This window comes from Lathyrus oleraceus, chromosome 3, assembly GCF_024323335.1.
Source record: "Lathyrus oleraceus cultivar Zhongwan6 chromosome 3, CAAS_Psat_ZW6_1.0, whole genome shotgun sequence".
NCBI lineage: Eukaryota > Viridiplantae > Streptophyta > Magnoliopsida > Fabales > Fabaceae > Lathyrus > Lathyrus oleraceus.
Genome location: NC_066581.1, coordinates 6,014,364 through 6,158,542, shown reverse-complemented (window position 1 = coordinate 6,158,542; position 144,179 = coordinate 6,014,364). Strand labels below are relative to the sequence as shown.

At 40.0% G+C, this 144,179-nt stretch overlaps 1 protein-coding gene across 1 annotated transcript; it reads left to right on the top strand.

Annotated features, from left to right (window-relative positions):
- The first annotated feature begins 27,118 nt into the window (after positions 1–27,118).
- On the top strand, positions 27,119–28,689 carry LOC127132057 (protein CURVATURE THYLAKOID 1B, chloroplastic). Its single transcript, XM_051060927.1, has 6 exons — positions 27,119–27,588; positions 27,720–27,865; positions 27,974–28,060; positions 28,282–28,344; positions 28,431–28,468; positions 28,540–28,689. Exons 1-6 carry the CDS (start codon positions 27,420–27,422, stop codon positions 28,598–28,600), a joined length of 564 nt encoding a protein of 187 aa, XP_050916884.1. The 5' UTR covers positions 27,119–27,419; the 3' UTR covers positions 28,601–28,689.
- The last annotated feature ends 115,490 nt before the right edge of the window (positions 28,690–144,179 follow it).

The following is a 144,179-nucleotide window of genomic DNA, read 5'->3' as shown; positions in this document are numbered from 1 at the left end:
GCACCAAATACCAACTGGAAGTGCACCTTCATGCTCTGTTTTCTTCAAGTTACCATCCATGGCAAGAATCGAGTTGAGCTATTGCAAAGACTTCTGAGCTAAATCCCACTTCCTTTCACCTCCTAGGACCATTATCTTCATCTGTTTGGAACATTCGGGGCCAAAAGAACACTGAATCATCACTGAGTTTCATTTTTGGTAAGTTTTCGATTCACTTATTTTTCAAAATCGTGCCATGCTTTAGATAGTTTATACCTTGCTGAGTCCAATGAGCTTTAGATTATTAAAAATGGTTAAGTATGGAGGGAGTAATTCGGTTTTAAAGCTTGATGTTCATGGATGTTTGTGCTTGTTGCTTCGTGCTTAGTCTGTTTTAGTGAATATGGATATGGGATTATGATTGTGTTTGGTTTGCTGATTCGAATGCCATGCGTGATTTGATGTTCTGGGCGATTTGGTTTTTTTCGTGTTTGAATGATGAAGATGAAGCTACAGTGAAACCCTAATAAGAACCCAGAAATTCGTATGCAATTGCGTTTGGTCGTTTGTGCATGGCATGTCACTGTTTATTAAATCAACCAATCAGAACATTTGGTCTTATGATGCTGTGCGCTGCGTTTTGTTTAATGAGGCTGATAATTACTGAATTGCCATCGGTCAACTTGTTGACCTATTAAAACATGTTCATTTTGCTCACTTGTTCCAAATTGTTACCTCATCTTGCAAAAATTATATTTCACTCATTTCAATTCCAAAATTCATGAAATTTTTTGCATCATGTCCTGTTTGATGTCTACTATTTTATCATGATTTTTAATGATTTTTTGGATGGCTGGATTTTTAATGGCATTAGGGTTCTTGACATGTATGCATATTTCATACCTTTTGCCAAAACCATTGTGAAATTGTGAGGATGTATCCAATGACCCTGAAATTTTTTGTGGTTAATCTACACTCATTCATGTTTGTTTTTATGTAGAGTTCTTGAATTTATCATATTTGGTTGTTGAGATATAAATGTTTGAAGTAGGGTGTGACAACTTGTGTCACACCAATGATATGCAATTTCATGAATTTTGATGACATGTTTCCTGACCTCCAATTGATGTGAAATTTTGCATGAATCTTCTCTCATATGTCTAGTTTATGTGTGAATTTTCTTAGAATTATTTGTGGCATTTCCTAATTGTTTGAGATTTTCTCCCCTGCTTGGTCATATGTTGACTTTTTGTGACACTTGTTCCCATTTGTTTTGTGAAATGCTCATACTTTATTAGATGGACATGAAATTTTACATGAGATAACTAGACATCTTAATCTTTGCCATGGTTTTAGTCCCATTCATTTATCATATGCCATCTCTGATTTATGAATTTTTCAAGTTGATGCATGATTGGTTGACTTCTTTGAGCATGTTCAAAATTGCCTTGCCTTTCTGATTTTCATTGACTGCCTTCCACTTGTCCAAATGAGATGAAATTTGACATGCTTACTATGCTGTGGGTTGTGATTGATCATGATTCATTTGGTGATTTTTGGAAATGTTTTATTTTGCTTTTGATGCAAGTCTTGCTGTTGACTCCTATGAGCTTCTGTTTGCTATACCTTGACCTAAATTGTTCATGAAATGATGATGATGATTGATATGAATGTGAACCCAATTGGTTGTGTTTCTTAATTGTTTGAACATGATTTTGGATGCTTGCCCTTTGCTGTTTTGACTTTTTCATTCCTTTTTGACCCTAGGCTTGCCCTAGTGGTCCTGTTACTCACCTTTGAGCTCATGTTTTCAGGTTGACCAACAAATGACCAATGAGGCCAATTCTTTTGATATGAGTTTGCTTGAATATTTTTGTCTAACTTGTTTGTTTTGTAGGTGGCTTGGCTCTTAAGCCTTAAGCCTTATGCCTTGCACATCCATTTGCCTATGATTAACTGTTGATGACTGTTTCCTTTTGCTTTGTTTTGAAGTTGTATACTAATGTCTGCTTGACTATTTCAGGTGCTTTTAGCTGCTTAGTTCCTTGTGAACTTTTTTGCTTTGCTTTGCTTATATAAGCAATTTGCATTGAGGTATATCCCTTAATCTTCATGTAGTCTGGAAGACCTGGCCTGTTACTTGGCCAGGCAATTGTCTGAAGTCCTCCTTAAGAGGCAATGTTTGTGACTGTTTACTTTTGTCCTTGCATAGAGTCAAAGACCTCCTAAGTGAAGAGGCAATTGGCAGAACCCAAGGGATATGCAATCTATCCCCTGCTATTCTGTGTGTCATCTGCTTTGCTCACACCACTGTGTTGATGCATTGCAGATACAAACCCAAGATCTTGTACAATTGTACAGTTGAGTCAGTATCAAATGTGTAGAAGGGTTCCCACTTTCTGAACCCACACATTCTTGTCTTGAGCTCTCCCAGGCCAGGGATAAGAGCTGTGAAGTCTCATCTTCACTCACCTTTCATCTGCTTCACCTTAGCCCCTCAATGGCAAGGTTAAGAGCACATTCACCCAGTTCCAGAGGTTTGTTTGTTGAGGTTGATATGACCCCTCGACTAAAACCTAACCCTTGTTTGAGCCACTTGCTTGTGTATAGTGTGTGCTACCTGTGCTTGTATGTTTGTTTGACTTGCTTCCTGTGCAAGTTAGGTTTAGTTTAGACTTGCTTCCTGTGCAAGTTAGGTTTTGTTTGGCTTGCTCCCTGTGCAAGTTAAATGTGTGTGTGGCTTGCTTCCTGTGCAAGTCATGATTAGGATAGGCTTGCTTCCTGTGCAAGTTAACTAGAAACCTTAACTTAGGGATGATTTTGCATGATAACATCTAGGCTCGAGTCGTAGTCTCCCTAGTTGTGTCTCCCTCTGTTATCTGGTTAGGCTAGTCCTTTTTCCCTCCGTAGGGGAACTACATCGCCCTGATCTTCATACCAGATGAAGTATGTAGGCAGGAGATTGAGCTGATCTCTCCGGGCGCCCTTTTTCTTTTTTGTGTGTGTTGTTTGACAGTTATAGGCTCGAGTCCCCGACTCCCTATTAACTTGTTGTGTTGTTGTGTGCTTGGAAGCCGATGTAAGTCCATCGAGTGGCATTTGGGTTCTAGTGTGTGTGTGTTTAGGTTCGGATGCTGATGTAAGTCCAGTGATTGGCATTCGGGCTCCACGTTTGCCTTTGTCTGTTTGTTTGTGTGCGTGTCAGCCGAGCTACGAATGCTCTGATTCTTCTTCGTCCAAGAAGATACGTATGCATAGGATGCGATATCCTAGCGAGCATGTGTCGTTTCCCCAGTCCGAACTACTTCGACTCTGATGTCTATGCCTGATAGACTAAGTAGGCCCAGGATGCGACATCCTGCCGAGTCAGCCTTGTCTGCTTTCTTGTGTCTCTTTCAGCCAGTGTGTGTGTGTTTGAACAGCGTTCTAGCAACCATTTTCCTTCCTATTGTGCGTGGATCCCGTAGAGTACTACGGATGCGTAGGGGTGCTAATACCTTCCCTTCGCATAACCGACTCCCGAACCCATTCTCTTTGGTCGCGAGACCATGTTCTTTCCAGGTTTACTCTGAGCGTTTCCTTTCCCTCTTTTGGGATAAATAACGCACGGTGGCGGCTCTGTTGTTCTTGTTTTCCCGCCGGTTTTTCGCGTGATGCGACAACTAGGAGGATCAGTTCCCCTTGCTTCAGGAAGACTTTGGTATGGGTCATGGTATGAACCTTATGTTTCGGAGACTGGAAGAGAGGTTGAAGGCAGTGGAAGGACAGAATCCTCTGGGAGTAGACGTTGTTGACTTGGGATTGGTCCCAGGCGTGAGGGTGCCACCGAAATTCAAGGTCCCGATATTTGACAAATACAATGGCAGCTCTTGCCCAAAAACCCATGTGCAAGCCTATTTCCGTAAAATGGTTGCATACTCCGATGACGAAAAGTTGCTTATGTACTTTTTCCAGGATAGCCTAACTGGGGCATCCCTAGAATGGTATATGAGGCTGGACAGAGCCCACATCCGCTGCTGGAGGGAGTTGGCTGAGGCTTTCGTGAAGCAGTATCAGTATAATACAGACATGGCTCCGGATAGAACTCAACTTCAGAATCTGTCTCTTAAAAGCAATGAGTGCTTCAGGGAATATGCTCAACGCTGGAGAGAAACAACTTCCCGTGTTCAACCTCCTATGTTGGAGAAGGAAATGGCTAACATGTTCATGAACACTCTGCCCGGACCTTATTTGGAGCGCCTGGTGGGTTGCAATGCCTCCAACTTTGCTGATGTAGTCTCTACCGGAGAGAGGGTGGAGAATTACCTGAAGACATACAAGACCCACAGTGGAGGTGGATCTTCATCAGGGGTGAAGAAGCCGTTCATTCAGGGACAAAAGAGGAGAGAAGGGGATGCAAGTGCCATATCTTCTTATCAAAACAGGGATAACCGGAGGAATAACTTTCAGAACTATCATCAGCAACCGTATGTTGCGGCTGTGACCATTCCAGCTACAGCACCACTACAACAACAACCCCAGCGTCAACCAGCTCAGTACCAACCATAACAACCGGGTAACAGACCCGCTTATCAACAGAGGCCAATGACGATGGACCGGCGTTTCGACACTCTTCCAATGTCGTACGCTCAGCTACTTTCTAGTCTTCAACAACTACAACTTGTGCAGTTACGCACTCTGGCTCCTCCCGTTGGTAGACTTTCGATGGGTTACGACGCCAACGCTAGGTGTAGCTTCCACTCTGGGGCACCTGGCCACAATATTGAGAACTGCAAAGCCTTTAAGCACGTAGTTCAGGACCTCATAGATTCAAAGGCCATCGATCTTGCACCGGCTCCGAATGTCGTCAACAATCCCATGCCCCAGCATGGTGGTGCAAATGTTAATATGATGGAAGGGGAAGCCAGATCCGTCAAAGATACGTTGAAGCTAAAGACTCCGTTGTCGGATATCAAGGGATACTTGTTGAAGGCCGATGTTTTCCCCGGTTGTGGGAAGGGTTGTTTGGATTGTGCTACTCAGAGTGGAGGTTGTGTGAAGCTACAACAGGGTATCCAGGCCTTGCTCGACAAAGGTATCCTCCAGGTTGAAGATTTGTCTGTCCAAGAGTCTGTGGAAGAGGTTGAGGAAGAAGTGTTTGAAGATGCTACTGATGAATTCGCAGATGTTGTTCCTACTGATTCTGTAATCCATGATGATGTATTTAATTTTTCCAATGTGGTTGATTCTGATGTAATTGAACTTGATTCCGATGTTTCAGATGTTTATGCTTCAATGAATGAGATTTCAGAGTATGACTATGATGTTGCTACTATCACCATTTTCTACCCAACTAATCAGATCAATGTACCTGAAGCGCAGCCGGTGCCACCAACGCGACCGTCCACTATGACTATCACAACCCCTGGTCCTTTACCTTTCACCAGCGAAAGGGCCATTCCTTGGCATTATGGGGGGGAGCGTGTATGCGCACGATCATGGGGTAGAATGACCACTGAAGGTAGAAGAGGGTGAGAAGTCTGAGCTTGAGGTTGAAGGTCCCGCTGTGGACAATGTTGGTGGAATCGGGCGATTCACCAGGAGTGGTAGACTGTTCTCACCACCCGTTACCCAAACTGATAGTGCTAATGCTGCGGCAAAAGCCAAAGGCAAGCAGGTCATGAACGAGGGTGCCTCTGCACCACAGGCTGGTTCTGAGCCTAATTTTGCGAAGGATGTGGACGAGCTTTTGAGAATTATAAAGAGAAGTGACTACAAGGTAGTCGATCAGTTGGTTCAGACTCCGTCTAAGATATCCATTCTCTCACTCCTATTGTGTTCGGAGACGTACAGGGAGGCACTGCGGAAAGTCCTAAATGCTAGATATGTGCCTCAGGAGATCTCAGTGAACCAACTAGAAGGGATCGTTACAAATGTTCATGCAAGCAACGGGTTAGGTTTTACTGATTCTGACTTAACACCAGCTGGACGCAATCATAACAAGGCTCTGCACATCTCGATGGAATGCAGAGACACCGTGTTATCTCATGTTCTGGTGGATACATGTTCCTCTCTCAATGTGCTACCCAAGAGAGCCCTGTCAAGGTTAGAAATGGAGGGTTTGGTCCTGAAGCCCTCAGACCTTATTGTGAGAGCCTTTGATGGTTCTAAGAGGTCGGTGTTCGGAGAGGTAGAATTGCCAATTCTGATTGGATCACAAACTTTCAACACTATCTTCTATGTGATGGATATCAGTCCTTCCTATAGTTGCCTGCTGGGTCGTCCTTGGATCCACAATGCTGGGGCAGTCTCTTCAACTCTACATTGGAGGATTAAATTCCCAGTCAACGGAAGGATTATCACTGTCTGTGGTGAGGAGGACATTCTGGTCAGTAACCTGTCTACATTCAAGTATCTAGAGGTAGAAGGTGAATTTCATGAGACCCTATGTCAGGCCTTTGAGGCAGTTCAGATCAAGGACGCAGCTCCGGTGAAAGAAGTTAAAGCGGGTGCCTCTATCTCATCCTTCAAGCAGGCACAGGCCTTGGTAGATTCAGGTGTTGCTCCCGGTTGGGGACGTCTGTTGGTGTTACCAATGAAAGAAGACAAGTTCGGGATTGGGTATCAGCCGACTCTGACTTCTACAACGCCAACACTTCAGACTCGTCAGGGGCCGATTACTTTCTCCAGCGCTGGCGTCATTCACTATGGCCAGGTCTCTGCGGTCAACGATGAAGATGGGGATAGTGATTGCGACATCGATAACTGGTTGCGTCCGAGGATCCCGGGTGAAGTTCTCCGTAACTGGTCTTCTGAAGAGATTATCCAAGTCACTCTTCTTGAAGAGTAATTTTCTTTGTTTATTCATGCATATCCAAGTCTTACGTTCCGCCCAGGGCGTAATGGCTCATTGTAGGGCTCATCTATGTGGATACTTGCATTTTTTATCATAAATAAAGGACGTCTTTTTGCATTCAAATGTTTCGCTCACTGTCTTTCAATTTTTGCAGTTTTCAAAAATCAAAAAATATATTTGGCAATGTTTTGTTTAGTTTTCATTCCTTGTTCACACTCATAAGCACATACCATCACTCATGCAGATGCACATCACCGGATCCTATTGATAACAGTTCTGCTATGGCTCGCTTCGACTTTGAAAATCCAATCTTTCAAGCTGAAGAAGAGGGTGATGAAGACTGCGAACTCCCTGAAGAACTCACCAGGTTATTAAAACAGGAGGAAAGGGTCATTCAACCGCATCAAGAGTCTGTTGAAGTAATTAATCTTGGCACCGAGGACGTCAAGAGAGAAATCAAGATAGGGGTTGCTTTGGAAGATAATGTGAAGAAGGGGCTGATTGAATTGCTGCAAGAGTATGTTGACATCTTTGCTTGGTCTTATCAGGACATGCCCGGGCTTGGCACAGACATTGTGGTACACCGTTTGCCTCTCAAAGAAGGTTGTCCTCCGGTCAAGCAGAAGCTCTGAAGAACAAGACTAGAGATGGCTGTCAAGATAAAGGAAGAAGTGCAAAAACAGTTGGATGCAGGGTTTCTAGCGGTTACAAATTATCCGCCATGGGTTGCAAATATCGTTCCAGTACCTAAGAAGGATGGAAAGGTACGGATGTGTGTTGACTACCGGGATCTGAACAGAGCTAGTCCTAAAGATGATTTCCCATTACCTCACGTTGACGTTTTGGTGGATAACACAGCTCAGTTCTCGGTATTCTCCTTCATGGATGGCTTTTCTGGCTATAACCAAATTAAGATGGCGCCAGAAGACATGGAGAAGACAACATTCATAACCCCATGGGGCACCTTCTGCTACAAGGTGATGCCGTTTGGTCTGGAAAATGCCGGAGCAACATCTCAACGAGCGATGGTGACTCTTTTCCATGATATGATTCATCATGAAATCGAGGTTTATGTTGATGATATGATTGCCAAATCTCAGACAGAAGAAGAACATTTGGTGAATTTGCAGAAACTGTTTGAGCGTTTGAGAAAATTTAAGCTGAGGCTTAATCCGAACAAGTGTACTTTCGGGGTGAGATCGGGAAAACTGCTGGGTTTCATTGTTAGCAGAAAAGGGATTGAGGTGGATCCGGCCAAAGTGAAAGCGATACAGGAAATGCCTGAGCCAAGAACAGAGAAACAAGTCCATGGTTTCTTAGGGAGGTTGAACTACATTGTAAGGTTCATCTCTCACCTAACAGCCACGTGCGAGCCAATATTCAAATTGCTGAGAAAAGATCAGGCTATCAGGTGGAATGATGATTGCCAAAGGGCTTTCGAGAAGATAAAAGAGTATTTGCAGAATCCTCCTATCCTTATGCCTCCGGTCCCAGGGAGACCGTTGATTATGTATTTGACAGTACTAGACAATTCCATGGGTTATGTTCTCGGTCAACACGACGAGACAGGTAGGAAAGAGCATGCCATTTACTACTCGAGTAAGAAATTCACAGATTGCGAGTCGAGATACTCGATGCTTGAAAAGACATGTTGTGCACTTGCATGGGCTGCTAAGCGTTTGAGACAATACATGCTGACTCACACAACCTTATTGATCTCCAAAATGGATCCAGTCAAGTATATATTCGAGAAGCCAGCTCTCACCGGAAGGGTTACTCGTTGGCAAATGGTTCTGACAGAGTATGACATCCAGTATACATCCTAGAAAGCCATCAAGGGAAGTATTCTGTCAGACTATCTTGCTCAGCAACCGATTGATGATTATGAGTCGATGAAATTTGATTTTCCAGATGAAGACATCATGTTCCTCAAGATGAAAGACTGTGAAGAGCCAGTTGTTGAGGAGGGACCTGATCCAGATGAAAAGTGGACTTTGTTGTTTGATGGGGCCGTCAATGCCAGTGGAAGTGGAATTGGTGCTGTCATTACTACTCCGAAAGGTGCCCACATGCCTTTCACCGCTCGTCTGACTTTTGAGTGCACAAATAATGAAGCTGAGTATGAAGCCTGTATCTTGGGCATTGAGCAAGCCATTGATCTGAGAATCAAGACTCTGGACATCTTCGGAGATTCAGCTCTAGTGATCAATCAAGTGAATGGTGATTGGAATACTCTCCAGCCTAATCTGGTCCCCTACAGAGACTACACGAGAAGACTGTTGACTTTCTTCACAACAGTAAGGTTGTATCATATACCTCGTGATGAGAACCAGATGGCAGATGCTCTTGCCACTCTATCCTCCATGATCAACGTGATTCGGTGGAACCACGCTCCCAGGATCGATGTGATGCGCCTCGACAGGGCCGCGTATGTGTTTGCTGCTGAACTGGTAGTTGACGACAAGCCCTGGTATCACGACATCAAGCGCTTTCTGAAGAATCAAGAGTACCCTGCAGGGGCATCCAATAATGATAGAAAGACTTTGAGAAGATTGGCAGGCAGTTTCTTTTTGAACAAAGACGATGTGCTGTATAAGAGGAACTTCGACATGGTTTTGCTCAGATGCGTGGATAGACACGAAGCAGACATGTTAATGCAGGAAGTTCATGAAGGCTCCTTCGGTACTCATGCCGGCGGACATGCAATGGCTAAGAAATTGTTGAGAGCGGGTTATTACTGGATGACCATGGAATCTGATTGTTTCAAATATGCTCGGAAGTGTCATAAATGCCAGATTTATGCTGATAAGGTATATGTGCCGCCAAATCCTTTGAATGTGATGTCTTCGCCGTGGCCTTTTGCTATGTGGGGCATCGATATGATTGGAAAGATTGAGCCGACCGCCTCCAATGGGCATCACTTCATCCTTGTTGCCATCGACTACTTCACCAAGTGGGTCGAAGCAGCGTCGTTTGCGAATGTCACCAGACATGTGGTTGCCCGTTTCATCAAGAAAGAAATCATTTGTCGCTATGGGATTCCCGAAAGAATCATTACTGATAATGGTTCTAATCTCAACAACAAAATGATGAAGGAGTTGTGCCAGAACTTCAACATTCAGCATCACAATTCTCCCCCTTATCGTCCTAAAATGAACGACGCTGTTGAGGCAACAAATAAGAACATAAAGAAGATTGTGCAGAAGATGGTCGTTACGTACAGAGATTGGCATGAGATGCTACCCTTCGCCTTGCATGGGTACCGTACTTCAGTACGTACATCGACCGGGGCAACCCCTTACTCCCTTGTGTATGGTATGGAAGTAGTCCTACCTGTTGAAGTAGAGATTCCTTCTCTAAGAGTCCTGTTGGATGTCAAGTTAGAGGAAGCTGAATGGATTCGGACAAGGTTCAATGAGTTGAGTCTTATCTAAGAGAAGCGAATGGCAGCCATTTGTCATGGGCAGTTGTATCATAGTCGGATGAAGAGAGCCTTTGATCAGAAAGTGCGTCCTCGATGCTTCCAGGTCGGAGATTTGGTGTTGAAAAGGATCCTTCCTCCTCAGACAGAGCACAGGGGCAAGTGGACTCCTAACTATGATGGACCGTATATTGTCACCAAGGTTTTTGATGGTGGGGACTTAAGGCTTGCAACTATGGATGGTGAAAACTTCACTTTCCCTGTGAACTCAGACGCAGTTAAAAAATACTTCGCATAAAATAGACCCGCTGGACAGTAAAAAGAATAGTCCAGGCAAAAAATGGGCATCCCGACGAACCAAAAAAATGAAAAGGTTCGGGCAAAAATTAGGGATTAAAAATGAAAAGATCGTACACCCGGTAAGTTGAAAACCTGAAAAGGCAACTTAGGCAAAAATGGGTATCCCGGTGGATTGAAAACCCGAAAAGGGCGATCCAGGCAAAAGTTAGGGATTAAACGAATGACTGCGTTCTGAGTAGTTCTGAATCTCATCTCGTGTCAATGATTGGAAACTTTTGAAGGATAGGAAACAGTCCAATCACTCTTTTCAGAAAGATGATCATCTGGAGGATCTTGAAGACGAGCAAGTCATAGCAGAATTGGAACCCAATAGAAATCCATTTCACATTGCCATTAGATTAATTTCTGTGCGATTACCTCTTTCCAGGGATTACTTCCTGATGAAAATGCCTATTCAGAGGCCATTCGATCAATAAAATCATGTTATTCAGTACATCTCTGTTTTCATTTTCATTTTACTGTTTTGCTTGCAAAATGACGTCCGAATTTTTGATAAACATTGCATCATGAAACATAAGAGCTTTCCAGGTACATGCTTAATAAACATTTAAAATTGCTGTAAATGTTAAGTGCTTTAGATCGTCTATTCAGAACAGGTACCCTCGGGGCATTTCCTTAAGGTACCCAGCAAATGATCGCATATGTTTCCCCCAGCAGTCGAAGTTGGTATTTTATCCCTGCAGAGCTGATCAGAGCATTGGATCCTTCGATCCCCAGCAGGCTCTCACTGCTGTACCTCCCCCAAGCGGTTGTTTCAGAATATACACTCCCCAGTAGAGTTGACAGTGCCAGACTATATATCCCCAACGGAGTTGACAGTGCCAGACTGTATCTTCCCAGCAGAAGCGGTTGCTCCTCAGAGTTCGATGCCAGATCGATGATCTCGACGCCAGATCCATGGTCTCTTTCCTTGAAGAAGAATCTCGGTACCGTATCGGTGTTTGCTTCCCCTGCTAAGTCGTCTCTCTAGCAGATTATGGTTGCCAAAACCACTATCGCTTTCCCCAACAACAGGTTTTCAGTGCCGCTCTTTCCCCAGTCAGAGTCTCGGTATTTCGTCATTGCTAGAACACCGTGTGGCGGGTCATGTCCCCACAGAGTTCTTTGCGCTGTGCATCTCCAACAAGCTTGCCAGGGTCCAGAAGATGGTGATCATTTCCCCAACAGATTCCCTTGCCTCGGCTTGGCATTCTACCCAGCATTTCGCATCCCTGCATGTAGAATCATATTGCATTGCATCCTCCCAAATCGCGTAGCATTTCCATTTTCATGGAGCATTACGCCATTGAAAAATTCAAACATACGCATGTAAGCATAAAACATTCTCGGTATCCCAAGTGATAAGCCAAAAGTTGTTTCCAGTACTCATACTGAAGATTGTTCATGACTTACCTTTATCATCCCCAGCAAGTGTCATTGGCCCATGCGCCGCCTCTATTATCTTTCCCTATTTCTGTCGATGCTGACAGGCATGAAGTTTTTCCGGTATTCAGACCGAAGTGGCATTCAGGCCAATTTTCCGATGTTCAGATCGAAGAAGTTTCCGACATTCAGGTCGATGCAACTTGTGGCATTCAGGCCAGTTTTCGGTATTCAGACCGAAGTGGCGTTCAGGCCAGTTTTCCGATGTCCAGATCGAAGAAGTTTCCGACATTCAGGTCGATGCAACTTGTGGCATTCAGGCCAGTTTCTGGTATTTAGACCGAAGTGGCATTCACGCCAGTTTTCGGTGTTCAGACCGAAGTGGCGTTCAGGCCAGTTTTCCGATGTCCAGATTGAAGAAGTTTCCGACATTCAGGTTGATGCAACTTGTGGCATTCAGGCCAGTTTCCGGTATTCAGACCGAAGTGGTATTCAGACCAGTTTCCGGTATTCAGACCGAAGTGGCGTTCAGGCCAGTTTTCCGATGTTCAGATCGAAGAAGTTTCCGACGTTCAGGTCGATGCAACTTGTGGCATTCAGGCCAATTTTCCGATACTCAGATCGAAGTGGCATTCAGGCCAATTTTCTGATATTCAGATCAAAGTGGCATTCAGGCCAGTTTTCCGATGTTCAGATCGAAGAAGTTTATGACATTCAGGTCGATGCAACTTGTGGCATTCAGGCCAGCCTCTCGGTGTTCAGACTGATATTAATAATCTCATATCTTCCGATGTTCAGATCGAAGTCATTTCCAGTATTCAGACTGATGAGCGGCATTCAGGCCATGGTTATTTCTGTGTTACCATTTATTTTGGTATCCAGGTTAACATTCTTTTTCGGTATTCAGACTGACTCTCACCGTACCAGACGAATTCTTCTTTCAAGACCACCTCTTTGCCGATTCTGACAAGCATTGTTACTTCACTTCACTTCAGTGCAAATTTTCGGGCTTTTATTGTATTCAATCCCTTGATACCTCGAAAGTGCGAAAGCCGCTGCTATCTTCTTTTCGGGTCTCCAGTTGATTGAATAGGGGCAGCTGTAATACCTCAAAATTTGCCCCCCTCATTCATGCATTCATTTTTAGGTCATTTAACATTTCATATTGCATTTCATCATGTCAATTAGAATTAGATCCAAGAAGCTTGAATATCATCCAAGACACTTTGTGGGTCCTATCTAGGTGATCAGTCAACACAAGGGAATGACTTGAGATACTTCCAACATGTTCAAATGGGGTCTATTCATCAGTCAAAACGTTAATCTTGAAGGAGCAAAAGTTTGTTCATGAACTGTCATGCTCGCTAGGCGAAGCCCACGCGTTTCAAAAAAAAAAACGAAAAAAAGAACGAAAATGAAAAATAAATAAATAAATAAATAAATAAATAAAATATAACAGAAAAATCTTGGACTTGGACCTCTCTCTTTTGAGCCCACAAAGTCACAAAAATCAGGTTATAAATTCTAGACTTCCATCTCCCAAAAAACCCTGGGAAAAAGATAGTGAGAGAAGAGCTAATAGAGTTCAGAGCAACCTCAGAGACTGAAAGGAACTCATCTGCAAAGAGCCAATTCCATCTCATATAAACCCTCAGATTGCTTTGCAAACCCAACCGGGCAATTCAATTTCATTCGATCTCTCCAATCAGGTTTGGCCTATTTCCATTACTCTATGCTTTCAATTTGAATGCTCTGAATGCATGAGGTATTGTCGTTAGGTTTTGCATGTGGGTACATGTTTTAGTATGTGTAGCACCTTAAATTTGCACCTCCCATTTGTACATTCATTTCATTGTTTAGGTCATTAACATTACATTAACATTGCATTGTTCATTACATAGTTCATTGCATGTCATCAGTCAAGACTGGTCAGGAGATCCAGTTGTGCAAGCAAGCAAGTGCATTTCCTATGGAATCAAAGCCCTAGGGTTGGTTCAATGAGTTCATGTGACCTAAGGATCATTTTGAAGTTGATTGATCAAAGATTGAAGGTTCAAAGCTCATCAGTCAAGATGCAATTCATCTGAAACCCTAGAAAGTCAACCAAAGCCAACTGTCAGTTCAATCATGGATTTGAAGGTGGGAGATGGTTAGAGAGGCCTCATTCATGTCCATACAAGTCTCATTTGACATTTCAAACATCAACAATGAAGAATTTGAGGTCAGATGAAAAGTTTCCAAAAATAGTAAGTGACCTATAATTCAAATTTGCCAAAAATGGAAAGTTTTTCTCCTCAAGATTACATCATCAAGAAAGCTTCAAATGAAATTTGGGTGAACATGAAATTTGTAGATCTTTCTCTCCCATTTTCAAAAAGTCCAAGATCATCCATTTCTCATTTGTGGTTGAAGAGTTATGATCAAAACATGGCCAAGTGTGGATTGAACTTCAAAAGTGCATAACTTTCAAACCATAGCTCCAAATCATGTGGCTCTTTTTGCTAAATTCTTGTCATGACCTATAATTTCATAATCTTGCATAACATTGCATCAATTCCCATTTCATGAACATTTGCAAAATCTTGATTTTTTGGAGGGAAATTTCACAATTTAAATTTGGTAATTCATTTGAATATTTTACAATTGCCAATGATTTTAAAATGTCATTTTAAGTGAAATTAGCTCAAACTCGTGCACTGTTCATCATGCACAGCATGCATTGGGTAAAATGGCCATTTTGCATTTGCACTTCATTTTAGCTAATTCCAATTGCATTTGCTTAAGCATGATTAGGGAAGTGATTAAGAGAGACTATATAAACATAATCCTAACTGAATTCTGCTAACAACAATTCATTTTTCAAGATCTAGATCTAGAACACAAAACTTTTCTCTCAAACTTTCTTCCAATTTCTTCATTTGCCATTGTATTTTCGTGTTTGATTCTTGTTATTGAGTTGATATTGAGCAGGATCCTCCATAGAATCAGTGGAATTCGAGCAGCATTGGAGCATTTGAAGCATGGATGCATCTATGGCGAATCTCAAATTCTGTCGAAACACGTGCAATTGAGCTGTGATCTTCCTTTCATTCATCTTCACAAGCATTGTAGAGGAGATTTTGAGCATTGCAAAGGCATAAATCCAGCTGAATCCAGTTCTGCTTCTACAAGAGGTTACAAATTCATTCTCATATTTTTGCTTTTTATTGACATGAAGTGATAGATCTTTGAATGCTGATTAGTTTAGGCTTTGAATCGTGTGAATCCGTGCCAATTGGAGTGAGAAATGTTAGTTTGAAGTTTGGTTGATGATTATTGTTTCACTCGATCCATGCGTGTTATGATGTTGTTTGATGAAATTGTTGTTGATTCTTGATGCTTGATGAAAGATCTTTGCAATGCCATGATTAATTCGTGTTTCTGTGCACTTTGGAAATTTCTGGAATTTTTTTGGATGAAGATCATGAAGATCTTCATCGTGTTCATACTGGCTGCACTTTTCCTGCGATTTTTCCTACAACCTTCATCGTTACTTGCGAAATTTCATGCAACCTTCATGTTTCCTGCGGATTTCCCAGCGTTTGCATGCATGGCTTAGGGTTCGTACGCTATTGGTCCACGTTTGCATTCGAGTGGCATTTTGATTGGCTCCGATGCGCTTGACTTGGCCACATCACCTTTGACCGGCCAGGTCAATTAATGAAACGACCGTGTTTCATCCCTGGCGCGCCAATTTTTGAATTGTGCAATGGTTCGATTCCCCGCTCCATCATTTTCCAAAATGCTTCACATGTTATTTGCCATTTCCTTCTATGTTCATATGCCATGCTTCATACTTTTTTTATTTTTTTCTCATCTTCTAAAATTCAAAACAAATTGAAAATACATCCAAAAAACATGAGGATTTCTGTGTTAGGTCCCATTTTCTGTCTAGACTTTTTTGGTTATTTTTACACAAATTGTGCATGGCTGGTTTTTCATTGGTGCTAGGGAATGTTAACATGTATGCTTTTTGTACCTTGCTTGCCATATCCTTTGTGAAATGATGAGTTTTAATCCAATGATTATGAAATTTTGCATGCTTAAACTAGACACCTTGCTGGTCATTTTGGTGTTGAGTTTGCATTTTTAGCATTTGTGGTTGTTGAGATATGCTCATGTTAATGTAGGTGTGACAATGTGTGTCACACCTTTGCTTGCTCAATTTGATGATTTTCTTTGCCATGCCAAATAAATGCCAACTGATGTGATTTTTTGTATGGTGCTTCTTCTGGATGTTAGGATTGCTCATGATTTTTTTTGTGTGGAATTTTTGGATTCATTTCTGATTTGTTTGAGATTTTTCTTTCTAGATTGCCATTTGTGCACTTTTGGATAGTCATGAACTTCAATGATTTGTGAAATGATGGTTGTTTATCCTATGAATGTGAAATTTCGCACATTGATTCTAGACATATTGAAGTTTATTGTGGCTTTGGTTTGAGGTCTTTATCATGTACCAATTCTGTTTTAGGCTTGTGCTAAGTTGATGTACCATTTGATGTCTAATTTGAGCTTGTGTGTGCTTACCTTGCCTTATTGAATTTGATTACTATGCTTAGACTTGTCCAAATTCCTTGAGTTTTGGTGTGTTGATCATGTGGTGTGTTCTGTTTAACCATGAATTTTCTTGAGATTAATTGAATCATTTTGGAATTGATGTGCATTTGTTCATTCTGTTGCCTCAATATGCTTTCACCTTGCATACCTTGCCATGATTGATTTGTGAAATGAATTTGGTTGATGCTATTGACATGAGACCTTTTGGATTATGTTCTTATTGGTTGGAAGTTGATTCATGTCAATTTTCATGTTCTGTTTTGAATTATTTCTCCCTCTTTGACCCTAGGCCTTGTCCTAGTGGTTTGTGCTTATGTTTGAGTTTTGTTTTCAGGTTAAGAAGCACATGGCCATGAGGAGATTGATTCATTTGCTTGAGTTGACTAATTGGTTAATGTTGACTAATCTTGAGTTGTTTTGTAGGGGGATTTTAGCTCATTTGAGTTTGAGCTTGTGCCTCGCACATTGTTGCATTGCTTGTTGGACTATGTCTGTTAACTGTTGACTATTGTTTGTCTGTTTGACTTTTGACTTGTATGCTGATTGAGTTGGATTGTTTTCAGGTACATTAGTTGCTTAAGTTCACTTTGAACTTGCTTTTTCTTTTGCTTGGTTGCTTAAGCATTGAGGTATAATTTCTCTGACTTCATGTAGTCTGGAAGACCTGTCCTGTTACTTGGGCAGGCACCTGTCTGAAGCCCTCCTTAAGAGGCAATGCTTGTGTTTGTTTATCTTTTGTGCCAAGCAGGAAAATTCCTTTGATAAGGCAATTGGCAGATACAAGAGATGTGCAATCCATCTCCTGCTATTCAGTGTGTCATCCCTTTGCTCACACCTTGTGTTGATGCATTGTGGATATTAACCCAAGATCTTTGTTGTGTCAGTCATATGTGGATAGAAGAGTTCCTACTTTATGAACTCCCACACCTTCTATTTGAGTCAAGCTCTCCCAGGCCAGGGATAAGAGCTGTGAAGTCTTATCTTCACTTCCCATTTCATCTGCTTCACCCTAACTCTCAATGTTAGGGTTAAGAGCTAACATCACCCTGATACAGTGGCTTGTTTGTCGAGGTTGACATGACCCCTTGACTAAAGCCTAGCCTTGTTTGAGCCCCTCTGTTTGTATATAGTGTGTGTGCTTGCTTTGTGCTTCTGTATGACTGTTTGTGCTGTTTAAGATAGCTTGCTCCCTATGCAAGTTAAGTAGAAACTTCAACCTAGGGCCATGGTGAATTTACATGATAACTATTAGGCTCGAGTTAGTCCCCCTTCTAGTTTATCATTTCCCAGTCTCTGGTTAGGGTAGAAGTTTTTTCCCTGCGTAGGGGAACTACGTCGCCCTGATCCTCATACCAGATGAGGTACGTAGGCAGGAGATGAGCTGATCTCTCTGGGCGCCCTTTTGTTTTGTTTGTGTGAGTTGTTTCTCCTTTTCTGGTTGGAGTCTAACGTAAGTCCAGCGATTGGCAGTTGGTTTCCTGTGTCTTGTTTGCTTGTTGGAGTCTGACATAAGTCCAGCGATTGGCAGTTGGTTTCCTTTGTGTGTGTTTGTGGGTTCGAAGTCTGATGTAAGTCCAGCGATTGGCATTCGGTTTCCATGTTTGCCTGTTTGTGTGGAGTCTGACGTAAGTCCAGCGATTGGCAGTCGGTTTCCTGTGTGGTTTTGTTTGGCGTGCGTTAGCCGAGCTACGAGTGCTCTGATTCTTCTTTAGTCCGAGAAGATACGTATGCATAGGATGCGACATCCTAGCGAGCACGTTTCCCCCTGTCCCGAACTACGTCGACTCTGATGTCTGTGCCTGACAGACTACGTAGGCCCAGGATGCGATATCCTGCCGAGTTAGTTTCGTTTGTTTTCCCGTGTCTCTTTCAGCCTTGTGTACAGTTTGATGTTTGAGCAGCGTTTAACAACCTTTATCCTTCCTTTTGTGCGTGGATCCCGTCGAGTACGACGGATGCGTAGGGGTGCTCATACCTTCCCTTCGCATAACCGACTCCCGATCCCATCTCTCTTTGGTCGCGAGACCATGTCTTTTCCAGGTTTACATCGAGCGTTTCCTTTCCCTCTTTGGGATAAATAACGCACGGTGGCGGCTCTGTTGTTTCGTTTTCCCGCCGGTTTTTCGCGTAATGCGACAGCATGTATGTCATGTCTTGATGTGTGGATCCTTGCCCCTGACTTTGAATTTTGATACCCTTCTGATGCATGTGTTTGACAAGAGGTTTAGGCCTCCTACACTTGGTTGCTTTTTGTGAGCTCTTTTTGTGAATTTTAATGGCATGATTCATGTGGTTACATTTTGATTTGGGGCAACTCTGGATTACCCTATCTTGTTTCTCTAACCTGTTTGTTGAGTTTTTGTGAGGGCTCACATGACTCTTGCAGAGGTAGCTTGCTTGGTATTCCACTTTATTTGTGGGATACCCCCTGGAGGTTTATTCCGATTACCTGTACCGACTTGCTTTCTTTGATGGTGCTAGCTCGAGAGATCTCTGGGTTTCTTGCTTCTTTAGTTGTTATTACTTCGGATTTTTATTCGTGTGGTAGATCTCTTGATCCTTTATCTTTCCCGCATTTTACCGCTTTCTTAGCTGGAAGACCTCAATAGGAGGCAATGTTTTCTTTTGTTTGTTTACTTTTGTGCCCAAAGACCTCCAAGAAGAGGCATCAGTGCTAAAGACCTCCCTGAAGAGGCAATTGACGGATAAAAGGGATTAGTAGTCAATCCCCCGTTATTCAGTGTGTCGTTCTTTAAGATCACACTACGTGTCGATGCTTCAGAACAAAAGCCCAAGATCTTTTATCCGGTCAGTCAGTGGAGAGGGTTCCACCTTCCTGAATCCCCACTTTTTGTCATGAGCTCACCCTGTCCAGGGTTAAGAGCTATGAGTTCTTATCCTCATTACCCGCTTGATCTGCTCACCCTGACGTTCGGTGTCAGTGGTTCAGAGCCCATTTGATTACCTTTCCATGGCTTGTTTGTCGAGGTTGATATGACCCCTCTTGACTAAAGCCCTACCCATGTATGTTTGAGCCCCCTTGGTGGCATTTTACTTTATGCATGTTTGTTTTGTATGGTGTGATCGTCTCCCCATAGGATTGCTAGGCTTCGTATAGTCTCTCGTTTGCATGTCAATTAAGGTAGCACAGTTCCTTCGTCTAGGACTTCCTTTTTGCATGAGCATTCCTAAAACACAAACAAACTCATTGATTTTTCTTCTCCTAAGAACACGTTAACTCCTTCTACTACAGGCGAGTAAGTCTCCAAAGGTCGAGCATCCGATAGATTGCGTAGTAACGTCGTTCATCTAAAAAACCCAACCCTTAACCCGTAGGTAGCCGAACTACGGTTTGCTCTGATTCTCATTCCAGATGAGATACGTAGGCATAAGACACAATGTCTTAGCAAACACACTCCTATTTAACCCCTAGGTAGCCGAGCTACGAAGACTCTAATTCTCATATTCAGATGAGATACGTATGCAGTGGATGCAACATCCGTGCGAGTCATTTTGTTTTGACCCCCCTTTTAGTAAGTAGTACATTAGATATACACGCACCCTTTAGACAAGAACAACAAAAGTGGATCCCGTAGAGTACTACAGATGCGTAGGGGTGCTAATACCTTCCCTTCGCATAATCGGCTCCCGAACCCAAGATTTGGTTGCGAGACCTTGTCTTTTCCTTTCCTTTCTCCCAGGTTTACTTCGAGCGTTTCCTTTCCCTCCTTTGGGATAAAGAACGCACGGTGGCGACTCTTCTGTCATTTCTTTCTCGCCGGGTGTTTTTTTGCATACTATACTTTTTAGGTTGCGACAATTAGCATTCTTGAAAACATCTACCCCAATATCATAAATCATGTCTTCTAGAGTATGATTTATAAATTCATCATCATCTTCAACTGTAGGTGACATAGGTCTTTTTTTTGCCACTTCACCATGTCATACCCATTTTGTGTAATTTTGAATAATTCCATCACAACCTAAATGATTGAATATTTCATCCCTTGGATGTTTGTGCATATTTGACAAATTTTACAAGCACACATAAATCCCCTTCTTCTTAGGAAGGTTTTCCCCCCACAAAATCAAAAAATTGAATCATTGCATTCTCATACTCTTTACTTAATCTATTGGCTTTCATCCAACTACGATCCATAATCACATACAACTTCTAAAAATAAAATAAAAATAATACAACTAACAATAACTATCAGAACAACAACAAATACCATAACAACATTATAGTAAACAATATAAGCCTCAAAAACCATAATAACAACAATAGCCACATATGGCAACAACACCAAAGACATAACAACAACAAGAAGAAGAACAACAACAACAACGACAACAACGACCTACAGCTACAACATCTACGACGAGAATAATAACAATAATGGAGAATTTGTACATACCAGAAATGTGATGAGAGACTCAACGGAGAATAATTCGAGCTTACTTCCTCCTCAGAGAAGAAGGGCGGTGGTTCTGATTCTTGGGAAACTCCTTCGTTCGTTGGAGAAGAATGAGTTCCTTTCGTTCGCTAGGGTGCAAAAAGTGAATGAGACAAAATATTTTAATTCAGAAGGAATACAAATTGTTTTTAGAGTTTTTATCTCGATTTTCTTCAACAACCAAGGGATAATACTCGACGTAAAATGTATAAAAAATAAAGGCGCCTTTTTAGTTGTAAATAAAACATAAAATTGTAGGAGTTGGGAATCGAAGCTCAAACAATGAATAATATTTTATGTCGACTTTCCTAGAAAATCGAGGTGAAAGATAAAGTTTCTTAAAAAAATAATATTTAGCGCATTCCAGGTCATTTGACATCGAGTTTTCAATAACCGAGATGAAAGCTTTGTCATGAAATGTAGTATTTGTAGTAGTGGTTCCTACCATGTTTACAAAATATATGGGTTGAAGATGAACACTTAGAGAGGGAGTTGAGATTTCACATAAGATGAAAGATGATTGATAAGAATGGAGCGCAAAAAATAACGTAAGTGATAAAGGAAAATGTTTGAATATAAATCGGTTTTGGAATTCTATTGGTCCAAACAAGATTCCTCATACGCTTCTTGGAAGTCGTGGACTAAAGGGAAACAATTATGACCAATTTTTGCTTCAATCGCCTCATCATTAATTGCTACAAAACATCCATCACACACATTTCTAAAGCACTTCTTGATTTTTCAAATCGTGTTGCATCCAAGGCTTTAGTGATAATATCTACAAGTTATTTTTCTACTGACACATGATCCCGCGCAATGACCTTATCTAGCACAGGTTATATAATAAGATGATGTATTATATCAATATGCTTAGTACAACTATAATGAACTTCATTTTTGGAGATATTAATAGTGCTCATGTTGTCGTAGTATCATATCATAACATCTTGAGTGACATTGTACTCTTTCAACATCTACTTCATCAACAAGAGTTGAGTACAAATGTTTCCAGCAGAAATGTATTCAGCTTCGAAAGTGGATAGAGAAAAACAATTTTGCTTTTTTGCTAAACCATGAAATGAGTTTGTTTCCTTAGAAGAAACATCCATCTGAGGTACTTTTTCTATATTCAACATTACCTGCCCAATCAGTATCATAATATCTAACAAGAATGAAATTAGTATCATAGGAGTACAAAATTCCATAATCACAAGTTTCATTTATATATTTTATGATTCTTTTGAATTTTGTTAGATGGTTCATTTTAGGATTAGCTTGATAGCGAGCACAAACACCTATATAAAATGCGATGCCAGGATGACTAGTAGTGAAATACAATAGACTTCAAATCATAATTCTATAGAGACTTTGATCAACAATCACTCCTTGATCATCCTTAGTAAATTTGACATGAGTGATAACAGAAGTATGTTTATGCCTTGCATTTTAATGACCAAACTTCTTGACAATATTCTTAACATACATCTTTAGGACACATAAAGATGCCATCTTTCCTTTGTTTAACTTGAAAACCAAGAAAATATGTAAGCTTTCCTACCAAGCTCATTTTGAACTCAAATTTAATTTGTAGAAGAAAATGTTCTACCATCTTGCTCGACATTCCTCTAAACAGAATTCGTCCACATAGACTTGAGTTATCATGCATTTCCTTCTTCTTTCTTGACAAACAGAGTTTTGTCAATTCCTCCTCTCACATAACCATTACAAGTGAGAAATTTAGTGAGACGTTCATACCAAGCTCTAAGAGCTTGTTTCAACCCATAAAATGGCTTCTTAAGCATGTACACATGATCTGGATAACAAGGATCAATGAGCCCTTTACGTTGTTCAACATTGATTTCTTTATTCAAATATCCATTTAGGAAGACCCTTTTAACATCTATTTGATACAATTGGAATTTTAGAAGACAAGATATTCCAAGTAGCAACCATATAACTTCCAGGCGAGCATCAGGAGCAAATGTTTCATCAAAATTTACCCCCTCTATTTGGGTGTACCCTTAAGCCACTAGACGAACTTTGTTTCTTGTGACATTACCATTCTCGTCTGACTTCTTTTGTAGATTGATCGGAAAAATAGCAAGTGTACTATTTTTATCGATGTAGTAATAAGGAGTTTTATTCCCAAGTATCGATCTCAGGGATTGCGTAGGAAATACTTATTTTACTTCTGATTCTATTTGAACAAAAACACAATGGTTTGGTTGGTTTTGGGAATTTATAACAACAAACACAAAAAGATAGTAAAGAATAATTGATTAAGATGAAACATGCTAGGGTGAGTGGTTGATTTAACTAGTTATGAATTCAAGTCAAGATTTCCTCAATACACATGAAACATTCAATTATCTAACCTCAGAATGTTCTTCCTTAAGTCCTTAATGAAGAAACTATTAAACTACCAATTCTTACTCAAATGTCCATTCAACTAATCATTGATTTTAATCATAAACAATATCAAGGTTTATGGTGATTTACAAAAGTTCCTAGTCCTAGGTGATGCAATTATAAACCCAATTGTGTGAAAACCCTAACAATCACAATCCTGTTATTGATAGTCATAGATCTAATTGTATTTGTCTGATACAAAAGCATAATAACATCACACAATTGAATTGAAATACATAACATAGTAATAAGAAAATCCATGGTCCGAATTCATAACATAAGATCAAATCAGGGCCACCCCCTAGCATTGGGGGGTTTAGCCTCTCATAGTATTCAAAGAAATCATAGTGTGGAAATTAAACATTACAAAGAATTAGGAGATTTTGATCTTCAATGGTTGATGCCCTTGAATCTCGCCGTCTTCAAATCCTCCGTAGTAGCTATATTCTCCAGTGCAATGTTTTTCTTTCGTACGTTAAAAAGTCCCCCTTCTCTTTCTCTCCAAAGTCTTCTAATAGCCTCAGATGGTTTTTTCTCCCAGCAAGAAGTCCAAAATACCCTTAATGAACAGGGCAGATCCACACAACATAAAGTAAAATTTCTCAGCCGCGCCCATCAACACGGGCCGTGTGGATTAACACGGGTGCCCGTGTTGCTCTTCAAAAGTTGTGTTTTTTAAAGCAAGCTACAGAGGCATCAACACGGGCCGTGTTGATGTACACGGGTGCCCGTGTTAACCCCCTGACTCCCCTCTTTGAGTGCTCCTTCCTGGAAAACAACACGGGCCGTGTTAATGTACACAGGAGCCCGTGTTGACCTTCTGCATCTTCATATTTTGGCCTTCTGAAGCATCCACCACTAAGCTATTGGTCCTTTTGAACCTATGCAACAATCTACAACACTAACACTACCAAATCGAAGGCATAAAAGAGACTTTTTGACACAAATATGTAACAAAATGCAATGCAATAATAACATCTTAAATGACTTTAAAACAACTAAAAACAACCACAAATCTTACCAAAGTGATGAAAATATGCCGGACCTAGGGACCTAGGGACCTAAAAACAACCAATAATGTTGGCAGAGTTAGATCTAGGGACCAACTCCCAAACCTTATTTCTTTCAAATTGACTAAGTTCTTCTTGCATGACATTTATCTAGTATTCATTCTTGAGGACTTATTTGACATTCTTGGGCTCAATTTTATAAAAAACACATACTAGCTATCACTTCCTTGGATCTAGTGATGAACTCTTTATTTAGATCCCCAATTACATTTTTATGGGATGATATTTCTGAATTCTTGTGGGTGACCCTTTGTTTACAGAAAAGTTATCTTCTACATCCTCTAAGTTTTCATCTTCAGGTGGTAGAACTTCTTCAACTTGATACCATGAATAGGTACCTTTAATACCCTCTTATTTTAAAAAAATATAAATTATAAATTATAAGTAATTTTAATTAACAAATATGCACCTTTAATACCCTCTTATTTTAAAAAAATATAAAATATAAATTATAAGTAATTTTAATTAACAAATATGCATCAGATCTAATAATTCTTAAATGGTAATATAGTGGTATATATCTCTTTTTGCTATAAACGTCGTGCCATGTGCTCATAGTAGCGCGTCAGTAAACACATGTCGAACGATCTTCTTGTAAACCCATCTATCACCTTCTATTCATCCACGCCTTTCGGGTCGTCATGATCATGCAAAGGAACGTGCTCATGTACACAATAATCTACCACATAAATATGATCACACACTTCAGTCTGTGCCTCAATCAATTCATCCTCCGTCTGAGCTCTAACACGTCCCCTTCTGTGTCTACAAAGAATAGTATGTAGTCCATTAACTTCATTCGTCCTCCTATGGTGTGAGCCAATATGAACTAGTTTATCTACCCTCATAATTTGGCTAGCCCTACTCAATCAACATCTGCATCATGGATTTGATAGACCTATCATCCAATTGTCGTTTAATACTCGTCGACTCCTCTGATCCTTGTTGTCAAAATATTTTTTTTAAAACAATTTAATCCTAAATTTACTTTAAAAAATAGAAAACAATATCAAATTTATGCAAAATAAAATAAAATAATAATCAAGTATGCCACAATTTCTTAAAAAATGCGGTCACAAACAATGTTTTATATCGAATTTTCTAAAAAATACGATAAAACATTTATAGCAGTACAACATTTTCTAAAAAATGCAGTGAAAATAAAAGATTGGATACCACACATTAAAAAAAATGTGGTGAACAATCATTATCCAAAAAAATGCAATAAAACACACACACAAAAAAAAAAACTTAAAAATTTAGGGATATTTACCATATTTATTCTTTAAGTATAGTAAAAAAGAACACCACATTTTAATAGCTTAATGAAAAATGCGGTATAAATGTATATATTTAAAAAAACGAATTAACTTGTTAATATGCGAAGTTGATTCAGGGAATTGTAAGGTAATTTAAGTTTTAATGTTTTCCTTATTTACCATTAAGGCAAGATTATCATTTTGCGTCTAATATAAGATGGGAGGTGCACAGGTAGGAATGTGATGTAAAAAAACTCCCGACCAAAGCTTCACTATGCATTGTTGAAGAAATTGGCAAGTCCACCCGGGTAGAGAATGTATCCAAAGTCCAATATTCTTACACCACCTTATAAAAGTGTCACTTTAAAGCAAAATTTTATATCAGAGATGCATTTTTTGAGCATTTTCATGAAATATATTGATATTTGAGCAGTTTGGTGGATATTTCGAAGATTCATCTTCGAAATAAAGAAATATGATTGTATCAGAAATGCATCTTCGAAACCTCGACTCATAAAAGATATGATTTTTGAGATTCATATTTGTCTACAACTACTATAAATATAGGCTTTTATATCATTTCTGATACAAATAGAAAATGTCAAAAATATCGCAAAATATCTCCTTTTTCAACGCGACATCTACACGACAATTTAAGGTCAATGAATACATCTCTTTTGCAAATATGCAATACGAAGTGTAGAATCTCATACCTTCGGAGATAATCGAAAAATTGTGAAGCTCGAGTACCGTTCATCGTTAATGAACAATGAATACAAGATTGAGTTCAACAACTATGAGCTCAAGAAAGATGAGGCCATGTGGAATATATTTTCTCGTTTCGAAACAAAAGTTTCTATTGAGATGGGAGCGACGATTTCAATATCAATCGAAGATATTATAAATTTGTTAAAGCGTCCATTGGACATTAAAATGTAATGCTTGATTGTATGTTAACATCATCTATATATTGCTAATTTTATGTTAAAAATGATAATTATATTTTTTCAAAATACAATTTTTTTTGATGTTTTTCTTCTGTTTTTTTTTCAATACTCTACAGAGATGCATCTGTAAATAGGTTACGAAAATACATTTTCGGATCTAAAAAGTCACACTCCTAAAGCATGACTCAAAATTGATCTAGAGAGCGTGTGTTTAGGATGCGTCTGAAATTTCATCTCTGAAATCTAAAGGTATTTTTGTATTTTCCCCTAATGCTCTAGTTATATATATAATGCATTATGAAATGCCCAAAATTAAAATTTTACTTTATTTTCCACAAGATTAATAATTAAACTAACATTAATTTCAAATCCAACCGTTTGTTAAATAAAGTTTCATCACAAACAAAGTAAACCCAATATTAAGACTAAGGTTTGACTTGATCATTCTAATTTGTCTTGTCCCAAAATTCATAAGAAAAAGGTGAACCAGCAATCTCCTATCCAATGAAATACCATAAAAGCCACATCTTACAGCCAAGTCAGCACATAACACTATCTAGATGAAACAAAATGAATGGCTCAGCATTTCAATTGATCAAACTGTGGCAGCAGAAGGATCTCCGTTTCAACCTTAACATGCCATGACAAAATCGAAAATATCTCAGTAACATAATCTATATTGGTGACCTCAAATCAAAGAGGTTCATCACTAAAACTAGTTATGGCTTCTTCAACCTCATCCTCCACTCTTTCAATTTCCTCTTCATCCACCCTTATTGATGCCAAACCTCCTTGCAGACAATCTACATCTCCACAATGTGTGAGCCTTCCGACTCTTCCTCCTCCACCTATGCAGTCTCAAACTCGTCCATGGAAAACCACAACATTCTGTAAGTCAAATAATTATACATTTGGACAAGATGGTTTTTGCTGTTATATCTATCTATCTAGCTAGGACTAGGACTAGGACTAGGACTAGGAAGAAGAGAAGATAATTGAATTTGTGGTTTAACATATTCAGGTCGAAAGATTGCTCGCAACGTTATGTCGATGGCTTCGAGTACCACAACAGAAACAGCCACTGCACCAGTTGATCCGGTTGCAGCCTCAGCTGAGCAGCTCAGTGTTAGCGATTCTCCAGAATTTCTCAAGACTATTCAAGAAACAGTAAGAATTCAGGAAATTTAATTTGTTTCTTCAAGTGATATAACTGTATCTGTCCGTGTGGTGATTGTTGTAATAATCTAAACCTGCTGCATATTTGTATATATATAGTGGGAGAAAGTTGAAGACAAATATGCAGTGAGTACAATAGCTGTAGCTGGTGCAGTTGCATTATGGGGCTCAGCTGGTGTGATCTCAGTACGTTAGTTTTCTTTCATTGTTAGTTTTGACTTCTATAGCACAGATACCTCTGAACATCACATGCGTCTGGCCGAAACCATTACATGTGTCTGTATCAGTGTCGTGTCTGGTGTCTGTCTTATAAGTAAATTTATGTCTCAGTGTCGTGTCTGGTGTCTGTCTTATAAGTAAATTTATGTCTTATAGAGAGACCGTCACTTAATTAATTTTTATAACAGGCAATTGATAGGCTTCCTTTAGTTCCTGGAGTTCTTGAAGTTGTAGGCATTGGTTACACTGGGGTGAGTATACTAAATTTTCAGTTCAAATGTTTTAATATTTATGACATAATTGAAAATAATTAACAAGTATTTTTTTTTTGTTGCAGTGGTTTGCATATAAGAACATAATTTTCAAGCCAGACAGGTAGATTTAATGCTTCTTCATTAATCTGTTACTATAATTTGTTGCAATTAATAATTATTTCGTAATTGCAGGGAAGTTTTGGTACGGAAAATAAAAGGAACTGTTAAAGAAATTACTGGGATCGACATCTAAATGATTCTGACTATACTTTGTTCTATGTAATGTAACTTTATATGCATATATTTTAATGGATTTCAATAAAATGCCATATTCTTCACTTATCCCATTTGCGGTAATCAATTGAGATTATGGAACAAAATAAATATCACTGGACTTGTTATTATCTGCACAATTCTATGGATATTTTTCATTCCATTTTGTAAGGGAAATGAACTATGAAGAAGGGCACTAGAGTAGTATATAACATGTTATTCCATTTTGTATAGAAAGAAGAAAAAAAAAAACACATTCACCTTTAGCAAAGCGTTTCTTCAATTTGTTTCAAACATCTTTGTCATTTGACAAAAGCACGGCCAAGAGTCCAATATTAGATAATCTATATCACATAGAGAAAAAGGAAAGAAAGAGAATGGAGAAGAAGTGTTTAGGACATTAATTCATACATGATAGACTTAAGATTCATAATCATAACTCAGTTTTTCGTAAATGACATGAATCCTTGGTACATTTTGGGTCCAATATAATCATATCGCGAAAAATGTTCGAGCATACTAATACTGGAAATAACTATAGAGTTGTCATTGAAATTTTATTTTTAAAGGGAACATCCATAAAATCTTTGAAAAACGAAAATATGGCAGTCACAACCAATTTCGGATTCAGGAGTCTATTATGCGTTAAAAAGGTATTAACACCCTTAATATTTGTTATACTCAATGAGAACCTTCTAATTAGTTGTGAGTGTTTAGTTTAAAAATGTTTGATGTTCTTCTGTTTATTAATATATAATTATCAAAGGGGGAATTTTAGTTTTTTATTAATGGGACTGACGAGATGTTATGTCTCTCTTCTACGTATCTCCAGCTGCGATGAGAAACTCAAGACTACATAGTTATTTGGTAAAAAATATTTGTGTGTTGGTTGTTTTTAGAAAATAGTGTTTAAGTCACATTCTAGCGGTTAAACATCTGCTTGTATGGTTGCAATATGGAAGTTGAAGCATATGTTTGTATTTCCCGTTGGAATGAGTCAAACACTATACTTTTTATGAAAAGTTTATTTTAGTTGCACGAGGGCAAAAAAAATTATTTTGATGAGTTGTGATTGATTTTAAGTTTATTGTGAAGATTGTTTGTGGAAGACAAATGACCGATCAGACGAAGCGTGCGCTAAACGCTCAATCATTCGAGAAACATGTGAATGTGCATTCACCCATTCATTCCAAATTAATTAAAGTATTTTAAGAAAAATTTAATTTGAAAAAACAATTTTTTGTATTTTTATTAAACTTTACTTAATTTTTTTGATATTTTATAAATAATAAAAAGAGATAACCTAAATTCTTGAATAAAAATAAACTAACGAAAATAAATAAATAAAAATAAATGAATTGAATAAATTAATAAAATAAATAAACAAAAATAAAATAAAAGCGAGGAAGTGCAAGTAGAATTGCAGGAGTTGTGAATAAGAGAAAAACAAAGTTCTGTAAGACCTAATTTTGACCCTAAGATCCCTCATGCAATTTCATCATATGCATTGACATTGGGATCATACCTTGGCATCCTCCTTACCCCTTGTTCATTGGATTTGTTTTGGGAGAGATGACCAACCACTATGTGATTGTATCATACTTGTATATTATCATTTTACTAACCAAAATACCAAAAATATGTCTTTGCATTTGCCTAACTCTTTTGTAGGGGCATGATCATCATTGATCTATCAAGTCCATATCTAGGGTTTAAGATCCTCATAGCTAAGAGCACAACCAAAGATTGATTCACAATGTATCAAAGCATCATATATGAGTCTCAATGATCTCTACATGTTATATTGATCAAGCATTCTTCAAGAGTTTGGAGGTGATTTGCCTTGGAAACACTAGCTTGACTGGGTATCTTAATTAACTTCTCCAACAAACTATCTCACCAATTGATCAAATTTATCAAATGACATTTCAAAATTCATCATCGTATGCATATATTATCTACCATGAGCCTAGAAAGTCAAGAGAATTGGAAGTTAGCAAGTTGGTTGATGGTGGTTGGCTATATGAATTCATCTGATCAAAACTAGGTCTCCCTAGACCCTATCTCCTACAATTTTCACCATATGAAAATAATAAAGAGAAAAGTTACTCTAAATGACATTCCAAACAACTTTCATGTTGAGACCTAGAGCTAGTTTTGCTTGGAAAATCATTTTCTATGTTGAAATATCATAGGCCATTTTGTCTAAACCCTAATTTGAAAGTCAACTTCCCAAGGTCATAACTTACTCAATTTTTATGATATGAAAGATTTCCAAGTTTCAAAATCAAATTCAAGATGTCTACTTCAACTTTTATGTTTTGAGTGAGAGCTAAATCAACTTTTATGAGCATGTGATATGAGGATACGTTATAGGTCATTTTTGCCCTATACCATTGAACAAGTGATTTTCCTCAACTTCAAAAATACATAACTCTATCATTCTAAATCCAAATGACATGAAATTGGTGACCATTTTGAAGGTATTTGAAATAGATACAACTTTGATGAAGACACGTTTCTCACTTGGACCTTACATAAAAAGTTATGCAAGGTGGAATATTGAGATATATGACTTAACACTTAGAAAATTTTTCAACATGTTGAAATTTCCAAACTTCCACCTCAAAATTCACCATGATCCAAGTACCTCATGCAAAGAGTCTTATTTCATGCATTTTGGATGAGGTTTTCTAGGACTGCGCATGGTCTTAACAGGTCTGCATCAAGTGGAAAAATCAAATGTCCAAAACTTCACATTGCATTGCCTTGCCATTCAAGCATCATTTGAACTTCAGTACAGTTGCAATTGGATCAAAATGGATTGCTTCATGGGTCTGTACACGCCCATGCAAGTTTGTGCATCACATTGCCAAATTTAGCAAATTTTCAAGTGTGAAATTATCAATCCCAAATGCTATAAATACAAGGCCTCTGCGCTCATTTCAAACACACCTTGCGCGCCAGCTTTGCCCCCCAATTGAAACCCTCACAATTCAAAGAAAAACCTGAGAACTTTCAACTTGAAAATTGAGTTTGAATCTCACTGTTTGGAGATTCAAAAACTCCAGGATCCAAAGCTTTGTTCCATTGCCAAACCACTTCTCGAAGCTCCTCGAGTGTGATCAAGTCAAGTTTGAAGCAAGCAAGATCCAGTTCTGCACAACATTGAAGGTAATTTTCAGAAATCTTCTTCTCTTTGATTCTCACTCAATTCTCATTAGTTCTCTTGGATCTTTGGTTGTCTGAAGTACTACCAATGTAGGCAAGAAGATTGAGTTGCTTTGAGGTCAAAACGAAGCAACTCAATTGACACACCTCAAAATTCAACTCCTCATATCTTTCTATATATTTGGAATTAGTTGAAATTGAGGTCAGATTCGTGCTCTACGCCATTTTTTCTTTCAGATCATGTCCTCCTTTTTCATTTTTTTTATGGTGATGACCGAACCAGTCCGGTGAGCCTCGCCTGAGAAGGTGACCGGAGTTCCAGCGTCGGTGGTGTGATGGACAGGTTCTAAGCCATTGATCTCATTTGAAATGTTTTAATCTCACACGTTGGTTCTGATTACCATTGGTGTCGCGCGCTGACTCAAGTGTACGATGGAGCGCGCATTTTCATCCACTTGATCTGCCACCTCAATTAATGAGGGAGATCAAGTAGTCCACATTTTTTCTGATTATTTGAATTTCATTTAATTTGTTTTATTTTCATTAATTCATATTAATTTTAATATTGATCCAAAAAATATGAGAGTTTCACCAAAAGAATTTAAATAAAATCCTCTTTCATATTTTGAATTAAAATTATTTTTTTGGATCATTATTAATATTTTTCATGATTTAATTGATTTTGTGAATATTTTTAATTATTTAAAAATTCTTTTAAGTTTCCAAAAATTCTGAAAATTTTTCTCCAAGGTCTTTTGACCTTGTTTGACCTATGATAAATCTCATGGCCATTTCTTTGGTATTTTGATGAGATTTTAGGAATTTGACAAACCATATTTAATTTAATGCATTATTTTTAGTATTTTTAAATTGAATAAATGCCAAATAATTGTGTTGAGCCATTTTAATTGTTTGTATAAGTTTGACTTATGTTGTTGGGCCTTGGTCAATGTTGGTTATTCCATCTCCCAAAATGAATGAATAATCTTAATTTGGTAAAAGTCCTCCTTTGACCAATTTGAGTTTTGATCCATTCCCCTCCCTTTTCATCTAATTCCCCTTCTTTATGCATCCATTTCATTTGACCTATGGTATCTCAAGGTCCCAAGGCTAGTTGATTTAAAAATCAACATAAGTATGGATGAGATTAGGCCACCTCTTTTGCATATTCTTTTTGTGTGTGCTATGTTTCATGAGCATAGTCCATTACACTATGTCTCTAACATGCATTAACACCAAAATTCTATTGCCCGACCATAAATAGTTGTGACTTCTACATAAGTCCAATTACGATTGCTTAACATAACGCTAAATTTTTGACACAAAAAGGCATAGTATTCTAGTTAGTGAGATTGTAAGTCTTCCCTCTTTCATGGTATTGTGTGGAAACTTGGCCTTTTTTCCTTCCTTTGGAAGATGTCTTGGTTCAAGGATCCATGCTTGTGATAAGTGGGTTGAGTGTTCTCCAAAGAATGACTTAAAAAATAAAAAGCAAAAACATACTAACTTCTAATTCATTAACAACTAACATTTAATTTTAAGCCATTTACTTTTAATGCCCTTTAGTTTTTAAGCTCTATTCATTTGCCATTATTCATACCATTCTAATTGTTTATATTAATGTCATTTTCACTTTGTCCACTTGGACCATATTGTGTGATATATCTTGTTTGTGCATATTTTGTTTGCTTGTGTGGTCTTTGACCATTAATGTACATAATAAAAACAAAAACCCTAAAAAACTATTGTGTGGACTGTTGGTTTGATCTTGGACAATTGGACTTAGAATTTAGGCAACATCTCTATGCAAAAGGACTTGGCCAATGACAACTTTCATATAACCAAGTGCTTGCAATTTGAAACTTCATTTGATACATCATTGAAGATCCATCTGAGTTCATCTGCAACATGATCATTGTGAAGCTGTTATTTTGAACTTGCGACTTGTGGAATTCATCTGCTACATACGCCAATTTGAAGAAGATTATGGAGTGGCTAAAGCTTGGATGTGGCTATCTTTATTTGATGCCTTGCTCTTTAAGTTAAGATTGTATGTATTTTTTGTTGCTTGATTCTAATGTCCAAGGGAATTTGGGGTTTCTATATGACATTTTGTCTATTGGATTATATCCCATTAGTCAGATCTTTTCAACTCTTAACTTTTAAATTTATGCTTAAGATTAGCCTCTTCATCTCCTCCCTATCTCTTTAATTTCAAAATCTCTCCCTCATTTTAAAAATTTCTTTGCTTGTGCTTGTCTTCTTTTTTTTAAAACTTAGACCCTTTGCAAATTAGAAACTTTGGCCTTATGCCATTAAATTTTCAAACTTCTTTTCTTAAATCAAACTTGTAAATATACTTAACTATACTTGACTTAAAATTTTCAAAATCCAAAAAGAATTAACTCATTCAAACCATTTTTAGGCCTTTGTGCCTTTCAAACCTAACTTTTGTTAAAAAAAATGCACCCAATTTGAAGTTTGTATCACGAACTACGAGGTTTTGATCCCTCGTTTTTATGTTGGTACGTAGGCACAAGTCCGAAGGTCTTGTCAAACACAAAAATATAATTAATGAATTCTTTTCTCATCCCCCAATTCCATTTGTTTGTAAACATCATTTTGTACAAAATACATATGCACACAAGAAAGGGCTCCCTAGGAGTACCTAGGACACTTTGGGTGCTAACACCTTCTCTCTGTGTAACCAACCCCCTTACCTGTAATCTCTGGTATTTTATTAGTTTTGATTTAAAAACTTCTTATTTTTGGGTTTTGTTCGTACTTTTCCCTTTTCCCTTGGAAACAATAAAAGCGCGGTGGCGACTCTTGTTATTTGATGTCTTGCTTATCCATAGCTTGATGATCATAAATTCACCGCTACAGAAATTAAGTGGCGACTCTGCTGTGGAGTAGTCTCCAGTGGGTTTAGCCCATTTTTTTGTGTGTATCTAATTGTATATATGTGATGTATGTATATTTGTGTGATATAATCTGCTTGTTGTGCTTGGTGATCTCTGAGTGGTGAGATAAGTTCTAACCCGAACTTGAGTGCAATTAAGAATGGAGGATGGTATAGTCACGTTCGACTTGTGTGGAGTAGTCCTTAACAAGTTGGCTTGAGACCCATATGCTCAATGGAGACCCTTTTGGATTTGGAAATGTCACACAAGTATTTGTGGTTAGGCATTACTATCTCTAATTTGGGTCTGAGAAGTTGAGGACCGTAGAGCATTTAACCCCCCTTGGCCTATTTAGTACGTAGTGCGGAGACTGTTCAAGTGTAGACTTGATAACAGTTGTTACGCGATACTATATTCAGACGAGTTTCTCTTGAGAATATTATGGGTCGATGAGTCAGTCATCTTAACCTATAATATCCGATAGATGGAATTAAGACTCTGGGAACTTTTTAGAACATGATCTATAGGTTTTTATCCTTAGTCCACTCCTTTGGGATGGTTCTTACCCAGACTCCATGATCGTGACTCACAACAAACCCTTGATTCTTGGTTGATCCAATCAAGTCTTGTCAATATCAATGGAACTTGGGTGTTGATAAGGTGAAAACCATAATCCACCAAAATGGATGATTGATCTTGACAATGACTTAATTCATCCTTTGACCTTTGTTTGTTTGCCTTGTGTGTGATCCCTTATTTGTGATTGTTGCATTCATGCATTCATGCGTATCATAACATTCATCACACGAAATTTCAAGGAACTAAGGTATTATTTGCAAATATTTTCAGACCATGGATTATGGACGAAGGAACACTAAGAAGTACAGTTTTAGATGTCCCGACTTGAAATAGTTAAGGAAGTTATCATCTTTTGTATTAGATCCCTTGGACTTCAAATAACGCCATGGGAAGCTTCTGTCTATCTTGTCTGCTGATGTGATTGAAGGACTCTTGAGTGTGTTAGTGCAGTTCTATGATCCTCTCTACCGTTGCTTCACTCTTCCCGATTATCAGCTTGTGCCTACGTTGGAGGAATATGCCCATCTCTTGGGGATACCTGTTTCTAGCAAAGTGCCTTTTAGTGGGTTGGAAGAGATTCCCAGATCTCATCTAATTGCTGAAGCTCTTCACTTAAAGAAGTCTGAGATAAAGGCTCATTGGGTGAAGAAAGGAGGATTGTTTGGGTTACCATCTGATTTCCTCATCAAGGAAGCTACTGCTTTTGCTCAAGCCGGTAGTGTGGACGCTTTTGAAGCTATCTTTATGTTGCTCATTTATGGATTAGCTTTGTTCCCTAACATTGACGGTTTTGTTGATGTTAACGCCATTAGACTTTTCTTAATTGGGAATCTTGTGCCTACATTGTTGGGTGATATGTATTTCTCTTTGCATCTAAGGAACTCTAAAGGTGGTGAAACTATTGTCTGTTGCATTCCTCTTCTGTACAAGTGGTTTATTTCACACTTGCCTTAGGCACCTTCTTTTGTGGAGAATAAACAATGTCTACGGTGGTCTCAGAGACTTATGTATCTCACTAATGATGATATAGTTTGGTATGATCCTTATTTGAGAAGTTTGGAGATTATTGATAGTTATGGTGAATTCTCTAATGTGCCTCTCATTGGTACACAAGGAGGAATTAACTACAACCCTGCTTTGCCTCGTCGTCAACTTGGGTTCCCCTTGAGAGACAAACCTAATAACACTTTGTTAGAAGGTCTTTTCTATCAAGAGGGTAAAGATCCCCAAAATTTGAAGTAGAAGATTGTGCATGCTTGGCATAATGTGCATAGGAAGGGAATATCCGTGCTTGGTCCGCGCAATTGTGTAGCTTTGGAAGCTTACACTGCTTGGGTGAAAAAGAGATCTTTGGAGTTGAAGATGCCTTATCCTTGTGAAAGACCTATGTCTATGGTTGTGGTTGAGCCATTAACTCTCCCTAACCAAGATGTAGAGGAGTTGGAAGATGCACTCGCCAAGATTAAGTAAGAGAAGGATATGTGGGAAGAGCATTTCTGTGCTTTGAGAAAAAAGCATGAGGAGTCGCAGTTGGAGTCTAAGGATAAAGATGCACTTACTGAGCTACTTGAAGACTGAGTGACAAAGAGACAGAGAGAGCCAGAGGTTTCATCTTCTAGCATGCCTCAGCCTTCCGTTGCTTGAAAGAAGATTGTTGATCAACTTGTCCTCGAGAAGACTCAAAAGAAGGCTTCTTTTGTGACCGAGATTCGACGCATTCGAAGGAAGTACGCGCCTACAGCCAGATCTTCTAGCATTGTTGTTAGGGATCCTTAGGATGACTAGTCTCCTTTACTTTTGTGCTTTCCATTTGGTTTTTGAAATTGTACTCAGTCTAATCCTTCCAATCATATAAATAAAAGAGGTTTTTGGTCATATCAGTGTAATCCTTGCAATTTTTGTTAAATATATGTATTTGCAAATAATATAGTAAGTTCTTTGAAAACAAAAAAATAAATAAACAAGCATTGCATTTCATGCATCATTTGCATAAGCAGGTTTCTCTTTCGCCAGGTGTCTCATTGGTGTTTCTTCTGTGCTTTAGCCAAATTGACTCATCGGTACAACACTCGCGCCAATCACTCCAGAATCATGGAACATCTTGAGCAAGATAATAGAGAGCTAAAGGACGAGATCGCCCGCCCGACTGCCATGTGTCGCATTACGCGAAAAAACGGCGGGAAACGAAAACAATAGAGCCTCCACCGTGTGTTATTTATCCCAAAAGAGGGAAAGGAAACGCTCGAAGTAAACCTGGAAAGAACATGGTCTCGCGACCAGAGAGAGATGGGATCGGGAGTCGGTTATGCGAAGGGAAGGTATTAGCACCCCTACGCATCCGTCGTACTCGACGGGATCCACTCACAAAAGGAAGGATAAAGGTTGCTAAACACTGCTCAAACATCAAACACTGGCTGAAAGAGACACAGAAAACAAAAGAAACTAAACTCGGCAGGATATCGCATCCTGGGCCTACGTAGTCTGTCAAGCACAGACATCAGAGTCGACGTAGTTCGGGACAGGGGAAACTTGCTCGCTAGGATGTCGCATCCTATGCATACGTATCTTCTCTGACTGGAGAAGAATCAGAGCACTCGTAGCTTGGCTGACGCACGCCAAACAAAACCACACAGGAAACCGACTTCCAATCGCTGGACTTAAGTCAGACTCCACACAAAATAGGCAAACATGAAGACCGAATGCCAATCGTTGGACTTACATCAGACTCCGAACCAACAAACACACACACAGGAAACCGACTGCCAATCGCTGGACTTACGTCAGACTCCAAACAAAACAAACCAGACACAGGAAACCAACTGCCAATCGCTGGACTTATGTCAGCCTCCAAATACACACAAAGGGGTTGAAAACAAAAAGGGCGCTCGGAGAGATCAGCTCATCTCCTGCCTACGTACCTCATCTGGTATGAGGATCAGGGCGACGTAGTTCCCCTACGCAGGGAAGGAACTTCTAACTTAACCAGAGACTGGGAAATGACAAACTAGAAGGGAGACTAACTCGAGCCTAATAGTTATCATGCAAATTCACCATGGTCCTAGGTTGAAGTTTCTATCTAACTTGCACAGGGAGCAAGCTAAACCTAAATAGCACAAGCAAAGCACAAGAGCAAGCATACACACAAATAGCACACACTATAAACAAACAAAGTGGGCTCACACAGGGTTAGGCTTTAGTCAAGGGGTCATGTCAACCTCGACAAACAAGCCACTGTATCAGGGTGATGTTAGCTCTTAACCCTAACATTGAGAGTTAGGGTGAAGCAGATGAAATAGGAAGTGAGGGGTGTGCCTCACAGCTCTTATCCCTGGCCTGGGAGAGCTTTGAATAATAGAAGGTGTGGGAGTTCAGAAAGTTGGAACTCTTCTCCACAAAGATTAGACTCTATAGATCTTGGGTTAAGATCCACAAGGCATCAACATGTAATGTGAGCCAAGGGATGACACACTGAATAGCAGGAGATGGACTACACATCTCTTGTGTCTGCAAATTGCCTTATCAAAGGACTTTCCCTGCTTAGCATAAAAATAAACACACAAAGACATTGCCTCTTAAGGAGGGATTCAGACAGGTGCCTGGCCACATAACAGGCCAGGTCTTCCAGACTACATGAAGAAGAGAGGTTATACCTAATTGGTTAAGCAACCAAGCAAAAGCAAGTTTAAAGTGAACTTAAGCAACTTATGTACCTGAAAACAATCTAACTCAGTCAGTATACAAGTCAAAGAGTCAAACAGACAATCCAATAGTCAACAGTCAACAATAGTCAAACAAACAAAGCAACAATGTGCAAGGCACAAGCTCAACTCAAATGAGCTAAAATCCACCTACAAAACAAGTCAAGATTAGTCAACATCAACCACATAATCCAATTCAAGCAAATGAATCAATCCTCTCATGGCCATATGCTTCTTATCCTGAAAACAAAGCTCAAACATAAGCAACTAACCACTAGGGAAAAGCCTAGGGTCAAAGAGGGAGAAATAATTCAAAACAGAACATGAAAATTGACAAGAATCAAGCTCAATCAATTAAGAACAATATCCAAGTGGTCACATGTCAATAGCATCAACCAAATTCATTTCACAAATCAAATAAGGCAAAGCATGCAAGTTGAAAGCTCATTGAAGCAACAGAATGAACAAATCCACATTAATTCCAAAATGGCTCAATAAATCTTAAGAAAAATCATGGCTAAACAGAACACATCACATGATCATCACACCAAAATTCAAGGAATTTGGACAAGTTTAAGCATGGCAATCAAATTCATCAAGTCAAGGTAAGCAAAACAAGCTCAAATAGGGCACAATTAGATGCATCAACTTAGCACAAGCCTAAAACAGAACTCAAACATGATAAATGTCTCAAACCAAAGCCACAATAAACTTCAAAGTTTCTAGAATTAATGTGAAAAATTTCATAGTCATAGGATACACAACCAGCATTTCACAAATCATTGAAGTTCATGACTATCCAAAAGTTCACAAATGGTCATCCAGAAATAAAAATGTCAAACAAATCAGAAATGAATCTAAAAATTCTACAAAAAATCATGAGCAATCCTAACATCCAGAAGAAGCATCATGAAGAAAATCACATCATTTAGCATTTATTTGGCATGGCAAAGAAAATCAACAAGTTGAGTAAGAAATGGTGTGACACACATTGTCACACCTTCATTAACCAGATCATAACTCAAAAACCAAAAATGCTAAAAATGCAAACTCAACACCAAAATGTCCCTAAAGATGTATAGTTTAAGCATGCAAAGTTTCAAAGGCATTGGATTAAAATTCATCATTTCATGAAGCAAATGGCAAGCAAGGTCAAGAAAAGAACACATGTGAACAATCCCTAAGAAAAATTAAATTTCAACCGTTCAAAATTTCTGGAAAAAATTTCATAAAACACTAGACATGATGAGGAACAACATTCAAAAATTCCCAGGTCATTTGGATCATTAATCATGGAGTTATGAATTTTCTAAGTGAATGGAAAAATAAAAACACATGAACAATGCATGTATGAACATGGATAGCACAAAATGAACAAAATGCAAAAGGCCAATTGGAAAAGCCATGCGCTGGGAATCGAAGTGCGCTCTCATTTGAACTTGGCACGTTTCTATGTGAAACGCACCGTTTCACTAAGTACATGTGGCATGGCAAAGAACGGTGACCAATCAATTAGCCACGCAGGAGACACGCTGTACCATTGCATGGCCACAAACACGAAATCACATGCAAACCAGCGCTATGAAGATCAAACATGAATCTGGAAACGAAAACCTAATTTCTTCATGCACATTCAACGTGTTCATATGCTCAAGAACAAACTTGTCCAGAAATTCACAACCAGCACACCATTGGATTCGTCCTTCAACATACAACATGGATCAAGGCTCAATTTAACCTAATTCTCACTAACATGCACGGATCGAGCAAGAGAAGTTTTATGTATCAAACTTAAAGTCACAATATCTAACTCATTTCTCCATGGAAATTGATGATCCAAAGCTCAATGCAATCAGTGTTGAAGATCTACCACATGCATATAACTATTTCAAGAATTAAGGCACGCGATTTCTAACCTTAATGGAAGTGCAGAACTGGATTTGCTGCTTTCAAGCCTTGTAATGTCCAAACAGTTGCTCCAACACTCTTGTACAATGCAATGGATGAAGGTTTATAGGTTAAGCTTGCACGATCTTGCTTGAATCTTCAACTGCCACTAATGGAGGTGAGCTTCAACAGTTCCAAATCAGCTCGAAAATTGGTGAATCTTGCTTCCAAAAATGTCCAATTATGCTTGTGGATCAAGGATTGATCAAGAACAATGCAAGGTTCATGGGGAATTTTGATGAAAAAGTGAGAGAACCAAATGAAGAGAATGATGCAAATGGATCTAGATCTGAGCAAAATGAAGTGTTAATGAAGTTTTCTGTTATGATTATGCTTTTATATGGTCTGTTAATGATGTATGCTAATCACAATTAAGCAATGCCAAAGTAATTAGTGAAAACCAAGTGTTATGGCCAATTTGCAAATGCACCCTCATGTGTGTAATTCAATGCAACAGTACACGGTTTTGGCATGGGAATCACTTCAAAATCTGTTTAGAGCCAAGTGTAATTGGTGGGAAGTGAAAACAATGCATATTTTTCAAATTACCATTTTCCCTCCAAAATTCAAATGAAAATGCCAATGTTTTTGTGATCAAAATGAATGGTATGTGATGCATGAATTGGATAGTACATGACAAGAGAGAAATGTTGCAAAAAGAACCACTCCATTTGGCTTTATGGTTCAAAAGTTATGCACTTGTGAAGTTCAACTTTATTTGACCATGATTGATCCATGTCTTTTCAACCATACATGAGAAATTCATGTTCTTTGACTTTTTGGAAAGGTGAGAGCAAGATCTTAAACTTTCATGTTGGACAAAATTCCATTTGAAGCTTTCTTGATGATGTAAACTTGAGGAGAAGACCTTTCCATTTTTGACAATTTCAAATTACAGGTCACTTACTATTTTTGGAAACTTTTCATCTGACCTCAAATTCTTCATTGTTGATGTTTGCAATGTCAAATGAGACTTGTATGGACATGAATGAGGCCTCTCTAACCATCTCCCACCTTCAAATCCATGGTTGAATTGACAGTTGACTTTGGTTGACTTTCCAGGGTTTCAGATGAATTGCATCTTGAAGATGATCTCTGAACCTCCAATCTTTGGTCAAACCACTTCAAAATGATCCCTAGGTCACATGAACACAATGAACCAACCCTAGGGCTTTGCTTCAATTGGAATTGCACTTGCTTGCTTGCACAACTGGATCTCCTGACCAGTCTTGACTGATGACTTGCACTAGGCAAAGGACAATGCAATGCTATGCAGTGGACAATGTTATGCTAATGACCTAAAAATGAAAATGTATGTACAAAATAGGAGGTGCAAATTTGAGGTGCTACAGCTGCCCCTATTCAATCAGCTGGGAACCCGAATGGATGAGAGGAACGGCTGTCAGACCTTCAGGGTAAACAGGGATTGAATACCAAAGAACCGTAGAAATTTGCACTCTGCAGGGATCCAAGAAGGAAAATACATCAACGGATGCTTCCACTGGGATCTGATGTTTATTACTGGGGATTTTGATTTGATTTCAAAAGTACAGCCACATCCAGACATCGAAAGTCGATGAATGGGAATAGAAATCACAACTAGACGCCAACGGACGACCAGGAAAAACTCGATGTTTATCGACACCAACGGAGAGGTAACTAGTCATTAATGAATGACTGGGAAGAAATACATCTAGATGTCAACGACCAACTAGGAAAAACTCGACGTTTATCGAAACCAACGGAGAGGTAACTCTGAGGGGAAAGGGATACATCTAGATGTCAATGGACAACTAGGAAAAACTCGATGTTTATCGAAACCAACGGAGAGGTAACCAGACATAAACGGATGAATGGGAAAACTCGACCAGACGTCAACGGACGAACGGGAGAAGCTCGACGTTTATCGACACCAACGGAGAAGGAGACCAGACATCAACGGACGACGGATGAACTGGGAAGACTCGACCAGACGTCAACGGACGAAAGGGAGAAGCTCGACGTTTATCGACACCAACGGAGAAGGAGAAGCTCGACGTTTATCGACACCAACGGAGAAGGAGAAGCTCGACGTTTATCGACACCAACGGAGAAGGAGAAGCTCGACGTTTATCGACACCAACGGAGAAGGAGAAGCTCGACGTTTATCGACACCAATGGAGAAGGAGAAGCTCGACGTTTATCGACACCAACGGAGAAGGAGACTTACTAGGGAAAAACAACTAATCACAACCAAGTGTCAACGGACGATTGGGAAAAACTCAACGCTTATCGAAACCAACGGAGAGGTGAACAGACATCAATGGATGACCTATGGGGAAAAATAACTAGATGTCAACGAACAACTAGGAAAAACTCGACGTTTATCGACACCAACGGAGAGGTGACTCTGAGGGGAAAGGTATCACTATACGTCAACAGACGAATAGGAAAAACTCAACGTTTATCGACACCAACGGAGAAGGAGACTCTACTTAGGGAAAATAAGGGTATCACGAACATCGAAAGATGATGTTTACCAACATCAAAAGAAGACCCGACGTTACCCGATGACTGGGGTAGGACTCGATGTTTACCGACACCGAAAGAATGGTGTTTACCGACACCAAAGAAATAACACACGCGGGTATTGACCTGACACTGACTGGTATCACAATATGACATCTACATATGTCGAGGCAAGGCTAAACACTTGCTGGAGATCTCACTGGGGAGAAACAAGCTTTCCGTTCGCGGACGGGTGAGGAAATAAACCTCCTTGGGGAATTATCAACCCTGAATGCCGTCAGGAGCAACTGTAGCAAACGTGCTGTACAGATGTTGAACAAAGATCCGCCTCTGCCGGGGATATGGCCTGATTAGGTTCCAACACATGAATGCGTATGTTTGAATTTTTCTGTGGCGTAATGCTCCATATCGAATGGAAATGCTACGCGGTTTTGAGATGCAATGACTACTACATGCCAAATGCAAAATGATGGACTCTGGCTGGGGAGCCAAATGATCAAATACTCCAACTCTGTGGGGAGACTCTGCTTGAGGAATTCTCTGGGAGTGCACCGACTTCTCACTCATGCTGGAGAATAGCACTGCTGCTGGGGAAAGGATCCCAATCCACTCGGAGACTCCGCTTGGGGAACAACCAAAACGACTCGCTGGGGACGAACCAAGACGACTTAGCTGAGGAAATTAAACAAGGCGACTTTGCCGGGGAGAGTTGCCAACAGGTAGGATAAACTCTGCTTTGGGAAACAAATGCTACTCCGCTGGGGAAAACTCCTCCAGTCCACAGGAAAGATAAACTCTGCTGGAGATAACTTTCACCGGACCTGATCCACTCGGGGAACCTGCTGGGGAAAACCATCAACACAAACCTCTGCTCGGGAGATCTGCTAGGGAAAGCAACTCTGTTGGGGATAACACACCAGACTCTGTGCTGGAGATAGGCATCCACAACCCTGCTGGGGATAGAAGGCACTATCCACAGGCGTCTCTGCAGGGGAGAATAGCTCTGAAAGCTCTCATACTTGCTTGGGAAATATCTGCTGTGGAATCGTCTTCACAGATGACAACCTGCAAAACAGCACGACATATATGCCCCGGGAGTTGCATGGACAAGGTACGCTCAAGTGTCCTCAACATTCAAAATGATTTTCAAATGTTTTATCTTTCTGCACGTTATTATTTAGCCTTCATGTTTTTATATGCAATGTTTGTCAAAAATTCGGACGTTTTTGCAAACAAAACAGTAAAATAAAAACAAGAGCTTTTTATCTGAATAACGACTTTTATTGATTGAAAATGTGCCTGAAAAGGCAAATACATCGGGAAGCAATTCCTAGAAAGAGGTAATTGCGCACAAAAATCTATCCTAATGGCAATGTGAACACGACGTCCACTATTTCCCAATTCTGTTATAACTCACAGATCATCAGTTTCCTCCCAAGTTCCTTGCTTTCTGAGAAGAATGACTAGACCGATCACATCTTTCGAGATGGCAGACGATAAAGCGCGATGAGGTACAGATAACTCAGACTGTAGTCTTCGCTTTAATCCCTCTTTTGGCTGGATCGCCCTTTCGGGTTTTCAATCCACCGGGATACCCATTTTTGCCTAAGTCGCCCTTACGGGTTTTCGACTTACCGGGTGTACAATCTTTTCATTTATATCCCTAACTTTTGCCCGAACCTTTTCTTTCTGTTTTTTTGTTCGCCGGGATGCCCTTTTTTGCCTGGACTCTTTTATTCTTTTTGTCCAGCGGGTCAATTTATGCGAAGTATTTTTTGACTACATCTGAGTTAACAGGGGACGAAAAATCTTCACCATCCATAGTTGTAAGGATCAAGGCTCCACCGGAGAAAACCTTCTTCACAACATACGGACCTTCATAATTAGGAGTCCACTTGCCCCCGTTATCTGTACCGGGAGGAAGGATCCTCTTCAAAACTAGATCACCAGTCTGATAGCTTCGAGGACGCACCTTCTGATCAAAGGCTCTTCTCATCCTTCTCTGATACAACTGCCCATGGCACACAGCTTCTAGCCGTCTCTCTTCGATAAGGCTCAACTCGTTAAACCTTGTCCGAATCCACTCGGCTTCGTCAAGCTTGACATCCAACAAAACTCTCAGAGAAGGAATCTCCACTTCAACTGGTAGGACTACTTCCATACCATACACAAGGGAGTACGGGGTTGCCCCGGTCGACGTACGTACTGATGTACGGTACCCATGCAAAGCAAAAGGCATCATCTCATGCCAATCTTTGTACGTCACGACCATCTTCTGCACAATCTTCTTGATATTCTTGTTTGCCGCCTCTACAACACCGTTCATCTTCGGTCTGTAAGGAGAAGAATTGTGATGCTCAATCTTGAAATCTCTACAAAGCTCTTTCATCATCTTGTTATTGAGATTCGAACCATTGTCAGTGATGATTCTCTCAGGAACCCCATAACGACATATGATTTCCTTCTTGATGAACCGGGAAACCACTTGTTTGGTAACGTTAGCATAGGAAGCTGCTTCCACCCATTTGGTGAAGTAGTCAATCGAAACCAGGATGAAGCGATGTCCATTCGAAGCAGTAGGCTCAATCTTCCCTATCATATCAATCCCCCACATGGCGAACGACCAAGGCGAATTCATGACATTTAGAGGACTTGGTGGTACATGCACCTTATCAGCATAGATCTGACATTTATGGCACTTCCGAGCGTACTTGAAGCAATCAGATTCCATAGTCATCCAGTAATAACCGGCTCTCAACAATTTCTTCGACATTGCATGACCACCAGCATGGGTACCAAACGAACCCTCATGCACTTCCTGCATCAACATGTCTGCTTCGTGTCTATCCACGCATCTGAGCAAGACCATGTCAAAGTTTCTCTTGTACAGCACATCATCCCGATTCAGATAAAAGCTTCCAGCTTGCCTTCTCAGGGTTTTCTTATCATTCTTTGACGCACGTTCAGGATACTCCTGGCTCTTGAGGAAATTCTTGATGTCAAAGTACCACGGTTTCTCATCAACAACAGACTCGGCTGCAAACACATACGCAGGCCTCTCGAGTCGATTTACCGCAACATGTGGCACATGATTCCACCAATGAACTTTGATCATAGAAGACAAAGTAGCCAAGGCATCAGCCATCTGATTCTCGTCCCGAGGGACATGATACAATTTCACCTTCTTGAAGAACGTCAGTATTCTTCTGGTGTAATCCCTGTACGGAATCAAATGCGGCTGATTAGTATTCCAATCTCCATTGACCTGATTGATCACTAGAGTGGAATCAACATAAATGTCAAGCGTCTTGATCCTCAGATCGATGGCTTCTTCTATCCCCATGATACAAGCCTCATACTCAGCTTCGTTGTTGGTGACATCGAAAGTCAGTCTAGCAGAAAAAGGTATATGAGCACCCTTTGGATTGATAAGCACTGCACCAACACCGTTACCATTCACATTCAAAACCCCATCAAACATCAATGTCCACTTGTCATCAGGATCCGGTCCTTCTTCGACAAGAGGCTCTTCACAATCTTTCATCTTAAGATACATGATGTCTTCATCAGGGAATTCAAACATCATAGGATGATAATCATCAATCGGTTGTTCGGCGAGGTAATCTGACAGAATACTACCTTTAATGGCCTTCTGTGACGTGTACTGGATATCATACTCAGTTAAAATCATCTGCCAACGGGCAACACGTCCGGTGAGAGCCGGCTTCTCAAAGATGTACTTCACTGGATCCATCTTAGAAATCAATAAGGTAGTATGGTTCAACATATACTGCCTCAGTCGGCGAGCAGCCCAGGCCAAAGCACAACAAGTTTTCTCAAGCTGTGAATATTTGATTTCACAGTCGGTAAACTTTTTGCTAAGGTAGTATATGGCATGCTCTTTTCGACCAGACTCGTCATGCTGTCCCAATACACACCCCATCGAGTTCTCAGTCACTGACAGGTACATTATCAATGGTCTCCCTGGAACTGGAGGTATCAGGATTGGAGGTTTATGTAAATACTCTTTTATCTTGTCAAAAGCTTTCTGACAGTCATCATTCCACCTGATTGCTTGATTCTTTCTTAGCAATTTGAAAATTGGTTCACACATGGCAGTTAGGTGAGATACAAACCTTGCAATGTAGTTCAACCTCCCTAAAAACCCACGGACTTGCTTTTCCGTTTTCGGTTCAGGCATCTCTTGAATAGCTTTGACTTTTGCTGGATCAACCTCAATCCCTTTCTCACTGACAATGAAGCCTAACAGCTTCCCAGATCTCACCCCAAACGTACACTTGTTTGGATTCAGCCTCAGTTTGAACTTTCTCAACCTGTCAAACAACTTCTGCAAATTTACCAAGTGCTCCTCCTCTGTCTGCGACTTCGCAATCATATCATCCACGTACACTTCAATTTCTTTGTGCATCATGTCATGAAAGAGAGTCGTCATAGCCCTCTGATAGGTAGCACTGGCATTCTTCAGCCCAAATGGCATCACCTTATAGCAGAACGTGCCCCAAGGCGTAATGAATGTCGTCTTTTCCATGTCTTCTGGCGCCATCTTGATCTGATTATACCCAGAAAAACCATCCATGAAAGAGAAAACCGAGGATTGAGCCGTATTATCAACCAGTACATCAATATGAGGTAATGGGAAATCATCTTTCGGACTCGCTCTATTCAAATCCCGGTAATCGACACACATTCTGACTTTGCCATCCTTCTTCGGCACGGGAACGATGTTGGCCACCCACGGGGGATAAGTCGTCACTGACAAGAAACCCGCATCGAACTGCTTCTGAACCTCTTCCTTGATTTTAACAGCCATATCAGGACTCGTTCTCCGAAGCTTCTGCTTGACCGAAGGACAATATTCTCTGAGAGGTAGTCTATGCACCACAATATCGGTATCCAACCCAGGCATATCTTGGTAAGACCAGGCGAATATCTCTACATACTCTCTCAGCATCTCAATCAACCTGCTCTTGACCTCTGTCTTCAAAGCAGCCCCGATTTTAATATCTCTTCTGGCGTCCTCAGTACCAAGATTCACAATCTCCAACTCCTCCTGATGAGGTTGGATGACCCTCTTCTCTTGCTTCAACAATCTGACCAATTCTTTAGGGAGTTCACAGTCTTCATCACTCTCCTCTTCAGCTTGGTAGATGGGATTACTGAAATCATACTGAGCCATAACAGAACTGTTCATAGTGGATTCCGTGAGATCACTTATGCATGTTAATGCTTTGTTTTAGAAAAAGAATTCAATAAAGTCACAAAAACAAAAACATTGCCATTTTTATTTTTTTTGAAAAATGAAAAACAAAAATAGAAAGACAGGGATCACAAAATTGTTTGCAAAACGTCCTTTATTAATGATAATCATTGAAAACATGCTGAGGCCCTACAATGAACCACTACGCCTTGGGCAGAACGTAGGGTTTTGTGCAGAATGAAAAAACAAAAGAAAATTACTCTGTTTGAAGAGTAACTTGGACCACATCTTCTGCTGTCCAATTGTTGATCTTCTCCCCTGGTGCACTCGGGAGAACCCAGTTGTCGAGATCACAATCACTGTCACCATCTTCACTACTGACCGCAAAGACGTCACCGTGATTCATCAGCCCAGCGCTGGTAAAGGTACTCGGACCTGCTCGTACACCCTGCTCCGCTTGCAAAGGTTGATAGCCAATTCCAAACTTATCCTCTTTGACAGGCAAATCCACCATCTTGCCCCAACCTTCAGCTCTACCGGAGTCAACAACCTCCTTAGCCTGCTTATACGATGCAATTGAGGCACTTGGCTTCTTCTGCTCAGCAAAAGCCACCCTCTCAAGATCCACAGTCTCAAATGCCTAGCATAAAGTTTCGTGGATCTCGCCATCCACCTCTACATATTTGAAAGAGGATAGGTGACTCACCAGAATATCTTCTTCGCCGCACACGGTCACAATCTGACCGTTCCAGACATACTTGAGCTTCTGGTGGAGAGTTGACGAAACTGCCTCTGCTGCATGGATCCAAGGACGCCCCAACAAACAACTGTACGCTGGCTGGATGTCCATAACATAGAAGATGATATCAAAGACCTCCGGACCTATCTTCACTGGCAAGGTGACTTTACCAAAAACAAAACGTTTGGATCCGTCAAATGCACGCACAATCAGGTCACTCGGAGTGAGGATAACTCCTTCCACATCAATCTTCTTCAAAATCTGCTTGGGCAACACATTCAGCGACGAGCCAGTGTCTACCAACACGTGAGACAAAACAGCACCCTTGCACTCCATGGTGATATGCAAGGCCTTGTTATGATTACGACCCTCAGGCGTCAAGTCCAGGTCAGTGAACCCCAAACCATGCCTGGTGCTCACGTTGGCAATCACACCCTCCAGTTGATTGACAGAAATCTCTTGAGGTACGTAAGCCATATTCAGCATCTTCAACAAGGCATTACGATGTGCCTCAGAGCACAGCAGCAAAGAGAGTATAGAGATTTTGGACGGAGTCTGGTTAAGCTGATCTACAATCTTGTAGTCACTTTTCTTGATAATTTTCATGAACTCCTCCACATCCTTCTCAAATGAACCCTCAGGCACCTCCTTCTGAGCAGGTTCTTCGTCAATGACAGCCTGTTTGCCTTTAGCCTTGGCGAGAGCCTCGACATTGTTATCTCTTAAAGGTTGTGGAGCAAACAGATGTCCACTGCGAGTAAAACCTCCTGGTCCACCAACGTTGTCCACCATTGAACTCACAACCACAGGAGTCTCACTAGGCACACTGATAGTCACAGGCGACTGATTTACCAGCCTCGTCTGATTCTCAGCCCTCCGATTACTGCGATACGCGTTATCATATTTCCATGGCACAGCCCGAGTATCAACAGCCCTTCTGACTGGCGCAACAATGGTAGTTGGATTGCTGGCGGTTACAGGTGCAGAGATGGTAACAGGAGTACCACTTGTTGTAGGCGCGCTAACAACCCTTTGACCACGTCCTTCAGACGGTTTGAAGTAGATAGTGACAGTTGACACTGACCCACAATCTCTGACAGCCCGACTGAATTGCAAACATCCCTCATCCATCAAACCCTGGATACCGGCCCTTAACTGATCACAACCATTCTCAGATTCAGCACAAACAACACACACTTGATCACAGCCCGGGTATACACCTCCACTCAGCAAACGACCCTTTACAACCAACAAAGGAGTCTGAACATCCTCCACATTGACAACCAAATCCTCAGCTTCTTCCCCTTCAATGTTGTTCACTCGGTGCGCACCATGCGGCGACATAGGGTTATTTACAACATTTGGCACAGGAGCAAAATTGATAGTTTTAGCATCAATCAGGCCCTGGACTTTATGATGAAAAGCCCTGCAGTTTTCGATATGGTGTCCCGGCGCACCAGAGTGGAAATCACAACGTACGTTGGCATCATACCCAGGTGGTATTTTTGTCAACGGCGCCATGGTCCTCAATTCAACAAAACCTAGTCTGAGCAACTCAGGTAGCAACTCAGCGTAGGTCATCGGCAAAGGGTCAAAACGTCGATCAGACATCCTCTGCCTCGGTTGATACGGATGTTGCTGTTGTTGTTGTTGCGGCATTTGTTGCTGAACTCTCTGTTGTTGCGGTTGTTGACGTTGTTGAGGTGCCGGAATTGTCATTGCAGCAACCTGACGGTATTGATTTCTATTGACAACCCTTCTGCCATGCTGCACAGCACTGGCTTCACCCTCTCTCCGGTGAGGTGCCCCAGCAAACGGCTTCTTAGACGACGAGGACCCAACATCTTGAATTTTACCGGCTTTAATCAAGCTCTCTGTCCTCTCTCCACAGATAACCACATCTGAAAAACTACCGAATGGGCAACTTCCCATCCGGTCCATGAAAACACCTTGCAGAGTACCAATAAACATGTCAGTTAACTCCCTCTCCAGCATAGGGGGTTGTACTCTAGCAGCCAATTCACGCCACCTCTGGGCGTACTCCTTGAAGCTTTCTCCGGATTTCTGACATAGACTCTGCAGCTGAGTCCGGCTCGGCGCCATGTCCATATTGTGTTTGTACTGCCTCAAGAAGGCTTCACCCAGATCCCTCCAGCAACGGATAGAATCTCTCTTCAGTTCCATGTACCAGTCCAAGGAAGCCCTAGATAAGCTATCCTGGAAGAAATACATCCACATTTTCTCGTCGTCAGTGTAAGCAGAGATTTTCCGATAATATGCCTGCACGTGGGTGCAAGGGCAAGATGTACCATTGTATTTGTCGAATGAGGGTGCTTTAAATTTATACGGAATCCTCAACCCCTCTACCAGGCCCATGTTGGTCACATCAAAACCCAGGGAATTCTGACATTCCATGGCTCTTATCTTCTCAGCAAAGGCATCAACTTTACGATCCCTATCCTCAACTCTTCCAACCACTTCATCATCTTCACTCAGCAGTGTGAACATGTCCTCTTGTCTGTCAACAAGCGGAGCAGGATGACGAATCGGAGCCCGGGTAGCTCTGGCATTGACAGTCTCTGCAGCAAGAGGCTGTCCGTTGATTCTAATCCCCCTTAACTCATCACCCACAACATAGTCGTTGGCGGGAGCAGCAGCAGCAATATTCTCATGAACGGGTACACCCACTAGTGACGCACGGCTGGGCGGTGGAAGTATAGCTTCCTGTCTCTGAACCAAGGCTCGAAGCTCCTCCTGACCTTGCGCAACCCCCTGCATCATAGTCATAAACTGGGCCATGTTTGCCCTCATCTCAGCCAATTCCGTCTGAACTTGGTCCATGTCTCTCTGATGATTAAGTCTGGTTGAGTAGTGGTGCGGTCTTCGATCAGCTATCCTGCCTGACACAGGAACCAGAGTGAGAAGTCTCGAACCAGAACACCTGTTATGCAAAATGATATGTGTATGATGCGTGTGATGCATATGCAGGTTAACTTTTCTTTCATGCATTATTATACATTTTTTTTTGAAAGTAAACATGCTATGATGCAAATGATGGAGCCATGACTGGTCGGCTGAGCATCTCGCGGCACAGGATCAAAGCTTCGGCCTGAACTCGGAATCACAAATCATCTGAAACCCAAAGTCATCTGAACCCATACTTCTGAACCAAGTCAACATCTGAGCAAGTACCCTCAACTTCAGCCCAGAGATCCGAAATAAACGGAACCCTCTGATCAATACCAGGGTCAAACCTCCGGCGTCCAGAAATAAAGATCCATAAATCCGGCTTAAAGTCACCAACACAGCATCACTGGCAGAAATCTGTACTTGCAAGAATCAAGCCCTCCCCTCACAGGTGAATTCTAACAAGGTCATCCTAAGGCGGACAATGGTCTCGACAATCGGGCAAAGATACTCAATGGGTTTGCCCTTACGGGTGTGCCGTTGCAGCTCTCTTGAGATCATCTAAACCAAAGATCCGGGAAAGCACGGTCACCGAAGTCAACAACCCTAAAGAGATAACCCAACCAAAGTGGAATACCCCACTAAGGAAGAGCTCACTCAGAAGAACCTCGTCCGGCTTGTGGTATGTCACATCGCAACAACATGCTGATAAAGCAAGTGAGGAAACGTGAGACCACACTAATCCTAGGTGAATACTCGGGCCTGGGTTTTAGCCCCACTCAGAACACCCACCCCAAATCAGAGAAACCAACCTGTACAGAAGACAGCACAATGATAGTATGATGCATGCAAACATATATGCACATATATAAAACATAATAATCATTAATGCAATAAATAGAGCAACACAAGCAACCTAAACCCTATCCTAGAGAGCGCTAGGAGAGACTCGCTTAGGGAAGATGGACCAGCAAGAGGTCAACTTCTCTTGTCCCCAGCGGAGTCGCCAGCTGTCGCATTACGCGAAAAACCGGCGGGAAACGAAAACAACAGAGCCGCCACCGTGCGTTATTTATCCCAAAAGAGCGAAAGGAAACGCTCGAAGTAAACCTGGAAAGAACATGGTCTCGCGACTAGAGAGAGATTGGATCGGGAGTCGGTTATGCGAAGGGAAGGTATTAGCACCCCTACGCATCCATCGTACTCGACGGGATCCACGCACAAAAGGAAGGATAAAGGTTGCTAAACACTGCTCAAACATCAAACATTGGCTGAAAGAGACACAGAAAACAAAAGAAACTAAACTCGGCAGGATATCGCATCCTGGGCCTACGTAGTCTATCAAGCACAAACATCAGAGTCGACATAGTTCGGGACAGGGGAAACGTGCTCGCTAGGATGTCGCATCCTATGCATACGTATCTTCTCTGACTGGAGAAGAATCAGAGCACTCGTAGCTCGGCTGACGCACGCCAAACAACACCACACAGGAAACCGACTGCCAATCGCTGGACTTAAGTCAGACTCCACACAAAACAGGCAAACATGGAGACCGAATGCCAATCGCTGGACTTACATCAAACTCCGAACCAACAAACACACACACAGGAAACCGACTGCCAATCGCTGGACTTACGTTAGACTCCAAACAAAACAAACCAGACACAGGAAACCAACTGCCAATCGCTGGACTTATGTCAGCCTCCAAATACACACAAAGGGGTTGAAAACAAAAAGGGCGCCCGGAGAGATCAGCTCATCTCCTGCCTACGTACCTCATTTGGTATGAGGATCAGGGCGACGTAGTTCCCCTACGCAGGGAAGGAACTTCTAACCTAACCAGAGACTAGGAAATGACAAACTAGAAGGGAGACTAACTCGAGCCTAATAGTTATCATGCAAATTCACCATGGTCTTAGGTTGAAGTTTCTATCTAACTTGCACAGGGAGCAAGCTAAACCTAAATAGCACAAGCAAAGCACAAGAGCAAGCATACACACAAATAGCACACACTATATACAAACAAAGTGGGCTCACACAGGGTTAGGCTTTAGTCAAGGGGTCATGTCAACCTCGACAAACAAGCCACTGTATCAAGGTGATGTTGGCTCTTAACCCTAACATTGAGAGTTAGGGTGAAGCAGATGAAATAGGAAGTGAGGGGTGTGCCTCACAGCTCTTATCCCTGGCCTGGGAGAGATTTGAATAATAGAAGGTGTGGGAGTTCAGAAAGTTGGAACTCTTCTCCACAAAGATTAGACTCTATAGATCTTGGGTTAAGATCCACAAGGCATCAACATGTAATGTGAGCCAAGGGATGACACACTGAATAGCAGGAGATGGACTACACATCTCTTGTGTCTGCCAATTGCCTTATCAAAGGACTTTCCCTGCTTAGCACAAAAATAAACACACAAAGACATTGCCTCTTAAGGAGGGCTTCAGACAGGTGCCTGGCCACATAACAGGCCAGGTCTTCCAGACTACATGAAGAAGAGAGGTTATACCTAATTGGTTAAGCAACCAAGCAAAAGCAAGTCCAAAGTGAACTTAAGCAACTTATGTACCTGAAAACAATCTAACTCAGTCAGTATACAAGTCAAAGAGTCAAACAGACAATCCAATAGTCAACAGTCAACAATAGTCAAACAAACAAAGCAACAATGTGCAAGGCACAAGCTCAACTCAAATGAGCTAATATCCACCTACAAGACAAGTCAAGATTAGTCAACATCAACCACATAATCCAATTCAAGCAAATGAATCAATCCTCTCATGGCCATATGCTTCTTATCCTGAAAACAAAGCTCAAACATAAGCAACTAACCACTAGGGCAAAGCCTAGGGTCAAAGAGGGAGAAATAATTCAAAACAGAACATGAAAATTGACAAGAATCAAGCTCAATCAATTAAGAACAATATCCAAGTGGTCACATGTCAATAGCATCAACCAAATTCATTTCACAAATCAAATAAGGCAAAGCATGCAAGTTGAAAGCTCATTGAAGCAACAGAATGAACAAATCCATATTAATTCCAAAATGGCTCAATAAATCTCAAGAAAAATCATGGCTAAACAGCACACATCACATGATCATCACACCAAAATTCAAGGCATTTGTTAAGCTCTATCCGTCTCTGATTGATAGAAAACTGATCACTCCACGAGACCCTCCTGCTGTACCGACGAACCCTCAGTGGTGGTATAAGCCTGAATTACACTGTGTATATCATTCCGGTGCTCCCGGACATGACGTGGAGAATTGTTATCCGTTGAAGACCAAGGTGCAAGACCTTGTGAGAAGCAGTATTTTGTTTTTCGAGGACGTAGGTACTAATGTCAAGAAGAACCCATTTCTCGAGCATGGGAAGGCAACTGTTAACATGGTCCAGGGATGCCCTGGCAAGTACAAATTCATGTATGTTAATGACATAAGGCATTCTTAGGTCGAGATGCATAAGCTGTTGTGTGAACACAGCCATTACGAGCATGACCATGATAGGTGCCAGGTGTGCACTATCAATGAGAGAGGATGCCGACAAGTTAGAAAGGACATCCAAGAGATGCTAGATCAGGGAATGATTGAAATACTTCATAATCGTAACGAGGATGAAATTGATGTTATCTCTCCTGTATTCAGGATTCCAGAGCCTGCTGTCGTCAAATATGACGGCAGCAAGAAGAAGGTTTCTCCAACTCTTGTAATCAAGCCAGCGGGCCCTGTCCCGTATTCATCAGACAAGGTTGTTCCCTACAGGTACAATGTTGTTATGATAGAAGATGGAAAGGAGGTGCCGTTGCCCTCAACTTCCATAGTGAGCATTTCTGACGTCAGTGGTGTGACCCGTAGTGGTCGTGTTTTCTGGGCGCAACCGAAACCCCATGAAGATGTCGTGAGAAGAGTAGTTGTTAATCCTGCCGGTCCCGTGGGGACTTCTTCTTCTAATAATCCTGCTTCTATTGTGAAGGGTGTTGACCTTGTTGTTGTTAATAAGAATAATAACACTCCTATCCTGGTTGGCCAGTCTGGCATTACAAGAGAGGATGGTGATGAGATGTTGAGGCTTATCAAAAGGAGTGAATACAATGTTGTTGATCAGCTGCTACAAACTCCATCAAAGATATCTGTCTTGTCTTTGCTGATGAGTTCTGAGCCACACCGTGAAGCTTTGTAGAGGGTGTTGGACATGGCATACGTGGACCATGATGTCACAATTGAACAGTTTGATAGCATTGTTGCAAACATAACCGCTTGCAACAATTTGAGTTTCTGTGATGCTGATCTTCCTGAGGAGGGAAAAGACCACAATTTGGCTCTACACATTTCATTGAACTGTAAGGATGATGCCTTGTCCAATGTGTTAGTGGACACAGGATGATCAGTTAATGTGTTGCCAAAATCCACTCTTGCTAAACTTTCATACCAGGGGCCTCCCATGAGGCAGAGTGGAGTGGTTGTTAAGGCATTTGATGGATCGCGCAAAACTGTGATCGGTGAATTAGAACTCCCGATCAAGATTGGACCTAGTGATTTCCAGATCACTTTCCAGGTCATGGACATCCATCCGTCTTATAGTTGTTTGCTTGGCAGACCATGGATTCACGAGGCAGGCGCCGTGACATCCACCATACACCAGAAATTGAAGTTTGTTAAAAACAAGAAGTTAGTCGTGATAGGGGGGAGAAGGCTCTCTTGGTCATTCATTTATCTTCCTTCTCCTATATCGACACTGAGGATGAGGTTGGGACTCCGTTCCAAGCCTTGTCTATTGCTGAGCCTTCTAGGAAAGGACTTTCCTTTTTTGTCTCCTATAATGATGCGAAGTTGGCCATTGAGCATGGTGCAACTACTGGTTTGGGGCAAATGATCAAATTGGAAGATAATAAATCCCTAGCTGGCATAGAAATGACATTAAAATAAACAAGTTAAATGGTATGGATAATGGAAAGTGATAAAAGACTTGAATTGAAAGTACATAAAAGTAAATGGCTTGAAATTAAAAGTGTAAGAACAAAACTGGTTCTACAATAGATTTCTAAGATTTTGATGATAACAAAGGATGAAACCAAAAATGGCACTCTAACGAGATTTTTTCTAAGTATGTAGGACTCTGAACAAGTATGTTGGACTCTGAACAATAACGAAGCACTCTGATCTCTTATCAGATACAAACACTTGTCAGATACAAAGTGCTAAAAGATCAGACGCTGCTAAGGAAGAAGTACGTCCAAGAAGTTCTGATTCTGATCAAAGAAAGACAGTAAAAAGAACCAGAAGCTCCAACAACTACTGGTCTTAGAATCTGATGATCAAGAAGACTAGTACTCTGAGAAGCTCTGACGAATTCAGACGTGATCACCCTCTGAAAAATGACTCCGATACAACAAGACTCTGATGAAGATTCACTAAGTCCAGAAAGAGTAACGGAAATAATTCTCACTATGGAAAGGAAGTATTTTAAGAAAGAAGTTAATTAGGGAGACAAAATGGTTATAGCAAGAAACACAGAAGTAATGACATTGAATACTCATCAAAGACCAAGATTCTGTCATCACTCCAACGATCCTTCTCAATACTATATAAAGGACAGTCTACCTCACTGAGAGACACAACAACAACACACAGAAAAGTCATTCATATTCTCTCTCATTTTTCATGAGTTGCTGCTCTTACGTGAAAAACTCTTGTTCTAATACTTTGCTGTAATACTTGCATACTCTTAGAAGCACCTTACATTACAAAATCTATTTTGTCTAAATTATTTATGTTCCTCAAGTGACTCTGCGCAGTCTGTATACTTGAGAGGGATAAGAGATTATTCTCTTAGACGATTGGTTGTGTAATCTTTCAAGATTAGTGGATTAAGTCCTTTTTGAAGGCGAAATCACCTTGGCCGGGTGGACTGGAGTAACTTTGTTTTCTAAGTGAACCAGTATGAAATTCTGTGTGTCCTTATTCTTTTAAAAAGCTTTTATTTTTCAAAACAATTCAACCCCCCTTTCTTGTTTTTCTCACCTTCAGTTGGTATCAGAGCTTCGGCTCTATTATTGATTTTCTAATCAAACACTTAACAGTGTAGAGAGATCCAGAACGAGAAAAACTATGGCCAACACCAATGAAAGAGATAGTTACAACGCTAAAACTCTAGTCTTTGATGGAGAGAAATTTGATTATTGGAAAGACAGAATTGAAAGTTCCTTTTTGGGCTACAACGCTGATCTCTGGGACATTGTCACAATTGGTTACATACCACCTGTAACAGATGCTAGAGTTGCCATTCCCAGAAGCAAAATGTCAGATGATCAGAAGCGTGAATTCAAGAATTATCACAAAGCCAGAACGATACTTCTCAATGCTATCTCCTATAATGAGTATGAAAAAATCACCAACAGGGAAACAACTAAAGAAATACTTGACTCCCTGAGGATGACTCACGAAGGAAAATCTCAAGTCAAAGAAACAAAGGCTCTGGCTCTAATCTAGAAATATGAAGCCTTCAAAATGGAGGACGATGAAGCTGTAGAGGTAATGTTTTCTAGATTCCAAACTTTAATTGTAGGACTCAAAGTGCTAGATAAAGGATATACAACTGCGGACCATGTCAAGAAGATCGTTAGAAGCTTGCCAAAGAAATGGAGACCCATGGTCACAGCCTTAAAACTATCAAAGGATCTGAACAACATCAGCCTTGAAGAACTCGTCAGTTCACTCAGAAGTCACGAGATAGAACTGGAGGAAGATGAGCCTCAGAAGAGATCAAGTCTGTAGCACTAAAGTCCATATCAGAAAGGCGTAAGTCTGATAGAAACAAAGCCTTCCAGGCTGAAGAAGAAGACATTGATGACTCTGAAAAGGAAGATTCTGACGATGAGGAAGAATTATCCCTTTTAACCAGAAGAGTAAAACAACTATGGAGAAAAAGGAATAATAACTTCAGAAAACCAAGATCCAAAGGAGATCGATCAAAACCAGCTTCAAAAGGTAAATCTAACAAAGATGTAACTTGTTATGAATGTAAATAAACAGGTCATTACAGAAACGAATGTCCCAAGTTGAATAAAGAAAGCTCCAGAAAAGAGAACTTCAAGAAAAATTCCTTCAGAACCAAAAAGGGACTGATGGCTACCTGGGACGACAATGGATCTGACTCATCAGAATCAGACTCTGATGAACAGGCAAATGTGGCACTCATGGCTACCACCTCCAAGAATACTTCAGATGGAGAATCTGAACCCGAAGAGGTATTTTCTGATATTTCTCGATCTGACCTTGAATCATGCCTATCTGAAACTCTAAACTCATATAAAAAACTTAAACAAAAATTTAAAGCTGTTAAAGAAGTGCTTGAAGAAACTCTCGAAGAATGTGGTAAACTTGAGATAACAGTTTCAGACCTAAAAGATGAAAACCGAATTTTGACACTAGAAAGAGATTCCACAAATAAACAATGTTTAAAACTTGAAGAAACGTTATCTCAAGCTCCACAAACTTCAAACACAATAATTTATGAATATGAAAAATCTTTTCAAAAGTTTCTGAAGAATGGGATAGAGAGAAGCAGAATGACATCCATGATTTATGGGGTCAGTCAGAACAATATAAGAGGAATTGGGTATGATCCTAGTGAAGATAAAACTTCTACTAATGACCAACCTAAATCTCCATTTTCCTATCACTATACACATACACAAGCACAACGTTTTGATAATGCTAGAAAACCCAAAGTGTTAAGAAACTCTGGGAAAACTAATCACAAAGGACCCAAAAGATTCTGGGTACCAAAGGATAAGATTGTTTATGTTGCAGATATCCTATGCAGCAGAGTTAAGACACTAGTCATGGTACCTGGAACTTAAAGATGCTGGATTCGTAGGTTTCGGAGGGAATCAGAGGCTCTGGAACTATTGGTAATGGTATTCTTTCCTCTATATCTGATGTTCTCTATGTACAAGGATTAATGCATAATCTGTTATCAATAAGTCAATTAAGTGATAACGGGTATGATGTAATCTTCAATCAAAAAACATGTAAAGCAATAAATCAGAATAATGGAACAGTCCTATTCACTAGCAAGAGGAAAAACAATATTTATAAAATAAATCTTTTGGATTTAAAAGAACAAAATGTAAAATGTTTAATGTCTGTTCATGAAGAGCAACGGGTATGGTGTAAGTTGTAAATGCGCCTAAGAGGGGGAGGGGTGAATTAGGTGGTTAAAAATTCTTCGATCTTGTTTCCGGTTTTTGGTTATTTTATGTTTAAGTGCGGAAAAATAAATTGCGGAAAGTAAAAAGACACCGGAAATTATAGTGGTTCCCTTCACAATCCGAAGGTACATCCACTCCCCTTTCGACTCGAAAGAGATTTCACTATAGTTAGAATTATGGTACAGCCTACTCACACCAATGGTGATGCTTACTATCTAACCTATAGGTAAACAAGTGTATGAAGAACAATCCTCTTCAACACCAACCCTTGTGTCCAACAATCATGGATCACAAGTCAAAACAGAAATAAGTCTTTTTGATGATTTTAACAAAGTGTAGTATTATCAATCTTCTCTTGATTGATCTTCTCCTTAGATAAATAATTCACTCAATGAATAATATACAAGTGTTCAAAAATGGAATGAGATGAAAATTTGATTATGAACACTTTTATGAAATATGGAAGAAAAATATGAAAGAGTGATTATCTTAAGTTTTTATGAAAATTCTTGGAGGTGAAAATTCATTTTGAAAATTCAAGAATTTATATTGCCAAAACACCTTTTCAAAGAGGTATAAAATTTCTCATAAAAAGTGATGAAAAGGTACAAGTTTCTGGAAATTATTTTTCACTGAAACGAACAGTGTTAACCGGTTAACCGGTTAACGCATATAACGTTAACAGAGGATTTCAAAAAACTGGGCCGTTAACCGGTTAACCCATATGGTTAACCGGTTAACACTGTTGAAATGCAGAAAAATACTTTAAGAAAAATGTGTATATCATTTCAACATGTTAACAAATGGTTATGTTAAAAATGCAAATGCAGATCATGATTGTTGAACACTTGTATACTAATCTAAGAGTGAATTAGATATACCTTAGAAGTGAATCAACAATCTTGCAAACGGTTGACTTGAAAAAGAAGCTTGATCAAAATGTTTCTCATGCATATGTGGCTTGATCACTTTGATGCTTTAATTATCTTTGAAGCTCTTCTCTTTTTGCATTGATACATGTTGTCTTTATCAAAATACTTTTTGGATTGAAGCTTGCTTCTACAATCTCCCCCTTTTTGATGATGACAACCAATTTTGAGATAGATGCTTGAGAGTGAAGTTTCTCTAATTTGATTCTCCCCCTAAGTTTAAGAACTCCCCCTAAATGAGAGGCATACAAAATTCTGCATAGAGAAACCATTAGAGAAACAAGTCTTCTCCCCCTTTGGCATTAGCAAAAAGGAAGAAACTTATGAAAAAGAAAAGTATACAAGCATACACACATTATGTGATCATTAGATAAGCATTCATGCACATAATAATGACAGAATTAAAATAAGTGTACGGTAAACATAGTCCGCATAAACATAATCTAACTAAAAAACAGAACAACACATAACAAGAACATAGATAAAACATAATGCTTTAATCTTCTTCCGAACAGTCCTCATTCTCCTCGCCTTCCGCTTCACTACCGGCTTCACCTTCATCATCTTCCATGGGAAGGTTGCGAGAACTTAACACAAGGTTTCAAAGGCTTTTGATAGCGCGGGTGGTTTCACGGTGTTGGCTCATCATGGTGGTATATAGGAACTCGTTTGTAATGCCACCCTCAGGAATAGGAAAGTTTGAAGAAGAAGACCCGCCATCATACTTGTAAGATCCGTCATTGCATTGAATAATCCCGGTATTCTTCATAATAGTAACGCCGTTGATCTCATTGGTGGTAGGGGTCATAGCCAGGAACGGTTCTCTCCCGATTTCCATGTCTGTTAATTCCAAAATCCTTGAGATAAGACGACCATAGGGCAGCCTTGTTTTGAGAGATAGTTGCTATTTGAGATGATACATCATAGTAGGTAGCCAATTAATTCTGATTTTGTTCTTCACAGCAAATAGAACCTGCATCTCCAAATCATTGATTTGAGAAAGGTTTGAATCCTTTGGCAGCAAGACATGGCAAATAACATAATGTAGCATTCGATCATCAATAGACAAGTTCTTAGCATAACAGAGTATGCGAGAAGTGCGCTATCCCGACACAACAACATCCCTTGGAAATCTACAGATTGAGTAGTAATATTCCATTTTATCATATGGAGCCCATTTTCCATCAACATGATTAACACCTTTCCGAAGAAAAAATCATGAATAGGGAATCCTAAGAGACGCAGCCAGCGACCTTAGGTCTGTTACAATTTCACAATCTCTCACAGTGGCAGACAACATATGTTGATCATCATCATTCAGATTCAAAGTGAAATGGTGCAGAAAAGATTTTACCAAATCAGTATAAATTTTGCCATTATCAGTTATAAACTCATGCAACCCTTGATATCTCAACAACTCAGGGAAAGTGAAAGTAATAGGGGTGAAGGATTTGAGATTCACATACTTACCCTTGAGAAGATGTCTAACCCTGACTTTGAAATCCATTCTTCTTTTCTTTGCTGTTTCCATTTTCACTTCTTCCTCTTCACTGCTAGATGCTGACACAAGAGCCTTTTCTCTTCTTGGAGGAGCCATGGAGGAAAATGGAGGTGCTAGGGTTTTGAGAGGATTTTCGGGATTTTGAGAGTTAACAAGAGAGTATGGTTGAGTGGGGTTTAATGGGTTTTAATATCACTCAAGAAGGTTGAAAGTTGAATGAAATGAGATGAAGGGTTTATGGTGAGTAATGAGGGAGGAGAGAGTTATGAGGTGTAGGTGAAGAGTAAAGTACATGCACCAACCATAAACACACATACCACGATTTAAAAAATAAAAACTAAAACAATATTAAAAAAATTCTGGATTTTTACAGCTAACGCAGAGTTGCTGTTTTGGAGGCGTTAATCGGTTAACCTATACCGTTAACCGGTTAACGGACTGAAATTTTCAAAAAATAAATGAAAAACAGCAGCTCCGTTTTGAATAATTGGGAAAAGATTTTTACAAAAAGTTTTCACAAAGTATTAGCACTTATCAATACGCAACTTTCAATTTAAAAATATTTTAAAATCGATAATTTTCGGACATGCGAAAGTCAGAAAAACTAAAAACGGCGAAAAAGAAGTGCTAGCATTGTATAACATAAAAATTGAAAATAAACAAATTTTTAGCAACTATACCACATAACAAGTAATTTTAAGACAAGGTTAGATGTCACCTTCATTGAGAATACCAAGTTCTCGCCGAATCTTGAAGAATTGCCCTTTAGCCAAAGGTTTTGTGAATATGTCGGCGAGTTGGTTATGTGTATCCACGAACGTAACATCTACATCTCCGTTCAGCACGTGATCTCGAAGGAAATGATGCCGGATATCTATGTGCTTTGTCCTTGAATGCATGACCGGGTTCTTTGTGATGTTGATGGCACTTGTGTTATCGCATCTAAGAGGAATGCAGCCGAGGTCTACACCAAAATCTAGAAGTTGTTGCTTAAGCCATAAAATCTGTGCACAACAACTGCCTGCTGCAATGTACTCTGCTTCAGCCGTGCTAAGTGCGACACATGCTTGTTTCTTGCATGCCCACGACACTAGTGCATTCCCGAGAATGTGATAGGTACCACTTGTGCTTTTTCTATCGGTCTTACATCCTGCATAGTCAGCGTCAGAATAACCAATCAAGGAGCATATACTACCTTTTGGATACCATAGTCCGACGTTCATTGTTCCTTTGAGATATTTCATAATCCTCTTCACGGCGGTGAGATGCGATTCCTTCGGGTTTGCTTGAAAGCGTGCACACAAACATACACTAAACATAATGTCAGGACGGCTTGCCGTCAAATATAGTAATGAACCAATCATACCTCGATATTTTGTAATATCTATTGAAACTCCGGATTCATCTTGATCAACGTACGTTCCGGATCCCATAGGAGTGGACATCACTTTGTAACTATCCATATCGAATCTTTTCAACAATTCTTTGCAATACTTGGATTGGTTGATGAAGATTCCATCCTTGGTTTGCTTGATTTGTAGTCCAAGAAAATAGTTCAATTTTCCCATCATGGACATCTCGAATTCTCCTTGCATCATGATTGAAAACTCTTCGCAAAGATCTTTGTTTGTTGAACCGAAGATGATGTCGTCGACATAGACTTGAGCCAACAAGGTGTTACCCTTGATCTTCTTTATGAACAAAGTCTTGTCAACCTTTCCTTTTACAAATCCCTTTTCACATAGAAAGTTGCTGAGGCGGTCATACCACGCTCTTGGTGCTTGCTTTAAGCCGTATAGTGCTTTCTTCAACTTGTAAATATGTGAGGGATTCTTGAAGTCTTCAAAACCCGGAGGTTGTTTGACGTAGACTTCTTCATTGATATAGCCATTTAGGAAAGCGCTTTTGACATCCATCTGAAACAATTGAAAATTCATAGAACAAGGATAAGCAAGTAATAATCGAATTGCTTCTAACCTTGCTACCGGAGCGAACGTTTCATCAAAATTAATTCCTTCCTGTTGGTTGTATCCTTGTGCGACCAATCTTGCTTTGTTACGAACTATGATCCCATTCTCATCAAGTTTGTTCTTGAAGACCCATCTTGTTCCTATGATGTGCTTGTTGTCCGGTCTTGGTACAAGACTCCAAACTTGATTTCTTTCGAATTGGTTGAGTTCTTCTTGCATTGCTACTATCCATTGATCGTCGCCTAAGGCTTCATCGACTTTGGTTGGTTCTATTTGAGATACAAAAGCCATGTTGAGACAAGCATCCTTGAGATTTAGTCGTGTTGCAACGCCTTGGCTAATATCACCAATAACTTTATCGATCGGGTGATCTCTATGAGTTTTCCATTCTTTCGGTAGATCATGATGTTCTTCAATGATTGGTGAGCCATCTCCTTGTGGTATTGATTGAACATTTGAAAGTTCCTTTTGTGACATATCTATTATATCATCATCGTCATCAACAATAATGTTATTCTCTTTCGAGGGGTTAGTTTCATCAAAAGAGACATGCATTGATTCTTCAATAGTAAGAGTTCTCTTATTGAAAATTCTAAATGCCTTACTAGAAAGGGAGTAGCCAAGGAAGATACCTTCGTCGGATTTCTCATCGAACTTACCAAGATTGTCCTTTCCATTGTTGAGGACAAAACATTTGCACCCAAAGATGTGAAAGAAAGATATATTAGGCTTTCTTCCTTTGAAAAGCTCATACGGAGTCTTTTTGAGAATCGGCCGAATGTTGACACGGTTGCTAACAAAGCATGCTGTGCTAACTGCGTCCGTCCAAAAGTATTTAGGAAGGTTGGAGTCACTGAGCATTGTTCTTGCGAGTTCCACAAGGATCTATTCTTTCTCTCTACGACACCGTTTTGTTGTGGTGTTCGTGGTGCAGAGAAGTTGTGGGAAATTCCGTGCTCTTCGCAAAATTCTTCAAAGAATGTGTTTTGAAATTCTCCACCGTGGTCACTTCTTATGGATGTTATTGAGAGAGACTTCTCATTCTAAATTTGTTTCGCATATTTTTTGAAAGCCTTGAAAGAATCGCTTTTCTGCACAAGAAACAATGTCCACGTATATCTAGAGAAGTCATCAACAATCACTAAAGCGTAAACATTACCTCTGAAGCTTTTCGTTCTTGATGGACCGAAGAGATCCATGTGCAAGAGTTGAAGTGGCCTCGACGAAGATACAACATTCTTGGATTTGAAAGTTGTCTTGGTTTGCTTTCCCTTTTGACACGCGTCACAAAGCCTATCCTTGATGAACTTAATCTTTGGAAGACCAACAACTAGATCATGATTTATTAATTTGTTCATGTGCTCCATGTGTATATGAGCGAATCTTTTATGCCATAGCCAAGCCTCGTTGTTGTTTGTCATTAAGCATTTTACCTTCAAGGAAGAGTCATCAAAAGAAGTCATAAAAATATTATTAACCCTTTTACCTTTTAGCAAAATATCATGGGTGACTTCATGCTCTATCACACATTCATCTTTTGAGAAATTGATCCGGAACCCTTTGTCACACAATTGACTTATGCTAAGTAAGTTGTGCTTTAGGCCTTCAACATAAAGGACATCTTCGATGATGGTAAAAGGAGGTGCTCCAATGGTTCCCACTCCAAGGATCTTTCCTTTAGTGTCATCACCGTATGTAACATATCCCTTGGCCTTTAAAGATAGATGTGAAAATTTGTCGATGTCGCCCGTTATATGCTTTGAACAACCGCTATCAAGATACCATTGATTCGAGGTTCTCTTCAAGCATACCTACAAAACAAAATCAAGTTTTGTTAGGTACCCAAATTGCTTTGGGTCCTTGGTAGTTAGTACCCTTTTTAGCCCACACATAATGCCCTTTTGGAACGCTAAAGTTTCGCACATAACAAGCATTAGGTGTGTGCCCTTTGATTCCACAATAAAAGCAAGTAGGATGAAAATCACTTCTATATCTAGGAACATAATTCTTCTTCTTAGCAATCATTTTCTTTTTATGACTTTGATGCATATTTTTAGAATTGTTTACTTTCTCTTTAACAACTTGTTCACTTGCTTTAACAAAAATGGTCTTATTTGTGCTTGGTTTAGAAAATTTAGAATATCCTAATCCACTTTTATCATTAGAATATCTTTGGTGCTTAAGAATTTCTTCCAAGCCAATTTGACCTTTTTCATATCTTTCTAAAACTCTTTTAAGTTGAAAAATTTGAAAAGATAAAGATTCACAATTCTTACATGCAAGACTTGGTTTTTCATCCATCAACTTTTGTTTTCCACTTTCAATATATTTTTCCAAAGCAATATTTTTTTCTTCTAAGGATGAAATTTGTTTCTTTTGGGATGAAATACTTTTATACAATGTCTTGCATTCTTTTAAGAGTTCATTTATAACATCTTGTGCGTCATTGTCGTAAACTGAAAAATTGCTACTAACCTCATCGATTTTTTCATCGGAGTGATGTGAAGCCATAAGAGCCATGTTCGCACATTCATCGCTTTCCGATTCCGAAGATGAACTGATCTCATTATCGTCCCAAGCGACGTAAGCCTTTTTGTTTTTGAATTCCTTCTTGCCTTTGAATCCTCCTTTCTTTGCAAGTTTTGGGCAATCCGGCTTTATGTGACCTTGCTGTCCACATTCATAACAAGTGACGTCTTGCATTGATGTGGATGCTTCCTTTTTCCTGAAATGTTTATTCTTTTTAGGATAAGAGGAATTTTTATTTTTATTAAAAAACTTACCAAGCTTCTTCACAAGAAGCATAAAGTTCTCATCTTCGGACGTCTCATCATCTTTGTCATTTTTTGAATCAACCTTCAAGGCAATCCCCTTGGACTTATTTTCTTGATTTTCGTGCTTCTCGAGCCTTCCAAGTTCCAATTCGTGTTCTTGAAGTTTGCCAAATAGAGACGCTGATGTCATCGTTGAGAGACTCTTCTTTTCCGAAATGGCGGTCACCTTCAGTTGTCATTCTCTTGTCAAAGATCTTAGGACTTTCAGGTTGAGATCATCATTGGTGAAAGTTTTACCGAGAGCAATCAAGTGATTTGTTAGATGGACGAAACTCTTTTGTAAGGCAACTATAGATTCACCGGGCTGCATGCGGAACATCTCATATTCTTGACTTAGAGTGTTTAGCCTCGATCTCTTCACTTCGGTGGTTCCTTCATGTGTTTCAACCAAGGTGTCCCAAATCTCCTTTGCCGATTTACATTGAGATATACGGAAGAACTCGTCCATACTAAGAGCGCTTTGGAGTATGTTGATTGCCTTCTTCTCATTCAAAATCTTTTTCCTATCATTTTCGTCATAAGTGTTTTTCAACTTTGGGGTACCAACTCCATTCACCATATTCACCGGTTTGTGTGGACCTTCTTCAACTGCTTCCCATATACCTTCCCCTTGGGCTTCAAGATGTGCCTTCATTCTGATTTTCCAGAAATCGAAATATTCTCCGGAGAAGAGTGGGGGCTTGTTGCTACTTCCACCGTCTTTGAAAACCGGGTTTATGCTTGCGGAAACCATGCTGGATCTCTAGGAACAAGTTACCTATAACTTGCTCTGATGCCAATTGTAAGTTGTAAATGCGCCTAAGAGGGGGGGGGGGGGTGAATTAGGTGGTTAAAAATTCTTCGATCTTGTTTCTGGTTTTTGGTTATTTTATGTTTAAGTGTGGAAAAATAAATTGCGGAAAGTAAAAAGACACCGGAAATTATAGTGGTTCCCTTCACAATCCGAAGGTACATCCACTCCCCTTTCGACTCGAAAGAGATTTCACTATAGTTAGAATTATGGTACAGCCTACTCACACCAATGGTGATGCTTACTATCTAACCTATAGGTAAACAAGTGTATGAAGAACAATTCTCTTCAACACCAACCCTTGTGTCCAACAATCATGGATCACAAGTCAAAACAGAAATAAGTCTTTTTAATGATTTTAACAAAGTGTAGTATTATCAATCTTCTCCTGATTGATCTTCTCCTTAGATAAATAATTCACTCAATGAATAATATACAAGTGTTCAAAAATGGAATGCGATGAAAATTTGATTATGAACACTTTTATGAAATATGGAAGAAAAATATGAAAGAGTGATTATCTTAAGTTTTTATGAAAATTCTTGGAGGTGAAAATTCATTTTGAAAATTCAAGAATTTATATTTCCAAAACACCTTTTCAAAGAGGTATAAAATTTCTCATAAAAAGTGATGAAAAGGTACAAGTTTCTGGAAATTATTTTTCACTGAAACGAACAGTGTTAACTGGTTAACCAAATGGGTTAACCGGTTAACGCATATAACGTTAACAGAGGATTTCAAAAAACTGGGCCGTTAACTGGTTAACCCATATGGTTAACCGGTTAACACTGTTGAAATGCAGAAAAATACTTTAAGAAAAATGTGTATATCATTTCAACATGTTAACAAATGGTTATGTTAAAAATGCAAATGCAAATCATGATTGTTGAACACTTGTATACTAATCTAAGAGTGAATTAGATATACCTTAGAAGTGAATCAACAATCTTGCAAACGGTTGACTTGAAAAAGAAGCTTGATCAAAATGTTTCTCATGCATATGTGGCTTGATCACTTTGATGCTGGAATTATCTTTGAAGCTCTTCTCTTTTTGCATTGATACATGTTGTCTTCATCAAAATACTTTTTGGATTGAAGCTTGCTTCTACATATGGCATAGACGCTTGGGCCACATTAGCATGAGAAAGTTATCTCAGCTAAATAAACTCGAGTTAGTTAGAGGTCTACCCAAGCTGAAGTTTTCTTCAGATGCTCTATGTGAAGCATGTCAGAAAGGGAAATTTTCAAAATCATCTCTTAAAAAGAAAAGTATTGTTTATACATCTAAGCCTCTGGAACTTCTTCACATTGACTTATTTGGTCCTGTGAAAACAGCATCAGTCAATGGGAAGAAATATGGACTAGTTACTGTTGATGATTTTAGTCGCTGGACATGGGTAAAATTCTTAAAGCACAAGAGTGAGTCTAACTTGTATTCACTAGCTTCTGTTCCAAAGTGCAAAACGAATTTGACTCTAAAATCATCAGAGTCAGAAGTGATCATGGTGGAGAATTTGAAAATAATTTTTTTGAAGAATTATTTGACTCTAATGGAATATCCCATGATTTATCCTGTCCTAGAACTCCACAATAAAATGGAGTTGTAGAAAGGAAGAATAGGACACTCCAAGAGATGTCCAGAATCATGACCAATGAAACAAATGTGGCTAAGCACTTTTGGGCTGAAGCAGTAAATATAACGTGTTATATTCAGAATAGAATCTCCATAAGACCTATTCTGGAGAAGACTCCCTATGAACTGTGTAAAGGAAGAAAACCCAACATTTCTTATTTTCATCCTTTTGGATGCTCTTGCTTTATTTTGAATACTAAAGAACATCTGAACAAGTTTGATTCAAAAGCACAAAAAGGTATTATGTTAGGATACTCAGAACGCTCTAAAGGCTACAGAGTATACAATACAGAAACCAAAGTTGTGGAAGAATCAATTCACGTCAGATTTGATGATAAGCTTGACCCTGAAAAGTCAAAGCTAGTTGAGAAACTTGCAGATCTGGAGATTACTCTTGCAGGTTCTGACGAGAAGATCAAAGCACCAGAAGTATATGATCTACAAAGTTCAGAAGGAATAAAAGCCCCAGCGATCCAAAAGAAATACAAAAGTCGCCCCAATATATCTGAAGAGTTGATTCTGGGAAACAAGGATGAACCTATCCGAACTAGGTCAACCTTCAAGGTACCCGAAGAAACTCCTCTGGGACTAGTATCTCTGATCGAGCCTACTTCCTGTGATGAGGCACTTCAAGATGACGATTGGGTTCTAGCCATGCAAGAAGAGCTAGATCAATTCTCAAAGAATGACATCTGGGATCTTGTTCCTAAACCCAAAGGCACTCACATTATCGGAACCAGATGCGTGTTCAGAAACAAGCTAAATGAGAAAGGCGAAGTCGTCAGAAATAAAGCTCGACTGGTGGCTCAAGGGTACAGTCAACAAGAAGGCATTGACTACAATGAAACCTTTGCCCTCGTCGCCAGGTTAGAATCTATTCGCTTACTTGTTTCATTTGCTGTAAATCATTCTATCAAACTGTATCAAATGGATGTCAAGAGCGCATTTCTTAATGGCTATATATCAAAAGAAGTGTATGTCAATCAACCTCCAGGTTTTGAAAATTCAAATTTTCCAGAACATGTTTTTAAACTTAAGAAATCTTTATACGGACTAAAACAAACTTCTAGAGCTTGGTATGAAAGACTAAGTATTTTTCTTCTGGAACATGATTTTATCAGAGGGAAAGTTGACTCTACACTCTTCTGTAAAAACATTAATAATGACCTCATGATATGCCAGATATATGTTGATGACATCATTTTAGGTTCAGCTAACTCCTATGTATGTCAAGAATTCTCTGAGCTAATGCAGGCAGAATTTGAAATGAGCTTGATGCAAGAACTAAAGTTCTTTCTTGGAATTCAAATCAATCAAGCTTCAGAAGTCACCTATGTTCATCAAAGTAAATACATAAAAGACATTCTGAAGAAATTCGAAATGGCGGAATGCAAACCTGCTAAGACACCCATGCATCCAACTTACATTCTAGAAAAAGAAGTCAGTCAGAAGGTTTGTCAGAAGCTCTATCGTGGTATGATAGGCTCTCTTCTCTATCTGACTGCTACACGTCCTGATATTTTGTTTAGTGTTTGTCTCTGTGCCAGATTCCAATCAGATCCTAGAGAATCTCATGTAACAGCTGTTAAGAGAATACTCAAATATCTGTTAGGAACTCCTAACCTGGGCCTGATGTATGAGAAAACATCAGAGTATAAACTATCTGGTTTTTGTGATGCAGATTACGCAGGGGTCAGAATGGAATGAAAAAGTACATCTAGAAATTGTCAGCTATTGGGAAAGAATCTGATATCCTGGGCCAGCAAAAGACACTCAACCATAGCCTTGTCCACTGCAGAAGCAGAATATATTTCAGCATCATTATGCACTACTCAGATGCTCTGGATGAAGAATCAACTAGAGGATCTTCAAATCTTTGAGAGTAACATTCCTATCTTTTGTGATAATACTGCTGCCATCTGTTTAAGTAAGAATCCTATTTTTCACTCCAGAGCTAAGCACATAGAAATAAAACATCATTTCATTAGAGACTATGTTCTGAAAGGGGTAGTAATGTTGAAATTTATTGATACAGGCCATCAATGGGTTGACATCTTTACCAAACCCCTTGCTGAAGATAGATTCTCCTTTATCTTAAAGAATCCGAACATTCAAAATTGTCCTGAGTAAAATGTGCCTCTGAGATAGAAAAATAAGATTCTGATGAAAACAGTTGGATTCTGTATCTGACTCTGATACTACTACCAATTAGAAGTCATCTGAGTTAGAAATCTCCAGGAACCAACCCTTTGGTATTCCTAAAAGATCAGATAAAGTAACATGTGGAGCATCATGTGTCTGACCTTGGAACTTCTAGACAGCTGTCTAGCAGTAATCAAGAAACAGTCTCTTGCGATCTCCTCGAGCAGTATGCTGATTTTGGGATTAGACATCATTTATGAGCTGTAATCATTCTCCCTCTAATGTGCGTACTTGGTTTTTGTGCTAAACTCATTCATGTGTGTCGTTTTGCATGCGCCCTAATTTGGGTATTTAAACGTTATTTTTCACAAATGCACACTTTTCACTCACAAACACTCCTAACCATCTCCTTCAGTTTTCCTCTCTCTCAAGGCATTTCTGCAGTGATAACTCAAGTTATTCAACGATCATCTCAAGCTCATCAACATCTTCATGGATTCTCAAGAACAGTCTGTGTACAACTTCTCTCAACAGATGAAATCGAATGAGCAAGCTCCTAGTTCAAGCCATCCAAACACAACAGTCACAGGCGTCGTCTCCACTCCCATTTACAAAGAACTTCACATTCTTGATCATGAGCCTCATATCCATCTTGCAACACCCTTTGAAAAGCTGGAAGTGTTGTGTGAAACATTGGTAGATTTTGACAACTTGAGAAGAAATGGCGTAGACCTCACTGATGAATTGAAGAAGCAAGGGTGGGAAAACTACTTCCAACGTCTCTATGGTCCAGTCTATACAAATCTGGTAAAAGAATTCTGGAGATTCGCTGACGCTGACGATCACTACATCGTCTCCTATGTTCTGGGAGTCAAGATGGTGATCACATAAAAATCTATTGCTGCTCTTCTGGGCATGGAGAAGGCTGAAGGAAGACGTATTTACAACATCAATCCTAGGGAAAGTATCTGTCCCATGAGATAAACCCTACAATCTTTCAACAGAGCGCTGAAGGCAAGCACTCTAAGAACAAGGAACTGCATCAGAACCTCCGGGTATGGCTGAAGATCATCTTAGGTGTCGCAACCTGAAAAATACAGTGTGCAAAAAAACAACCGGCGAAAGAGAATGATAGGAGAGTCGCCACCGTGCGTTATTCATCCCAAAGGAGGGAAAGGAAACGCTCGAAGTAAACCTGAAAAAAAGGAAAGGACAAGACGGTCTCGCAACCAAATCTTGGGTTCGGGAGTCGGTTATGCGAAGGGAAGGTATTAGCACCCCTACGCATCCGTAGTACTCTACGGGATCCACTTTTGTAGTTCTTGTCTAAAGGGTGTGAGTTTATCTTGTGCTGTTTGCCAAAAAAAACAAAAAAAGGGTTAAATGAAAATGACTCGCGCGGATGTTGCATCCACTGCATACGTATCTCATCTGAATATGAGAATCAGAGTCTTCGTAGCTCGGCTGACCTATGGGTTGGGGGGATGTGTGCTCGCTAAGACATCCCGTCTTATGCCTACGTATCTCATCTGGAATGAGAATCAGAGCAAGCCGTAGTTCGGCTAACTACGGGGTTATGGATTGGGTTTTGGACGAACAACGTTACTACGCAATCTACCGGATGCTCGACCTTTGGAGACTTACTCGCCTGTAGTAGAAGGAGTAAACGTGTTGCTTTGGGTTTTAGGGTTTGGGATGCTCGAGGGCAAAAAGGCAGTCCTTGACGAAGGAACCGCGCTACCTGCAGGGATATGAATACAAAACACAAAACATGTATCTCAAAGTAAAATGCCACCAAGGGGCTCAAACATTGCCTCCTATCGAGGTCTTCCAGCTAAGAAAGCGATAAAGTATGAGAAAGGGAAAAAATTACCACACGGATAAAGATCCGAAGCTATAGCAGTTAAAGGGGCAAGAAACCCTGAAATGTCTCCAGCTGGACCGTCAAAGGAAATCAGTCAACACGAATAATCAGAATAAAACTCCAGGGGGTATCCCACAAATAAAGTGGGAAACCACGCGAGTGTCTCTGCGAAAGCCATGTGAGCCCTCACAAAACTCGACAAAGGGTTAGAGTAGTAGGATGAAATCAAGAGAAAACAATGCCATGGAAACACAAGACAGGTTAGAATAAACAAAATAGGGTAACCCAGAGTTGCCCCTAAATCAAAATGTAACCACATGAATAATTCCATCAAAATTCACAAAAGGCTCACAAAAAGGTATCAAATTCACCCATAATACCTCATACATTTAGAGCATTCAAATAAAAGGCATAAAGATGATGGATATAGGGCAAACCTGATTGGAGAGCTTGATTGAGTTGCGCCCGTGAGGTTTACAAGTTGAGTTCCTTTCAGGGTTTGGAGGTTGCTCTGAACTCTGTTGGCTTTTCTCTCACTATCTTTTCCTCAGGGTTTTGCTTCTCTTCCTTCTTTCTCCAGTGAATCTCCCAGTGTAACTCCAAGTGTAACTCCAAGTGTCTTTTCTTCTACTGAAACCTAAGTATTTATAGACTGATTTTCGTGGGTAATGGGCTCAAATGAGGGAGACCCAAGTCCAAAATAATTTGTTATATTTTATTTATTTATTTTAATTATTTAATTAATTAATTAATTAATTAATTAATTAATTAATTAATTTTTTTTATTTTTTATTTTTTATTTTTTATTTTTTATTTTTTTTTTCGTTTTCGTCTTCGTTTTTTTTTTTTTTTTTTTTTTTTTTTTTTTTTTTAGGAAAAATGAAGGGTAAATTTTGGGGTATTACATTAGGCACCATCCATCATCGCCCAACCTCCAACTCCTCAGGTTACATCAACACAGACCAGAAGTGCATTATGTACTGCATTCACAAGGGTCTGAAGCTCTGCCTTCCTGCACTACTCTTCAAATATCTCAGAGACTCCGTGAGAGAAACAACATGATGACCAGAAATTACATTCCTCTAGGGAGGCTTATTTCTGATGTACGGATTAAAAGCGGTCTCGTGGATCATCTGATACAGTTCAGACTCATGGAAGACGGGATGATAGATACTGGAAGACCTCTGAACAGGCGCAATCTGAAGAGCATGGGAATTATAAATTAAGTAAGGGTCAAACCAACTCTGGATACCTCCTGGGAAGCTCTTAAAGATTAGAGGAAGATCCCTAATGGACTCTATCTGTTCTCAAAGATTGACCCTCTAGAGGTAGTCATATACTACTTAGATGATCTGCGCAAACAAGGAGTAGATATCTCAGACTTCACCTTAGACTGGTTGCCAGAATTCCCTCCAGATTTCATGAAGAGGACACGAGAACCATCTGAGAAGGCAAAGCAGGCGAAGAGAGCAAAGCTGGGAGAATCTTCTGGATCAAGACCTCCAGTACCTCTGGTTAGATCCCCTGGTAAGTCTGTACCTCTCCCTCCTTCTGTAACAATTAAACCAATTTCTTCCTCAATCTCTCAACCTTCGCCCATATACACAAACTCTGAAACTCCTTCCTCAACCTCCAGACCATCTAACCAACCTTCTCAAAAATTCAACCTTACCACCACATCTCTACCTATTTCAGAAGCAGAAATGCTAAACGAAACCACTTCACCCTCCTCCTCATCATCTCCAGAATCCCCACCTTACTACATACTTTCATCTGACACTAAACCCTCTGACCCTCACTCCCCAACTCTAGCTCAGCTCCAACACCGTGCTCTGGCCTCTCAATAGCCAACACAATCTATCCCTGAACCAGAAGTTACCTCTCCACCCACAGAAAACCCAAACACAACCACCTCTGACCCTCCACCATCCGAACCAATCCACTCTGAATCACAACCATTCCAACCAGAAAACTCTGAAATACCCCAACCAACTACATCCGCTGACCCACAAACTCCCACACTTAACTTAAGCTCCCCCTTCTCCACCCTAAGCCATTGAACCAGAAAACACCCTTCTAACCCTTGAGGAAGCAATAAAGGTGTTCGTAGAAGCTTCAGTTGACAAGGTCAAGTCTCTGACCATCAACTCTGGCATCAGTGATGATCCCTCCGTTGTAAGGACTCTCTGGAATAGAGTAATAAGTTGGATGACCTCTGAAGCCTTCAAGCTGAAAGGCCTCTCTGAACAAGTCTGCAATGACTTCATCAGAGACGCTGAGATCAGACTCCAGGAGCGTCTAGCCAGAGAAGCTGAGGAGCGAGCAAGAAAGGAAGCTGAAGAGAAGGCAAGGTAAGAAGAAATTCAGCGAATCAAAGAGGCTAAGGCCAAAGCTCTAGATGATGCCGCTACTGCTGCTGAAGCTGAGGCAAAAGCCAAAGCTGCCGCTGAAGAAGCAGCTCGTCTGGCTGAAGAGTCTGCCGCCAGGGTAGGAAACGATGCACTGACTCAGGGGGAGTCCTCCACCTTTGTCCCTCTGGTCCTGAAGACCCTTGAAGAGCTGCAGAAAGAACAACAGGAAGTTCGAGCCAAACTGGACCAACAAGATTCTGTTAATGTCAACATTCACAAGCAAAGAATATTTTGAAAAGAGGGAGAGATTTAAAATTTAAGAAGTAGGAGGAGATGAAGAGACTAATCCTAATCAAAAATTTAAAAGTTAAGAGTTGAAAAGATCTGACCAATGGGATCCAATCCAATAGACATGAATGTCATATAGAAACCCAATTTTCCCTTGGACTTTAGAATCAAGCAATATCAATACATACATAGAAAGATGAAGAGCAAGGCATCAAATAAAGATAGCCACATCCAAGCTAGCAACTTCATAGTCTTCTTCTTAAGCTCCCATGCATTAGATGACATACTCCTTGAATGGCTCAAAATAAGGCATTAGACACAAGTTTAAAGTAACATATTCATCAAGACCATGCAGTAGATGAACTCAAGTGGATCTCAACACTTGCATCGGATGGAAGTTTAATTCACAAGCACTTGGTTTCAGAAAAGTTGGCATTGGCCAAGTCCTTTTGCATAGGGAATGTTGCCTAGTCCTAAGTCCAAGTGTCAGATCAAATCCAACAGTCCACACAAATATTTTTTAGGAGTTTTTGTTATTATTATGTACATTAAGGTCAAAAGACCACAAACACAAACAAAATACACAAACAAGTATATACAATCACAATATGTGGCTCAAGTGAGCAAAGTAAAAATGGCATTAAAATAAACAAGTTAAATGGTATGGATAATGGAAAATGATAAAAGACTTGAATTGAAAGTACATAAAAGTAAATGGCTTGAAATTAAAAGTGTAAGAACAAAACTGGTTCTACAATAGATTTCTAAGATTTTGATGATAACAAAGGATGAAACCAAAAATGGCACTCTAACGAGATTTTTTCTAAGTATGCAGGACTTTGAACAAGTATGTTGGACTCTGAAGAGTAACGAAGCACTCTGATCTCTTATCAGATACAAACACTTGTCAGATACAAAGTGCTAGAAGATCAGACGCTGCTAAGGAAGAAGTACGTCCAAGAAGTTCTGATTCTGATCAAAGAAAGACAGTAAAAAGAACCAGAAGCTCCAACAACTACTGGTCTTAGAATCTGATGATCAAGAAGACTAGTACTCTGAGAAGCTCTGATGAATTCAGATGTGATCACCCTCTGAAAAATGACTCTGATACAACAAGACTCTACTGAAGATACACCAAGTCCAGAAAGAGTAACGGAAATAATTCTCACTATGGAAAGGAAGTATTTTATGAAAGAAGTTAATCAGGGAGACAAAATGGTTATAGCAAGAAACACATAAGTAATGACATTGAATACTCATCAAAGACCAAGATTCTGTCAAAATGGTTATTTAATTTTTATTTTCATATTTTATTTAATGTTAATATTTTATTTTAATTATTTGTTTCAAATAGTTCATTTTAACACACATATTTTTATTATTTTTATTTACATGACTTAGAATTATTTTTAACTTCTGATTTTTGGGATGAGGGTTGACCAATGTCTCATGGTCAACCTGACCTTTTATTGGAATTTTATTTCCCATTTTCAATTTATTTTGGATTTTTTTTTGACCTATAAGAGAACCGCGAGCTGAAAGAAGAGGTAGCCAGATTGACTGCCCTGATGGAGTCATTCTTGGCCGCTCAGAGCCAGTCTTCTCCAACACCTGTAACTCCTCCACAGAGGACAGTCATTTCTGAGATCGTAACTTCTACCGTGCCTGCTGCAACAGCTCACTTTGCGCCATCTATGCCAGCCGGGTTCCCTTGGGAAATGCCCGCCAACTTTATGCCAGAGGGTTTTGCTCCAACTCTTGCTTCTCTACCGGCATCTAGCCCGGTCCTTTCAGTGCCACCTCCCGTCGTGCACACATTACCAAGGGTTGAAGATACCATCTATCATTCTGAGCCATCTGAGGGCCCAGACGTTTATGAGAAGATGGATGACATGAAAGATCAATTCCTTGAGCTTCGCAAGGAACTGAAGACTTTGAGGGGGAAAGACCTCTTTGGCAAAAATGCTGCTGAGTTGTGCCTTGTGCCCAACGTGAAGATCCCTATTAAATTCAAAGTGCCTGACTTTGAGAAGTATAAGGGAAACACATGCCCTCTCAGCCATCTTGTGATGTATGCTCGCAAGATGTCGATGCAAACTAATAATGATCAATTGCTCATCCACTATTTCCAGGACAGTCTGTCCGGTGCCGCTCTCAGGTGGTACATGGGTCTGGAAAGTTCGAACATCCGCTCTTTCAACGATCTTGGAGAGGCCTTCATCAAGCAATATAAATATAATATGGATATGGCTCCTGATAGGGACCTGTAAGACCCCAATTTTGACCCTAAGATCCCTCATGGCATCATAACATTGCATTTGCATTGCCTCAAGGATCTTTAGCATCTTGGTTCCCTTTGCCTTTGGGTTGGACTCCTTGTGATTGGTTTGAGATCACCAAGCATGCTTGAATTATACATCATTGTTTCTCTTACTTTTGTTTACAAACCAAAAGCACAAAAATGTGTCACTAACATCTTTTGTTTGAAGCTTGAGTATCATCCAAGACACTTTGTGGGTTCTATTTAGATGATCAGTCAACACAAGGGAATGTCTTGAGATACTTCTAACATGTTCAAATGGGGTCTATTCGTCAGTTAAAACGTTAATCTTGAAGGAGCAAAAGTTTGATCATGAACTGTCATGCTCGCTAGGCGAAGCCCACGTGTTAAAAAAAAAAAGAACGAAAAAAAAACGAAAAACGAAAAATAAAATAAAATAAAAAATAAAAAAATAAATAAAAAATAAAAAAATAAATAAATAAAAAAAAAAAAATATATATATATATATATATATATATATATATATATATATATATATATATATATATATATATATATATATATATATATATATATATATATAAAACCGAATTTTTTTGGACTTGGGCCTCTTTCATTTGAGCCCACAGGTCCACAAAAATCAGGTTATAAATTCTGAGTTTCAGTGAAATAAAAGGCAATTCTATTCCTATTACTCTGACAGGGAAAGAGATAGTGAGAGAAGAGCTAACAGAGTTCAGAGCAACCTCAAGAGACTGAAGGGAACTCATCGACGAAGAACCAATTCCCTCTCATATAAACCCTTAGATTGCTTTGCAAACCCAATCGGGCAATTCAATTTCATTCGATCTCTCCAGTCAGGTTTGCCTTATTCCCATTACTTTATGCTTTTAATTTGAATGCTCTGAATGTATGAGGTATTATGGGTGAATTTGATACCCTTTTGATGCATGTGTTTGACAAGAGGTTTAGGCCTCCTACCCTTGGTTGCTTTTTGTGAGCTTTTTGTGAATTTTAATGGCATGATTCATGTGGTTACATTTTGATTTGGGGGCAACTCTTGATTACCCTATCTTGTTTCTCTAACCTGTTTGTTGAGTTTTTGTGAGGGCTCACATACTCTTGCAGGGGTAGCTTGCATGGTGTTCCACTTTATCTGTGGGATCCCACCTGGAGGTTTATTCCGATTACCTGTACTAACCCACTTTGTTTGATGGTGTTTAGCTTGGGAATCTCTGGGTTTCTTATTTATCTAATTGCTGTTACGTCGGATCTTTATCCGTACGGTAGATCTCTCGATCCCTTTACTTTTCCCGCATGTTACCGATTTCTTAGGTTTCGTATAGCCTCTCGTGGCATGTCATTTAAGGTAACGTGGTTCCTTCATCTAGGACTGCCTTTTTGCATGAGCATCCCTAAACCCCCCAAACTCATTGATTTTTCTTCTCCTAAGAACGTGTTATCTCCTTCTACTATAGGCGAGTAAGTCTCTAAAGGTCTAGCATCCGGTAGATTGCGTAGTAACGTCGTTCACCCCAAAACACAACCCTTACCCCATAGGTGGTCGAACTACATTTTGCTCTGATTTTTATCCCAGATGAGATACGTAGGCATAAGACGCGATGTCTTAGCGAGCACACTCCTCTTTAACCCATAGGTAGCCGAGCTACGAAGACTCTGATTCTCAGATTCAGATGAGATACGTATGCAGTGGATGCGACATCCGTGCTAGTCATTTTCTTTTGACCCTTCTTTTAGTAAGTAGTACATTAGATAAACATACACGCTTTTCTCATCCCTTCAATCATGTTTGCGCAAATAAATTTTCAAAAAAAAAAAACAACAACAACCTTTGCAACAAATGTGAAAAGGGCTCCCTAGGAGTACCTAGGATGCTTTGGGTGTCTAATACCTTCCCATTGCATAACCAACCCCCTTACCCAGATCTCTGACATTTTTACTAGTTTTTGATTCGATAAAACTTTTAGGTTTTTGTTCGCTTTCTAACCATTCCTTTGGATAAATAGAAGTGCGGTGGCGACTCGACTTGTATGATTTACCTTGGATTTAGTCAATATCTCTAATGGTAACTAATACCCCGCTACAGAAAAGTGGCGACTCTGCTGGGGAATTCCTATTATAAATAAATAAATAAATAAATAAAATATAACAGAACATTTTTGGACTTGGGCCTCTCTCATTTGAGCCCACAGGTCCACCAAAATCAGGTTATAAATTCAGAGTTTCAGTGAAACAAAAGGCGATTCTATTCCTTTTACCCTGGCAGGGAAGAAGATAGTGAGAAAGGAGCTAACAGAGTTCAGAGCAACCTCTAGAGACTGAAGGGAACTCATCGGAAAAAGAACCAATTCCCTTCCGAAGTAACAACAATTAAAGAGATAAGAAACCCAGAGATCTCTCAAGCTGACTCACCGGTACTACACTAGAGCCAACATTTCAACACTGATGGATCACTTAGAGCAAGAGAACCGCGAGCTGAAAGAGGAAGTGGCTAAATTGACTGCCCTAATGGAGTCACTCATGGCTGCCCAGAGCCAGTCTTCTCCGACACCTTCAACTCCTCCCCAGAGGACAGTTATCTCCGAGATTGTCTCCTCTACTGTGCCCGCTGCCAGCGCACACTTTGTTCCAACAGCCATGCCAACCGGGTTCCCGTGGGGGATGCCTCCCAATTTCATGCCTGAGGGTCTTGTTCCTACCTTCGCTTCTCTGCCGGCATCTAGCCCGGTCCTTGCTGTTCCTCCTCCTGTCGTGCATACTTTGCCCAGGGTAGACGACACCATCTATCATTCTGAGCCGTCTGAGGGTCCAGATGTTTATGAGAAGATGGATGCTATGAACGATCAATTTCTTGAGCTTCGCAAGGAATTGAAAACTCTCAGAGGGAAGGATCTTTTCGGCAAGTCTGCTGTCGAACTCTGCTTGGTTCCAAATGTGAAGATCCCTGTGAAATTCAAGGTCCCTGATTTTGAAAAGTACAAAGGAAATACTTGTCCTCTCAGCCACCTGGTCATGTATGCCAGGAAGATGTTGACTCAAACCGATAATGACCAACTACTCATCCACTACTTTCAGGACAGTCTGTCCGATGCCGCTTTGCGTTGGTACATGGGTTTAGACAGCGCGAACATCGGATCCTTCAATGATCTCGGCGAAGCCTTCGTCAGGCAGTACAAGTACAACATGGATATGGCTCCCGATAGAGATCAATTGAGAGCCATGTTCCAGAAGGATAAAGAAACATTTAAGGAGTATGCCCAGAGGTGGCGAGAGGTGGCAGCACAGATCGTGCCTCCGCTAGAAGAGAAAGAGATGACTAAGATCTTTTTGAAGACTTTAAGTTCTTTTTATTATGAGCGGGTGATTGCTAGCGCTCCTACTGACTTCACCGAGATGGTGAATATGGGGATGCGTCTAGAAGAAGGGATCCGTGAAGGACGGTTAACCATAGAAGAAGGCTCTTCTGCCAAACGTTATGTTGCGTTTTCAAAGAAGAAATATGGAGAGGCACATGTTGTGATCTCCCATGAGAAACCAAGAAGACCCTCTGTGAGGAGGAAGACTGTGCGTCCCGCCAGTAACCAGCACCAGGTGGCTCATATAGCACCTGTTTTCAGAGACAATCAACAGTATCAGCAACATAGTAACAATCAGCAACCACATCCGCAATATCAATAACAACAACACCGACCGCAGCAACAGGCCTACCAACCTCGAAACAATAATCAAACCAGCACGAGTTACGAGAGGAAAAGGGTCACCTTCGATCCTATTCCTATGACGTACGCAAATTTATATCCCTCTTTGATAGAAAGGAAGCTGATTACTCCGAGAGACCCACCGGCTATACCTGCTAACCCCCAGTGGTGGTATAAGCCTGAGTTACATTGTGTTTACCATTCTGGTGCTCCCGGCCACGACGTGGAGAATTGTTACCCTTTGAAGACCAAGGTTCAAGACCTTGTGAGGTGTGGTATTTTATGTTTTGAGGACGTAGGCCCTAATGTGAAGAAGAACCCATTGCCCGAACATGGGAAATCTGTCAACATGGTCCAGGGTTGCCCTGGAAAATACAAGGTCAAATATGTCAGTCATATTCAACAATCTCTGGTCCAGATGCATCGTTTGTTGTGTGACAACAGTCATTATGAGCATGACCATGATAGATGGCGAGTCTGGTCTGTTAACCGATTGGGTTGTTGCCAGGTGCGCAAGGATGTTCAGGAAATGCTGGACGAAGGAGTCGTTGAGATCCTTCAAAACAGGAATGTTGATGAAAATGAGCTTGAGGTCAATGTGATCTCCCCAGTGTTCCGGATACCCGAGCCTGTTATCATCAAGTACAATGGTAGCAAGCAGAAGGCTTCTCCCGCTCTGATCATTAAGCCTGCTGGTCCTGTGCCTTACTCCTCTGAAAAGGCAGTTCCCTATCGCTACAACGCCGTAGCAGTAGAGAATGGGAAATAGGTGTCCTTGCCCTCTTCTTCTGTTGTGAATATTGCCGATGTTAGCGGTTTGACCCGTAGTGGCCGTGTATTTTCAGCACCACCGAAGCCTCAAATTAATGCTGATATTGTTGAACGCCCGATCGGGAACGCTGTGAATTCTCCGAATCTGGCACTTGCTGTTAAGCCCTCCTCCGTACTGAAAACTCCTACATCTGTTGGCCCTAGTGGCAATAAGAAAGAAGACTGTGATGAGATGCTGAGACTCATCAAAAGGAGAGAGTACAATGTTGTAGACCAACTTCTACAAACGTCATCTAAAATATCTGTGTTATCCTTACTCTTAAATTTAGAACCACACCGAGAGGCTCGGCAGAAGGTGTTGGATGTGGCATATGTGGATCACGATGTCACTTTGGAGCAATTCGATAGCATTGTTGCAAACATTACTGCTTGTAACAACCTGAGCTTTTGTGATTCTGATCTCCCTGAGGAGGGAAGAGATCACAACCTGGCTCTACACATATCTATGAATTGCAAAGACGACGCCATGTCTAATGTGCTGGTGGACATCGGGTCATCATTGAACGTATTGCCAAAGTCCACTCTCTCAAAGCTATCATATCAAGGGCCTCCCATGAGGCAGAGTGGAGTAGTTGTGAAGGCTTTCGATGGGTATCGCAAAACTGTGATTGGGGAAGTTGATCTCCCAATCAAGATCGGACCAAGTGATTTCCAGATTACCTTCCAGGTTATGGACATTCACCCATCGTATAGTTGTCTCTTGGGAAGACCATGGATTCACGAGGCAGGCGCCGTGACATCCACCCTACACCAGAAATTGAAATTTGTGAAAAACAAGAAGCTGGTGGTGGTAGGGGGAGAAAGGGCTCTCCTGGTTAGCCATTTGTCTTCCTTCTCTTATATAGATGCTGAGGTTGAAGTTGGAACTCCTTTCCAAGCGTTATCTATTGCTGAGCCTATTGAGAAAAGAGCTCATTCATTTGCTTCCTACAAAGATGCAAAGCTGGCCATTGAGCGTGGTGCAACCACTGGTTTAGGAAAAATGATTGAGTTAGAAGACAACGAGTCCCGGGATGGCATAGGTTTTTCTTCTGGTACTTTCAACAAGCAAGGGTTATTCAAGAGTGGAGGTTTCATCCACACTGGTCTAGATGAGGAGGCTGCTGCCGTTTTAGAAGAAGATACAAAGGATTCTGGCAATTTCATCATCCCTGGAGGGGTCTGCAACAATTGGGTCGCTGTGGATATTCCGACAGTTGTCCATAAGTCAACGTAATAATCACTTTGTTTGAAAACCCTTCTCCCATGCCAAAAGGAGGAGTGATGACATCGTTGGCGCATAAGTACAATGATATTTTCATTCAATAAATTCATGTTAAATGTTTGTTTTTCCAATTATTTTCCCTTTTTGCTTTTTGCATGAAATTGGTGATCACATAAAACCCTAAAAATAGAATAAAATCAATCTTTTCATCTGCATAATGATTTGCCTTGTTTGGATTCTAAATCTTTTCATATCCAAAATCATTATGCAGGTTGATTTCTAAACCCATTGAACATAATGACCCAACACCATCTCCCAATTTTGAATTCCCTGTATTTGAGGTAGAGGAAGATGATGTTGAAGAGATTCCTGATGAGATCACCCGGCTACTTGAGCATGAAGAGAAGATCATTCAGCCGCATCTTGAGAATCTGGAAACAGTCAACTTGGGGTCTGAAGATTGTGTGCGAGAGGTAAAGATTGGGGCACTTCTGGAAGAATCTGTTAAGAAGGGGTTGATTAAGTTGCTACGAGAGTATGTCGACGTCTTTACTTGGTCATATGAAGACATGCCTGGTCTAGATATTGATATTGTGCAACATTTCCTACCTCTAAAGCCTGAGTGCATGCCTGTAAAGCAGAAGCTCAGAAGAACTCATCCTGATATGGCAGTAAAGATCAAAGAGGAAGTTCAGAAGCAAATCGATGCGGGGTTTCTGGTGACTTCTACATATCCTCAATGGGTGGCCAATATTGTGCCCGTGCCTAAGAAAGATGGAAAAGTCCGGATGTGTGTGGACTATAGAGACTTGAATAAAGCTAGTCCGAAAGATGATTTCCCCTACCACATATTGATATGTTGGTAGACAATACAACTAAATTCAAAGTCTTCTCATTTATGGATGGATTTTCCGGATATAATCAGATTAAAATGGAACCCGAGGATATGGAGAAGACAACATTCATCACACCTTGGGGAACATTCTGTTATCAAGTGATGCCCTTCGGTTTGAAGAACGCCGGAGCCACGTATCAACGAGCTATGACTACCTTGTTCCATGACATGATGCACAAGGAGATTGAGGTGTACGTTGATAATATGATCGCTAAGTCAAGATTGGAGGCTGTATTCCCTGTAGAGGTGGAGATCCCATCAATGAGAGTCTTGATGGAAGCCAAGTTGACTGATGCTGAATGGGTTCAGAGTCGTTATGACCAGCTAAACTTGATTGAAGAGAAGAGATTGACTGCCATGTGCCATGGTCAGTTATATCAACAAAGGATGAAGAAAGCTTTTGATAAGAAGGTCAAGCCTCGTGTGTTCCGAGAAGGTGACCTTGTGCTCAAGAAAGTCTTGTCTTTCGCGCCCGATTCCAGGGGCAAGTGGACTCCGAACTATGAGGGTCCGTATGTTGTTAAGAGAGCCTTTTCAGGCGGTGCTTTGATACTTACAACTATGGATGGGGAGGATTTCACACGTCCTGTGAATTCAGATGCAGTCAAGAAATACTTCGCCTAAAAAAAAATAAAAAAAATAAATAGCTCGCTAAGTTGAAAACCCGAAAGGGCGGCTTAGGCAAAAATGAGCGTCTCGGTGGATTGAAAACCCGAAAGGGCGATCCAGGCAAAAGTTAGAGACATGAAAAATGAATATAGGTATCCCACTAGATTGAGTACCTCATTCTGGGGCAATCTAGGCAAAAATTAGGGATTTGGCAAGTAACTGCATCCGGACAAGACTTTGTTCCACAACTATCATCCGTCAGAGATTCTTGCTCATTATCAACTAAAGCTTCAAATACATCGGATTCAGAATTGGTGGAGAAATGATCATTATGTTCAATGTAGCCCTTTTCCAATATATATCACCAATTTCAAATTTGTAAAGATCTATGGAGTCTTGCCATTCGCAGACTACCATTCTATCAAATAAATTTGAGTCTTTTATCCAATTATTGGCACTCTTATCTGTTTCTATTCAACAAATGTTTTGCATGTTTTGATTAAGAAAATATCATTGTTTTAAACGATCAAATTTTTTATAATTTATTTTTAAACAAAGTGAACATTCACAATGACGAAAGGATACTTAGGAGATCCTCAGTGCTCTCCCAAGGGTGGTACGATCCCCAACAGGGTAAGATTTTTGTCCATATTCCTGGCATGACTGTATCTCCTCCCTCCGGAACCCCTTGTGGTTTATCCTACCAAGTGGATTGCTTGTTGAGAGTCACCTCTCTTCCCTTCAACAGAGTAACAATCTTTCTTCCTCAACAGCTTGGATCTCTTTGGGCAAGAGCGATATTTGGTGGTTGATCCCGATAAATCCTTTATCTCCTCGAATAGATTCCCCAGTAGAGTTGTTGGTGTGGTGGACCTTGTCTGTGATAACTCTCGTCCCCAGCCGGAATGATTGATGATTCACCCCCTGCAGAGTTCTTTGCTTTCTGGTATCTCTAATCCCTAGCAGATTGGATACTCTCTGGTGGGCTTGGCTTTCTCTCTTGAGATGTAGTATCGGGTGGTTGATTCCTGGACCTGGTTGTGTTAGATATGTCTGTCTGTCAGCATACATCATACATAAACCATGCATATTCATGCATAATTATAACATTCAGATATTCATGTTGCATTCTTTGCCATATATCGTTGTTTGCTGTCTCCTGCTATTTGGTGATATACTTCCCCGAGCATATGTGTGTGTCTGATCTCTCCATATAGAGTCAGCTCCATAAGTAGAAAGCGTCTATCCTTTCTTCCATATTCCCCACCGGGTTATATCCTCGTGGATGTTGATTGTTTTTGTTCCTTCTTAACACATATACTGGGATGGTTTTCCCCATTGAGTTATATCCTCACCGAGACAAGTCTTGATTTGGTGTGCCTATCTAGTTTGATCCTAGATCGGTCTCTTGAGACTCTTTTCCTGTTTCCCCATGGTAAATGAATAATTTCTCAATAATTAGTAATTATTATCCCCGACGGAGTCTGTGTTTCTCTACCCTCATACCGGTAGTTGTAAACCCTATTTCTTCCCTTTTTGCAGAGTAACTATTTTTGCTCATCTTTAATTGGTGACAGTTATCGTCATCCAATATTCGGTGATGATATCCCCTCATCTGCTTCAATAATTGCCCTGATTACGCAATTTATCCCCAGCGGGTCACCTCTCGTCACCCTTGTTGTTGTTGGTGACGATTGTTTCTCTCCTGAATTGGTCATCATTATATACCTAGTTCCGGTATCCCGATGCCTTTTCTTTTCGGTCGATTTATCCTTTATTAACCCAGTAACCGGTTGTGGATAATCGTCCATGCGAGTATATTATCTACGTTCTGACGGTAATAGATAGTATACCTCATGCACTCTCGGGTCTGAAGCCTTTTGTTCTTCCCCAGTTGGGTAAGATTCGTATCCCCTTTGTGGAGTCGAATATCCATCCTGTAATCGAGTTTGCTTTTAGCCCTCTTTTGGATGATGAGTGTTTTGGGAATATTCCCCAATTCACGCCTTGGTTGGTCACCTATTATATGCCTAGTAACCGGTATCCCTGGTGTTCCTTCCTCTCTGCTCTTCCTATTATGACTTTTTGTCCCCTGTGGAGTCAGAATCCCTGAGTTGAAGTATACCTTTTAGGTTTTCCTTAGACGTTTTGAAGTTTTGATATCTCTCACCCTTATACCGGTCTTGGATATTCATCTCTTCCTGAGCATGTTGTATCTCTCGCCCTCATACCTGGCGTTCAGATCACATATCTCCTTGAGCTTATTACCCAGTAACCAGTAATACCTCATCCCGCTGCTTCCCCAGGAGTGTCCTTGTGGACATCCCCAGCGAAGTCCCTTAGTGGATTGTTTTCATCCGGATTTTATCCGAAGTATCCGCTGTGGATAGTTTTTTGCTGTATTGGCATATTCCCTAATACATGCATCTTCGAGTCAGCTTGAGTCTTTCCATTGGATCTTTTCCCTTTGGAATTCTGTTCCCCACGCTTTGAGTCGTGACCTGCTCGCGTATTTTTATCCCTTTTCTATCCCCAGGAGAGTCCCCATGGTCTTGGTCCCATGGAGTGAATTGCTCATATGGATTATCAGTGGCTTCTGATTTCTTTGCTTTTGTGGACACATATCTCTACAGAGTGCTACCATTTTTCATACCTACATTTGCATCATGAGGTCTCTTAGGGACCAAAATTCGTCTCTTTGTTATTATTTAAGCCCATTCTACACCGTCGAGACGAAGATTTTAACCTTCACTTCTCCGGCTAGAATGACCTTAAATAGGGGCATCTGTAAGACCCCAATTTTGACCCTAAGATCCCTCATGGCATCATAACATTGCATTTGAATTGCCTTAAGGATCTTTAGCATCTTGGTTCCCTTTGCCTTTGGGTGGGACTCCTTGTGATTGGTTTGAGATCACCAAGCATGCTTGAATTATACATCATTGTTTCTCTTACTTTTGTTTACTAACCAAAAGCACAAAAATGTGTCACTAACATCTTTTGTTTGAAGCTTGAGTATCATCCAAGACACTTTGTGGGTTCTATTTAGATGATCAGTCAACACAAGGGAATGACTTGAGATACATCCAACAGGTTCAAATGGGGTCTATTCGTCAGTCAAAACGTTAATCTTTAAGGAGCAAAAGTTTGATCATGAACTGTCATGCTCGCTAGGCGAAGCCCACATGTTAAAAAAAAACAACGAAAAACGAAAAAAGAAAAAAAAAACGAAAAACGAAAAAAAAAAATAAAATAAAAAAAAATAAATAAATAAATAAATAAATAAATAAAATATAACAGAATTTTTTTTGGACTTGGGCCTCTCTCATTTGAGCCCAAAGGTCCATAAAAATTAAGTTATAAATTCAGAGTTTCAGTGAAACAAAAGTCAATTCTATTCCTATTACCCTGGCAGGGAAAAAGATAGTGAGAGAAGAGCTAACAGAGTTCAGAGCAACCTCCAGAGACTGAAGGGAACTCATCGACGAAGAACCAATTCCCTCTCATATAAACCCTTAGATTGCTTTGCAAACCCATCCGGGCAATTCAATTTCATTCGATCTCTCCAGTCAGGTTTGCCTTATTCCCATTACTTTATGCTTTTAATTTGAATGCTCTGAATGTATGAGGTATTATGGGTGAATTTGATACCCTTTTGATGCATGTGTTTGACAAGAGGTTTAGGCCTCCTACCCTTGGTTGCTTTTTGTGAGCTTTTTGTGAATTTTAATGGCATGATTCATGTGGTTACATTTTGATTTGGGGGCAACTCTTGATTACCCTATCTTGTTTCTCTAACCTGTTTGTTGAGTTTTTGTGAGGGCTCACATACTCTTGCATGGGTAGCTTGCATGGTGTTCCACTTTATCTGTGGGATCCCACCTGGAGGTTTATTCCGATTACCTGTACTAGCCCACTTTCTTTGATGGTGTTTAGCTTGGGAATCTCTGGGTTTCTTATTTATCTAATTGCTGTTACGTCGGATCTTTATCCGTACGGTAGATCTCTCGATCCCTTTACTTTTCCCGCATGTTACCGATTTCTTAGGTTTCGTATAGCCTCTCGTGGCATGTCATTTAAGGTAACGCGGTTCCTTCATCTAGGACTGCCTTTTTGCATGAGCATCCCTAAACCCCCCAAACTCATTGATTTTTCTTCTCCTAAGAACACGTTATCTCCTTCTACTACAGGCGAGTAAGTCTCCAAAGGTCGAGCATCCTGTAGATTGCGTAGTAACGTCGTTCACCCCAAAACACAACCCTTACCCCATAGGTGGTCGAACTACGTTTTGCTCTGATTTTCATCCCAGATGAGATACGTAGGCATAAGACGCGATGTCTTAGCGAGCACACTCCTCTTTAACCCATAGGTAGCCGAGCTACGAAGACTCTGATTCTCAGATTCAGATGAGATACGTATGTAGTGGATGCGACATCCGTGCGAGTCATTTTCTTTTGACCCTTCTTTTAGTAAGTAGTACATTAGATAAACATACACGCTTTTCTCATCCCTTCAATCATGTTTGCGAAAATAAATTTTCAAAAAAAAAAACAACAACAACCTTTGCAACAAATGTGAAAAGGGCTCCCTAGGAGTACCTAGGATGCTTTGGGTGCCTAATACCTTCCCATTGCATAACCAACCCCCTTACCCAGATCTCTGACATTTTTACTAGTTTTTGATTCGATAAAACTTTTAGGTTTTTGTTTGCTTTCTAACCATTCCTTTGGATAAATAGAAGTGCGGTGGCGACTCGACTTGTATGGTTTACCTTGGATTTAGTCAATATCTCTAATGGTAACGAATACCCCGCTACAGAAAAGTGGCGACTCTGCTGGGGAATTCCTATTATAAATAAATAAAATATAACAGAAAATTTTTGGACTTGGGCCTCTCTCATTTGAGCCCACAGGTCCACAAAAATCAGGTTATAAATTCAGAGTTTTAGTGAAACAAAAGGCGATTCTATTCCTATTACCTTGGCAGGGAAAAAGATAGTGAGAGAAGAGCTAACAGAGTTAAGAGCAACCTCCAGAGACTGAAGGGAACTCATCGGCAAAGAACCAATTCCCTTCCGAAGTAACAGCAAATAAAGAGATAAGAAACCCAAAGATCTCTCAAGCTGACTCACCGGTACTACACTAGACCCAACATTTCAAGACTGATGGATCACTTAGAGCAAGTGAACCGCGAGCTGAAAGAGGAAGTGGCCAGATTGACTGCCCTAATGGAGTCACTCATGGCTGCCCAGAGCCAGTCTTCTCCGACACCTTCAACTCTTCCCCAGACGACAGTTATCTTCGAGATTGTCTCCTCTACTGTGCCCGCTGCCAGTGCACACTTTGTTCCAACAGCCATGCGAACCGGGTTCCCGTGGGGGATGCCTCCCAATTTCATGCCTGAGGGTCCTGTTCCTACCTTTGCTTCTCTGCCGGCATCTAGCCCGGTCCTTGCTGTTCCTCCTCCTGTCGTGCATACTTTGCCCAGGGTAGACGACACCATCTATCATTATGAGCCGTCTGAGGGTCTAGATGTTTATGAGAAGATGGATGCTATGAACGATCAATTTCTTGAGCTTCGCAAGGAATTGAAAACTCTCAGAGGGAAGGGTCTTTTCGGCAAGTCTGCTGCCGAACTCTGCTTGGTTCCAAATGTGAAGATCCCTGTGAAATTCAAATACAAAGGAAATACTTGTCCTCTCAGCCACCTGGTCATGTATGCCAGGAAGATGTTGACTCAAACCGATAATGACCAACTACTCATCCACTACTTTCAGGACAGTCTGTCCGGTGCCGCTTTGCGTTAGTACATGGGTTTAGACAGCGCGAACATCGGATCCTTCAATGATCTCGGCGAAGCCTTCGTCAAGCAGTACAAGTACAACGTGGATATGGCTCCTGATAGAGTTTAATTGAGAGCCATGTCCCAGAAGGATAAAGAAACATTTAAGGAGTACGCCCAGAGGTGGCGAGAGGTGGCAGCACAGATCGTGCCTCCGCTAGAAGAGAAAGAGATGACTAAGATCTTTTTGAAGACTTTAAGTTCTTTTTATTATTAGCGGATGATTGCTAGCGCTCCTTCTGACTTCACCGAGATGGTGAATATGGGGATGCGTCTAGAAGAAGAGGTCCGTGAAGGACGGTTAACCAGAGAAGAAGGCTCTTCTGCCAAACGTTATGAGGCGTTTGCAAAGGTGAAATATGAGGAGGCATATGTTGTGATCTCCCATGAGAAACCAAGAAGACCCTCTGTGAGGAGGAAGACTGTGCGTCCCGCCAGTAACCAGCACCAGGTGGCTCATATAGCACCTATTTTCAGAGACAATCAACAGTATCATCAACATAGTAACAATCAGCAACCACATCCGCAATATCAACAACAACAGCACCGACCGCAGCAGCAGGCCTATCAGCCTCGAAATAGTAATCAAACCAGCACGAGTTACGAGAGGAAAAGGGTCACCTTCGATCCTATTCCTATGATGTACGCAGAGTTATATCCCTCTTTGATAGAAAGGAAGCTGATTACTCCGAGAGACCCACCGACTATACCTGATAACCCCCAGTGGTGGTATAAGCCTGAGTTACATTGTGTTTACCATTCTGGTGCTCCCGGCCACGACGTGGAGAATTGTTACCCTTTGAAGACCAAGGTTCAAGACCTTGCGAGGTATGGTATTCTATGTTTTGAGGACGTAGGCTCTAATGTGAAGAAGAACCCATTGCCCAAACATGGGAAATCTGTCAACATGGTCCAGGGTTGCCCTGGAAAATACAAGGTCAAATATGTCAGTCATATTCAACAGTCTCTGGTCCAGATGCATCGTTTGTTGTGTGACTACAGTCATTATGAGCATGACCATGATAGATGGCGAGTCGGCTCTGTTAACCGATTGGGTTGTTACCAGGTGCGCAAGGATGTTCAGGAAATGCTGGACGAAGGAGTCGTTGAGATCCTTCAAAACAGGAATGTTGATGAAAATGAGCCTGAGGTCAATGTGATCTCCCCAGTGTTCCGGATACCCGAGCCTGTTATCATCAAGTACAATGGTAGCAAGCAGAAGGCTTCTCCCGCTCTGATCATTAAGCCTGCTGGTCCTGTGCCTTACTCCTCTGAAAAGGCAGTTCCCTATCGCTACAACGCCGTAGCAGTAGAGAATGGGAAATAGGTGTCCTTGCCCTCTTCTTCTGTTGTGAATATTGTAAAGACAAAGTCTCATACAACATACGATGTCAAGTTTCGATGATGACAAAAGACCACCATGCAGGTCTACGAACAAATGCATCACGTTACCTACCATATCCTTTTTCACGTTATCCTAAAGCTACTATAATCATTAAAGAAATATAAACAAAGCGTGATCATGACCAAATATGTGAAAATCACTAACCACAGCTTTTTTGCAGATTTAAAGGCTTTGAGTCGACCATAGGGGTCAGCTCAAAGCTCACGGGTCGGCGCAAAGGCTCTGGCCAAACTGGAGGGAGTCAACGCAAGAACCCTTTGCGTCGACGCATAGGGTCGACGCTTAACTCACGGGTCGGCGCAAAAATCCCTTGCGTCGACGCATGCAGTCAGCGCGTGCCCCACGGGTCAGCGTGCGCTGACCCTATGGTCGACCGTTCGCGCGCAAACTCAGTTTTCTGAGTTATTTCAAAGTTTAAATTTCTGTTCTGTCTGTTTGGTTTTGTCTGTTACTATAAATAGAAGTAAAAACACTTCTATTAACCAACATTTGAATTTTTGAGTACAAGTGTTCAAGGAAACAAGAAAGAGTGAAATAGTTGTCAAAGATTCATCATCTTCATCTTCAACAGTCCAAAATTCATCAACTGCACACAATAACTTTTGATGCGATTTGTGATAGTTTGAAGGTGATAAGGTTCGAGGTAGCGATTGAAGAATCGAGTTCGAGTTGAAGTCTTGGCAGGTTCTTTCTTGAATAAAACCATTAGGGTTTTATCCTCCAATACCGGTTTGCGTTTGGGGGTTTTTGGACGGGTTGCTTCATTATCATTCAGCTGAGCGAAGGTAACTGATAAGAGAAAGTCTTCATCAGTTTAGTAGCGGAGTCGGTGATTGAGCAGTGAAGAATCCGGGTTTGATTCGTTCGTGTTCGTGATCAGCCGGGCCAAGGGGTTGAAGAACGGAAGGTTCATCAACGAGCGGCAGGAAACGGAGGTCAAACATCAACAATCAAAGGTCTTGATTCATCTTGAATCAAGGGGCAAGGAGAAGAAGTATCATTCAACATATTGCGAAATTCTGTTGTTTACATACTCTGCACTCCTTGTAAAAACGATTAAACATCACAGGTTATATCTATTGATCATCTCAATTCTATTTTTAGAATTGAGGGCAGACGTACCCCGAAGCGAGGACGGCGGGGGAACTGCCTCATCAAATCTCTGTCTTCTTTAATTTTCTGCACAAGTTAATTTTCAGCTTAAAATTTAAGTGATTTTAGTTTAAGCAATTTTCTGACAAACATTGATTTAAGTTGAGAAAGTGTTGCAAACTGTTGTTGGAATACTAAGTACAATAACATATTGTACTAGGATAAATCGAAACACTTACTCAACTCAAAAATCACTTGGAGTGTTTGTGCACACCAAGTGTTTGTAAAATTGCCTAAGCCAAAATTGCCTTAAGTTTGCATTGAGTTTCAAGCTGGTATTTTGATTCATTGGAACTAGGCTTGCAAATAAGTGAACTATATAATTGATTGTGTTTTGTGTGTAGTGATTTGTATCTCTTTTAATCAAATATCCATTAGCTTAACGCATATCCGGTTTTCCAATAACGGTTCGTTTTTAGACTAATTTTCCTCGGCCGCTTCCGCACCTAAAAACATTTTTAAAACCAATTTTTCTTTTAAATTGGTAGCGCCGACTAAAGTTTTTAATTGGGATCTATTCAACCCCCCCTTCTAGATCCGTGCCATAGTCTAACAAGTGGTATCAGAGCCTGGTTCACTCCGTGCTTCAAAAATACAACGTTGATAGAAAATGGCTAACGAACCTAAAGGGGCTTACAATAGAGCTCCCGTTTTCAATGGTGAAAATTATAGTTATTGGAAAGACTGTATGCGGGTGCACATAAATTCCATAGATAGAAAAATATGGAATGTTATTCTCAATGGTCCAATTGAAATAACCATGACCAATGAGAATAATGAAATAGTGCCTAAGCCTGAAGCACAATGGACCGATGATGATGAAAAGAAATACAACTATGATTGGAAAGCCAAAAACATCTTAATCTCCTCATTAGGGGTAGACGAATACTATCGTGTATCCCATTGTCCTACTGCTAAGGCCATGTGGGATTCACTTCAAATTGCCCATGAGGGGACGAACGATGTTAAATTGGCTAGAATCAATACACTAACGCAAGAGTTTGATCTCTTTTTCATGGAGCAAGGGGAAACCATTGCCGACATGCAAAAGAGATTCACTCATCTAATCAATCGATTACGTTCACTAGGTAAACCTATTTCCAATGATGTTGCTACTAATAAAATCTTAAGATGTCTTAACAGGGAATGGCAGCCAAAAGTGACCGCCATCAAAGAGGCAAACGATCTTACCATTTTGGACTTAACAACATTGTTCGGCAAACTACAAGAGCACGAACAAGTTCTATTAAGCTTGGAACAACATGAAAGGAAAGATAAGAAAGACAAAGCCAAGGTGAGCGAAAAGAAATCAATTGCTCTAAAGACTTCCTCCTCAAAGTCTCAAGCAAAAGAGCAAAGTGATTATTCTACGAGTGACGAAGAAGAAGAGGACAAGAGTGAAGATATGGGGCTGTTCGTCAAACGCTACAACCGTTACGTGAGAAAGAACGGCATCCAACATTCCGAGAAGAACTTAGTTAACTTCCGGAAGCAATCTAGGTTCTCCAAAAATGATGACTTCAAAGGAAAAACAACTAGAGGGTCATGCTACAAGTGTGGAAAGCCGGGTCACTACAAACCGGACTGTCCGATGAATAAAAAGACAAAAGAAAAAGATTCATACAAATCGCATAAGAAACCATCAAAGCCAAGGAGGGCATATATTGCTTGGGAAAGCGATAGCGACTCCTCCGACGATGAAAGCTCAAGTGATGAAGATGAAAATGCAAATCTATGTCTCTCTGCTCATCAAAAGAATAAGAAGAAACAGGTACGACATTCTAAATATGAAAACTCCTCTAGTATGTCCCATCAAGAATTACAAACTGCTTTTGAAACTTTACACTATGAAGCAAAAGAGGCCTTTAAAAGGCTTGCCTCAAATAAGAAATTTTTTTCTCATTTAGAACAAAAAATCCAAGAATCCGAAAGGAAACTTGAGGCACTTAAGGCTTCTATAGTGGAAAGCACAAAAACTAGTTATGAGGACCTTAAAAGTAGAATGATGAACTTTGGGTGTGATACTTGTTACATTTGGCAAGGTGAAGTAAGGAACCTAAAAGCCAAACTTAACAAGGCTCTTGAGCCCAAGATTACTTTTGCTATTGATAAATCTAATTTTCGAACAAGTATGGTTAATCCATATCAAAAGTACAAATATGTTATAAAGGATGAAGATAGCAAAAGTAATCAAAATGAAAAGTTCTCTTGTCTTTATTGTTGCAAGAAAGGTCATTCCATTGCTAAGTGTAGATTTAGGAGATTTTTAGTTCCTAAAGGCATTTATCAATGGATGCCCAAATGCAACCAATTTGCTTCTCACCACTCAGGACCCAATAAGCCATTGGGTACCTCCTTTTGTTAATTATCTTATCACAGGTACAATGCCTCGAGACTACCGAGAGAAGATGGGTTCTCGATAGTGGATGCTCAAGGCATATGTCAGGAGACATATCTCTCTTCATTGACTTCGTGGCTAAGAAGAAGGGATATGTAACTTATGGTGACAATAACCGAGGAGCAATACTTGGTAAAGGTAGTGTAGGTAATCCCTCTTCCACTACTATTTCTGACGTATTGCTTGTCGAAGGTCTTAAACATAACCTACTTAGCATCAGTCAGTTATGCGACAAAGGATACAATGTATCATTTTCAAAAGATTGTTGCAAAATTGTGCATACTGATGATAAGAAGAGCATGTTTAATGGTCTTCGTGTGAACAATGTCTATATGCTTGACTTAAATGAAGTATCGTTAACAAGTGACAAATGTCTTGTAACAATGAATGAAGATTCATGGTTATGGCATAGACGTTTAGCACATGTTAATTTCGACTTACTTAACAAAATAGTCTCAAAAGATCTAGTCCTAGGTCTCCCCAAAATTAAATTCACCAAGGATCACCTTTGTGATGCTTGTCAAAAAGGGAAGCAAACGAGGATCTCTTTTAAATCCAAAAACATCGTTTCAACAACGAGACCTCTCGAGCTTCTCCACATGGATTTATTTGGGCCATCTAGGATTAAGAGTCTAGGAGGAAACTATTACGGTTTCGTAATAGTGGACGACTACTCTCGATTTTGTTGGACTATTTTCTTAGTAAGTAAGAGTGACACATTCGCCGCCTTTGAACGATTTGCTAAGCTTTCTCAAAATAAACTAAACACAAACATTGTTGCAATTAGAAGCGATCATGGAGGTGAATTTGAAAATCACCTATTTGAAGAATATTGCGGTAACCATGGCATTGATCATAACTTCTCCGCTCCACGTACTCCTCAACAAAATGGGGTTGTGGAGCGTAAAAATCGAATTTTGGAAGAATTGGGAAGAACAATGATCAATGAAAGTGGCTTACCAAAATATTTTTGGGCCGACGCCATTAGTACGGCTTGTTACGTTTTGAATAGGGTGCTCATTCGCCCCATTCTAAACAAAACACCGTATGAACTTTTAAAAGGGCGAAAGCCAAATGTTTCTCACCTTCATGTCTTTGGTTGCAAATGCTTTGTGTTAAACAATGGAAAGGAAAACTTAGGGAAATTTGATTCCAAGGCCGACGAAGGTATCTTCCTCGGATACTCTCAATCAAGCAAAGCATATAGAATTTACAACAAGCGATTACTTACAGTAGAAGAGTCTGTGCATGTTACCTTTGATGAATCCAATCCGAGAAACGTCGGAAAGGATAGTGTTTTTCATGGTGCAGGTACATCTACCAAAGACATACTCAATGATGGCGAGCCGGGTATTGATCAACCCGACACAATCAAAATTGAGGAGGACAAAGATGTACTCCATGATGAAACAGAAGTAGATCATCCGCCTTCAAACGATGATCTTCCTCAAGCTTGGAAGTCTTCCAAAGACCATCCAATCGACAACATTATCGGAGATATCTCAAAGGGCGTAACAACTCGATCTAAGATAAGTAATTTCTGTTATCACTTCGCTTTCGTTTCGTAGATGGAACCTAAAAACCCTAAAGAAGCCCTACTCGATGAACACTGGTTTTTATCAATGCAGGAGGAACTTAATCAGTTCACCAGAAATGAGGTTTGGGACCTTGTCCCTCCTCCGCGAGATCATCGAGTAATCGGCACCCGATGGGTGTTTAGGAACAAGCTGGACGAAAACGGGGTAATAACCCGTAATAAGGCGCGTTTAGTCGCGCAAGGGTATAACCAAGAGGAAGGCATCGACTATGAGGAAACTTATGCGCCGGTTGCCAGACTCGAGGCTATACGCCTTCTCCTTGACTTCGCTTGTGCAAAGGATTTTAAGCTATTCCAAATGGATGTTAAGAGCGTTTTCCTTAACGGTCACATTAATGAAGAAGTTTATGTCGCACAACCTCCGGGTTTCGAATCCCATGAGCATCCTGATCATGTTTATAAACTAAAAAGGGCCTTGTATGGTCTCAAACAAGCTCCTAGAGCTTGGTATGAGAGACTAAGCAAGTTCCTACTAGATCAAGGTTACTCAAGAGGAAAGGTTGACACAACCCTCTTCATTAAACGTCAAGGAAAGCACTTGATACTAGTGCAAATTTATGTAGATGATATCATTTTTGGATCTACTAACATGAAGCTTGTGAGAGAGTTTTCTGACCTTATGCAGGGTGAGTTCGAGATGAGTATGATGGGGGAGCTCACATACTTCCTCGGTCTACAAATCAAACAGCTCAAAGAAGGAACGTTTGTGAGCCAGACAAAGTATTGTTTGGACCTTATCAAGAGATTTGACATGGCAAAAGCTAAGGCCATAGACACCCCCATGCCTACGTGTACCAACTTGAACAAAGACGAAGACGGTAAGGAAGTAGATGTAAAACGGTATAGAGGTATGATTGGTTCACTCCTTTATCTTACTGCTTCTCGTCCCGATATTATGTTTAGTGTTTGCATGTGTGCAAGATACCAATCATGTCCCAAGGAATCCCATTTAAAAGCCGTTAAACGGATACTTCGATATTTATCCGGTACTCCGAAGTACGGACTATGGTATTCCAAAGGTAACGATTGTTCTTTGGTAGGTTTTTCCGATTCCGACTTTGCCGGTTGCAAATCGGATAGGAAAAGCACAAGTGGCACTTGTCATCTATTTTCAAACTCTTTGGTTAGTTGGCATAGCAAGAAACAAGTTTCTGTCGCTTTGTCAACCGCCGAAGCTGAATACGTTGCAGCCGGTAGTTGCTGTGCCCAAATCTTATGGATTAAGCAACAACTATTGGATTTTAACCTAAAACTGGAACGTATTCCCATATTTTGTGACAACACGAGTGCTATTAACCTAACCAAAAATCCTGTGCTACATTCTCGCACTAAGCATATCGAAATTCGACACCACTTTCTTCGGGATCATGTAGAGAAAGGTGACATCGTGTTTGAACACGTAAACACTGAAAATCAACTAGCGGACATTTTCACAAAGCCGCTAGCAAATGAACCTTTCTTTCATATTCGCCGAGAACTTGGCATCCTCGATATTTCGGAACGGGCAGTCTAAACTGCTGTTTACATTCTCCCATCTTAAGCCTTAATACTGTACTTCTAACAAATTTCTGTTGTTGCAAGCACATGTCTAATGTTCACTGAGTCACTGTGGTATTAAGGTGATATCGTTCCTTTCTCTATATCTCTGCTAAAGCTCATGACTTTAAAATCTCTTCTCAAAATGATGTGGTTTATATATATATATTCCCTTAATATATCCATTTGGTTGTGTATTGCTGTATATACTGTTGCTTATGCATCAAACTAGTCATTGCATGTGGTAAACAGTGGAAAATGAAAATTTGTACAGTATGAGTCGACCGCACCAGGGTTATGGTCGACGCATGATAATTAATTTCTGCATATTTTCAAAAATCAAACAGTATGCGTCGACGCATACAGGGGTATGGTCGACGCATCGCTCGAAAATTCCGTTTTTCTGCAGAAAAATTTGAATCATCACTCATGCATTCCATCATTAAATGTGCAATTACATTCCATTACCTTTCAAACTACCCACTACTTTGTAACTTGCATCTACCTAGTGGCTATTGCTCCTTGATCTTCCATCTTCCCAAAACCCTAAACCTTTCCACTATAAATTGGGAAAAACCCTTCTCTTGAAAAATCACTCTCAAAACCCTCATTAAACCTTCTCTATACATCCAAACACTCTGTCTCAAACCCACTCAAATGGCTTCTTCATCACGCAGACCTTCCGGCAAGAGACCACGTGAATCATCCGGTGTATCCCTTCCCATATCTGCCGTATCTCTCGTTCCACCTGCTCGTGTTGAAATCTTCAACAAAGACATAGGTAAACGAGGAGTTGTGCCACAACATGCGTTCTACAAGCTTACCGCTGAACGCATGCAACTCGCTCGAATCGTAGGCCTATTGCAGCATCAAGGCTTCATAAATTTCTTGGAGTGCAACTCTCAATACAGTGAAGACCTTGTCCGAGTCTTCTACTCCGGTCTTCATGAAAATTTTCGCGGACACAAACTCTCCTCCAAAGTTGGCTCTGCTAAGGTATCAGTTAAATCAAACTTTTGGAATAGATATTTTGATTTGTCTGTGGATGATGCTGGAAACCCCCTGCCTGAGGTGACTGATTCTCACCACATTGATGGCTATGAGTTTAAGAGTGCATTAAATGACATGTTGGAAGAGCCATATCCTGACGAGTTTGTGCAGAGTGACTTGTTCCCACGAACCGTCACTGCAGGCAAACTGGGCGCCGGGGAAAGGATTCTCCACTGGATTGTCTCACGCATCCTGCGGCCCAAGAAGGGCGGTCTCTCTAGAGTCGAACAGCCCGAAGTTCATTTGCTTTACATTCTGAAAAATAAGATAAAAATTAACTGGCCATACTACATTGCCAGTAGAATGTATGGCCTTCGGGATTCCGGACGAGGAACCGCTCTTACCTACGGATCCTTCATCCAAGAAGTCCTCACATCTGCCAATGTTAGTCATCCATCCTTCCCGCTCAAATCAGTCTCACCTGACAAAGAGTTTAGCACAAAAACCATGTCTATGATGGGCTATGTATGGTGCAAGGAGCAGAAGAAATACAAGTTTGTTAGAAGAGGATATGTTTCTCCAAGGGTTGATAGTGATGAAAGTGAAGAACAAGATGATGAAGTGGAAAGAGAACAAGAAGACGAAGAAGAAGAAGAAGAAATAAGGCACAATGATGCTTACATTGGTGGAGACGCAAGTCCTTCACCAGTTGGCATGCATGATCACTCCGGCTCTGCTTGGGTACAGCAGCCGGATACATATGAAGAAGATGCTCCAAAATGGGGTGGCTGGGGTGAATGGCAACATTCAGGTTGGACAACACAACGTGAATTTTACCAGCCATATCACCAGGTTGAGGAAGAACTTCCTCCATCCCCTCCACATCAAGCTGATTCTTCAGAGCTGTTGGAGATGATGCAAAGCATGCAACTTGCCCAACAAACATTCATGCAATCCCAAGATGACCGACTTGCTCAAATCAACAGTCAACTTCAAACCCAAAATGAGCGGCTCGAAAATCTCTCCACAAGCCTAAATGAACGGTATGCAGATTTGGATCGGCAAGTCACCGGGAGTCTTAGGCATCTGGAAGGTGTCACCGATTACCTAGAAACTCTGGCTGACCCCAGCAGAAATCCAGGCGTATGCTACCATCCTGGACACCGTCACTTAAGACAATAGCCATTCATATGCACTTTACATGTTGCTTGTTGTTTTTGCATGTATTTTGTTGTTGTTTTGCCTGTTTATGCACCACAACTTCATTATGTATTTTCTCATTCTTAATTAATGACTACTGCTAAGAAATGATATTTGTGTGATATTATTTCGTTGGTATCTACTACTGCCTGTGAATTTATCGTTGCAACCTTGAATAATTACTCTGTCTCTCTTTTTGATGTTGTCAAAGGGGGAGAAAAATGCTGACATTGCTGACAAACTAACAGTCTGACAAACTGCAAATGGCCTTAGATTACAAAAGAAAGGGGGAGTGTGCAAAATGTGTTAATACTGCATGATGTTCGTCACGCTGAGTTATACGGGTTGTCATCATCAAAAAGGGGGAGTATGTAAAGACAAAGTCTCATACAACATACGATGTCAAGTTTCGATGATGACAAAAGACCACCATGCAAGTCTACGAACAAATGCATCACGTTACCTACCATATCCTTTTTCACGTTATCCTAAAGCTACTATAATCATTAAAGACATATAAACAAAGCGTGATCATGACCAAATATGTGAAAATCACTAACCACAGCTTTTTTGCAGATTTAAAGGCTTTGAGTCGACCATAGGGGTCAGCTCAAAGCTCACGGGTCGGCGCAAAGGCTCTGGCCAAACTGGAGGGAGTCAGCGCAAGAACCCTTTGCGTCGACGCATAGGGTCGACGCTTAACTCACGGGTCGGCGCAAAAATCCCTTGCGTCGACGCATGCAGTCAGCGCGTGCCCCACGGGTCAGCGTGCGCTGACCCTATGGTCGACCGTTCGCGCGCAAACTCAGTTTTCTGAGTTATTTCAAAGTTTAAATTTCTGTTCTGTCTGTTTGGTTTTGTCTGTTACTATAAATAGAAGTAAAAACACTTCTATTAACCAACATTTGAATTTTTGAGTACAAGTGTTCAAGGAAACAAGAAAGAGTGAAATAGTTGTCAAAGATTCATCATCTTCATCTTCAACAGTCCAAAATTCATCAACTGCACACAATAACTTTTGATGCGATTTGTGATAGTTTGAAGGTGATAAGGTTCGAGGTAGCGATTGAAGAATCGAGTTCGAGTTGAAGTCTTGGCAGGTTCTTTCTTGAATAAAACCATTAGGGTTTTATCCTCCAATACCGGTTTGCGTTTGGGGGTTTTTGGACGGGTTGCTTCATTATCATTCAGCTGAGCGAAGGTAACTGATAAGAGAAAGTCTTCATCAGTTTAGTAGCGGAGTCGGTGATTGAGCAGTGAAGAATCCGGGTTTGATTCGTTCGTGTTCGTGATCAGCCGGGCCAAGGGGTTGAAGAACGGAAGGTTCATCAACGAGCGGCAGGAAACGGAGGTCAAACATCAACAATCAAAGGTCTTGATTCATCTTGAATCAAGGGGCAAGGAGAAGAAGTATCATTCAACATATTGCGAAATTCTGTTGTTTACATACTCTGCACTCCTTGTAAAAACGATTAAACATCACAGGTTATATCTATTGATCATCTCAATTCTATTTTTAGAATTGAGGGCAGACGTACCCCGAAGCGAGGACGGCGGGGGAACTGCCTCATCAAATCTCTGTCTTCTTTAATTTTCTGCACAAGTTAATTTTCAGCTTAAAATTTAAGTGATTTTAGTTTAAGCAATTTTCTGACAAACATTGATTTAAGTTGAGAAAGTGTTGCAAACTGTTGTTGGAATACTAAGTACAATAACATATTGTACTAGGATAAATCGAAACACTTACTCAACTCAAAAATCACTTGGAGTGTTTGTGCACACCAAGTGTTTGTAAAATTGCCTAAGCCAAAATTGCCTTAAGTTTGCATTGAGTTTCAAGCTGGTATTTTGATTCATTGGAACTAGGCTTGCAAATAAGTGAACTATATAATTGATTGTGTTTTGTGTGTAGTGAATTGTATCTCTTTTAATCAAATATCCATTAGCTTAACGCATATCCGGTTTTCCAATAACGGTTCGTTTTTAGACTAATTTTCCTCGGCCGCTTCCGCACCTAAAAACATTTTTAAAACCAATTTTTCTTTTAAATTGGTAGCGCCGACTAAAGTTTTTAATTGGGATCTATTTAACCCCCCCTTCTAGATCCGTGCCATAGTCTAACAAATATTGCCGATGTTAGCGGTTTGACCCGTAGTGGCCGTGTATTTTCAGCACCGCCGAAGCCTCAAATTAATGCTGATTTTGTTGAACGCCCGATCGGGAACGCTGTGAGTTATCCGAATCCGGAACTTGCTGTTAAGCCCTCCTCCATACTGAAAACTCCTAATTCTGTTGGCCCTAGTGGCAATAAGAAAGAAGACTGTGATGAGATGTTGAGACTCATCAAAAGGAGCGAGTACAATGTTGTAGACCAACTTCTATAAACGTCATCCAAAATATCTGTGTTATCCTTACTCTTAAATTTAGAACCACACCGAGAGGCTCTGAAGAAGGTGTTGGATGTGGCATATGTGGATCACGATGTCACTTTGAAGCAATTCGATAGCATTGTTGCAAACATTACTGCTTGTAACAACCTGAGCTTTTGTGATTCTGATCTCCCTGAGGAGGGAAGAGATCACAACCTGGCTCTACACATATCTATGAATTGCAAAGACGAATCCATGTCTAATGTGCTGGTGGACACCGGGTCATCATTGAACGTGTAAGACCCCAATTTTGTCCCTAAGATCCCTCATGGCATCATATCATAACATTGCGATGCCTCGAGGATCATTGGACACCTTGCTTCCTTCCCTGTGGGTGGGTTATCTCCTTGAGAGTGGTTCTTGATCACCAAGCATGTTTGCATTTGTATATCATTGTTTTTCTTTTAATCACTAACCAAAAGGTACAAAAATATGTCATTAACCCTTTGTCTTGCAGATGAAGCATTAACAGGTCAAGGCATTAAAGGCATTCATTGAGCAATAGATGATGGTCATTCTTGAGATTTGGACCCCATGATCATTATCAAGAGTTCATATGAGTTATGATGTTATTTTGAAGCAAAATCCCAAGTGGTAGAGGCTTGAATCTCATCAGAACATTTTCAGGTCATCTGAAAACCTAGAAAGTCAACTGCAAAGTCAACTGTGGATTTGGAGATGGGAAGTGACTATAAATACTTCATTCATGTTCAAACAAGTCTCATTTGACATTTCAAACACTCACATTGAAGAATTTGAGGTCCAGTCAAAAATTTCCCAAAATAGAAAGTGACCCATAATTTGAACTTTCCAAAAATGGAAAGGTTTTGGACCAAATTCAACTCAATCTTACACCATCAAAAAAGCTTCAAATGATATTTTGTTGAACATGAAAGTTGTAGATCTTTCCCCCATTTCCAAAATGTCCAAGATCATGAGCATATGATGTGTGGTTGAGGAGATATGATCCAATCATGGCAAAGTGTGCATGGGACTTCAAATGAGCATAACTTTTGAACCAAAGCTCCAATTTGGGTGGTTCTTTTTGCATTTTGTTCATCATAACATGTACTTTCCAAACATCTCATTACATGGCTTGAATTCCACTTGCATAATCATGTGCTCACTCATGAAGATTTTTGAAGGAAATTTCATAAAATCATTTTGGTGGATCATATGCATACAAAACCATTTCCAAAGCTTGCATGGAGTAATTTTAAGTGATTTTGGGCCTCATGGTGGTACTGTTCACGCATGCATGAAGTTCATGAGGTGAAAATACCAATTGATACATACACCTCATAAGTTGCTAATCTCAATTGCATTTGGCTTAAACATGATTTCAACATCATTAGCATGGCATATATAAGGATAATCTCAACTGTTTTCATCATTAACATCCATTTTCAGATCTAGATTCAAGAATCACCAAATTTTTTCTCTCAAAATATTTTTCAAATTCTTGACACAAGAGCCATTTCTACTGATTGATTCATGATCATGAAGCATTTTTTAGTGGAATTGAACGTGGAATTGGAAGGAATCGTGCCATATTGAATCATACACAAAGCTTGAAGCATCAATGGAGATTGGAATTTGAGTTGTGCATACTGGAGCATTCAATTCATCATCAATCACTTCAATAAGCATTGTAGAGGAGATTTGAGCCGTTGCTAAGCTTGGTAGCGCACGATTCCAGGTTCTGTTCTTCAAGAAGGTCAGTTTTCGAATTCAATTATTTTGCAATTCATTAGGATATTCATGTAGATCTTTGATTGGTGATGATGCTGGTATGAAATTTGAGTGAAATGGCGCACTATACATGAAGTTATGCATGATTCAAGTTTTGATGTAATTTTTTCTTTCCTTCGATTTGGATTATGTGTGATGTTTTAGTGCAAATTGATTGTTGATCTTGCATGAGCATGGAATGATGAATCGTTTGGTGTTAAATTTATTGATTTCTGGAATGATTTTTGAAAATCTGGAAATTGACCTTTGAAGTTCGTCTTCATCTTCATGAGGAAGATGAAGATCATCACGTTTCCAGGTTTTGCTACTAGTTCGCTATGGATTTGCTACGAAATTTTGAATTAGCTACGAATTTCTGGATTTCCATGCAGCTTAGGGTTTTTAGTCCAAAACGGTACCGTTTTGGAAGCGCGCGCTTCCTTTTGAACTCACACCGAGTTTGATTCCCAGCGAGGGAATATTTCAAATGCTTCATCATTTTTCTCATTTCCCTCCTATTTTCACATATCATGTCCATTTCCTTTTTTTATTTTTTTTCTCAACTTAGAAAAATCATAACAATTTGAAAATTGATCCAAAAAATACCTGGATTTTTGCATAGTGATCCTTAAGATGTCTATTTTTTAATGATCATGATTTCCAAAGTTGTGCCTGGCTGAAAAATTGATTTGATCTAGGATGTTTGAATACATATGCATGTGTGACCTTGCCTTGCTTATCTTATCATAAAATGCTTGTTTCTTATCCAATGAATGTGAATTTTGCATGATGAATCTAGACATGTTGCTTGACATTTTGGCTTTGGTTTGACATTTTTCTCAATTACCATTTCTGTTTTATGCTTGTGCTAACTTGGTGTGACAATTTGTGTCACACCTTTTGGATGTTCAACTTGTACAATGTGATTTCCATGCTAGATGATCTCCAATGCTTTTGATTTTTTGTGTGATGGATGTTGTGGATGTCTTGAATATGCATGAATTTTTCCAGATTTATTTGAATCATTTCTGTTTTGATTTGAATTTTTCATTCATGATGATCACATATGAACTTTGAAATTGCCTTTGACTTCACTTGATTATGAAATGCTTTTGATGATTGATTTTGATGTGAGCCTTTTTAGGACTTGTCAATAAGTGTTTGAAGTTGCTTTGTGTTAAATTTCAGTCCCTGTTTTGAATTTTTTCTTCATCTTTGACCCTAGGCTTTGACCTAGTGGTTTGTTGCTTACATGTGAGTTTTGATTTCAGGTTAAGCATCCAAGTTCCATAGTTGATGATGCTTCATCATGTGAATATTTATGTTTGCTCTTGATTACTAACATTTGTGTGTTTTGTAGGTTGATGCTAACTCATTTGAGTTTGCCTTTTGGCTTACACATTTTGTACATTGGGATTGTCTGTTGCTTATTGATTGTTGTCTGGTTGTCTGAGTATTGTACTGATTTGTTTAGTTGTTTCCACAGGTACTTAAGTTGCTTTAAGTTCATTTTGAACTTTGCTTTGCTTGGTTGCTTAACCACTTAGGTATAATCTCTAATCTTCATGTAGCCTGGAAGACCTACTGTTATTGGTAGGCACCTGACTGAAGCCCTCCTTAAGAGGCCATGTTTTTGTTTTGTTTAATTTTGTGCCAAGCAGGTAAAGTCCTCTCATGAGGCAATTGGCAGATAAAAGAGATGTGTAATCCATCTCCTGCTACTCAGTGTGTCATTCACCTTGCTCACACCATGTGTTGATGCATTGTGAATAATAACCCAAGATCTTATAGAGTCAATCATTTGTGGAGAAGAGTTCCAACTTTCTGAACTCTCACACTTTCCATTGATCAAAGCTCTCCCTGACCAGGGATAAGAGCTATGAGGCACACCCCTCATCTCCATTTCATTTGCTTCACCCTAACTCTCAATGTTAGGGTTAAGAGCTCAAAATACCCCATTCCAGTTGGTTGTAAAGCCTAACCTTGCTTGAGCCTAATTGATTGTATATAGTGTGTGCTAATTGACTTGTTTGTTTGCTTACTTGATTCATCTGTGCATATTTGCTTATGTGTGCCTTTGTGCATTTATCTTCATTACTTTTATATTATTTCATGATCAAATTGTTCATTGCTTTGTAACATTTTGTTTGTCCATTGAGGAGTCAATTGTAAGTCCAGCTAGTGGCAGTTGTTTCCTATGATCTGGTAGGATTTGGAACTAAGACCATTCATTGGCATTCCTTTCCTTGGAGTCGAGTGTAAGACCATTTATTGGCAACTTATTTCCTCTGGCTTATTGCATTTGTTGTTTGTTTCTTGTGAGGAGTCAATTGTAAGTCCAACTCTTGGCATTTGTTTCCTATGATCATTCCTTGGAGACTGGTATAAGTCCATTGATTGGCCTCTGGTATCCATGTTTCTTTTTGTTTTAGGAGACTAGTATAAGTCCATAGATTGGCATCTGGTATCCTTGTTTCTTTGTTTTGTGAGACTAGTATAAGTCCATTGATTGGCCTCTGGTATCCATGTTTATTTTTGTTTTAGGAGATTGGTGTAAGTCCATTGATTGGCATCTGGTATCCATTTTGTTTTGTGAGATTGGAATAAGTCCATTGATTGTCATCCAATATCCATTTACTTTGTTCATCTGTTATTTGCTTATTGCTATGTTGCCTATTCCAAAGGAATCACTTGAATCATCTACATATGATCTCAAGAGGTGAACATCTAAGAAGTTTTACATCCCTTAACCCTCCACCTTTTTGTTCCTTTAAACCTCCATTTGCATGTTAACCCAAAACTTGAAAAATATTGTGCAAACATTTTCATTTGTTTTCAAACTAGAAACCTAGGCTTTAGGCCTTTGATTTTCAAATTTCATTTTCATAATACTTCTTTTGAATTGAATTCTAATCACACTTTGACCATCTTTTGTGAATAAATTCTAATTGATTAATTCCACTCATTCAATTGTTTTATGGCTTAGTCCACTTTCTTGATAAGTTTTCATACATTAGCCAAAGGTTTGATTTATCCTAGTTGGTTGATGTTAATCTCACCTTTTGTCCTTAGTGATTGAATTGTAAGACTTCCTTGCTTATTATAGGGTTAACCCCTCACTAGCAAGTTGAAGCTTTTCTCACATGGTGGACTTGTGGTTGTATAGGTTGAGTTTTCTCCCGTGGATAACGAAAGACCTTAGGGCTTTTGTTTTAAAATCAATTCACTTACTTTTGGAAATCTTTTAGCCGAACTACGGCGTTTTGATCCTTACCTTCCATGGAAAGGTACGTAGGCAACGGGTTCATCCGTTCAAACACAAAAATAATAACTTGTACATTCTTTTCTCATCCCTTCAATCCATGTTTGCACAATAAATATTTCATAAACAAATAACATTCGTACAACAAGTTGTGAAAAGGGCTCCCTAGGAGTACCTAGGACGTTTTGGGTGCCTAACACCTTCCCATTGCGTAATTAACCCCTTACCCAGATCTCTGATCTTTTCATTAGTTTTCTATGTGTAAAACTTCTTAGGCTTTTGTTCGCTTTTTAGCCATTCCTTTGGATAAATAAAAGTGCGGTGGCGACTCGATTCTTTGTATGCTTTGCTTTTGATTTAATCAATAAATCATAAAGTGACGAATACACCGCTACAGAATGTATTGCCAAAGTCCACTCTCTCAAAGCTATCATATCAAGGGCCTCCCATGAGGCAGAGTGGAGTAGTTGTGAAGGCTTTCGATGGGTCTCGCAAAACTGTGATTGGGGAAGTTGATCTCCCAATTAAGATCGGACCAAGTGATTTCTAGATTACCTTCCAGGTTATGGACATTCACCCATCGTATAGTTGTCTCTTGGGCAGACCATGGATTCACGAGGCAGCGCCGTGACATCCACCCTACACCAGAAATTGAAATTTGTGAAAAACAAGAAGCTGGTGGTGGTAGGGGGAGAAAGGGCTCTCCTGGTTAGCCATTTGTCTTCCTTCTCTTATATAGATGCTGAGGTTGAAGTTGGAACTCCTTTCCAAGCGTTATCTATTGCTGAGCCTATTGAGAAAAGAGCTCCTTCATTTGCTTCCTACAAAGATGCAAAGCTGGCCATTGAGCGTGGTGCAACCACTGGTTTAGGAAAAATGATTGAGTTAGAAGACAACGAGTCCCGGGATGGCATAGGTTTTTCTTCTGGTACTTTCAACAAGCAAGGGTTATTCAAGAGTGGAGGTTTCATCCACACTGGTCTAGATGAGGAGGCTGCTGCCGTTTTAGAAGAAGATACAAAGGATTCTGGCAATTTCATCATCCCTGGAGGGGTCTGCAACAATTGGGTCGCTGTGGATATTCCGACAGTTGTCCATAAGTCAACGTAATAATCACTTTGTTTGAAAACACTTCTCCCATGCCAAAAGGAGGAGTGATGACATCGTTGGCGCATAAGTACAATGATATTTTCATTCAATAAATTCATGTTAAATGTTTGTTTTTCCAATTATTTTCCCTTTTTGCTTTTTGCATGAAATTGGAGATCACATAAAACCCTAAAAATAGAATAAAATCAATCTTTTCATCTGCATAATGATTTTCCTTGTTTGAATTCTAAATCTTTTCATATCCAAAATCATTATGCAGGTTGATTTCTAAACCCATTGAACATAATGACCCAACAACATCTCCCAATTTTGAATTCCCTGTATTTGAGGCAGAGGAAGATGACGTTGAAGAGATTCCTGATGAGATCACCCGGCTACTTGAGCATGAAGAGAAGATCATCCAGCCGCATCTTGAGAATCTGGAAACAGTCAACTTGGGGTCTGAAGATTGTGTGCGAGAGGTAAAGATTGGGGCACTTCTGGAAGAATCTGTTAAGAAGGGGTTGATTAAGTTGCTACGAGAGTATGTTGACGTCTTTGCTTGGTCATATGAAGACATGCCTGGTCTAGATACTGATATTGTGCAACATTTCCTACCTCTAAAGCCTGAGTGCATGCCTGTAAAGCAGAAGCTCAGAAGAACTCATCCTGATATGGAAGTAAATATCAAAGAGGAAGTTCAGAAGCAAATCGATGCGGGGTTTCTGGTGACTTCTACATATCCTCAATGGGTGGCCAATATTGTGCCCGTGCCTAAGAAAGATGGAAAAGTCCGGATGTGTGTGGACTATAGAGACTTGAATAAAGCTAGTCCGAAAGATGATTTCCCCTACCAAATATTGATATGTTGGTAGACAATACAGCTAAATTCAAAGTCTTCTCATTTATGGATGGATTTTCCGGATATAATCAGATTAAAATGGCACCCGAGGATATGGAGAAGACAACATTCATCACACCTTGGGGAACATTCTGTTATCGAGTGATGCCCTTCGGTTTGAAGAACGCCGAAGCCACGTATCGACGAGCTATGACTACCTTGTTCCATGACATGATGCACAAGGAGATTGAGGTGTACGTTGACAATATGATCGCTAAGTCAAGATTGGAGGTTGTATTCCCTGTAGAGGTGGAGATCCCATCAATGAGAGTCTTGATGGAAGCCAAGTTGACTGATGCTGAATGGGTTCAGAGTCGTTATAACCAGCTAAACTTGATTGAAGAGAAGAGATTGACTGCCATGTGCCATGGTCAGTTATATCAGCAAAGGATGAAGAACGCTTTTGATAAGAAGGTCAAGCCTCGTGTGTTCCGAGAAGGTGACCTTGTGCTCAAGAAAGTCTTGTCTTTCGCGCCCGATTCCAGGGGCAAGTGGACTCCGAACTATGAGGGTCCGTATATTGTTAAGAGAGCCTTTTCAGGCGGTGCTTTGATACTTACAACTATGGATGGGGAGGATTTCACACGTCCTGTGAATTCAGATGCAGTCAAGAAATACTTTGCCTAAAAAAAATATAAAAATAAATAAATAGCTCGCTAAGTTGAAAACCCGAAAGGGCGGCTTAGGCAAAAATGAGCGTCTCGGTGGATTGAAAACCCGAAAGGGCGATCCAGGCAAAAGTTAGAGACATGAAAAATGAATATAGGTATCCCGCTAGATTGAGTACCTCATCCTGGGGCAATCTAGGCAAAAATTAGGGATTTGGCAAGTAACTGCATCCGGACAAGACTTTGTTCCACAACTATCATCCGTCAGAGATTCTTGCTCATTATCAACCAAAGCTTCAAATACATCGGATTCAGAATTGGTGGAGAAATGATCATTATGTTCAATGTAGCCCTTTTCCAATATATATCACCAATTTCAAATTTGTAAAGATCTATGGAGTCTTGCCATTCGCAGACTACCATTCTATCAAATAAATTTGAGTCTTTTATCCAATTATTGGCACTCTTATCTGTTTCTATTCAACAAATGTTTTGCATGTTTTGATTAAGAAAATATCATTGTTTTAAATGATCAAATTTTTTATAATTTATTTTTAAACAAAGTGAACATTCACAATGACGAAAGGATACTTAGGAGATCCTCAGTGCTCTCCCAAGGGTGGTACGATCCCCAACAGGGTAAGATTTTTGTCCATATTCCTGGCATGACTGTATCTCCTCCCTCCGGAACCCCTTGTGGTTTATCCTAACAAGTGGATTGCTTGTTGAGAGTCACCTCTCTTCCCTTCAACAGAGTAGCAATCTTTCTTCCTCAACAGCTTGGATCTCTTTGGGCAAGAGCGGTATTTGGTGGTTGATCCCGATAAATCCTTTATCTCCTCGAATAGATTCCCCAGTAGAGTTGTTGGTGTGGTGGACCTTGTCTGTGATAACTCTCGTCCCCAGCCGGAATGATTGATGATTCGCCCCCTGCAGAGTACTTTGCTTCCTAGTATCTCTAATCCCTAGCAGATTGGATACTCTCCGGTGGGCTTGGCTTTCTCTCTTGAGATGTAGTATCGGGTGGTTGATTCCTGGACCTGGTTGTGTTAGATATGTCTGTCTGTCAGCATACATCATACATAAACCATGCATATTCATGCATAATTATAACATTCAGATATTCATGTTGCATTCTTTGCCATATATCGTTGTTTGCTGTCTCCTGCTATTTGGTGATATACTTCCCCGAGCATATGTGTGTGTCTGATCTCTCCATATAGAGTCAGCTCCATAAGTAGAAAGCGTCTATCCTTTCTTCCATATTCCCCACCGGGTTATATCCTTGTGGATGTTGATTGTTTTTGTTCCTTCCCAACACATATACTGGGATGGTTTTCCCCATTGAGTTATATCCTCACCGAGACAAGTCTTGATTTGGTGTGCCTATCTAGTTTGATCCTAGATCGGTCTCTTGAGACTCTTTTCCTGTTTCCCCATGGTAAATGAATAATTGCTCAATAATTAGTAATTATTATCCCCGACGGAGTCTGTGTTTCTCTACCCTCATACCGGTAGTTGTAAACCCTATTTCTTCCCTTTTTGCAGAGTAACTATTTTTGCTCATCTTTAATTGGTGACAGTTATCGTCATCCAATATTCGGTGATGATATCCCCTCATCTGCTTCGATAATTGCCCTGATTACGCAATTTATCCCCAGCGGGTCACCTCTCGTCTACCTTGTTGTTGTTGGTGACGATTGTTTCTCTCCTGAATTGGTCATCACTATATACCTAGTTCCGGTATCCCGATGCCTTTTCTTTTTGGTCGATTTATCCTTTATTAACCCAGTAACCGGTTGTGGATAATCGTCCATGCGAGTATATTATCTACGTTCTGACGGTAATAGATAGTATACCTCATGCACTCTCGGGTCTGAAGCCTTTTGTTCTTCCCCAGTTGGGTAAGATTCGTATCCCCTTTGCGGATTCGAATATCCATCCTGTAATCGAGTTTGCTTTTAGCCCTCTTTTGGATGATGAGTGTTTTGGGAATATTCCCCAATTCACGCCTTGGTTGGTCACCTATTATATGCCTAGTAACCGGTATCCCTGGTGTTCCTTCCTCTCTGCTCCCTATTATGACTTTTTGTCCCCTGTGGAGTCAGAATCCCTGAGTTGAAGTATACCTTTTAGGTTTTCCTTAGACGTTTTGAAGTTTTGATATCTCTCACCCTTATACCGGTCTTGGATATTCATCTCTTCCTGAGCATGTTGTATCTCTCGCCCTCATACCTGGCGTTCAGATCACATGTCTCCTTGAGCTTATTACCCAGTAACCGGTTATACCTCGTCCCGCTGCTTCCCCAGGAGTGTCCTTGTGGACATCCCCAGCGAAGTCCCTTAGTGGATTATTTTCATCCGGATTTTATCCGAAGTATCCGCTGTGGATAGTTTTTTGCTGTATTGGCATATTCCCCAATATATGCATCTTCGAGTCAGCTTGAGTCTTTCCATTGGATCTTTTCCCTTTGGAATTTTGTTCCCCACGCTTTGAGTCGTGACCTGCTCGCGCATTTTTATCCCTTTTCTATCCCCAGGAGAGTCCCTAGGGTCTTGGTCCCATGGAGTGAATTGCTCATATGGATTATCAATGGCTTCTGATTTTTTTGCTTTTGTGGACACATATCTCCACAGAGTGCTACCATTTTTCATACCTACATTTGCATCATGAGGTCTCTTAGGGACCAAAATTCGTCTCTTTGTTATTATTTAAGCCCATTCTACCCCGTAGAGACGAAGATTTTAACCTTCACTTCTCCGGCTAGAATGACCTTAAATAGGGGCATCTGTAAGACCCCAATTTTGACCCTAAGATCCCTCATGGCATCATAACATTGCATTTGAATTGCCTCAAGGATCGTTAGCATCTTGGTTCCCTTTGACTTTGGGTGGGACTCCTTGTGATTGGTTTGAGATCACCAAGCATGCTTGAATTATACATCATTGTTTCTCTTACTTTTGTTTACTAACCAAAAGCACAAAAATGTGTCACTAACATCTTTTGTTTGAAGCTTGAGTATCATCCAAGACACTTTGTGGGTTCTATTTAGATGATCAGTCAACACAAGGGAATGGCTTGAGATACTTCCAACATGTTCAAATGGGGTCTATTCGTCAGTCAAAACGTTAATCTTTAAGGAGCAAAAGTTTGATCATGAACTGTCATGCTCGCTAGGCGAAGCCCACGTGTTAAAAAAAAAACGAAAAACGAAAAACGAAAAGAAAAACGAAAAACGAAATAAATAAATAAATAAATAAATAAAATATAAGAGAAAAATTTTGGACTTGGGCCTCTCTCATTTGAGCCCACAGGTCCACAAAAATCAGGTTATAAATTCAGAGTTTCAGTGAAACAAAAGGCAATTCTATTCCTATTACCCTGGCAGGGAAAAAGATAGTGAGAGAAGAGCTAACAGAGTTCAGAGCAACCTCCAGAGACTGAAGGGAACTCATCGGCGAAGAACCAATTCTCTCTCATATAAACCCTCAGATTGCTCTGCAAACCCAACCGGGCAATTCAATTTCATTCGACCTATCCAGTCAGGTTTGCCTTATTCCCATTACTTTATGCTTTTAATTTGAATGCTCTGAATGTATGAGGTATTATGGGTGAATTTGATACCCTTTTGATGCATGTGTTTGACAAGAGGTTTAGGCCTCCTACCCTTGGTTGCTTTTTGTGAATTTTAATGGCATGATTCATGTGGTTACATTTTGATTTGGGGGCAACTCTTGATTACCCTATCTTGTTTCTCTAACCTGTTTGTTGAGTTTTTGTGAGGGCTCACATACTCTTGCAGGGGTAGCTTCCATGGTGTTCCACTTTATCTGTGGGATCCCACCTGGAGGTTTATTTCGATTACTTGTACTAACCCACTTTGTTTGATGGTGTTTAGCTTGGGAATCTCTGGGTTTCTTATTTATCTAATTGCTGTTACGTCGGATCTTTATCCGTACGGTAGATCTCTCGATCCCTTTACTTTTCCCGCATGTTACCGATTTCTTAGGTTTCGTATAGCCTCTCGTGGCATGTCATTTAAGGTAACGCGGTTCCTTCATCTAGGACTTCCTTTTCGCATGAGCATCCCTAAACTCCCCAAACTCATTGATTTTTCTTCTCCTAAGAACACGTTATCTCCTTCTACTACAGGCGTGTAAGTCTCCAAAGGTCGAGCATCCGGTAGATTGCGTAGTAACGTCGTTCACCCTAAAACACAACCCTTACCCCATAGGTGGTCGAACTACGTTTTGCTCTGATTTTCATCCCAGATGAGATACGTAGGCATAAGACGCGATGTCTTAGCGAACACACTCCTCTTTAACCCATAGGTAGCCGAGCTACGAAGACTCTGATTCTCAGATTCAGATGAGATACGTATGCAGTGGATACGACATCCGTGCGAGTCATTTTCTTTTGACCCTTCTTTTAGTAAGTAGTACATTAGATAAACATACACGCTTTCCTCATCCCTTCAATCATGTTTGCACAAATAAACTTTCAAAAAAAAAAAAAACAACAACCTTTGCAACAAATCTGAAAAGGGCTCCCTAGGAGTACCTAGGATGCTTTGGGTGCCTAATACCTTCCCATTGCATAACCAACCCCCTTACCCAGATCTCTGACATTTTTACTAGTTTTTGATTCGATAAAACTCTTAGGTTTTTGTTCGCTTTCTAACCATTCCTTTGGATAAATAGAAGTGCGGTGGCGACTCGACTTGTATGATTTACCTTGGATTTAGTCAATATCTCTAATGGTAACGAATACCCCGCTACAGGACCAGCTGATGGCGATGTCCCAGAAAGATAAAGAGACCTTCAAAGAATACGCCCAGAGATGGCGCGAGTTGGCAGCTCAGATAGTGCCTTCCCTTGAGGAGAAAGAGATGACCAAGATCTTCTTGAAGACCTTGAGCTCGTTTACTATGAGAGAATGATAGCCAGTGCTCCCTCAGACTTCATCGAGATGGTGAATATGGGGATGAGATCGGAAGAGGGGGTCCGTGAAGGATGCTTAACTCGTGATGAAGGCTCTTCAGCAAAGAGATATGGAAGCTTTGCAAAGAAGAAGGAGGGAGAAGCACATGCTGTGTCTTCCCATGCCAAGAGAAGACCCTCTGTGAAGAGGAAGATTGTTCGCCCAGTCAACAATCAGCATCAAGTGGCTCACATAGCACCTGTTTTCAAGGAAGCTCAACATTATCAACAACCACAAGCTCAGCAATATCAGCAACAACAACAGCGTCCGCAACAGCAGGTCTACCAGCCTCGAAACAACAACAATAATGCCAGCACCAACTACGAGAGGAAGAGGGTCTCCTTCAATCCAATTCCGATGACTTATGCTGAACTCTATCCATCTCTGATTGATAGAAAATTAATCACTCCGTGAGACCCTCCCGCTGTACCTGCTAACCCCCAGTGGTGGTACAAGCCTGAGCTTCACTGTGTGTATCATACCGGTGCTCCCGGACATGACGTGGAGAATTGTTATCCCTTGAAGACCAAGGTACAAGACCTTGTGAGAAGCGGGATTTTGTTTTTCGAGGACGTAGGTCCGAACGTAAAGAAGAACCCATTGCCCGAGCATGGGAAATCTGTTAATATGGTCTAGGGCTGTCCTGGCAAGTACAAAGTTAAATATGTCAGCCATATCCGACAATCGCTGGTTGAGATGCATCGTTTGCTGTGTGACTATAGCCATTATGAGCTTGACCACGATAGATGTCGAGTCTGTTTTGTTAATGAGAGAGGGTGTCGCCAGGTACGCAGAGATGTTCAAGAGATGTTGGACGAAGGAGTCATTGAGATCCTTCAGAACAGAAATGTTGACGAAGATGCTCTCGAAGTCAACGTAATTTCTCCGGTATTCCGGATACCTGAGCCTGTTGTCATCAAGTATGATGGCAACAAGAAGAAGGCTTCTCCTACTCTCGTTATCAAGCCAGCCAGACCTATACCGTACTCCTCCGAGAAGGCGGTTCCTTATCGCTACAATGTTGTAGCAGTGGAAGATGGGAAAGAGGTGTCTCTGCCCTCTTCATCTGTCATTAATATTGCCGACGTCAGTGGTTTGACCCGTAGCGGTCGTGTATTTTCAGCTCCGTTGAAGCCTCAAGCTGATGCTCGAGGAAGTGATGATGCTGATTTTGTTGAACGCCCGATTGGGAATGCCGTGAGCACTCCGAATCCGGCACTTGTTGCTAAGCCCTCCTCTACATTGAAAACTCCTGCTTCTGCTGGCCCAAGTGGCAATACGAGAGAAGATTGTGATGAGATGCTGAGGCTCATCAAGAGAAGTGAGTACAACGTTGTAGACCAGCTTCAACAAACGCCATCCAAAATATCTGTGTTATCCTTGCTATTGAATTCAGAACCACACCGAAAGGCTCTACAAAAGGTGTTGGATGTGGCGTACGTAGATCACGACGTCACGATAGAGCAATTTGACAGCATTGTTGCAAACATCACCGCTTGTAACAATTTGAGTTTTTGTGACGCTGATCTTCCCGAGGAGGGAAGAGACCACAACTTGGCCTTACATATCTCTATGAGCTGCAGAGATGACGCCATGTCCAATGTGTTGGTGGACACTGGGTCATCGTTGAATCTATTGCCAAAGTCCACTCTTACGAAGTTGTCATATCAAGGGCCTCTCATGAGGCAGAGTGGAGTAGTTGTGAAGGCTTTTGATGGGTCTCGCAAAACTGTGATTGGTGAGGTTGATCTCCCAATCAAAATCAGACCAAGTGATTTCCAGATTACCTTCCAGGTTATGGACATTCACCCATCGCATAGCTGTCTCTTAGGCAGACCATGGATTCACGAGGCTGGCGCCGTGACATCCACCCTACACCAGAAACTGAAATTTGTAAAGAACAAGAAGCTGGTGGTGGTAGGGGGAGAGAAGGCTCTCCTGGTAAGCCATTTGTCTTCCTTCTCTTATATAGATGTTGTGGATGAAGTTGGAACTCCCTTCCAAGCTTTATGTATTACTGAACCTGTTGAGAAGAGAACTCCTTCATTTGCTTCCTATAAAGATGCAAAGTTGGCCATTGAGCATGGTGCAACTGCTGGATTGGGGCAAATGATCAAGTTGGAAGACAACAAGTCCTGGGCTGGCATAGGCTATTCTTCTGGGGTCTTCAACAAGCAAGGACTGTTCAAAAGTGGAGGTTTCATCCACACCGGTCCAGACGAAGAGGCTGCTGCCATTTTGGAAGAGGACGAAGATGATTCTGGAAATTTCATCATCCCTGGAGGGATCTGCAATAATTGGGTCGTTGTGGACATTCCAACAGTTATCCATAAGTCAAAGTAATGTTCATCGTGTTTAAAAACCCTTCTCCCATGCCAAAAGGAGAAGTGATGACATTGTTGGCACATAAATACAATGATGTTTTCATTCAATAAATTCATGTTAAATGTTTATTTTTCCAATTATTTTCCCTTTTTGCTTTTGCATGAAATTGGTGATCACATAAAACCTTAAAAATAAGAATAAAATCAATCTTTTCATCTGCATAATAATTTGCCTTGTTTAAATTCTAAAGCCTCTTTTATATCCAAAATCATTATGCAGGTTAATCAAACCCATTGAACATAATGATCCAACGCCATCTCCCAACTTTGAATTCCCTGTATTTGAAGCAGAAGAAGATGATGTTGAAGAGATTCCTGACGAGATTACCCGTCTACTTGAGCATGAAGAGAAGATCATTCAGCCGCATCTTGAGAATCTGGAAACAGTCAACTTGGGGTCTGAAGATTGTGTGCGAGAAGTAAAGATTGGGGCACTCCTGGAAGAGTCTATTAAGAAGGGGTTAATTGAATTGCTACGAGAATATGTTGATGTCTTTTCCTGGTCACATGAAGACATGCCTGGTCTGGATACAGATATCGTGCAACATTTTCTACCTCTGAAGCCTGAATGCGTGCCTGTGAAGCAGAAGCTCAGAAGAACTCATCCCGATATGGCAGTAATAATCAAAGAGGAAGTTCAGAAGCAAATTGATGCGGGATTTCTAGTGACTTCTACATATCCTTAATGGGTGGCCAATATTGTGCCCGTGCCTAAGAAATATGGAAAAGTCCGAATGTGTGTGGACTATAGAGACTTGAATAACGCTAGTCCGAAAGATGATTTCCCTCTACCACATATTGATATGTTGGTAGATAATACAACTAAATTCAAGGTCTTCTCATTTATGGATGGATTTTCTGGATATAATCAAATTAAAATGGCACCCGAGGATATGGAGAAGACAACATTCATCACACCTTGGGGAACATTCTGTTATCGAGTGATGCCCTTCGGTTTGAAGAACGCCGGAGCCACGTATCAACGAGCTATGACCACCTTGTTTCATGATATGATGCATAAGGAGATCGAGGTATATGTTGATGATATGATCGCTAAGTCAAGAATGGAAGTTGAACATGTAGAGCACCTGTTGAAGCTTTTTCAGCGCTTGAGGAAGTACAAGCTTCGTCTGAATCCCAACAAGTGTACATTTGGAGTCCGTTCCGGCAAGTTATTGGGCTTCATTGTTAGTGAAAGAGGTATTGAAGTTGATCCCGCAAAGGTCAAAGCAATACAAGAGATGCCTGCGCCCAAAACTGAGAAGCAAGTCCGAGGTTTTCTTGGCCGCTTGAATTACCTTTCCAGGTTTATATCCCACATGACTGCCACATGTGCGCCGATATTCAAGCTCCTCCAGAAAGATCAGTCTCATGATTGGACCGAGGATTTCCAGAAAGCTTTCGACAGTATTAAAGAATATTTGTCTGAGCCTCCGATTCTGTCTCCACCTGTTGAAGGGAGACCATTGATCATGTATCTAACTGTTCTTGAAGACTCAATGGGTTGTGTCCTTGGTCAGCAGGACGAATCAGGAAAGAAAGAGCATGCCATCTACTACTTGAGTAAGAAGTTTACTGATTGTGAGTCTCGATACTCCATGCTCGAGAAGACATGTTGTGCTTTGGCTTGGGCTGCTAAGCGGTTATGCCAGTATATGTTGAATCATACGACTTGGTTGATATCCAAAATGGATCCAATCAAGTATATCTTTGAGAAGCCTGCTTTATCTGGGAGAATTTCCCGTTGGCTGATGTTATTATCTGAGTATGAAATTGAGTATCGAGCTCAGAAGGCTATTAAAGGTAGTATCTTGGCTGACCACTTGGCACATCAACCAATCGAAGATTATCAGTCAGTTCAGTTTGATTTCCCAGAAGAGAAGATTCTGTATTTGAGAATGAGAGATTGTGATGAGCCTACACTCGATGAAGGGCCAGAGCCTGGTTCCAGATGGAGTATGGTGTTTGATGGCGCTGTAAATCAATATGGAAATGGTATTAGGGCAGTCATTATTACTCCTCAGGGCACACATTTTCCTTTTACAGCAAGGCTAACTTTCAAATGCATGAATAATATGGCTGAGTATGAGGCCTGTATTATGGGATTGGAAGAGTGCATTGATCTTAGGATCAAGCATCTTGATGTTTATGGTGATTTGGCCCTCGTTGTTAATCAGATAAAGGGTGAATGGGAAACGAATCAGCCTGGCCTCATTCCATATAGGGATTATGCGAGAAGGATTTCAACGTTCTTTACTGAGGTTGACTTCCATCATATTCCTCGAGATGAGAATCGGATGGCAGACGCTCTCGCTACACTTGCTTCAATGATTGTAGTCAGACTTTGGAATGAAGTCCCCAATATCACTGTGATGCGCTTGGATAGACCAGCTTATGTATTTGCAGTTGAAGAAGTGAATGATGATAAGCCGTGGTATTATGATATCAAGTGTTTTCTTCAGAGTCAGATTTACCCGCCTGGGGCATCTGTGAAAGATAGGAAGACTTTGAGGAGGTTGTCAGGCAGTTTCTACCTCAATGGTGATGTGCTTTATAAGAGAAATTTTGACATGGTGCTGCTCAGATGTGTGGATAGACACGAAGCAGACCTGTTAATGACTGAGGTCCATGAGGGTTCATTTGGTACTCATCCCAATGGACATGCCATGGCTAGAAAGATGTTGAGAGCAGGCTACTATTGGCTGACAATGGAGTCTGACTGCTGCAAATATGTGAAGAAATGCCATAAGTGTCAAATTTATGCGGATAAGATTCATATTCCTCCAACACTTCTAAATGTGATTTCATCACCATGGCCTTTCTCCATGTGGGGAATTGACATGATTGACATGATATAGCCAAAAGCGTCTAATGGTCACAGATTTATTCTCGTAGCAATTGATTACTTCACCAAATGGGTTGAAGTAGCGTCATATGCAAACGTGACCAGGCAGGTGGTTGTGAAGTTTATCAAGAATCAACTCATATGTCGATATGGTGTGCCAGATAAGATCATTACTGATAATGGATCTAACTTGAACAACAAAATGATGAAAGAGCTGTGTAATGAGTTCAAGATTGCGCACCATAATTCTTCTCCTTATAGACCCAAGATGAATGAGGCTGTTGAAGCTGCTAATAAGAATATCAAGAAGATCATCCAGAAGATGGTTGTCACGTACAAAGATTTGCATGAGATGCTGCCATTTGCTCTACATGGATATCGTACATCTGTCCACACTTCAACAGGGGCAACCCCTTTTTCTCTTGTTTATGGCATGGAGGATGTACTCCCAGTAGAGGTGGAGATCCCATCAATGAGAGTTTTGATGGAAGCCAAGTTGACTGATGCTGAATGGGTTCAAAGTCGTTATGACCAGTTGAATCTGATTGAAGAGAAGAGATTGACTGCCATGTGCCATGGTCAATTATATCAACAAAGAATGAAGAAAGCCTTTGATAAGAAGGTCAAGCCTCATGTGTTCCGAGAAGGTGACCTTGTGCTCAAGAAAATCTTGTCTTTCGCGCCCGATTCCAGGGGCAAGTGGAGTCCAAACTATGAAGGTCCATATGTTGTTAAGAGAGCCTTTTCAGGCGGTGCATTGATACTTACAACTATGGATGGTGAGGATTTCACTCGTTCTGTGAATTCATATGCAGTCAAGAAATACTTCGCCTAAAAAATAAATAGAATAACTTGCTAAGTTGAAAACCCAAAAGGGTAGCTTAGGCAAAAATGAGCGTCTCGGTGGATTGAAAACCCGAAAGGGCGATCCAGGAAAAAGTTAGGGACATACAAAAAAGTGAATATATGTATCCCGCTAGATTGAGTACCTCACCCTAGGGCAATCTAGGCAAAAAATAGGGATTTGGCGAGTAACTGCATCCTGACAAGACTTTGTTCTACAAACTCTCATCCGTCAGAGATTCCCGCTCATTCATCATCAACCAAAGCTTCAAATACACCGGATTCAGAATTGGTGGAGAAATGGTCATTATGTTCAATGTAGCCCTTTTCCAATATATATCACCAATTTCAAATTTGTAGAGATTTATGGAGTCCTACCATTTGCAGACTACCATTCCATCAAATAAATTCGAGCCTTTATCCAATTATTTTCACTCTTATTTGTTTCTATTCAACAAATGTTTTGCATGTTTTAATTGAAAAATATCATTGTTTTTACCAAATCTTTCATAATTTGTTTTTAAACAAAGTGAACATTCACAATGATGAAGGGATACTGGGAATGTCTTCAGTGCTCTCCCAAGGATGGTAAGATTATCAACAGGGTAAGACATTTGTTCATATTCCTGGCATGCTTGCATCCTCTTCCTCCGGAGCCGCTTGTGGTTCTTTCTCTCGAGCAGAGTGTTTGGTAAGATTATTCATCTCTCCCTCCTCAGCAGATGTGATCTCATTGGTAAGACAATATTTGATGACCCTTGGAAGCTTCTGATTGATGGTGGTCCCCCCCCAGGGATCCATCCTCCTCTTTGATAACTTCCCCGGTAGAGTTGCTTCTACGTCGGAGTTCAAATGTGCAACGACTTTTCCCCCAGTTGGAATGAATAATGCTCATTCCCCTGCAGAGATCTTTGTTTCCTGGTATCTCTTGCCCCTCATCAGATTGGACGTTTTTCCACTGGGCTTGGCTTTCTCTCTTGAGATGTAGTACCAGATGTTTATTCCTCATTCATTGGACTTGTTTGCGTTAGAAATGTCTGTTTGTCAGCATTCATCATACATAAACCATGCATAAGTGCATATAATTTTAAAACATTCAGGTATTCATGTTACATTCTTTTCCATATATCTTTGTTTGTTGTCTCCTGCTAGTTGGTAATACATTTCCCCGAGCAGATGTCGGTGTCTGATATCCCCATGTAGAGTCAGCGCCATAAGCAGAAAGTGTTTATCCTTCCTTCCATATTCCCCACCGAGTTATGTCCTCGTGGATGATGGTTGTTTCTGTTTCCTCCCAACATATATATTGGGATGGAAGTCCCCATTGAGTTATATCCTCATAGGGACAAATCTTGTTTCATTGTACCTATCTAGTTTGATCCTAGATTGGTCTTTGGTGACTGTTTCCTGCACTTCCCCGTAGTTTAGATGAATAGTTGCTTAGTAACCAGTAATTATCCATCTTTTCCCCGGCGGAGTCTGTGGTTTTCTACCCTTATACCAGTAGTTGTAAACCCTATTTTCATCCCCTTGCAGAGTTAACCGTTTTGCTCATCCTAACCAATGACGGTTACTTTTTCGTGGTTTTCTATCCTTATAGCGGTAGATGTAATCCCCTCCTTGACGGTTATCTTTATCCAATATTCGGTATTGATATTCCTTCACCCCTTTCTTTTTGAGCATATCTCCCAGTAACCGGTGATATGTCTCCTGGATCGTTGCCTTTGTCAATGTATCCCCAAAGAGTCATCTCTCACTTACCTTTGTTGGTAATGATTATTTCTCCCCTGAATTGGTCATCACTATATACCTAGTTTCTGGTATCCCGATGCCCTTTCTTTTCGGTCGATTTATCCTTTATTAACCCAGTAACCGATTGTGGATAATCTTCCATGCGAGTATGTTATCTACGTTCTGACGGTAATAGATAGTATATCTCATGCACTCTTTGGTTGAAGCCTTTTGTCCATCCTGTAATCGAGTTTGCTTTTTTCAGCCCTCTTTTGGATGATGAGTGTCTTGGGAATATTCCCAAATTCACGCTTTGGTCGGTCACCTATTATATTCCCAGTAACCGGTATCCCTGGTGTTCCTTCCTCCTTGCTCCCCATTATGACTTTTTGCCCCTTTGCGGAGTCAGATTTTCCTGAGCTGAAGTTTACCTTTCTAGGTCTTCCTCAGATGGTTTCGGATGTTTGATATCTCTCACCTTTATACCGGTCTTAGATATTCACTCTTCCCGAGCATGGTGTTATTTCACGTTTATACCGGTATTCAGATCACATGCCTCTCTGAGCTTATTACCCAGTAACCGGTAATACCTCATCCCGTTGCTTCCCTAAAGAAGTTTTGTTTGGGGTGTTTCCCCTAGCAAAGTCCCTTAGTGGATTCTCCCGGTCTGAGTCCGTATTTTCATCCGAAGTATCCATTACGGATAATTTTTCCGTATTGGCATATTCCCCAATACGTGCATCTTTGATTCAGCTCAAGTCTTTCCATTGATTTATTTCATGGAATTCCTTCGTGTCTCTCAGCAAGTTTCAAGTCGTGACCTGCTCGTGCATTTTTATCCCTTTACTCCCCAGTAAAGTCCCTAGAGTATTTATCCCATTTATGAGTGTGTTAATCCAGTGGATTTGCGATTATTCCTGATTTCTGTCTCCGTGGACACATATCCCCACAGAGTGTTACCGTTTGCATACATACATCTGTATCATGAGGTCTCTTGGGGACCAAAATTCGTCTCTTTGTTATTATTTAAGCCCATTCTACCTCGTCGAGACGAAGATTTTAACCTTCACTTCTCCGGCTAGAATGACCTTAAATAGGGGCATCTTAAGACCCCAATTTTGGCCCTAAGATCCCTCATGGCATCATAACATTGCATTTGCAAAGCCTCAAGGATCATAAGCATCTTGGTTCCCTTTACCTTTGGGTGGGACCTCTTGTGAGTGGTTTGAGATCACCAAGGATGCTTGAATTGTATATTATTGCTTTTCTCATTTTTGTTTACTAACCAAAAGCACAAAAAAATATGTCACTAACATCTTTTGTTTGTAGCTTGAGCAATCACAAGGTCCAAAGCTTCTAGGAGATCATTGGTGCAATGATATGGCCAAGAGAAGATGAAAGCAAGCATGGCAATGGTTCCCAAAGCTCTCATCCATCAAATATTCTTCCCTATTATCTCAAATCATCATTTTTGATCAAATCAAGCCAAAGGGTTTGAAGTTTGTTTCTCAAGGAAACCCTAATTCATCTGTTCATCAACCGTGCCTTGCTCATGAAGCAACCTCAGCCCATGGTCAAATAAAAGTAAGGGAAGTTCTTTAATTCATCATTTCATGCATATTTGAACTTATTTGAGTGCCCTTAATCATCATTTCATCAAGATATGAGTTGTGGACTTGAGAAGTTGATTAGTCAATTCATCTGACTATTTTGAAATGCACTGAGACCTAACGTTTTGTGTGTTGGTCAAATGGAGATTATCCCAAGAGAAAAAATGTTCTTAAGGACAATATGAACAACTTTCATGTTCATCAAAAATTTACTTGAAGCTTGGAAGATCATCTCCCATTCCAAAACATTATAGGTCATTTTGACTGAAACCCTAATTTTAGGTCAACTTCCCAAGAACATAACTCATTCATTTTTTATGATTTTGGGGAGAAAGCAAATGCATTGGAAATATTATTGTGTCTAATTCAAATGTTATGTTGAACAAAATTTTAAAATCTCAAAAGAAATACATGTGATAATGCAAAACATTATAGGTCACTTTGGGCCAAATGCATTGAAAGGCAAAAAAGTCCAACTTCAAGTGCCCATAACTTCTTCATCAAAAATCAAAATGAGGCAAAATTAAGTCCATATTGATTGTCTTGGAAATATATACAACTTTGATGTTGGAGGGTTTTTCATTTGAGGCTTGCATCATCAAAACAGAAAGGCTTGAAGTTGGTCCATTTTGACAAAATTCTCAAAGGCATGTTTTGTACTATGAACTTCATGGCCTGATTTCATAAATTTCCACACTTCAAATGACTTTTTGTCCAACATAACATTTGTTCCTTATGTCAAGACCTTTCCAACCATTACCCACATGCTTAAGTTTGGATTTTCTAATTGGCATTTTCGAAGAGATGAAGTTTTAGGCACAATTATGCAATTCATGATGAAACTTCATGCACAAGCCATTGCCTTGCAAATTACACGTCCATTTCACTCCAGATTGAGCTCAGCTTGCATTTGCACTTGAGCTTGGGCCTCACATGCGCCTGTACAGGCCCATGCATGGAGGACCCAACTTCATGCACACGAGTTTGATCACCCTTGCCTTGCATTCCCATCTATAAATAGAAGCGCCATTTCATTCAATTGGCATCCCTGAATCAACCTGAAACTCTGCAGAAATCATTCCAAACCATACTCTAAAGGAATTTTGCTTTTTCACTTGAAATTTTCAGATCCAATTCTCAACTTCCTTGGTTGATTATTGGACTCTAATTCCTTAGCCTTGCCTCATTTCCATCTCCAGAACAAGCTGCAAGCAAGTGTGTTGAAGAATCGTGCTCCACAGATCTGCATTTAGAAGGTTGATGTTCAAACTTATTTGCTTCGAAACTCTTCATTTATAGCTTGATTCTTGTGTCCTTTTGCTTGGCTGAAGTCCTCTCATCAAAGGCAACTTGACTGTGCTTTTAATTTTACAAATCCATTAAGTTTCAGTTGAACACCATATTTTTCAATCTCTGATTTCTCTTACCATGGGGATCTAGAGTGAAAATAGATGGTACAGGGGTGATGTACATCACCCCAGCTTCCCAATGATATGAGGATCGCTCGTTTTCATTAAGATTTTATGACCTGCAACTCTGGCCGGAATCTCCATGTTCGCCGGAGAAGACGGTGGTGTACACTACCGTCCGTTTGCCAGTTTGAATCCTAGCCGTTGATGATGATTTCCAGATTGAATCATGGCTCTTGGATCTTATGACTTTTTTTAATTCAACATGTTACTCAGTTGACTTGGGACCATCGTGTGCGCGCATCTCTCCACCTCTGGATGTGCCAGCTCAATTAATGAGCTTAGATCCAATGCTCCCTGATTTTTGCTATTTTCCATTTTCTGATTTTATTTCTTTTATTTCATTTAACTTCAAAAATTCATAACTCTTTCATTTTAATTCCAAAAAATATGGGACCAATTGTATTATTTCTCTTTTAAATTCTAGTTTCTAAAAATGATTTTTAATATTTTTTATTTCATCATTTGATATTTTTTGTGAATTTTCTCTTTTCTGGTTATTTTTAATTCATTTTAAATAGTTTTTGATATTCAAAAAATACAAAAATATTTTCTCAACCTCTTTGAATGATGATGGATCTATGAAAAATATTCTCATCAATTTATTAATTGATTTGAGATTTATTTGAGATTTTAGTTCAATTAGGTTATTTTTATTCATTTTTAATTGATTAAAAATAGTTTCTGACTTTTAAAAATGCTGAAATTTTTTGTCAAACTTTGTTTGACCTTGTTGAACTTGGGATAAATCACTTGGACTTTTCAAAGTTGATTTGAAGTTGATTTTGAAGTTTAACCCTTCTTTAATATTTTAATTCAAGTTTATTTTCAAATATTAAAATGCCAAAAATATTTTGTTCATTTCCTTGACTTCCAATCTTCATCCCACTTCTGTTTTTGATTGTTTGACCATGATCCTCAATGTCATTGGTCAACACTTTTTGATTGGTACATTCCATTTCATTTAATGCACTTTGTTCTTTTATTCTTCATATCCATCTTCTTCTTCTTCTTCTTTTCTTTTTTGATCAATGAGTTAAAGGTTGATAAGTTAGCATTGATTAGGGAGGCTTAATCTTCCTTGATTCAAATCTAATTCATCTTGATCAATTGATCAAGTGAATGGCTTTGCATTAAGGATAGATTGCTTCCTAAATCATGCAAAGGACTTAAACCAATACAAGATCATTTCTCTTCTTCCTTTTTGGCATGGCAAGTTGTTGGAACTTGGTTCACTAACCAAGACTTCTAACTTGTGTTGTTGCCTACATTATTATTGACCGACCTCAGATAGTTGTGACTTCTACATAAGTCCAATTACGATTGCTTAACATAGCGCTAAATTTGCCTTATGGCACACTAACTACTAACATTAACCATTAACCATTAACATTTACTTTTTACACTTTACATTTATGCAATTTAATATTCTTGTATATACTATTCATTTTCTTTTCCCTTTGCTCATTTGAGCACATGTTTATGTTAAAGCAATTTGCCTTTTGCTCACTTGAGCATATAACTGTGTATATATCAGTTGTGTTTGTGTTTTGTTTTGATTATTGTGAACCAAATGCAAAAGAAATGGACAAATGGACTTAGACTTTAGGACTTTCCCTATACAAAATTTGGAGTCAAAGAGCAACTAGGCATTGTGCCTTTAGAATGCTCTAAAAGTCAAAGAGCAACTAGGCATTGGGCCTTTAGAGTGCCATACATGTTGAAGGAGACTTTGAAAGGACCAACTTCTAAACTCCTTCTTGTTCATATCTTTATTGGTTGATAGAACTTTTTGATGTGTGTGTTCTTGTGCTAGGGATTCCAACATTGAGCCAAAGTGAGGAACCATTGCCATGAACTTCTAAGAGAGAGATATCCAAGATACCTTGAGGAGCTTTCCAAGAGCAAATTGATTGTTGATTTCTTGAGCTTACTATTATTTTGCTTGTATATTCCAAAGGATGAGAGCTACTTGGCTCATCAATATGATCTCAAGAGAGGAACTCCATTTGTGGTTTTGCTTCTTATCCCTCACCTCTTGTATGATTAGGACTTTAGCCATTCTTCTTCTTCTCTCCACTCTAACTCAAGCCAAAACTTTTGTGCAAACATCTAACACTTGTTTTCAACATTAGAAACCTAAGCCTTATGCTTTTGATTTTCAAACTTTCTTTTCATAACACTTATTTTGAATTGAATCTTTAACCCACTTTGACCATATTTTGTACATACTGTTCATTGGTAAATATAACTCATTCAAATGCTTTTGTGGTTTCAATTGCCACCTCTTATCAAAAACTTTTCATAATATTTAGCTATTAGGTTTGAGTTATCCTTGAGGTAGATGTAATACTCACCTATATCCTTAGTGATGGACAATGAGTCTTCCATGCTTATTATAGGGTTAACCCCTCACTAGCATGTTGAAGCTATCCTCACATGGTGGATTTGTGGTTTTAGGTTGAGTTTTCTCCCTTGGATAACAAAAGACCTTAAGGCTTTTGGACCAATCAATTCACCAACTCATTTTGAGATTTTTTACCCCGAACTACGAGGTTTTGATCCTAATCTTTTTTAAAGATGGTACGTAGGCAATAGGTTTATCCATCCAAACACAAAATGTAAATAACTTGTATATTCTTTTCTCATCTCTTCAATCATGTTTGCACAAACAAATTTTCACGAAATATCAACCTTACAACAAATGTGAAAAGGGCTCCCTAGGAGTACCTAGGATGTTTTGGGTGCTTAAAACCTTCCCATTGCATAACCAACCCCCTTACCCAGATCTCTGATATTTTTACTAGTTTTTGATTCGATAAAACTTTTAGGTTTTTGTTCGCTTTCTAACCATTCCTTTGGATAAATAGAAGTGCGGTGGCGACTCGATTTGTATGATTTACCTTAGATTTAGTCAATATCTCTAATGGTAACGAATACCCCGCTACACATATGAAAATTATTCCAAGAGAAACGTTCCTCCTTATGACATTCCAAACAACTTTCATGTTGACATCAAGATTTAGTTTTGCTTGGAAAGTCATTTTTTATGGTGAAAGATTATAGGTCATTTTGTTTGTGCCCTAGTTAGGAGGTCAACTTCCAAGGATCATAACGTGCTCAATTTTTATGAGATGAATTCCATCCAAGTTTCATGATCAATTTCAAGATGTCTTCTCCAGCGTTTATTCTTTGATAAATATCAAATTCAACTTGTAAGGGCATGTGCCAAGAGAAAACATTATAGCTCATTTTGGGCCACTACCATTGAACAAGAAATTTTTCTCAACTTATAAAATACATAACTCCCTCATGCCAAATCTAAATTAGGTCATATTTGTGACCAAATTTAAGGGGGAAGAAATAGATACAACTTTGGTGAAGAAACCATTTCCATTTTAAGCTCATAGCAAAAGTTATTCAAGGTGGAAGAAGTGGTCATTTGACTTGGGACTTAGAAAAATTTCAATTATGTTTGATTTCTCAAACTTCCACCTCAAAATTCATCAGGATTCAAGCTCCAAATGGAAATGTGTTCAACATAAAAGTTGTTCCCCTTGATGTCACCTTTCCAAAAATTCCAAGGTCACTTCATTTGGACAAGATTTGAGTGACTTGTCATGGTTCCTTTCATAGGTTTGTTTTGGCAAGATTTGAATTCATTTGTCCATTTCCTTTTGCATGCTTACATGTCAATGCTGCAAGATCTATTGTGAACGAATTGAAATGTGATCACATCATGAATTGGGCTCAAATCATTGCCAATGCATCCATGCACCAAAGTTGCTAAAATTGGCAAATTTTCAAAGTGTGTGAAAATTAACTTGCTAGGCTATATATACACGACAATTGTGATCAGAATGAGGATCCTTTCTACCCAAGCTTTGAACCCTTGCATCCCTAGCCTCCATTAAAGGATAAACTTGAAGATTTCAATTGAAATTGAGTTTCAATTCTCCTTCTGTTTTGATATTGAAACTCCAAGAATCTGAGCCTATCTTTGATCCATTTCACTTCCTGCAAGCTTCTAGAGTCGAGCAAAGGCAAATTGGAAGCAAGATCAAGCTGGATTGAAGCTACCCGAAGGTGATTTTTTTCAAACTTCTCTTCTTCGATTCTTCCTCATTTCTCAACTATTTTTCTTGATTATTGGTTGGATGAAGTCCTACCAATGTAGGCAATAAGATTGAGTTGCTTTGAGGTCAAATCGAAGCAACTCAGATAATGAACCTCAAATTTCAAATCCATGTATCTTTCAATATACTTGGAATTGGATGAAATGGAGGTGAGATTCGAGCTCCTGAGCATTTTTCCTTTAAAATCATGTCATTGGTTTTCATTTTTGTGATGGTTTGTGGTGGACCAGTCCGGTGAGGTCCACCGGGGAATATGACCGAAGCTAGGGCTCCGGTGGTGCGTTGGTACCTTCCAAACCATCTGATCCTTTCAAAATGTTTTAATCTTGGCTCTTGGTTCTGATTACCACGCCTGTGATGCATTGACTCAGGTTAACCATGAAACGCATGCGCTTGGCCATCAGATCTGCCTCCTCAACTAATGAGGGAGATCTGGTGGCCCTTATTTTTTTGTATTTTCTAAATTTTCTTTTAATAGCCTTATTTTATTTAATTCATAGAAATTTCATTTTTGATCCCAAAAAATATGGGACTTTAACCAAAAATCTTGAAATATTCTTATCTTCCATGTTTTTAAGTAAAATGATTTTTTATATTAATTTTGGTATTTTTCATGAATTAAATGTGTTTTCTGCATATTTTTAATTGTTTAAAAATACTTCTTACTTTCTAATAATCTTGAAATTTTTTGTCTAAGGTCCCTTAACCTTGTTTGACCTAGGATAAATCCCTTGGCCATTTATTTGGTGTTTTGAAGGGATTTGAGGTTTTGTCCAAGTTAAAATGCATTTTAATTCATTTTTAAATTGATTTTTAATTGATTAAATGTTTAAAAATTATGTTGAGCCATTTTTATGGTCTTGTGATGTTTGACTTTCTGTTTGGGCCTTGGTCATAGTTGATTTGACTTTTGTTTGATCAAAACCATTGGATTTAGGGGATTGATGAAATGTACATTTCATCTCCCAAAATGAATGGATGGTATTGATCATATGAAATTCCTCTCATGATCAATTTGTGTTTCTATTTCCCCTCTCTCTTCATCTGCATCCCTATTCTTTTCCATTCCCTCATTTGACCAATGAAATCTCTAATGTCTAAATGCTAATTGATTCATCAATGACCTTGTGTCATATGAAATAATATAAGTCTGACTGAGATAGGTCCCTCCCATTTTCTTTTAGTGTGTGGTATGTTTTAGGAGTTTAGTTCTTTGTACCAAATCTCTAACATGCATTAGCACCTATGTTGTTATTGCCCGACCTCAGATACTTGTGACTTCTACATAAGTTCAATTATGTTTGCTTAACATAGAGCTAAATTTGACCCTCAAAGCATAAAATTCTAGTAAGTGAGATTATAAGTCTCTCATTCTTCATGGAATTATGTGGAGACTTGACATTTTTTCCTTTCATGAGAGCTAGTGGCATACTTGTTAGTTGGAGCCCTTCTCATGGAACATGTCTTGGTTCAAGGATTCATACTTGTGAATGAATGGTTGAGTGTTCTCCAAAGAATGACTTAATCAATTAAAACTCAACACTAACATTTGACTAACCATTGACTAACTCTTATTCATTTTGCTTTTACTTTTAAGTCATTTACTTTATGTAATTTAAATTTCAGTCATTTATCATTCATTGCCATTTACATTTCATATAACTTGTTTATGTTTAAGTCCTTTTTCACTTTGCTTACTTGAGTCATATCTTGTGTTTGTACATATTTGTTTGTGTGTTTTGATTTTGTTTGTGGTCTTAGGACCCTAAAAAACATTTGGTGGACTGTTGGGACTTGATCTAAGCTTTAGACATAGAATTAGGCAACTTTCCCTGTGCTAAAGGACTTGGCCAATGCCAACATCTGAGACTGAGCTATCTTTGACAGTGACTTGGGATCTCTTTGATTCATCTTCTACTTTGTCTCTGTGCTTAATTGTCTTATTATTGTCTATGTATGATGTTTTATTTTGAGTTGACCAAGGAATATTTCATCTACTACATGAGAAGACAATGAAGACTGCTAGCTATTGAAATGCTTGCTTGGATATGGCTATATTTATTTGATGCCTTGATCTTTATGATATCTGGATATTGCTCATTGCTTATTGCTTATTTCTTGATCAAATTCCAAAGGAAATGGGTTTCTATATGTCATTCTTGTATGTTGGATTGCATCCCATTGGTTAGATCTTTTCAACTCTTAACTTTTAAATTTTTGCTTAGGGTGGTCCCTTCATCTCCTCCCACTTCTTCAATATAAAAAAATCTCCCTCTTTTCAAAAACTTTCTTTACTTTTGATTTCAAATTGAGACATATTTCAATGATTAGAAACCTTAGCCTTAGGCCAATGAATTTTTTAAAATCTTTTCTTAATAAAATTTATAAATAAACTTAACCATATTGACTTAAATTTCAAAAGACAAAAAGAACTAACAACCTCATTCAAAACTTTGGCCTTTTATGCCCTCTTCTTAAATTTTTGTTAAAATCAACTCACCAACTTTCTTTGAAATTTTTACCACGAACTACGAGGTTTTGATCCCTCATTTTTATGTTGGTACGTAGGCACAAGACCGAAGGTCTTGTCAAACACAAAAATATAATCAATGAATTCTTTTCTCATCCCCTCATTGTTTTTTTTTCAAACATCATTTATACCCAAAAACATATGCACACAAAAAAGGGCTCCCTAGGAGTACCTAAGACACTTTGGGTACTAACACCTTCCCTCTGTCTAACCAACCCTCTTACCTGTAATCTCTGGCATTTTATTAGTTTTGATTTGAAAACTTCTTATCCTTGGGTTTTGTTCGTACTTTTGCCCATTTTCCTTTGGAAATAATAAAAGTGCGGTGGCGACTCTGGTTTTATTGACGTCAAGTTTATCCATGGCTTGATGGTCATGAATTTAACGCTACATATATGATGTGTTAAGCTCGTTGAGCATCAACAAATTGACCATTTTCTGCAACTTGCTCAGGATTACAATGAGGATCTTATTCATGTATTCTACTCAGGTCTACATGAAAAACAAGCTTCTTGCTTCAGGTTTTTGATAGGTAACAAAATTTACCAATTTACCAATGATTTATGGAAAACATTGTTTAGAATTACTATGGGTGATGCTGATGAGGATGACGAGATTGATCCGTTGGTAACGACTCTTTACATTCACGTAAATTTTAATTGGAATGTTAATTTGAATGAGTTACTCAAGGCTCCTCGTGTCGGGACTATTATGATCCTATTACCACCGATCATTTGAAGATGGTGCCAAGAATTATGCTATGGTGATGAGGACATCATGTTTCTCAAATCGAAAGATTGCGAGGAACCACTCCTGGAGGAGGGGCCTGACCCTGAATCCAAATGGATTATGATGTTTGATGGGGCGGTCAACGTCAATGGTCGCAGAGTTGGTGTAGTGTTGATCACGCCGGAGGGGGTTCATATGCCATTTTGTGCCAGAATAACTCTTCCCTACACCAACAATGAAGCCGGATGAAGCATAATGGGTCCGTTCTCGATCCAATCAGCTAAGCCTAGTTGAGGAAAATAGACTAGCAGCTATATGCCATGGCCAGCTATATCAGAGACGGACGAAGAGAGCGTTTGATCAGAAAGTGCGCCCTCGGTAGTATCGAGTCGGTGAATTGGTACTCAAAAGAATTCTTCCTCCCAACACAGATCACAGGGGAAAATGGACACCGAACAACGAGGGTCCATACATGGTTAAAAGAGCTTTCTCTGGCGGAGCTCTGATGCTAACAACCATGGATGGCGAAGACTTCCCGTCCCCTGTCAACTCAGACGCAGTTAAAAAATACTTTGCATAATTGACCCGCTGGACAAAAGAAAGAGAGTCCAGGCAAAAACGGGCATCCCGCCGAACCAAAAAAAAAAATGAAGAGGTTCGGGCAAAAATTAGGGATATAAAAAAAAATGTACACCCGGTGATTCGAAAACCCGAAAGGGAGGCTCAGGCAAAAAAGGGTATCCCGGTGGATTGAAAACCCAAAAGGGCGGTCCACGCAAAAGTTAGGGAATAAGCGAATAACTGCGATCTGAGTTCATCCGTATTATATCACCGTTTCATTCAATCCGGCAATCTTCGAAGGTTAAAGATCGTCTAACCATCCACTTTAGAAAGAAAGATGAGCAGAGCGTCTTGAGGACATACGAGCCATAGCAGAGTTGAAACTCGGTAGGACCCCGTTTCCACATTGCCATTAGGATAGTTTCTCTTGTTCAATTTATAGCGATCACCTCTTTCTATGGATCAGCTTCCTGATGTACTCGCCTATTCCTGGCACAAATTTTTCAACCAACAAAAGTCGAATAATTCAGTTAAAAAGCCTCTTTACTTTTCATTTATCAGTTTGTTTGCAAAAGATGTCTGAATTCTTGAGGAAACATATTGCGTCTGAATGTAATGGTGGCTTTTGCAGATGACTTGCACAGGAAAACAGTCAAAATTGCTTTGAATGTGCTTAATCCCGGACAGTGAATTCAAACCGAGTAATTCCCCGGGGCATACGTGTATTTTTTGGTTACAGGTCACAGGAACCGGATGCCAAGTCATGAATCATCACCTCCAAGCGGTTGACAAAGCCTCGCCTTTGCCGAGCAGGTTCCCCAGTAGAGTTGACAGTATCCAAACTGTATATCCCCAGTAGAGTTGACAGTATCCATACTGTATATCCCCAGCGGAGTCGACAGTGCCAGACTGTATCTTCCCAGCAACAGCGGAGTAGTCGCATACCCAACAGACAAGAGGGTGGTGTTCCTAGTGTTCATCTCGTCCCCAGCAGATTACTTTTTTTAACAGATTTGTTTTAATCCCCAGCCTGAGGACGATTAGCAAGTTCATATCCCTAACAAAGGTCGATTCCTACGGCATTTCCCCAGGAAGTGCTTTCCTCACAAACTCTCCTCGCAGAGCCTCGCCAAGCAAAGTATCCATAGTCGATGCTTCCCCAACAAGGTCAACTTTTCAAAAAAAGGCCGATTTATTTTCGGTGGCTCCCCGGTCCCGGCAGACGGATCGTTCCCCACAGAGCATTCAAGGATTGATACAGCGATCCGCTCCCTGCCAGAGTTGCTTCCCTAAGCAGATTTCTTTTTTCTTTTGCATCATGCGTAACATTTGCATTTGCATTTGCATGCATATCAAACATACACATAAGCTGATAAATAGGTTTTTCAAAGCAGACTGAAAAATTACTTTACAACCAAAGTCATGAGATTCGGCCAAAGGATCAAGTGTGTGTGTGACCCAGCATGAGGGTCATTTCAAAGATTCAGCCTGAGAATCATTTTCTAGAGATCCAACCTGAGGGTCATTTCGAAGATTCAGCCAGAGAGTCGACTACGAGCGTTATTTCCCCAGCAAGCCAGCTGGAGGAATAGATTGACAGCTCAACAGAAAATCAACCTACAAGAGGATCCAGCCCGCGGATCTCATTTAAAAAACAAAGTCTAATCGAAGAGTCGTTATAACATGTTCTAGCCTGAAGAATATGTACGAAGCCCAAAAGTGGGATATTCTCGAAGCTGCATATCTAACATGAAGACTGTAGATTTCGAAAGAGGGTCAACCAGCGCATGCCCCAGATGCGAGATCCTGATGATGGGAATTTATCATCAAAACAATCCAGATCTAGCCAGAAGATCGAAGTCAGGTCTAGCCCGAAGACCGAAAATAGATTCAGCCAGAGAATCAAAAAAAGTAGATTCAGCCAGAGAATCGAAAAAATTCAGATCTAGCCAGAAGATCGAAGTAGATTCAGCCAGAGAATCAAAGAAAATAGATTCAGCCAGAGAATCGAAACAATTCAGATCTAGCCAGAAGATCGAAATAGATTCAGCCAGAGAATCGAAACAATTCAGATCTAGCCAGAAGATCGAAGAAGATCTAGCCAGAAGATCAAAGTCAGGTCTAGCCCGAAGACCGGAAATAGATTCAGCCAGAGAAACGAAACGATTCAGATCTAGCCAGAAGATCGAAGTAGATTCAGCCAGAGAATCAAAGAAAATAGATTCATGCATTCATTTTTAGGGGCATTTAACATTTCATATTGCATTTCATAATGTCAATCAGAATCAGATCCAAGATACTTTATTTAAAAAAAAATAAAAAAAAAAAGAAAAAAAAAGAAAAAAAAAATAAAAAAGAAAAAAGAAAAAAAAAATTAAAAAATTAAAAAATTAAAAAAAATTAATTAATTAAATAAATAAATAAAAGAAGAATTTTGGACTTAGGCCTCTCTCATTTGAGCCCACAGGTCCACAAATATTAGGCTATAAATACTAGAGTTTCATTGAAACAAAGAGGAGACAGAAAAAGGAAGAGAAGCAAAACACTCTGAGGTTTCCTTGGAACAAAACCCTGGACAAAACCTGGAGAGAAACCTGACAGAGAACTCAGAGCAGCCTCCAAACCCTGAAGGGAACTCAACTGCACAGGATCACCTCTGCCTCACATAAACCCTAAAGATTGTTTTGTAAACCTCACGGGTGCAACTCAATTTCAATCAAGCTCTCCAATCAGGTTTGCCCTATATCCATCATCTTTATGCCTTTAATTTGAATGCTCTAAATGTATGAGGTATTATGGGTGAATTTGATACCCTTTTTTATGCATGTGTTTGACAAGAGGTTTATGCCTCCTACCCTTGGTTGCTTTTTGTGAGCTTTTTGTGAATTTTAATGGCATGATTCATGTGGTTACATTTTGATTTGGGGGCAACTCTTAGTTACCCTATTTTGTTTCTCTAACCTGTTTGTTGAGTTTTGTTTTGTGAGGGCTCATATGACTCTTGCAGAGATGGTTTGCCTGGTGTTTCACTTTATTTGTGGGATACCGCCTGGAGGTTTCATTCCGATTACCTGTACTGACGCACTTTCTTTGATGGTGTTTAGCTTGGAAGGATCCCTGGGTTTCCCATTCCTCTAATTGCTGTTACTTCGAATCTTTATCCGCGTGGTACTTTTACATTTTCCCGTATTTTTACCGCTTTCTTAGCTGGAAGACCTCGATAGGAGGCAATGTTTTATGTGTTTACTTTATGCAGGTTCCTTCGTCTAGGATTTCCCTTTTGCATGAGCATCCCTAACCCTACCAACTCATTGATTTTTCTTCTTCTAAGAACACGTTAACTCCTTCTACTACAGGCGAGTAAGTCTCCAAAGGTCGAGCATCCGGTAGATTGCGTAGTAACGTCGTTCGTCCAAAACCCAATCCATAACCCCATAGTTAGCCGAACTACGGCTTGCTCTGATTCTCATTCCAGATGAGATACGTAGGCATAAGACACGATGTCTTAGTGAGCAGAATTACCCTTAACCCCTAGGTAGCCGAGCTACGAAGACGCTGATTCTCATATTCAGATGAGATACGTATGCAGTGGATGCGACATCCGTGAGAGTCATTTTCTTTTGACCCCTTTTTTTTAGTAAATAACACATTAGATAAACCCACACCCTTTAGACAAGAACTACAAAAGTGGATCCCGTAGAGTACTACGGATGCGTAGGGGTGCTAATACCTTCCCTTCGCATAATCGACTCCCGAACCCAAGATTTGGTTGCGAGACCCTGTCTTGTCCTTTCCTTTTTTCCAGGTTTACTTCGAGCGTTTCCTTTCCCTCCTTTGGGATAAATAACGCATGGTGGCGACTCTCCTGTCTTTCTTCGCCGATTGTTTTTTTTCGTATTCCATTTTTCAGGTTGCGACAGTGTCTATTCAGGATTCCAACTTTGATGCCTTTGCTTCATACATGAATGAGGCATTGGTGTCCTTACACACTGACATGAATGAAAATCATGAATTCAGTTTGGATAAAATTAATCACATTATTTATGCACATGAGGATGAATCTCATCGGTAAGAGAGTTTCTACAACGAGATATGTGAGCTTATAGATTCTTAGTACCGCAATGAAGGACAAGGCTGACAAAGGGGTCCACCAAGATGACACATGATAAGATAGATTGGTTTTTAAATAATGTGTTGTGAGATTGGTCTAGTGGTGTCCATTTATGTTTGATGTCTTGTGATGTTATGCATTTTTTTAATTCATGTTTGGTATCTTTATGCATGTGCCTTTTAGATTATGGTTTGTTTGGCTCTTGGTTTATGTATTGACAATGGCTCTTTAATTGTTTGGATTTAGACAATGGTTGTTGTATTAAGTACTTATGGTTATTATTATTATTGTCTTGTTTATTTAGTTTGTGTGTTATCATATATGTTTGAAATTCTGGTATCAGATATGAGATGTCGAAGGTAATGTCACGACACTAATATCTGAACAATACAAACAGGATAAAAGATAAAGAACAGTAATGCAAGAGACACAAGCAATTGTTAACCCAGTTTGGTGCAAACTCACCTATGTCTGGGGGCTACCAAGCCAGGAAGGAAATCCACTAAAACAGAATCAGTTCAAAGACTCTCAGTAAACAACTTCAAGTTACAGTCTTTTTCACCTAATCTCTACCCGTGTGACTTCTGCCTAAGAACTCTTAGATATGAGATCCCACTCACTCCCCCTCAATCACACCTGTGATATAAAACAAGAATTACAATGAAAAGAAGACACTCTTCAAAGATACACACTTGATCTTACTTAACAGCTTCAATCAAGTAGACACACACTCATGCTTAAAAGCTTAGAGTGATAAATTACAACTCAAAAATCAGACCAATTCAATCATCTATGGATGAATTGAATGGCTTACAATTCACACGACCGTATAAGACTAAAACCCTTATTCTCTCTCAATATTTCATTCGTTATTTCTTGTGTATCAAATCAGGTTTTCCATGTCCTTTTTATAGAAGCAATTGGCTGGGCTTGGACATCATAAAACCCTAAAACTATTTTCCATTCATATCTTCTCATGACAGTTGATTAGATCTCTTTGGAAAATAAGTTAATCTCGTTGTAATTACTGATTGATTGCGTGTTTAATCAACTCATCAATCATACACAAATTAAAAGCGCAATCACATAATACATAACATTCAGACTGAATATTCTATATACAGATGTCATGACATCGGGTCTGACATCTCAGTAAAATCCTGCATAATGACATTTTAAACATCCAGTAGGTACAAGTTAACTTATGTTAAGACAACACATGTGACACCTTGTGAACAGTCTAGGTTTTACCAGAATTGTTGCCAACACTTAGAACCAACAAACTCCCACTTTGGCAAATTTTGGCTAAAACATATATCAGTCCATTTGTTCACAAGAGTAAAAACATATCAGCAGTTCAAGCAGCAGCAAAAGTAATAAACACACAATTACTAGCTATAATAGCAACTAGTAATACACACATAATAAACACATAAGTGCTTCTTCTCCCCCTAAGTTTGTTCAACACAGACATCTCCTTCAACAACAACTGCACCTGTAACAATCAGAATTTCCTTCTGACATCTCCTTCAACATCACCTGTACAACACAGAACATTATTCTATTCAACATCAGCTGTCACCTGTTTAGCCTAGCTAGCTACTTCAGCACATAATAACTGCAGCTGTCCACATATGCAGCTCTCCACATATTAACTTCTCCCCCTTTTTAGTCAAAATAGACCAAAGTGACCAATTAGACAAAATAAATGTCAATCAGTCCAGCAGAGAATGTCACAAAGGATGTTATAACATATAAAATGTTAAAAGAAAATGTCAGGTGGTACAGTACCATAATTATACACAGCTACAATAGCTGAGATAATCAGAAATCCAGGGAACTCATAAAGAGCCCAAAAATTACATCATGGCATCAAAAAAGACTGCAAAAAAAACTACAAACATCAAACAGAAAAACATCAAAACATCCAAGCATCCAAGCATCCAGAACACACATCATTATAACAGGGGGACCATCACCACAACTTAGTCTGAGGAGGTAGCATCTTCATCACCTTCAGATCCAGAACTGCCACTCGATTTGTCTTGAGAATCAGACCTCTCACTTGAGGTGTGGGCATCTGTTTCCTTGGCTTCACCAACATTGTCCATCTCTCCTTGCTCCAAGCTACTAATTAGAACCTATAAATCCTCTTTCCTAGCCTTAGCCACCCTAATCCCAGTTTCCAACTCTTTACAGGTTTCTTTTAATTCAGCAATTAGGCCACCTTGAGAGGCTGGCTTCTTCATTGCAGATGTCATGACAATGTCATTAACATGACTGCCTTCAAATAAATTGTAATGAATTGACAATGGAGGCTTCCCTCTACTAGGGATATCACTGGTGCTTAAAATACCAGGTTGCTGGCTTAGAATTATCCCACAAATAATTGAGGGAAAGGCAATTGGCAGCTTTACTGCATTTGTGGAAGCATGTCTAACAATTTGTTTAAACATGAACCTTCCATAATCAAAGTTGAGCCTGGTTCCAATAGCATATATTATCCTTCCAAGAGCATTAGATATTGTTAAGATGTGGTTTGTTGGCACCAAGTTGGCTGAACCTATCTTATGCAAGATAGCATATTTTATAATTAATTTGCAAGCAGAGATATGCTTTTTGCTTGGCCATTCCTTGACTTGTCCAGCAGTGATTGTCCTACATACTTCATTGTCTGTGGCCTCTAATTCAACAGCTCCTTCTGTTCCTCTTCCTAGGAACTTATTGATTACAGTTGGGGAGAATCTTACACACCTTCCTCTCACAAACACCTTGCAAAATTCTTTGTTGTTCTTGTAAGAAAAATCCTCTGGGATGTTCACCATAAAATCCTTCACAAGACCTTCAAAACATTAGGGTAATGCACTAACTGTTTTCACTAAACCAACAGACTTGACCAATTCCATAACCTCCTTCACTTCCACTGCCTCCTTCCCTAGCTCCCCTTCCACGACAACTCTCCTTTATATCACAAATTTCCACTTGGCTGCACCATCTTCCAGATGGAAGGAAATGTTATCCAAATGCACAGCAGCAACCTTGGCAGGAGATTTTCTAACATTTTGCTTTTTGGCAGGAGAAATGTTTGGGACATCGTCTTCGACATTAGCTTCAGAATCAGAACTTTCTCTGACCTTTCTCTTCTTGGCTTCCACTTTACTCCATGATTTTGAAGGACCTACAACAACAACCTTCTTACTAGTTCTGGCTGTCATCATATCAGCCACAGACCTCCCTTTCCTGGTCTTCATTCTCTTTGCAACCCTTGGCTCCAAGTGATGAAGCAAGGTGTCATCTTCATCATCTGAGCTCTCTTCCTCTAAATCAATCACCTTTTCAACAGAGTTATGCTTCTTAGATTGAGAAGCATCTACAGGTTCCTTACTAGGCATGGTTTTTCCTAAAGAACACAGTCCTTCTGCAGCAATATCTTTCTCTGACCTAGATGAATCATCATCTTTCTCATTTTGAGGTTCCACCTCAGGTGAGGGGTCCCTTCTAGACAGAGGAGTCGAAACTCCCTTGACTGAGTTTCCTTCATTTAGGATCCTTGTGACCAGATTCCTAATGACACGATCTGTATAATGCATGTCATCCTTAGGAGGAGGGTTGTCAGAATCGTTACCTTGAGTGTTTCCTGTAGTGGAAGAAGGACCAGGGGCGTCACCTGGGATTACTGAAAGAGGAATAACTTCCAAAACGTCTTCATCTAGAAAATCCATGGAGGGAGTTCTTGCTTTGTGAGTGGGTTTTGAACCAGAAGATGAAGG

Coding starts and splice junctions, on each gene's coding strand:
- LOC127132057 (XM_051060927.1), top strand. CDS start 27,420: ATGGCTTCTTCAACCTCATCCTCCACTCTTTCAATTTCCTCTTCATCC. Junction 27,589..27,719: donor ATGGAAAACCACAACATTCT/GTAAGTCAAATA, acceptor TAACATATTCAG/GTCGAAAGATTGCTCGCAAC. Junction 28,469..28,539: donor ATAATTTTCAAGCCAGACAG/GTAGATTTAATG, acceptor TCGTAATTGCAG/GGAAGTTTTGGTACGGAAAA.